Source organism: Nelumbo lutea, chromosome 1 (genome assembly GCF_056320005.1).
Source record: "Nelumbo lutea isolate HS-2025 chromosome 1, American lotus-T2T, whole genome shotgun sequence".
NCBI classification, from domain to species: Eukaryota; Viridiplantae; Streptophyta; class Magnoliopsida; order Proteales; family Nelumbonaceae; genus Nelumbo; species Nelumbo lutea.
Window position 1 is genome coordinate 75378943 of NC_142684.1, and position 144179 is coordinate 75523121.

Consider the following 144179-nt stretch of genomic DNA (forward strand, 5'->3'; position numbering starts at 1 on the left):
AAGACCTCCCTTGAGTTTTCACTTTCATAAAAACCTCCCCTATAGTTTATAAAAAAACTAGAGTTGTAAATTGGGCCATGCCAGGCCAACATAGCATTTAAAATGCCAAATCTGCTATTCTAAACTTCACTAGACTTAACATTTTTATAAAGTGAAATTACTTATTATTTTTAAATATGATATTTTTTAATTAAAAGTGAAAAATTCTTTTGAGGATATTTTAGTAACTTTTCCTATAGCTTGATAGATGTAAGGGTAAAATAGATATTTTCAAAAAACCAATGCATCAACATTTTCTATCCATGACAATGAAAAAAGGGAGGTAATTGCAAGTTTATAATTCCACTTTATTGGTCACTTGTTTTACATCTATCATATGTCTTTTAATATCATAGTCGCACCCTTTTTCAATACTATAAAGAAGGGTGATGAAGGAAGATTTGGCCTGACCTCTTGACCACTCAACACGTGGCAGAGGCAACAGCTCGGCATGGCAGTACGCTCAAGGTGCGAGCTCCGAGTGGAGGAACCAGCGGTCCGAGCTTCCTAAAAGGAGCCTGAACTCTCCCTTTGACCCCGAGCCTTACGAGGAGCACAAAGGTCAACAACCCAAACTGGCCCGCCTCAGGGCAGTTCGGGCCACACCTCTATCCGAACTCAAGACTTCAGCTCGCACACTACTCCAGCACTTCAGCTCCAGGATGCCGAATTGAACAACCGTACCTGACCTGACATCAAAGGAGTCCGTATCCTGAGGCAGTGCACCTGACTGACTTAGGATCTGACACTTACAGCCGCACTTCAACGGCCACCTACCATTGCCACCTCCAGTCACAGAGACAGCTCCGACAAAGAGAGCAGTGGCGGTTGTCTGCCCCAGCAGAGGTGGTTATAAAAGGCTATCTTCCCCTCCAAGAAGGAGGTATGTGATAACTTTGCGCCATCTGGTTTTTTATCTTGCCTTTGAGGAGTACTAGCTTGAGCTTTGGAGCACTCTCACCGTGTTCCTCCCCGGAGATTACATGCTTTCTTCTCCATTTCAGACACCTTTCGCTCTAGCCAGAGGCAAGATCATTGACAGCTAGGGCCGACTGGATTGCACTCCATCAATTGGCGCCGTCTGTGGGAAACACTTCTAAAAGCCTCCCTCTAAAACTCTCATAACCCCTTCTTTCCAAGAAACCCCAACACTCATGGCTTCTTCCAGCAATGCCGGACGTAGCACGTAGATGAATGCCACCGAGGAACAACTTCAAGTCCTCGTGGTGTGGATCAGACAGTTCACCATCCCCCTTCCACTGGATGGAATCCCCAGCCTGAATGCACCACGAACAGTGGCGCCCGTGAACCTTCCCGCCATGAACGTCCCCCTTTCTCTCCCTGTCGAGACAACCTTTACCGAACCAACTGTTGTCCCCCTTGCGACTAGTCAAAACCAGTTTGATGACTTGATGCAGTGCATGCGGACAATGCAAGCTCAAATGTAGCAGTTCCAGCAGCATCAGCTCTAGCAGTACCAAGTACTACACCACATCTCTTAGTATCACTATCAGTAGCAGTTCCCCCAACTGCCTCTGAACCAACCACAACTTCCACCTCAGCACTCCGCTCCAAAGCCGGTTAAGCCCTCCCTTCAGGGTGGACACCATCACCGAGGAGAAGCCTCCCAACTTCAGAACCCCTCAAGAGCTAGGCCTCATCCCCGGGCAGGGGGGAAAGAAAAATCACCCCCGCCTCGTAGCTCACCGGTGGGTCGGGAACCTCGCCCGCCAAGTCAGCACCTCGGCACTCCAAGTCTGAGCTCCCACCTACAGAGAACCGATTCAGCGTCCTAGCGATAGACTACCAACAGTCCAGGCCCATCGAGCTCGGAAACATAGAGGCCAGCAGCGCCAGTATCAGGCCCACTCAGCAACGAAGACGCCGGTAAAGTAGCCGAACTGCCACCCGTGTCTTGCCTGAGCTCTGAGGTAAGGAAGAGACAAGCTCGGACGAGGTAAAGGCTGCCCCTATTCTCTCAGCCCCTTCCCCCCTCTCATCATAACTCCTTGCAGTCCCCATGCCCAGAGATTTCAAACTCCTCCCTTTAGACAAGTATGACGGGTCCTTTGACCCCAACGACCACGTCGATGCCTTCCAATCCCAAATGCACCTGGCAAGGGCCAGTGAATCATGCATGTGCATGGCCTTCACTACCACCTTCAGAGGGGTGGCCTGCACCTGGTATAGGAACCTGGCCCTCGGATCAGTAAGAAGCTGGACCTAGTTCGTGCAGGTCTTCACCGCGCACTTCATTACTAGCAAGCGGTGCCCCTGAACCGAGGAGAGCATCTTCGGAGTAGTCCAATGGGAAAGAGAGTCCATCCAAGGCTACATCAAGCAGTTCAATGATGCGTGCTTGCAGATACCACGACTGGACCCCGCGGTGTAGCTCACGGCAGCCAAGAGAGGAGTGACACACAAGGAGTTCAAGTGGCACATGGTAGTTAGCCAGCCCGCGACCATAGCTGAATTCCTCAAGCTCGTAGATAAATTCATGAGAACAGAGGAGGAAATAAACCAAAGGACCGAAAGCGGGATCGAGAAAAGGAAGAGGGAAAGTGAGCCCTCCAACCCAAATGACAGAAGAAGGAAAGATCCAGCCCGGGAGACGAAGCCGAGCCAGCCGTTTCGAGCTCCCTTAGCAGCTCGGACGGACTACACACCCTTAAACGTGAAGCGGGCTGAGATCTTGATGACGATCAAGGACGCCCCGTATGTAAAATGACCACCTCGCCTAAAAGGGAACCCAAACGAGAGGAACAAAAACTTGTACTGTAGTTTCCATAGAGACCACGGTCATAGTATAGAACATTGTAATAATCTCCGGGATGAGATAGAGGGACTCATTCATCGCGGGTACTTGAGAAATTTTGTACAGCATAATAATAATAATAATAATAATAATAATAATAATAATAATAATAATAATAATAATAATAATAATAATAATAATAATAATAGTAAGACAAGTCGGTAAGGGGAGCACGGTAAGGATGCTCTCGAGTCCAGCAGCAGGCCGGCCAAACCGTCGCAAAGACAGCCTCCGGAAGAGAGGCCAGTTCGGGGAACCATCCACGTGATAGTGGGAGGTTCGGTGGTAGCGGGTTGTACTTCGGTAGCGGCCCGGGCGTCAGTTCGCAAAGCTGCCCGAGAAGAACAGAACCCTCCGAAGAGGCCAAAGGCGGAGGAACCAATTTTCTTCACGGAAGACGATGCGCGAGGGGTCCACTACCCCCACGATGATTCGCTTGTCATAAAACTAGGGATCAACAACTTCGAAGTCAGGTGCATACTTGTTGATTCAGGCAGCTCGGCGGACATTCTCTTCAAGTCGGCGTTTGACCAGCTTCAGTTGTAGAGAAGCGAGTTGAAGCCCGCAAACACTCCTCTGGTGGGCTTCAGCGGAGAGGAAGTCAGGCCCCTTGGGAAAATAACAGTACCTGTAGAAGTCGGCACATGGCCCTGTGCGGTCAGACTCAACCACGATTTCCTGGTGGTCGCGACCCCCTCCCCATACAATGCCATAATAGGGCGGCCAATCACTCTTGTCCTACGGGCAGTGGTCTCCACCTACTACTTGGCAATGAAGTTTCCTACAGACTTCGGTGTGGAGGTAGTGCGGGGCGACCAACTTGAGTCCTACAAGTGCTATGTTGCTACCTTGAAGGGAAAAACCAAGGTGGTCGACGACATCGAACTGGAGCGGCCTACGGAGCAAGGTGAAGAACGAGATTCGCCCATAGAAGAAATGGTCGCAATCCCAACTTCAGCTGCGGACCCGAATCAGACACTACAGATCGATGCTTTCGTCCAGGAACCTCTACGAACTGAACTGGTGAGTTTCTTACTTCAAAATTTAGATATTTTTGCATGGTCCGTGGCTGATATGCCCGATATTGACCCCATCCTTATAACTGACAAACTTAATACTGACCCTGTAGTCAGACCCATTAGACAGAAGAAACGCAACTTAGCCCCAGAGCGCTGGAGGGCAGTTGACGAGGAGGTCGAAAAGCTCCTCGCAGCAGACTTCATAAAGGAAGTTCATTACCCGAGCTGGGTAGCCAACCTAGTGCTGGTAAAAAAGGCAAACGACAAGTGGCGCATGTGCGTTGATTACACTAACCTGAAGCGAGCTTGCCCAAAAGATTGCTTCCCCCTCCCCAGAATTGACCGCCTAGTGGACGCGACCTCGAAACATGAGTTGCTATGCTTCTTGGACGCCTACTCGGGCTACAACCAAATCAGGATGGACCAGTCTGATGAGGAAAAAACCACCTTCATAACCGAGTTCGGCGTGTACTGTTACAAGGTCATGCCCTTTGGACTAAAGAATGCTGGGACGACCTTCCAAAGACTTGTGAATAAGCTGTTTCAGCCCTTATTTGGCACGAAGATAGAATGTTATGTAGACGACATGGTCGTCAAGACAAAGTTTTTGCATGAATTAATACAAGACTTAGATTCTGTCTTCCAAATTCTGCGTTGATTTAGCATGAAATTGAACCCAAACAAGTGTCTTCGGAGTCACCTCGGGTAAGTTCCTATGGTACATCGTCAACCGGCGCGGTATTGAGGCCAACCCGGACAAGATAAAGGCCATCCTAGATATGAGACCACCCCGAAAAGTAAAAGAGGTTCAGAGGCTAAATGGCCGCATAGCCGCTCTGAGCCGCTTCATGTCCAAGTCGACAGACCGCTGCCTGCCTTTCTTTAAGGCAATTAAAGGCAAAGGTTTCGAATGGACCCGAGACTGCCAACTCACATTCAATAAGCTAAAGAACTATCTTTCTAGTGTGTCGGTCTTAACCAAGCCCGAGGAGGGCGAGGTCTTAGAACTGTACCTCTCGGCAAGCGACGAGGTGGTCAGTTCGGTACTAATAAAAGAAGTAGATCAGGTCCAACGACCATTCTATTATGTTAGTAAAATTCTGCAGGGAGTAGAGACGAGATACCTGCAGATAGAAAAGCTAGCATACGCACTGATAATTGTAGCTCGGAAACTCTGCCCATATTTCCAGGCTCACACTGTCATCATCTTGACTGACAAACCTCTAAGGCAAGTCTTACTCAAGCCCGAGGTTTCTGGTCGGCTGACGAAGTGGACCATCGAGCTCAGTGAGTACGACCTCCAGTATAAGCCACGAACTGCTATTAAGGCCCAAGCCTTAGTAGATTTTATCGCCGGGTGCACATTCAGCTTTGAAGTCCCTAGGCCAGTTGAGCCCGAGATCCCCAGTTCGGGTGAGCCTGGAGCTCACAGGCCAATAGAGTTTGAACCCCATGAGGTAGCAGCCAGGGTGGCATCTCTCCGAGTTAGGCCAAACGCGAACTGTGATGAGGAGCCCTAGATCCTTCACGTAGATGACTCTTCGAACCAACAGGGCAGTGGGGCTGGAATAGTCCTACGTGGCCAGGGTGGCATGAAATTGGAATACGTGCTATGCTTTGAGTTCGCGACATCCAACAATGAAGCGGAGTATGAGGCATTGATAGCCGGGCTGGCCCAGGTGCAAAAGGTAAGAGCAAAACATATAGTTGTCTGTAGCGATTCTCAGCTTGTGGTCAACCTGGTAACGGGCGAATACGAAGCACGCGAGCTAACTATGATCCCCTACTTGGCAAAGGTAAAGGAGGCTTTGCTCAACTTCCAGTCACACTTCATCAAGCAAATCCCGAGGTTAGAGAACACTGAGGCCGATGCCCTATCCCGGTTAGCCAACATCAGTCACAACGCCATGAGAATCGTGTACATAGAGGACTTACCTCGACCTAGCATTCTCAGTGGGGCAAAGGAGGTTGCTCCCGTCCTTGAAGCAGAGCCGAGCTGGATCAACCCACTCGCGAGCTTCTTGCTAGATGGGACCCTCCCTGCAGACCGCAATGCAGCTAGAAGGGTGCAGCGCCAAGCAACCAAATATGTCATAATAGACGAACGGCTGTACCGACAGTCCTACATGCTCCCCTACCTACGTTGCTTGTGACCTGCCAAAGCCGATCTCGTACTCCGTGACACTCATGAAGGTCTGTGTAGTGGACACTTGGGGGGTAGGGCCCTCGCCCAAAAGGCACTTCGACAAGGGTACTACTGGCCAAGGATGAAGGCAGAGGTCGTCGAGCTCGTCAGAAAATGCGACAAGTGTTAGAAGCATGCCATTATCCACCATCAGTCTGCCGCCAACCTCAATTATCTCACCAGTCCATGGCCCTTTGCGCAATGGGGCATCGACCTCCTGGGGCCATTCCCGCCAGCAACAGGTGAGAGGAAGTTCTTAGTGGTGGCGGTAGATTACTTCAGAAAGTGGGTAGAAGCTGAACCTCTCGCAACAGTTATAGCTCGAAACGTACATAACTTCTTTTGGAAGAACATAGTATGCCGCTTCGGGTTACCTCGGGTACTGATCTCCGACAATGGCAAGCAGTTCGAGGACATCAAGTTTTAGGAATGGTGCCAAGATATGGGGATTCGGTAGAACTTCACAATGGTCACGCACCCGCAGGAAAACGGTCAAACAGAAGTGATGAACAGATCTATCCTCCACGGACTGAAAACGCGACTAGACCAAGCTAAAGGGTTGTGGGCGGATGAGCTACCAAGTGTTCTATGGGCTCACCAAACTACAGAAAAAACCGCCACGGGAGAGACCCCCTTTAACCTCACCTACGGAATTGAAGCGGTAATCCCAACGGAGATCGAAGTACCTACACTACAACTAGAAGCATATGACGATCAGACAAACGGAGATGAGCTACGTACCAACCTCGACCTATTGGACGAGGTAAGAGACCTCGCATACATCTGGACCGCAGCTTACCAGCAAAGAGTAGCTACTAAAATGCTAGAGTAAAAAAGTGGAACTTCCGCGTCGACGACCTGGTTCTCCGTAAGATCATGGCACCCGAGCCCGGTGTGGGAAAACTTGGACCGAATTGGGAAGGGCCCTACCGAGTAAAGAGAGCGTTCGGGGGAGCATACGAGCTCGAAATGTTAGAGGGAAAACAAGTACCCCGAGCGTGGAATGTCGTTAACTTAAGATGATACTACCTATAAATTACCAAGCGAAGTGGACTAGGAGTCGTTATCAGATCCTAAGGGTTAGAATGACGAGCTAACAAGGACCTCGGCACCATAAGACTTAGTCTCCCCTTCGGCATGGGCACGCAAAAGCAAAATGCTAACACCAAGCTGACAGGCAAAGTGAAAACAACAAACTGATAAGGACCTCGGCATCACATCATCAGAGGCATATGGTCGGTTCGACAACATAGTCAGTTCGGAAAAAAGAGGGTGACAACAACTTAATCAAAAGAACATTTCATTAAAAAATACTCCGTGTACATTCCAAAAAAAAAATTTCTCCAGCAGTCCGACAAATCTCAGTCCTCATCCTCGAAAGGCACGTTGACGATACCCAAGGGTCCCGCCTCATCCTCAGAATCCGGTTCACCATCAGCTGCGTTGGCCATCTCCTGAGTAATGCGTGAAGTAGTTATGGCGTTGATGTCGAGCTCGGGGTACGTATTCCTAATCATCCACCAGCTCAGTTTAAAACCCCTTCTGTACGAGCCCACCATCAGGTCGTCAAAGCGCGGCGAGGCGATATAGTCTTCAACGGCCTTCTTCTTGGCATCATCGATGCCTTGAGAAAAGATCTCTGTCCTCTCCCTAATATCCTCTTGAAGGTATTCGACCTGATGCTGCAAGTCCAGCCTCAGGTTTGCCATGCTCTTCACCACCACTCCCATGGCCTCGGTGTCTCTCTGAGACCTCGCCAGCCTGGTCTGTGCAGCGCGAGAAGCCGCTTCGGCAGCGTGGGAAGCCTCTTTGGCAGCTCGTGCCCGCCTCGAGCTCATTTCCGCTTGGGCCGCTAAGGCATGGATAGAGGAGTTCACCTACCAAAAGGAAAAATAACGAGAATATTCAAAGAGCAATAGCAAGAAAGGTAATGACAAGGAGCCCGACAAGAAGCCGCTGACTTACCAGCATGGCAAAAGAGGCAGTACACCCGGCTACATGGCTCAAAGGAAGCTCGGCTCACGCCACGACCTCCTTAGGGTAAACGCCTCCCTACTTTTTTGAAGAGTGTGGTTCGACGATAACACGCTTCTGAACTCGCCTTGGCCTCCCGAGCCTGAAGGCTCAGCTCGCGTATAAGCAGACTCAGTGTAAGGAGGAGCCCCCGTATAAGCAGCCTTGACATAAGGGGCCCCTGCCGCTTCTTGTACTGGAGGGGCCATCTCGGGCTCCCTGGGCAGATCCACTGGCAGGTAGCCCGGTATCTCGAGCTCCGCATCTCGAGGCAGTTCGACACGAGTTCGTTTGGCAACTCGCTTCCTCCTCTTCATGAAATGAAACAAGTTCCCACCGCGAGTCTTTTTTGCATCCATCACACCTACAAAAAGAGCTCGGCATCAAGAAAAAGAAAGAACGGAAAGCAAAACAAAAGGCAAGCCTCTGAGCAAGGAACCTACCCGAACTCAGGCCGGCCTCGATGAGCTTGGCCTCTGTCAGATAATGGTGGCATTTTAGCCCAAGCCGTGCCCATTCCCGGAGGCCCTTCGCCGTCTCCCTATCAAGTGTAACACCAGCATCGGGGGCAGCCATCCCCCACCCGGTTTGGAACGACCACCCCATTGCACTTTGCACCCCGAAGTAGTCCTGTTTCCATGCCGGGACCTTATTGGGAAGATCGTGTAAAAGCTTGAAACCCGGGCGAGGAGACAGGTAGTACGCCCACCTACGCCCGGAAAGGGGACCCGCTTGCTTCTTAAGCATTAGAATGGAAGAAAAGATCTCCAGGTCTAAAGGCAAAATCTATTCGCAAAAGAGGGAGATAGTCCCCACCAAATTACGAATAGAATTCGGGTGGAGCTAGCCGACGGTAATGCCAAAGTGGTTCATAACCTCGATGATGAGAGGGTGGAAAGGTAAGCGCAACCCAACGACGAGCTGCTCCCAAAATATCACGATCTCATCGGAACCGTGTTCCCCAGGGAAGTCACCTGAGGGTGTAAAGTAAGTGTACTCCCTAGGCAGGTTGAACTGGGTGATAAGGGAGTAAAGCCCCTCAGGCGTCATGGTTGAGAGACCAAACTTGTCTAACGTCCGACCTCGATGGGAGGAAGATGCCAAACTACCCGAGGTGACTCGGCCTACGAGTTTGAACTCTTCCTCGAGCTCCTCCTCGAGCTCTACCTTGGGTTCACTAAGGCTATCGGGGGATGCAGCTCGATTCGTAAAACCTGCATCTGACCCCCTCGAAGAACTGTCTAAGCTGTCCGAGCTAGACATCGGGAGGAAAAGAATACCAGGAAGAAAGTACTGACTCACCCAGAAAAAGCAAACAGACTACAGGAGGTTGATGCGAGCTAAAAACTTGGACGTGAGCTCAAGAAGCAAACGCAGGAGAATGGCATTGAAAAGCGACTGGGGTCCCCACTATTTATACCCACAGTGACCGAAAATTGACGGTTCTGATCGAGGCAAATCCAACGGCCCACGATCAAGCTGACTGCACGTTTCCTAAGACCGAGATGTGATTAGCTGCACGTCTTTTGGAACTGAAGCAGCGTCGCCGCACATCTCCCCACATTAAAGGTGACATCGACACATTTTTTCAATTTTGAAATAACGCCCGCTGTCTCGTCTCCCAACGATGCATTTTTTAAAATTTGAAATAAACGCGCGCTATCACAGATTGGCGCGTTTCCTGACTTTTTGGTGCTCGAGAAACCCAGAAATCTCCTAACGAATGCGCACTTCATGCTATCAGTCAAACCAATTCGAAGTACAGGTCAAATCCACTTGCCACCTCGCGAACTCCCCGCGCCAGGGCAAGCCCCTTAACGCGAGGAGTGGGTGGGAATTGATGAAGGAAGATTTGGCCCGACCTCTTGACCACTCAACACGTGGCAGAGGCAACAGCTCGGCACGACAGTACGCTCAAGGTGCGAGCTCCGAGAGGAGGAACCAGCGGTCCAAGCTCCCCAAAAGGAGCCCAAACTCTCCCTTTGACCCTGAGCCTTACGAGGAGCGCAAAAGGCAACAACCCAAACTGGCCCGCCTCAGGGCAGTTCGGGCCACACCTCTATCCGAATTCAAGACTTCACCTCGTACACTACTCCAGTACTTCGGCTCCAGGATGCCGAACTGAACAATCGTACCTGACCTGACACTAAAGGAGTCTGTATCCTGAGGCGGCGCACCTGACTAACTTAGGATTTGACACTTGATAGCCGCACTTCGACGGCCACCTGCCACCGCCACCTCCGACAAAGAGAGCAGTGGCGGTTGTCTACCTCAGCAGAGGTGATGACACTCGAACTGACAGAAGTGCAGAGGTAATGATACCCGACCTGACAGAAGCTTGGGAGTGAGTGCGCGAAGTGGTTATAAAAGGCTTTCTTCCCCCCAAGAAGGAGGTATGTGATAATTTTGCGCCATCTGGTTTTTTATCTTACTTTTGAGGAAATACTAACTTGAGCTTTGGAGCACTCTCACCGGGTTCCTCCCCAGAGATTACTCGCTTTCTTCTCCGTTTCAGACACCTTTTGCTCTAACCAGAGACAAAATCGTTGACAGATAGGACCGATTGGATTGTGCTCCATCAAAGAAGTGTTGTGAAAATGAAATCAGGGGAGGTTTTTATGATTGTGAAAAACGTGAGGGGATGTGGAGAAATTGGTCCATATATAGATCCGGCCCATATATCAACATTCAACGAATGCGAACAAATTGGTCCAGTTCAGATCCGACTCGTTTTATGCGCATCGACAGTCCTTACCAAATCCAGAGCTTTTCTTGAAGTTTGGGCCAAAAGCGACATTTCCCATCCCGCATGGACTAATACAGGCAGATAAGTTCGAAACATCCAATCCAGACCGTATGATTACATCGCCATTCATTCGTCAGATCGTGGGGATATATGGCCATCTACGACGTGGTTCTAACCATCCAACTCTTGTACGACCCAGATGCATAGGAATTAATACGAACTAATATGTGGTGTAGTATGTTGGAAAACGTATTATTTAGGCTTCGTTTCAAGTGTTTTTCTTTTTCTTTTTTAACTAATGGGGACCATGCGATGTTTGGGATTTGTTGAGCGGAATCTAAATAATAGAAATTATTATTTATTAAAATATCTTTATAATTTTATGGATTTATTAAAATTTATTATATATTTAGCATTTTACTAAAACATTACTTATAATTTGTAATAAATTTAATCAATCTTCTATTAGATGATAGTGTTGACCCTAATGCTCATTTAAATAAATATAATCAAAAGAAAATAAAAATCAAAATACCATTTTTGCCCTTAATAAGACATGAACAATCACTCTATTAACTATATTTGATCAATTTTGTTTTATGTACAAAAAAAGTGTTAAGGGTATAAAATCATGGGCCTAATGGCTAGGGCTATACACGGGTCGGGTTGGGTCAGTGTACTAGGGTTTTCCCAACCGAGCCGACCTGGTCGGGTTACCTAAGGTGGAAACCAAAACCGACCCACTGATAGACAAAACCGACCTGGTCGGTTTGAGTCGGGTTGGGTCGGTTTCGGTTTTGCTCCTGTAGTCAAACCTTATTTCTGAAACTTGTCTCACCTTTGGTTCAATGTCAACCTTACTAATCCCTGTTCCACAACACTTAAAAAGCTTTTGTATTTCATTGGTAAGCAAGCAACCTTAATCTGTTTAGACCTTTGTTGACCATCACCTGTCATTGAGTAGAGAATTTTTCATGTCTGGGTTCCCAACTGTCCTTTCTCAGAGCCTAGAGTAGCCATCTAGGCATAAGTTTTGAATTGAGACGTTGGATTCAGACCCAGTGATCCTGATTTGCTATTAGAGGAAGGAAGCTGTAAGACTTCCTTTTCCACACAAAGCTCCAGAGTTTCCTTATTTCTTAAACTTCTGATCATCTTTTGTGATTCATTTCTTTGGCTGAAAAAGAAGCTACTTTTGTCCATGTCATCATCTTCTTGACCATAAAAAGACTATAGAAATTAGGATAGATTTAGTTAAGTAGGAACTAGAAGATAGGGCTGTTCTAGTTCTAGTAGAAGACTAGTTAAGTAGGAAGACTAGTTCAATTCGGTTCGGTTTCGGGTTTTATACAAGGAAACCGAAACCAACCCGATATTTTGGTTTATAAATTTGTCCAACCCGGAACCGACCGGTGCTGATGAAAACCTAGCCAACTCGGGTTGGGTCGATCTGGGTTGGTCAGTTTGGTCGGGTTGGGCCTTCTTATGAACAACCCTACTAATGGCAAAACAAATACTCATTAATGAAATGTTGATTAAGCAAATAAGTTGTAAAATATATGTGACGTTTTAGTAAAATGAAAACTATAAGGTAGGTTTAAGTAAATATGTAGAACTATAAGGTGCATTCTAGTAAATGACCCTAATAGAAACACATAAGAGTAGATTTCACATATGTGCCCCACAAACGTGCCATAGTACATCTCCATCATGTATTGGGAACATATCTTGATGATAGTATCGGAACTGATGATGTCATCATTGGGAGATGTTCCCAATAAATGACGGGAATATGCTGTGGGATGTTGTGGAGTGTAGATGTGAACACATAAGAGTATACAATTGTTTTATATTTTTAACTTTTTAGATAATTAATAATTATTCATATTTTATATACTACTTTTGATAAAAATTTTTATAATACAAAAATAACAATAATTAAATTCAGTTAGGTTTATTCATCAAACTAATTAAACCGACCAACCCGATCAACTTGACCTGAGTTGGTCGGTTTTCTAGTATTTTAGGTCGGCTTTAGTTAAAAAAATTTCCCAATTTGACCAAGTTAGATCAGTTTCACTTTGGCCATTTCCAAATTGACCAAAATCGAACGACCTAACCATGGATATATATTAATATTTTATATTTTAAATATAATTTTTAATATGGAAAATAGGAAATTTTTCGTATTTCTTAGTCTAAAATGTTTTATATCATAAATCTAATTTTTAAATTTATTTTTTAATAATTGCATTGTAATTTTTAAAATTAAATTAAATTTTTAAGTTTAAATCATTTGAACCGACTGACAAAACCAAAAAATCGACCCAAACCGATACGACTTAAGTGGGTCAGTTTTCACAAAAGGTCCTAACTGACCAACTCCCCAACCTGATCAAGTCAATTTGGTTGGCCAAATAGCCTATGACCGAACCAAACCAACCCATGAACACTCATAATTTCAGTAAAAATTAGTAGTCTCATCTCTAATAAATAACAATAGTTTAATCTCCAATAATTATTAAAAATTTATAGCGAAAATACATAATTATTGAAAATATATTGATGATAAAAAAACAATAATTACAAAAATACAATAAGTACTAAAAGTATATTAGCTTAATCAGTAAATAGTATAATCTAAAATAATAGTTTAATCTCTTATAAATATTAATCAATAAGTTATAACAAAAATACAATAAGTACAATGAATTAAATTTAAAATTTTCAATAATAGTAATTTAGTCTCCAATAATTATTGAAAGTTTTCTATTAAATAACAAAATAAAATAAATTCATACATAATCATTGAAAATACATTTATCATAGAAAACAATAAATAATTACTAAAATACAATAAATATTAATTTTAATATATATAATTATATAATAAATACAGATTAAGAGTTTAAAATTATTAATAACAAATATTAAAATTTGAAAGTTATTTTCTTGAATTATTAATTGATATAAGTGAAATTAGTTATTTACAATATTATGTAAAGATATTAAATTATTATTAATTTCAATGTTATGTTATAATTATTTTTCTACTTGTTAGAATTTTTAAATTTATTACATAATTTTTTTATTTTAACTATCTAAAATCTAGTTATGTTAAATATTTTGTTATTCAAAATGTTTAGTTATTTAAATACTTAAATAATATGTAAAGTATTTAAATTTAAAAATATTAATTATTTATTGAATTTAGGTATCCACAAAACCATTATTTATACTATTATTACATAATTTCATTATTAATTTTAATAATATTATTAATTTCATTATTATGTTATAATTATTTTTTTACTTTGAAGAAATTTTTTAAATTTATTACATAATTTCGTTATTTTAACTATTTAAAATATAGTTATGATAAATATTTAGTTATTTACATATTTAAATAATTTATAAAATATTTAATTTTTTTATTATTTAAAATTTATTTATTTAAATCTATTAGATATTATTAAATATTTTAAAAATATTTAAGTTGATAATCCGAAAAAAAAAACATAAATTAAATTGTTAGTACACAACCAAAACCAGAATGGGCGGGCGGGCGCTGTTAATTTGCTGAGAGCCTTTTCAAGTACAAAACCAAAACCAGCAACTCTTCTAGAGTCAGACTGGAAATACGCGGGGCTCTCTGCCCTCCCAGCCAACACCCAAATACATGGGCGGGCGCTGTTAAGCGGATTTCCAGCCAGGCAGTCATCTTCTTTCTCAGCCCAGCTGCAAACTGGATACGCTCTCAGACTCAGAATGTGGCCGTTACCGTTGGATGGTCCTTAGGATCGCCCCGATACTAATCCGCTGCCTACTGAACTATGCGAACTTGATAAGGCGGCCCCACTGGTTGCGACAGTCTGTCCCGGTTTTACAAAACCATCGCCATTTGCGACCTCTGCAGATTTTTAGTATTATTATAAGGCTACTACACTACCACCTTGACCTACCTACTATGATCTCCAAATGTCTGTTCGTTTAATTTCATTTCAGTGCAGTGGTTTGTTTACGTAAAGGCCTTAGATTTTCTCTTTTCTCTGGGTTCATCTCATATTCTCATTCCTTCCCCTGAAACTTCAATGGCGTCCATTCCCTGTAGTATTCAACCAATATTGCCTTCAACAACTAACACTAGTTGTCTTTCTTCTTCGTCTGAGTCCAAATTTAGTTCTAAATTTCTGGGCATTCGAAAGAGGCTTGGATGGTTTAGAGCTTGCAGAATAGGGTCCAAAATCGGACCCTGCAGCGGTTCCAGAGCCAAGTGCTGGTTCAAATTCGGAACCAACGGTGTCGACGCTGAAGGTGCTGGGATATACGGTAGCCAAGGTCGAGATGATTACAATCGAGATGACGTTGGACAGGTACTTAATCCTCCTCCTCCCTCCTTCCTCCTCGATTGTTTCTTTGCTTCCTTGTTTCCTTGTTATCTCTACGACTCTACTCATCAGCTCTGAATAACGAATGGGGCATTGATTCCATGTCTATCTGCAGTATTTCGAGTACATGGGGATGCTGGCGGCAGAGGGTTCATATGATAGAATGGAGTCTCTTCTCAGCCAGAACGTACACCCTGTGGACGTCCTGTTGATGATGGCTGCTTCGGAAGGTGACAAGCCCAAGATCGAGGAGCTCTTGAGAGCTGGAGCTCTTTACACCGTCAAGGGTTCTGATGGCAAGACTGCACTCGATCAATCCACCGACGAAATCAAGGAATTCATCCTCTCTTTTTCAGCTCAGAAGGCATGAAGGATTAAAAAACAACAGCTTAGAAATTATAACTCAGAAGGCTTCCCCTTTTACATATATAGAAATTCACTACTCTGAAGTATTTTTGTACCTTCCATGTATTAAAGATTTGCTCAGAAGATGCAACGAGACTGGAGACTGCTCTGTCTATTGGCTTACTCTTGCCAGAGACAGGGACAGGGTTTTGATTTTGATTTTGATTCTGATTTCTTTCTCCTTGTTTCTCCTTGTTTGTTTGTATAGTCGGGTCGGTTCCGATCTAATCCGCAACGGCCGAAATAAACGGGGCAGTTGCACATCATTCAATTTCAATCCAAACCATCCAACTCTCCTTGCTACTTGCAAAACAGGTTGATGCTCATCGGACGAACACGGAAATCGAAATCTATGCTACTAAAATATGAGCCTCTACTAATTTGAAGAGCCTGGTTTTAGAAATGAATATACCATTTGAACGGTGAAGATTATTGGCATTATGATAGGGAGGTCTATCTTTATCCGTTGGATTCCGTTAATAGATTTCCATCTAGATAAGTGGATAAAGAAGATTGGAAGAACAGATAGAGCAGAGCTACGATTCGGATTTCGGGCTCCTCTCTCTCTCTCTCTCTCTCTCTCTCTCTCTGGAACGATCCTTGGAGTCTCATTGGTTTATGTAGAACTTAGATTGTTAAGCTGTTTGTTCTGAAACTTTTTAATGGCGTCAGTCCCCTGTTCCGTTCAACTGAACTTTCCTTCGGCAACTTGTGGGTCGTCTTCTTTAAACAAGTATAGTTCTCAATTTTTGGGTGGACGCAGAGGGCTTGGATGGTTTAGAGAGTGCAAAATTGGTTCTAAAATTGGACCCTGTAGCGGTTCTAGAGCCAAATGTTGGTTTAAATTCGGGAAAAGGGGTGTTAATGCCGAAGATGCTGGGGTCTACGGCAGCCAGACTCGTGATGATTTTGATCGAGATGATGTTGAACAGGTAATTTTTTTTCGACTGATAGTTGTTTGTTGTTATCGTTGTTCCTATTACGGATTATGAGTTGTGAAGGTTTTTCTGCTTCCCCAAACAGAGATGGGTTCTGCTTTCTGATGAATCAGAACTTTTGGAGTGGTAGTATAGGGGCTTCACTATCTTCTTACTCTTAGAAAATCCAAATTGAATTCCCTTCAACCAAGCATTTTAACTCTAGAATTTTGAGCCCACGGTTTTCTCTTTTCTTGGGTTTATTTTGTTTATGTTCTTCTGATGCTCTATCAATCTCTTTGTTTGTGAAGTTTCTCTGGTTTTCTATTAACAGCTCTTCTAGCATTTTGGTTGAATCACTCTAATGAGAAATGTTTGATGTACATAGATAAGAATGCTCTCATAAAAACCTCAATGAGTCAATGACCCCATCTGTGTTCGGAAGATAATGCACTTAAATTCGATAGGGCTTCAATAGTAATGACAGGAAACTTCTTTTGCAGTATTTCAATTACATGGGGATGCTTGCAGTAGAGGGTTCTTATGATAAGATGTATGCTCTTTTAAATCAAAGCATACATCCTGTAGACATCTTGTTGATGATGGCTGCGTCCGAAGGTGACAAGCCTAAAATTGAGGAACTGTTGAGAGCTGGAGCCAGTTACACTGTCAAAGATTCAGACGGCAGGACAGCACTTGATCGAGCAGCCAGTGATGAAATCAGGGAATTCATCCTTGATTTTTCAGCGAAGAAGGCATGATTTACAATATTTGATGCATTATTTTTTGCTTATCTCACATTTAATTTTTAGGAATACATATCTTGTACCATCTCTCGATCTTTTTCATAGATGCAATGAGATTCTTATTCGTGTTATTTGGTGGGTCTTTTTGGAGGGAAAAAGGAGACTGATCATTTTTCATCTCACATCAAATGTTTGGTGCTAAGGTATTCCTCAGCAATAAAAAATTTCCTTATTCTATAGTCCTTAATTATTCATGATCAAATATTGCCCAATAAACTACTTATAACTTAAAACAGTGTAATGATTGCTGTCACATAAAACAAATTCTCTGGTTGATCATAATTCATTTAGTACATTAGGCTGCATATATCTATTACAGGAGAATACATTTCGCAGTTTTCAGGTTTTCCCCTCTGATGTCTACCCATCTCAAAATGTAAATTCCAGTTGCTCAATCTATGGCTAGTCTGACATCCGAAGTACATCCCCATCCATGGTGTTGAGTCAAACTCTAAATTTATTTAGTTAAAAAGGAAATACATGGCAACTGAGAAATAATTGAGTTATGTACTTCCAATAGTTACCTTCCTATAAATCACTTGCAAACTTGTTTACAAGATGTGCAACCTTGGAAATATCCACATTGGTGATTTTAGGAAAGAACACACAAATCAGAATCTTGATTATCAGGCCAAAGAAAAACAAAAGAAATACAAACAAGAAACTTAAAACTTTGGATAATAAAGGATTATTTTCCCTTGCTTGATTTTTTCACCTAAGCTTTGTTACGGAGGCTATTCACCAATCAAATCAAGCACTAATAAATTAAATGCCTCTTATGTGTTGAATACTGACATTTCTTTAATCTGCCATATATTATAGCACATATAAGTCTGACCATAATCTTCAACACTATGACACACCTATTGTCTGAAATACCTACATATATGGCAGCATGTTCTAATCTATCAACCAAATTAAAAATGCTAGAAATGCTCAGCATTTAAGCAAGTTATATGATGCTTGCTAACTACAGACTGCAAATCCAAATGCCTACCAAGACAGAAGCCAGCTATTTGCTAAGGTAATTTGGTTCTCTTACATAGCTCTCTGGAGCTGTCTCACCATACTTGCATAATAATTCAAGTTAATAACAAAATATTTCGTATTAGGTTAAGAATTTCTATAAATATTGAAATGATTTGATGTAGTTTACAGCAAACCCCAAGAGGACTGGGTAATAGATACACAAATAGAAACTTGACATTGGTTAGTTCGAATGCCCTGGTGGGTATGTGTAAACCAAATTTGATTTCCTAATGGTTGTCTTTAATATGCTAGCAAGGATGCTGCTTGGTTTCCTTTCCTGTATGTATATCGGCATGTGGTAACATTCTATTAGTTTGTTTAAATGCCATTGCTGACTGTTCTTTACTCGAGGCATGTTATGGCTGTTGTACAATCACCTTGGATGCATAATCAATTCATCCAATTTTGCACCATCCATTTGATGCTGTATGAGAGAATTAAAGTCAGTCACATAGAGGAGTCCTTATTAAAGGTTCCAAGTATTGGAACACACGTTGCCAAAAGTTCGTGTATCATGTGCTTTCAAGCCTTGATACTCACCCATTTTTTATTATTTTCTTTTGACTCTTTGAAAATTAGTTTTGATGTGACTGTTACTATACAAATAATAAAATATCCATAACATTTGTATTTCGAGTATTGATGGGTTTAAAAACTGATACGTATTAGTTAATACATTGCGATATTTTGAACCTTGGCCATTAAGGGAACTTGTATTTTGGCTTTCTTTGTGAGACAAGTTTATGATTTTGTGTTCACTTTCTTGGCTCCAGACATAAAGATCTTGTTAAGGGTTCATTTGAGGTCAGAAGAGTGTTTCTCTTATAGTTGTAGGGAAAATAGTTGCTCTTTAACTTTGGTTTTTCTTCTCATTATAACTTCTTTTTGGATTTTTAGTGGATTTTTTTGTTCATCTTCACCCATGGATTCAACAAGTTGCCAAACCATTTAAATCTTGTGTTCTTGCATTTGGTTCCTTTGTTTACTTTATATTCTTCTAATCTTGATATTTCTTGTTCTCATCCTTGCAATTTGTCTTCAACTTCACTGGTTTAGATAGAAGTCTCTGTCCCGTAAGCAAATTATACAAGATTTACTTGTGGTTAGGGCCATAAACAAATTTAGTATAGAACAATCACCTACAGTCATTGGGTGGGTGAATCTCCATTGCTCGACGTGCTTGCTTGTGCCTAGACAGAAAATGGGGCCAAGCTTTTTTTTCCCATTATGTAGATCATATACCACTTCCAAAACAATGAATGAGTGCAGGTCACAAAACATGATGGACTAGATGGTTGTGCATGAAAGTCCGCTCCAAAGTAACCTAGGTAGGTGGGACAAAATGGACAGTGGAGTGGTGAGAGAAAAGCCCAGAAAGGGGTCCCTTGATAGGGGGGAACTGCCTAGAAGCTCTAAAAGTCGGCCATGGTGTCAAAACTTTGAGGGACCCCTTTGTGTTCATGCAATTTTCTCACAGAAAGATCAGCCCCTCCAACACCAAGTAAACATATTGGTGAAGATCGACTTCAGATCAGAGGGAGGTCAAGGAGGAGATACAAGAAAGATGTTCTACATACCGGTGGTGTCTCCTAGGAGGAAAAGCTCGACTTAACAGTAGCAATCATCTGGAGGTAAATATTTTTATTTGCATACTTTTAGTACTGTACTTCGGCCATGGATTCTGTGAATAGAAAGACCTGATCGATCAGGTCTGTGGCGATTAATGTTTTATTTTATTGTTGAGTTTGTTTCTCAGTAGAATACCGTGGCCGACTTTCAGTGGTATTAGAGCTGATCGTCTTGACTGTGCTCTATTGAGGTTGAACCTCTTCAGGTTTAGTGTAGTTCCATGGCTGCCATTAGGATGATGGTCAAGAGGACCAGCCCTAATACCACTGAAAGTCGGCCATGGTATTCTACCAACACCTGATCGATCAGTCTTTCTATTCACAAAATCCATTTCCGAAATACAGTATTAAAAACATGGAAATAGAAATATTTTACCTCAAAATGGCATTGCTACCGTTGAAACCTCCTCTGTTTGAGGCTTTGAGCTTTTTCTCCTAGGAAATTCCACAGTTATGTGGCATATCTATCTTGTATCTCTTCCTTCGACCTCCCACTGGTTTGAAGTGGATCTTCATCAATCTGTTTACTTGGTGATGCAGGAGTTGATATTCTCCTTCAGTCACTAGAAGTATTTTTTTTTCCTCCCAAAAGGTGTAGATAGGAACAAAATTTTCTTTGGAGCTTCAGTGGTAAAGAGAGTAAGTTCAACGACCAGGAGAAAGGGGTCCCTCAAAGTTTTGATATAGATGGTTTCCTCCTATCAAGGAAGTGAGGAACTTCCTATAATGAATTAAATTTAAACCCTAGAAATTCTCTCCTAACTATCCAACCATCTCAATCATATGGAGTTTGGATTTGAATTTAAATAGCCTATTTAAACTCTTAGAAGGGTCATTTATTAAAACACCCCATATAGTTTCATGGATTAACTAAAACCTACTTTATCGTTTGCATTTTACTAAAACACCCGTTATAGTTTGTAATGGGTTTACTTAATCAACCTTCCATTAGATGATGGTTTTGACCTAATATTCATTTGAATAAATTTAATTAAAAGAAAAATAAAAATTAAAATATCATTTTTGCCCCTAATAAGACACGAACAACTAGGGGTGAGCATTATTCGGTTAAAATCGAAATACCGAATTGAAAATTTCAGTTTCGGTTTTTTTGATTCAGTTTTTTGGTTTTTGGATAGTTTGGTTCAGTTAGTTCGGTGTTTAGGAATTTCAGTTTTCAGTTTTTGGTTTTGGTTTTCAGAGTTAGAAATTAATTCATTATATAATATGTAATATATAATATACAAGATATAACATATAATATATAATATGCTATATATTTATATTTATTATATATAATGTATTATAATGAAATTCAATTTCATAATATATATTATAATATACATAATAGGTTATAATATATAATATTTTATATATATTAATTAAATTCGGTTTTTAACCGAAATAACCAAAAACCAAACCGGAAATTTTGGTTTTGATTATTTCGGTTTTCATCTTTTTATTTTGATTTTTAAAATTTTGGTTTATTTGGTTAATATTCAGTTTGGTTTTTAACCAAATAAACTGAATGTTCACCCCTATGAGCAACCACTCTATTGGTTATATTTGATCAATTTTGTTTTCTGTATGGAAAAGTGTTAGGGGTATTTTTGGAATAAACACTCAGGCCCAATGTTAAAACAAGCACTCCTCAATGAAAAGTTGTAAACTATAAGGAATATTTTAATAAAATGAAAACTATAAGATAGCTTTAAATAAATACATGAAACTATAAAGAGTGTTCTAATAAATGACCCCTCTTAGAACTATGGAACCATTATAGGGGACAGTTCTAGTTCCAACCACCTTCAACATGAGCTCTATCTTTGGGCGTTTGAGATTAGGACCCCCAATATAGATCGTGCCATCGTGGTATTAACTATATGACTATGCTGCAGGTCAGATCATGGTTGTGAACGTAGGTAGAATAAAAAGAACTTTTGGATTGCGTAATACTTCAGGGTCTTATCAAAAGGAAATGCAACGCCTTCTTAAAGTGAATGTGAAGCTTGGGTGAACACTTTACAAAAAAAAAAAAAAATATACAAACAACATTGACTTGTTCATCTCATGGTTTTCGAACCACCTTTGACCCGGTGGTTGGACCGTTCAGCTCAGGAACTATTTAAGCAATCGGTTCCATTTTACCCCAAACCCAGTCCCTAGCCAAAAATCATTGAGTCAGTCAACAATCCATTGACTCGGGTGGTCGAACCGTCGACTTGTTGACCTGTTCAATGGTTTTTAACTTTTTAATTTTTAATTTTTTTTAATTTTTGTCAGAACGAATCATTCGTTTGAACTAGACGGTCGAACTGTCAACTCGAAAACCGGTGACCAGAACAGTTCTATTTCTGAGTCATTTTTTAAAACCATGGTTCATCTTGCCTTTGTCTAAGTCAAATTTATGGTGAATTAATGCATTTAGCAGAATATTTGCTGCTTCAAATGTGATCGTTACACTAAGAGTGCATGTGAAAGGTGTGCAGGACAAATTGCTAAAACCTCCCTTGAAGTTTCTGACCCTTGTTGAAACCTCCCCTGAATTTAATAATTGCAATCACTTCCCTTGATCTTTCTTACAAAGAAAATTTACATTCATATTGTTTCTATAGAAAGTTAGAAACCTCCCAATACAAATTTTAAGAGCATCAAAAAAAGAAAATTTAAAGTTGCAGTTTTATCTTTGTACCATAATAGAAAAATTGAAAAACAAACATTTTGGTCAAAAGTAGTTACATATTTGTGCCTCTTTGGTAGAGGATTTTAATAGGGGTCTATTGCACCTGTGCCTGGTCATAAAATTCAGGGGAGGTGATTGCAATTATCAAATTTCAGGAAAGGTTTTAGTAAAGATCAAAATCTTTAGGGAAGGTTTTAGAAATTTATAGATCGACCGATCGTAAGAGAGTCCTCCACCATGGATACAAAAGATGTTAAGTTTTCTCACCCCTTTCAATACAGGTAATAGTCTTAATGGATGACAAGAGGTGTAAATCGAGTCGTGCCGCCCCGTGGCTTGACACAAACTTGGACCAATTTGGCACAATCATGCGGGTTGTGATGGGCCTGGGGTTTTAGATCCATGGGCCAGCACGGCCCAGCCCGCAGACCGACCTAGCATGACCCATATATATTATTTATATATATATATTTATATAATATTATATAAATTATAATTATAAAATAATATATAGTATATAATATATTAATAAAATAAAAAATTTTTAAAAATTTATTATACTAATTTATTTAATTATTGTATATATAAACAATTGTATACACAAAATTCATATAAAATTAAAATTTTAAGTTTTTTGTTATTTTTTTAAATAAATAGCTTTGACCCGATACATGGCCCGACCTGGCCCAAGGCTCAACCCATAAGTCAACCCAGCCCGTGGCACGATACAGCACGGGCCCGCAGGCCAGCATGGCCCACTTTAAACCTCTATGGATGACATTGACGAAATCAATTGGCACCGAAACTTTATAAAGTTTGCAACAATATTGGATTATTGTCATACACTCATATTTGGATAGAAGGCAACATAGTTTAGGTTAATGGGTCATGGGTTTATATTTAATTGTTCAACTAGCAGGGACCCGTGCGATGCACGGGAAAATCTAAAAGATTTAACAATTTTATTTTTCATTTAATGTTGATTTATAAAAATAATTATTGTTAATTGAATATGAACATATATTTTTTTAATAAATTTAGTTTTATTAATAATTTTAATAAAATTTTTTCTTTTTATTATTTTTAAATGAAAATTTGGTTAACTTTAAATAAATAAAAATAATTATAAAAGCTAGCATTTTTATTAATTCTACCAATAATTAACAATTATATAGGAATGACAATGGGGTGGGTTCAAAGCAAGGCACCCCATCCCTTTCCCTGCCCCATAGTCAAGACACTTTACCCCATCCTCACCCCGTCTCTAGTGTCATGTGGGTTCAGGGCAAGGTAAACCACTCAATGCCGGACGAGTTCAGGGGCAAGGCACCCCACTCCTCATCAAGGATGGAGAATCATTGAATTTTCCTGCCCCGTCCCTAGTATTGGGCGGGTTCAAGTTGATGTGTAAATTGGGTTGTGTTGGGTTGGCACGACACGACTCGCATGTGGCCCGCACAAAGTGCAAATTGTGCCATGCTAGCCCACGAGGCGCCCCGGGCCATGCCTCCCTCTAAGATAATTTGGGGGGTCGGTTTGGTACAGCCAACGGCTTGAGCCTTGCCATGGGTTAGGCTGGTCCATGGGCCTTGGGCCAGGCCATGCCGCACACCAAGCCAAGCTCAAGGCAAGGCAAGGCACCCACTCCCCATCCAAGGTTTTTAAAATTGAACCGGATAGGGAACCGTTCTAGGGTTGAATGGTTCGATGTTCGGTTCGAACGAATGACCTGCTTTGACAAAAAAATAGAAAAACAAAAAAAGGACAAAAACTGCTGTAAAGGTTGATGGTTCGACCGCCCAAGTCAACAGTTCGCTAACCAAATAAACAATTTTTGGACAAAAAGCGATTTTGAGGTGAAACGGTGTTCGATTCCCAATTTTTTCAGTCTAACCATCTGGTTTGACATAGTTTTGAAAATATTGTCCTCGTCAACCCAATATTCAATTTGATGATAGAAATGATATATTGAGCACCAACCACATGGTAAATTTCTATTATTATTAATTGAAAGATTTAATAAATTTCCATTCATTCAGACCTCAATCCCCATCCCCGACCCCGATCTCGATCGGGGATTCCTATTAATCCTCGTCCCCGCCCTCGCCTCGCCATAACAATCCTCATCCCCAACCCCTTTGGGTTAGGAAGTCAAGTCCCCGTCGGGGATGGGGAAATTGTTATCCCTAAAAGTGTGTTCTAATAAATGACCCTAATAGAAACACATGAGAGTATACAATTGTTTTATAATTTTAACTTTTTAAATAATTAATAATTATTCATATTTTATATACTACTTTTAATAAACTTTTTATAATACAAAAATAACAGTAATTAATTTCAATTAGGTTTATTTATCAAACTAATGAAACCAACCAACCCAATTAACTCAACCCAAGTTGGTTAGTTTTCTAGTATTTTAGGTTGGCTTTGGTTCAAAATTTTCCAATTCGACCAAGTTGGATCAATTCCACTTTAGCCATTTGTAAGCCGATCAAAATCAAACGACCTAACCATGAATATATATTAATATTTTATACTTTAAATATAATTTTTAATATGAAAAAGTGGAAATTTTCCCATATTTCTTAGTCTAAAATGTTTTATATCATAAATTTAATTTTGAAGTTTATTATTTAATAATCACATTCTATTTTTTAAAATTAAATTAAATTTTTAAGTTTAAATCTTTTGAACAGACTGACCAAACAAAAAAATCAACCCAAACCAATACAACTTGAGTGGGTCAATTTTCACAAAAGGTTAGTCAGTTTCAGGTAACCAACTCCCTAACCTGACCAGGTCAATTTGGTTGACCAAATAGCCTATGACCGCACTGAACCAACTCATGAACACTCATAATTTCAGCTAAATTAATAGTCTTATCTCTAATAAACAACAATAGTTTAATCTCTAATAATTATTGAAAATTTATAGCAAAAATACACAATTATTGAAAATATATATAATGAAAACTACAATAATTACAAAAATATAATAAGTACTAAAAATATATTAACTTGGCCAATAAATAGTATAATCTTAAATAATAGTTTAATCTCTACTAAATATTAATCAATAACTTATAACATAAACACAATAAATACAATAAGTACAATAAATTAAATTTAAAAATTTCAACAATAGTAATTTAATCTCCAATAATTATTGAAATTTTTTTATTAAATAACTAAACAAAATAAATTTATACATACTTATAGAAAATACATTTATCACAAAAGAAAATAAATATTAATTTTAGTACATATAATTATATGATAAATATAGATTAAGAGTTTAAAATTATTATTAATAAATATTATTTTTTTGAAAGTTATTTTCTCGACTTATTACTTGATATAAGTGAAATTAATTATTTACAATATTATGTAAAAATATTAAATTATTATTAATTTCAATATTATGTTATAATTAATTTTCTACTTTTTAGAATTTTTTTAATTTATTACATAACTTATTTTAACTATTTAAAATCTAGTTATGTTAAATATTTTGTTATTTAAATACTTAAAATATTAATTGTTTATTGAATTTAATTATCCATAAAATCATAACTTATACTATGATTACATAATTTCATTATTAAATTTGTAATATATTAAATTATTATTAATTTAACTATTATGTTATAATTACTTTTCTACTTGGAAAATTTTTTTAAACTTATTACATAATTTCGTTATTTTAACTATTTAAAATTTAGTTATGATAAATATTTAGTTATTTAAATATTTAAATAATATATAGAATATTTAATTTTTTTTGTTATTTGAATTTTATTTATTTAAAGCTATTACATATTATTAAATATTTAAAAAACATTTAAATTGAAAATTTAGAAAAACATAATTTAAATTGTTATTACATAATTTCGTGATATATTTTGTAAAATATAAAATTATTTTTTGGGTTTTTAAAAAATATTTTAAAGTTATTTTATAATTTTGTTAGAATATTTAAATGATTCTTAATTTTTTTTAATCCAATCTTTCTTTAGATAGATATAGATAAAAGTAGGGGAGAGGATAAATAAGAATTAGATATAATTTAAGAGAGAAACTCTCTACTAAATTATAGATAATTTTAGAGATAAAGGAATTAGAGATAATTTAGAAGATAAATAAGAATTAGAGATAATTTTGGAGAAAGTGAGGGATAATAGAGGAGGTAGTTTAGGAGTAATTTTAGGAGAAGTGATTATTTAGGTTATTGAGAAAGTGTTTCTCATTGGTTGTTTTAAAAATGATATGAAATTAAAAAATTAAAAAATTCAAAAAAATGAGAATAGATAAATAGCTTCTCTCAAAGGAAAGACATGCTGACGTGGCAATACCAGTTATATATATATATATATTTGACCTTTTGACTATTTAAATAAAATATAATAAATAATACATAATTTCAGATAATTTTTTATAGTTATTTTACGAAAAAATAAGCTGAAAATAATGAATATCCTGGGATACAAGTATACACACAGGTCATACACCGTGTCAAAAACTGTTCTGGGCACTGTTTCCCTCTGAATGGCCCAGTCATCAAGTCCAATCTAGCTTAAAATATTAATATTAACAAGGCATTTTTAAGAACATATCACGATATGCTTCGGATGTGAGTGGATATGTTAGAGCCTAAAGGGAACTCACAAGAATCCTTCATATGCATCAATGACGTTTTAAGGCTCTTTTTTTTTGTAACTAAATACTATTATAAATAAGGTTCAAACACATATAGCAAGAAATAGTCATTTTAATGGTTAATTTAAAACCATTAAGTCAGAAGTTAATGGTAGTAATTCTGGAAAACCAAATATGCATATAAGTCAGAAGTCACAATTTAAAACCATTGTTGTTTTGATATGTTCCTGTAAATATTGTAGTGGTAGACTCTTACCTGTCAAGTAGGAACCCTGATTCAAATCCTTGCAGTTTCATATAATTTTCATTCTTTAAAACCATTGTTGTTTTGATATGTCAAGTATTCCATGGATATTTGAAACCTGAAGTTCTGGACATGAGCTAAGAGCCTGTTGCAAGGCAAACATCTAGTCATTGACCATTCTCGGAATAATCCATTGTACAATTTGCAGCAAAATGTGATAACCTCTTCATCTTACAATTTACAAGCAAACCGTGATAACTCTTCATTACCACCCACCCAACCTATTTGATATGTGCCCCACATTTCTCCGGATCATTGTCTTCCTAGTCACTCATGGACTAGCAGGCTCCATATCTTCATCTTCAACATCCTCATCTCTAATTTCATACTTTAAATTATCCAAGTCATTGAACTCACCTGAGCCATGAAATGTTTTCAACTGCATATCTGGAGGTTTGTTAGATGGGCAAACAACACCTTTAGCACACCTGTAATCATGTTCTGTCTCAAAGAGCATATAAATTGCAAGCTCAAGATCATCACAGGTTGATTTTTTCGACTTGGAGTCAGCTTAGGCAATGATCTCTCATTTTATTGCTTGACACACAACTTGAAAATGTAATGCGAATATCAAAGCAAATCAATATAGTACAATAACTACTTGAAATAGAGCTCAAGAAGCTTTTTAATAGTGTCAAATATGCTTGTAAAGGGGTTTAGTTCAATGGGGGCCTTTAACTCTAGATCAGGAAACTGGTTTGTTAGGGCCTGCTGCATTCCGGACATAGACATCATTGCAGCTAACTGGCTGTTAGACATCACTTGGCAGTCCTGTGGTGTGTCCTTGATCTTGTTTGCATCATATCCATAGTTGGCCAAGTAATCTTTGTATTTCTCTATAAATTCAGGTCCAGGGTCAGGGGTCCTTGAGTAAATCTAAAACAACAAAACCAATGATGGATGATTAGAATGTTACATTATTTCAGACGTATGAAATCAGACAACACAGCTGATTGTAACATCTGGTTAAAATACTTGATTGGACATTGGGCAAGAAAAACTATGATTATCCTTGGTTAGATGATCCTTGTCCAATGCATTTGGTTGGAATCAACAATGTTCTCCCTTGGATAAGTAGACAAATATGAGGAACGGTATGAAGTGGGTGAAAAATGCAATGTTACAAAGGTTTGGACCATCCAACCAGTGATCTACTTCATAATTTTCTGATGTGTCCATTACCTGAATGAAGCTTCTGTCTTTTGCACCAGAGACTAGAGAAAAGTTAACATAATCAGTTGCAATCACATCATAGGGCTCCTTTGGAATAAATGGCAGTGTAGGAAAGCGGAGGTAACACTTCTCTCTAATCATCTCCTGCCTTTCTAGATCAGTTTCAGCTTTCTTCATGTCTTCCTCGGAAAGGCATTGAACCTTTCCTCGTATACCAGTAATATAACCATCAGGGCCACCGTGAACACAGAAGGTATCAACCTGGATAGAGGGGGCCTGAGGATCAAATGTATATATTCCCTGCAAATATTGGAAGTCAGGAATTCACAGTATATAGCCTCTCGCGTTCTTCCAAAAGCACTGATAAACGAGAGAGAGAGAGAGAGAGAGAGAGAGAGAGAGAGAGAGAGAGAGAGAGAGAGAGAGAGAGCATTTCAGTCAGCAAAAAACAGATTCATGCTCAAATGGTTGGCCACGTACCAGCCAAGAAGAGAAAACTTGAGTTACTAGAAAGAAAAGGTTGAATCTAAAAATGGAGAAGATGATGTAGGACAGCTAGGAAACTAGGATTGTGTTCTGCACTCTAGGCAATCATGCATCCAAGTGATCCTTCTGATTCAACAACTGGGATTGATTTAAAAGATGGTTCATGTCTATGCATGTAATTCTAAGGAATTAGAACCTTTTATGTTTCCTGCACCCATGACATATTGGTATCTGAGAAAGTTACTGAAAAAGGGAAAGTTGTCCTAGGGATTTTTCTCTAACTCTAGGCAATTATGTATCTAATTGATCTTTCTAATTAAACAATTAGGACTGCTTGAAAGATGGTTCATGTCTATGTATGTAACTCTATGGAATTAGAACCTTGACATTTTCCCAGAACATGCAAACCATTAGGCTACATTTGATTCTGAGAAAATAATTGAAAATGGGAAAGTTGTGAGAAAAACTTTCCCTTTTTCAATAGCTTTATCAGAAACCAATTAGCCTTGGTGCAACAAAATAAATTTTACCTGTGTACAGTGACAGTCTTCCTGTCCTTGTCCAGCAAATCCACGTTTAAGTGATGCTACTTCAAACCATCTTCCAGAATATCTGACGGGGTCAAAATTCTTAGCTGTCATTCCCCTCATAACCATTAGTTTCTCACTTCTTTCATCAGACCCTTCATCAAGTTGCAGAGTTGGAACATTATCAGCTGCAGATGCCAGTTGGCACAGGTTAGAGTAATGAGACGGATTTGCTGCAACAACCTGACAAAGAAAAATGATATTGTTCTTAAATGGAGGTAAATTTCTTAGGCTTAGAATTCTTTGTTCTGCGCAATCTAAATTGTCAGTTTGTTCATATTTCTTGAGTCTATTTTTTGGTTTCCACAATAAGGTCAGATGGCACTTCATCTTTACTGTTGAGAGAAAAATGGGAAATAGTTCACATAAACATTGAATTGTCTAATGTTAAGATCATCTAATTGGGCTCCCCCTCCCCAAGAAGAATAAGTAAATGAAGCCCATCGAGAGACAGGTTAAGTGTGTCTCTATATCACAACGCATTGCTATATGGTCCTTTCAATTTAGTGATAGTGATCATTCCTCTTAAAACTCCATAAATTGAACATGTCTTTTCATATTAATGGGACTAAAAATCAGGCAGACATAAAAATTATCTGATATTCTACCCAAAAGCATATTAAGAAAACTAAAGTAATATTACCTGGTCTGCTCGAGAGAGAAGTATGAATGCAGCAGCAACACCAGGTAAAATATGTCTGACAACATATTTGCTGCTTAATGTAGGATGTTCTAAAGAACATTTTACCATTCTCTTTCCTGGCATCTCCCTAAGGTAGCATAGGGGCACAAAAGAAAAAAGATAAAAAAACTTGTAAGACTAAATAAAAACAGCATTTAATTCACAATCGATGTCAGAAACTTAAGCAGACAACATGAATTCCCAAGTTTGGCATTGAAGGAACTTTTTGTTCAGTTTTAGGCAATATTTCATACTAACTATTCAACATATTGATAGGTAAAAAATAGAAAAGAGAAGAAAAGAACTTAGAATATCAATGCAATTTCAAACAAACATAACATTTCAATTGAAAAGCATCACTTACTATTTCAATCTATGTACAAGGACAATCTATTCTCTAAAACTATGAACTTACAAGATTCCATCATGTTCTAGTGTCAGGCACATGCCAACAGTTTTGCCTAGACAAACGCCACATAACTCATATGCTATATATCTCTAGTTCCCAACTATTTTTTTCATATATTATACTACACACCACCAGGATGAAATAAAATCATGTCAGAAACATAAATTACATTAGTGCTGGCACCTGGTCATATGGGGAGCATTGGCTCATCCAATGGGTAGATAAACTGCTGGCATGAGTTACATTAGTGGTTTGAGCCTCATACATCAAATAAGAATAAGCTTTTTTTTTTTTTGATGAATGATAATAAATTTATTAATTCAGAAGCAGATTTAGAGTGAGTTCATACAACACCCCAGGGAGAGGCGCGAGCTGCAGCCCCTCCTTGAATCTTACAAGTAAACTAGGAAAGAAAAGCAAGAATCACAACTGAGCCCAAAATAATTCTTCCCTATTTACCCCTTGCTTAGCTAACACATCTGACAAAGTATTTGCTGATCTCCCCACGCCACATAGCCTCTTCAGGATTTTTCAACCAACCCACCACCACTTTGGAATCCCCCTCGATTGTTAGGTGTTGTACCCCCAGCTGGTTTGCAAATTGCACCCCTTGTACAACAGCTAAAAGTTCTGCCCTGATGGAGTTCCCAATTCCCAAGGGACCTGAGTAGAGCAACAAAATCTCTCCCTTCTCGTTTCTCAAAGCACCCCCATTCCGGGTAATCCTGTATTACCCATGCTACTTCCATCAAAGTCAACTTCAGTGAGCCTTTGGATGGAGGAGACCAACTTGTAATGTGTCCTTTAGACATGAACACCTCGCTACTGCTGACCAATTTCTCCAAAGGTCATTAAAGGAGAATTGATGAAAGATTTCCAAGGTCTTCAGCCAAGGTATTGCCCTATTTAACACACAGTCTTTCAATTCTTGACTGCTCCTCTCCTTCTCTTGAAAAATTCTAATATTCCTTTCTTCCCAAAGAGTCCAAATCAAGGCAACCCGAGCACATCTCCACATAATTCCCCAGTAGGCCAATAAAAGGTAGAATGGTTGAAGAGCATGTGAACTTCTACTGGTAGACTCCAACTACTCCCAAACAACAAAAGTAGCCAAGCCCAAAGGTCTGCAGAAAAGGGACAAGATATTAATAGGTGGTAACAATCCTCACCGTGAGCTCTACAGAGGATACACCAATTAGGAGAGATATAGAGGAAAGGACATAGGCTAATCTCTTCTCAACCTTTTCTATCACCGGGGTCCAAAATCTACTCTCCCTAGGATTTGCCCCTAAAGGAAGCCCTAAATATAACATAGGCCAAGCAGAGGTGGAACACTCAAGACACTCCGCAATAGCCTCGACCTCCCCTACCTCCAAATTTATACCCGCTATGCAGCTCTTTTCCAAATTTATTCTCAAATTAGAAATACTTTCAAAACCTTTGATTAGCTCCTTTAGGTTTGCTACCTTTTCGCTAAAACCTCCTTCACAAAAGATCATTAGGTCATCTGCAAATTGAAGGTGGGTGATGGGGACTTGGTGTCTCCCTATTCTCCAACCCCTAATGGCATCTTCACTGTCAACCTTAGTAATGATCCTACTAATCACATCAGCTACTAAAGTAAAAAGGAAGGGTGAGAGTGGATCCCCTTGCCTGACACCCCTGCAAGCTGGAAAAAAGTCCCTCACCATACCATTTACCAGAATAGAGTTGTGACAAATACTGATACACCCAAAAATCCTACACCACTTGTCCCCAAATCCACAGTTTCACATAACCTCTAATAGAAACTTTGTTGTGGATGCATTCGTGGGAAGAATTACCGCCGCTGGCAGCAGTAGTGAGGGGGGCCCGCATAGCAGCTTATCTTGCCACGTCAGCTCTTCTTGCCAACTCGCCAATAGTTTACTTATTCCAATTCTGTTCTTACTTATCTATTAGAGATAGGAACTAAGTTCTATTAGAAGTCTGTTAGAAGTAGGAGTTCTATTCTTACTTATCTAGTTTTGTTCTTACTTAGTTTTGTTCTTACTTATCTATTAGAGATAAGAACTGAGTTTTGTTAGAAGTCTGTTAGAAGTAGGAGTTTGGTTTAAAGTTGGATTGTCCTAACTTAGTCGAATGGAGTAAGAAGTCTCCTCTTGTAATCTCCTATTTAAGGAGCTGTGATTTGGGAATAAAGTATTCAGTTTCCAGTCAAGAGAAGAGTGAGGAGAGTTCGGGTGGTCTCTGGGACAAATCACCCATTCAGTTTTCCACAATAGGGTCTGCATGCAAGGGAAGGTGCAAGGGGAAGCAAGAGGTTCTCCCCGTGGACCGACCCGTGACGAGATCCTACGCCTGGGCCCATAACATTCTGGTATCAGAGCCCACCGTCATGGGGGAACAGGAGCCGCTGTCTTCCAGGGTCCACGAACTGGAACATAGGCTCACAGAAACTAGCATGGAGGTTCGTGAAGTCAAGGATGATGTCCGGAAACTGCGACGCCTACTGGAAGCATTCCTCTCCAACAAGGACAAAAGTTCTGAGGGAACCGCCACCACAAATAGTCGCCGTTCGGACTGGGCAGACACATCCAACGAACAGCAGATCGCTGCCCCAACAGCCGCAGTTATTCCCAAGTATAGCCGGCTGGAATTCCCATCTTACAACGGCACCGGAGACCCGTTAGGATGGCTGTATCGCTGCGAACAGTTTTTCCGTAATCAGCCACTGATGACAAAGATAAGGTCAGTCTGGCCGCCTTCCACCTATCAGAAGAGGCATAGCTCTAGTTCTACTGATTGGAGCAAGAAGAACCCAGGCTCAGTTGGGGGTAGTTTAAATCATATTTTCTCCTCAGGTTCGGACCACCGTTGACAAGCAACCCGCTGGGCGAGTTAATCAACCTCAAGCAAATTGAAACCGTGGCAAAATACCAATGCCAGTTCCAAACCCTTCTCGCCAGAGCAACTTCGGTTCGCGTAGATCAACAAGTTGATATGTTCACCGCGAGGCTAGCAGAACCCCTAAGAGTGGACGTGGAGATGCAACACCCTCCCAACCTGGTCACAGCCATGAACCTAGCACGCGCCTTCGAACGCAAACTACAACTCAGCCACGGAACCTTCAGTATGGGGTGTCCTCCATCAGCATGGGCATCCCTGGAACCACTCGGAATGGCTCCATATCCAGCAACTAGCCAAGAACGGAAGCCACAGATGAGCACCAATTCCAGATCAGCATCCAGTGTGGGGAGCAGCGTCGTTACACCCCCTATTAAGCACTCCAGGGCTGAGATGGCAGAACGTAGGGCGAGGGGGCAATGTTTTAATTGCAATGAACTCTACTCAGTAGGGCAAAAGTGCAAGAGACTTTTCTGCCTCCTGGTGAAACAAGAGGAAGATGAGGATGAACCCCCTTCATTGGAACCCGATCCAGGAGGGCAAAGTCATTCCACCTATCCGGGATTCCTTTGACGGTGTTTCCTGACACCCATCCTGAATTCAAGCTTGAGGACAGGCTCGTAGTCCAAGAGGGGAGTAATGTTGTGGATGCATTCGTAGGAAGAATTACCGCCGCCGGCAATTGTAGTGAGGGGGGCCCACACAACAGCTTATCTTGCCACATCAGCTCTTCTTGCTAGCTCGCCAATAGTTTACTTATTCCAGTTCTGTTCTTACTTATCTATTAGAGATAGGAATTGAGTTCTGTTAGAAGTCTGTTAGAAGTAGGAGTTCTGTTCTTACTTATCTATTAGAGATAAGAACTGAGTTCTGTTAGAAGTAGGAGTTTGATTTAAAGTTGGATTGTCCTAGCTTAGTCGAATGGAGTAAGGAGTCTCCTCTTGTAATCTCCTATTTAAGGAGCTGTGATTTGGGAATAAAGTATTCAGTTTCCAGTCAAGAGAAGAGTGAGGAGAGTTCGGGTGGTCTCTTGGACAAATCACCCATTCGGTTTTCCACAATAGGGTCTGCACGCAAGGGAAGGCGCAAGGGGAAGCAAGAGGTTCTCCCCGTGGACCGACCCGTGACGAGATCCTACGCCCGGGCCCATAACAAACTTCCAGTCCACCAAATCATAGGCCTTTTCAAGATCCAATTTACAAATGAAACCTCTCTTACTAGACCTTTTCATTTCCTCCATACACTCATTCGCAATTAAGATCTGATTTGTTATTTGTCGCCCTTGAATGAAAGCCCCTTGGGTTTCACTAATGATAGAAGGGAGGACTGTTTTGATCCTCAAAGAGAGCACTTTAGCCAAAATTTTATAAATGCTTGTCACCGGACTAATAGGCCTATTATCTTTTGGGTGGTTGGCATCATTCTTCTTAGGTATCAAGGCAAAAAAGGTGGCATTAATTCCAGGGCTTATAATGTGATTGTCTGCAAATTCCTTAAAGACTTCAACTAAATCCTCTTTCAACACCTCCCAACAGTCTTGATAAAAACCCATTGTAAAGCCATCTGGACCTGGACCCTTGGATCTATCCATTAGAAAGACAACTTTCTTAATTTCTTCTTCCTCGAAATCCCTTTCCAGCCACCTTGCCACTCCGTCATCAATTCTTGGCCATTCCATCCCTTCCACGACTACTCTCTCACTCAAAGGTCTTCTATAAATCGATTTGAAGTGGTCCACAAATTTTCTGGCTATGTCATCATGGTTGGTAATCACCTCCTCTTCTATCTCTAGCTTGGTCACATGATTCTTTCTTCGTCTGCCATTTGCCAAATCATGGAAAAATCTAGTGTTCCCATCACCTTCCTTAATCCACTTGTGTCTAGCGTTTTGTCTCCAACTGATTTCTTTCCTCAGTAACACCTCTTCCAAATCCTTTTTCAAATGTCTCCTTAACATTTTGTCCTCGGTCAACCCATTTTGAGATTCCTTTACATCCAAGTTTTTCTATTCGAGAGATTAGGCACAATTTTTGAACCTCAATTCTACCAAAATGATCTCTATTCCACTCTTTTATTTTGGCTCTCAACCTTTTTAATTTCTTATGAAACTTGATTCCCTTCCATCTTACCCCCCTTTCCTCCTCACCCCACCATTCCTTCACTTTTTTCACAAAATCTAGATGGGTAAGCCACATATTTTCGAGTCTAAAAGGTTTGGGTCCTATAGGAAAAAACTCAGTACCTATCTGGATAGGACAGGGATTAGAGGTGACCCTGGGTAGCACTCTAGCAACTAAGTTTTCCAAACTATTCTCCCAGGCAAGGTTAAATAAGAACCTGTCCAACTTCGAACACAAAGGGGTTTCCTGAAGGTTGGACCATGTGTAACTGGCTTGTAGCAGAGGTATTTCCTTCAGTTCACGTTCTTCAATGAAACCATTAAATTTCCTCATGCTTGTTGTAATTACCTGTTGGAGATTATTGGTTTCATTAGAGAATCTAATGACATTAAAATCCCCGCCGAGGCACCAAGGGCCATCCCATAGCCCCTTGATTGCATATAGTTCCTCCCACATCTCATTCCTCTCTCTATAGGAATTAGGGCCATAAACATTGATTAAGACCCATACACACCCATTCTCTACATTCTTACACTTAATGGAAACTGAGAATTTGCCTATCAATTCTTCCACTACTTCCACCACATCCTCCCTCCACAGTGTTACGATCCCCCCCGAGGCTCCCCAAGAAGGAGATGAGCTCCAACCTAAATCTCTAGACCTCCAAAAACTCCTCACCCATCTCCCATCTAATTCCATCATTTTGGATTCTTGTAACAACACAATATCGGGTTTTTCCCTTCGGAGTAGGTCTTTGATCACCCTTCTCTTTCTTGCACTCCCTAACCCTCTTACATTCCATCTAATAATTTTCATCGAGACAAAATAGCAAAAAAAAACCCATGAAAAGGCCATAATCTCCTCATTTTAGGCCCTTCCTCCTATCCTCTCTACCATTGAATTCTAAATCCCCTTCAATGTCTGAGATTAGCCTTTCCACTTCAAATATTTTTTTCTTCTCTGTTCGTTTTTCCCCCCCTTCCTAATACAACAATCATCCTTTTTCTTTTCTCCATCCTTTCCGGCCAATGTCTGAGGAAGAATTTTACCCTACTCACACTTATTTTGGCTACAACATCTCTCTAAGAGTCCTTCCTCTTTTTTAGTTCCTCCATCATTGTACAGATCAACTCCCAAATTCTGTCTGCCTCCCCCTTACTACTTCCTTCCATCACCCTCTCTCCTCCTTCCACTATCACCCTCTCTCTTGCATCAAAACCTCTTGGATGGGAAGCTGGAATATCTGTTACAGGCATAACAGACAAGTTAGTACCTAAAAAAGAATTGACACCCATACCTGGTAGGATGGGGGTAGGACTAGAATCACTGGAATTGAGTTGTTGATAGGCGACAAATGGTTTTAAGGCCTTTCCCCTTTTTGGACAAAGTTGTGAAGTAGACGTAGTGAAAGAATCACTTCCTGACGACCTACCCACTTGGAAAACCTTTCTCTGTGTTTCCGACATTGGAATACCCACATCCATCCTCACGGCCGATTCTTGTCCCTCTCCACCAACATCCTGTAATTCATTAGACTTAGGGTCAGCTCCCTCGATGAAGGGAATAGGAGTTTTCACAGCTTTAGGACCATTTTCTTCACCATTTCTAGTCTTCCCGCCACCTGCCTCTTCAATCTCTTCCTCTAAAAACAACAGCTCTATATGCAATCTTTCTGTTTCAAGTAAATCATTGTTGCTTTTCGGTGACAGGCTTCCTAAACTTAAAGTTCCGTCTCTATCAGAATCGTCACTGTTGTTTTGTTCACTCAACCAATCTTCAAACCCTGTTCTGTTCAAATCACTAGGCTTCGGGTATCTCGGGTTGCGCCTATCTGGTGAGAGACGGTTTGCCAGGTTGGATGGGACCCACTGTAGAGAGTCTTGAGATTTTGCGCCTGAACTGTTCGATCGAAAGGAGGGATTCAGGGTAGAAGAAGATAGACGCTTAATCTCGTCTATCAGCTCATCCCTTCTCCCAGTCACGTGCTTACTTAAAGGGTCCCTTGGTCCATCTATCTTGTAATGGGCCTTGGGCTCAAAACTTGTAATATAAGAACCCAATTTTAAGGCCTTTACTTGAGTTGCCTTCTCCGGCCCACCAAAAAAGGGATCCACTTGACTGGGCCCATTTTCTGTCTTTTCCTCCCACGTGACCTCTTAACAAATCACACCCCCCTGTTTTAATGGTCGAACCAGCAACCCTCCCTGTCTGAGGTTGCTGGTTCAGCCCTCTCCCTTTAGACATTGGTAAATTTTTGTCTATTTCCCCTGACACCACCCGTGCAAAAGATCTGCCATTTGTCATAGCCTTTTCTTTCTTTCTACAGGTTTGACCTTCCATTTGCCCCAAAGCTTTTTGGCTTCCTAGAATTTGTTAGCCCTTTTTAGTGAAACATTCCTTCCCATTTGAATTAACCAATCTCACAAGTCCACGTAATGCTTCTTCTTCCTCCTCCCCTCCTACCATACGAGCCTCCTTCCATAGCCCTGCTTCAATGGAGGATGCTAGCCACACAGAGACAAAACTCCCCTCTGTTCTTACCTCTACCTTTCGTGGAATGTCTTATGGCTTCACACCACTTAGCAGGATTGCTACTGAATAAAGATCGCCCCAGAAAGCTCCTTTCAAGATTCCTCCACACAATACTGCTATAGACTCTGCTACTTCTTGTTTCCATTGATGAAATAGCAAGCCTATTACATGCACCACCACACCATCTTCGACAAATAAATCCTTGGAGTTGGATGTTGGATTCCATTTAAAGACTGTGAATAATCCGAAATCAGCCTGAACATTGATAGCTGATATTTCCAATTCATTCTCTATTGGATCTAGGAGGGCTTAACAGTTAACGAAGGGGGTTACTATGAAGACACTCTTCAGCTTCAACCTGGTTGTCAGTAAGTCAGCTACCCTCCTCCAATCATTAACCTTTTTCCTTGGCTTGTATCACAAACTTACTATCCCACTCTTCTCTCTCTAGACCTCCCACCATTCTGCATTGGCCTTTTGTTTTTGCCATGACCACTGGCCCTTGTTCTACCCTGTTGTTGCTGAGATATGCCTTCTCCTCCCTTATGGAGGCTTTTTTATCATTTGCTACTCTTTGAGCTAAAAACTGTATTTCTCCCTTTTTGATTAATTTTATTTTATAAGAGAAAATTCTTATTAACAAAAAAGAAATAAGAAGAAAAGAATTAAGAAGAGTATGAGGTGCCTAGATAAAACCCAATGCATAAAAACATTCCTTCCAGGTTAAAGACAAGTTTTTATACATGATCACGTACAAGGTTTATAATTCCCTAAATCCCTCCAGAAACAAGGAAAAGCTCAATGATCATGTTCAATAAATTTGGGGCTTCCAAAATCATACTTATTCCATACTAATTTTTTTTTGGCAGCAATTCCACATTAATTGTATTTAGTTTATAGGGGAGCAATAACCAGCATGAGATCAATTGGAGAGGAAAGTTAAGTCTCAATAGCCCAATGACAGTGAATATTAAGGCCGCCTTCCTTTTACTTTGAGTTGGTTGTGAATGAGATAAACAACGCATACACATAAGGAGACATCTGGTGCATGTTGCTTGCAGATGATCCAGTAAGGATACTAAAGAAGGGCTAAGAACAGAGCTAGAATATGGAGGAACTTATTGTAATCTAAAGTTTTCAACATAGTCCATAGTCCAACCTAAAACAGAATATGTAGAATGTATCATAGTAAAAACATGAGTAGATACTGAGAATTAGTTAAATTTGATAACCAAGAGACAACTCAGAATCATTTTCATTACATTTGTTTGACAACCCAAAAGGAGTGTGACATATGTTCATAAAAGTAGAGGGCGGTGGATTAAGTAGGTATATGCTCCAGGAGTGCTGTACACTGGTGAATTAATAAAAATAAAAAGGGGAGAATTTTACAGGAATATTGTAAAAACAGCCATGCCCACCCAGCAGAATGAAGGATGATTAGTGCCAAGACCGAGAAACAAAATAAATATGAATTACATTACAGGGAACTTAGGGATAGACAAACTATCCTATCATCCTAACTATATTCATAACGAACTACTTAAACAAGAAGAAATCCCTATTGTAAATGCCCTTCTAGGAAAATCCAAATGCAAACACGATAAAGGGCATTCAATTTCGCTAGGTTTTCTTCATGATCTATGAGGTCTAGTTCAGAATAACAAAACAAAGAAGTAGAAGAAGATGAAGGACAGACGACAATTTCATCATTGCTTCCTCAGATATTCCAGTTTCACGAGGAAGCACAGACAAATGAACTTTCCGGAAGTATTGAAAATTAAGCTGAAGATACAGATAAAGAAAGCATTTGCATCATGTACAGAACCTAGCTCGACCGTTCCAATAGAAAGGAGGAAGAGGAAGAGAAGGTTGAAGAAGCGGGGACGTTTGGAGAAGCATTGTGTTCCAACTTCTTAAAGCCCCTAAAAGTCTCCGATTCTATACCCTCGTCGTTACTCTCAATATGATAACACCAGCTTAGCCTAGCCTCACTTCACTCCAGGTTTACTCTCTATGTGTTCGACCACCATGAAAGCCCTCCCCCCCTGTCCCTGATTTCCTTCCGACTGCCTTCTGCAGTCGAATATATTGATATCTAAGACGAGACGGGATCTGCTCCTCACAATTGGGCGCCTCACATGCACATCCACCGTGCATTGAGAACATCTTCCGTGAATAATAAGTTAAAAGTATGGAAGATGTTCGTAATGTATGAGAGACCGGATCTGCTCCTCACACCAGGCGCATCCTGCCATGCATTAGGAACATCTCCCGTACTTATTAATGAATATTCACGGGAGATATTCCAATTTGTGAGGAGCAGATCCTGTCTCAATGCATGATAGGATGTGTGTGAGGAGCAGATCCGGTCTCATCTAAGACAGTGGGGCAGCTGATCCGGCCCCGTATAGGATCAGTTCGAAAATTGGATCGGGTCTAGGAACAAGAACTAGGTAGGAACTACTGAACTAGGAATTAAAAGGGAATCCGAATGGAAATGGGATCTGCTCCTCAAAAATGGGCACCTCACATGCACATCCACCGTGCATTGAGAATATATCCCGTGAATAATAATTGATAACTACGGGAGATGTTCCCAATGCATATAGGATGTGTGAGGAGCAGATTTGGTCTTCTAATCGGATGTGCATGTGAGGAGCAGATCCGGTTTCATTTAAGACAGTGGGGCGACTGACCCGGCCCCGTATAGGATCAGTTAGAAAATTGGATCGGGTCCAGGAACAAGAACTAGGTAGGAACTACTGGGAAGTAAAAGGGTGCCAAATTGAGATGGGATCTGCTCCTCACAAATGGGCACCTTACATGCACATCCACTGTGCATTGAGAACATCTTCCGTGAATAATAATTGATAACTACGGTAGATGTTCCCAATGCATATAGAATGTGCGTGTGAGGAGAAGATCTGGTCTTCTAATAAGGGAAATCGGATGATAATGGAACAATCACGTTGTGTCACGTCATCCTAACACAAGGATCCACGGTTGAGGGAAATTAAAAACCGGATTTGCTCCTCACGGGCCCATCGCAACGAATTCAAATCAGCCTCCACCAAATTGCCCCCACAATGTCCTACAACACATCCATGCCGTGTATTGTGAATATCTCCCGATGATGACATTTTCATCTCTAGTATCATCAATGAAAAATGTTCCCAATACGGTGGGGATGTGCGGTGGGACTTTGTGGGGACTGATTTGATCTCCATTGCAATAGTGCAATAGGAATCTCTCCTTGAATGACAGTACACAAGTACAATTACTGTCGATTCATTTTTTTCATCGTTACGATTATGCCACGTGCCCTTTACAAAGTGTTGCCGTTAAAACGGGTCCCCCCAGAGGACCTCGATCTCGTTGCCATGTGGAACAGATTCTTTAACTTTCAAATTGGTAATATGGATGACGTGGATCTATTTTTCACCGTTAAAAGGAGCCTAAGCAAACTCCCGCCTAACAAGTAACAATTTACCTACGGTAGAAACCAAGACATCCAACTTCCAAGTCTGAGAAGAGACGAAACTTAAATCTCCATATCTGTGGATCAATTTTTAAAATTAGAAAAGGCCGAGAACTCGTTCTCCAGTGTCATTCACTTTAATTACAAACAAAATCTTATCCCAACTACATGGCACCAATTGAAAACGGTGAAGACCCCCATTTTGCTATACACTCTTTTCAGATAAAAAGCAGAAAAAAAAGCAAACAAATACATTTTTTTTTTGCTGAAAGCTTCATTTTTCTGTAAAAGAGCAAGACTGCCAATGCCAAGTTGATTATATGTATCCATCCTTTTGCTCACCAGAGCAGTGGTGTTGCAACCACGAGGTCATAGACACCACTAGGCTCCTAGGCTCAATAGTTCCTTGTCAAGGAGTGCAAAAATGACCAGAAGATGAAGATCAGAACAAGCTATCCTTCTTGTTATCACCAGTAAGCAGACTGAAGAATGGATCCTCATCATCATTAAATGAAGGCCAAGCAGTGGTGATTGCTTTCACAGAGGAGCCCTTTTCCTTTGTTTCTGATTGTGTGGGTTTTCTCACCGAGACAAAAGCTACTGGCTTCCTTGGTCCAGATTGGCCATCTGTTAATTTTGGATTTGGACATGGATCTGAATTTGCAGCAATGCCACCCTCCGAGCAAAAGATATTTTGAGGGGATTCTGTGTTTGTCATCTGGCCTTCATCATTACCATAACCTTCAACTTGTGCTCGGTCGTCAATCTTGATAGAGGGATCAGATGCTGCATCAATTTTACATCTTTTGCTGCTGCTGGGACCTAAGAATCCTTCAACAATGTCTTCTGTTTCCATCTTTCTGCAACCAGATCCATCACCTAGACATGGAGCACAGATTAGTAACATATTGCTGTCTGACTAAATAAATAATATTACATCAGTGGAGGCCTGGAGTGTTAAGAATATGATAATAGCTATTTTTATCAATAACAGTGAATTTTATTAATAACTGAGAAATTTAGAATTACAAGGGAAGGAGCTCAAGAATCTTAACTCCCTACTATCCAATGTACACCCAAACCACGAAACAATTACAAAACAGCCCAAAAGATGGAGTTTCTATTCACCCCCTGCCTAGCTAGACCATCTGCCAATGCATTTGCACTTCTCTTTATCCATGTACACTGAATTTCCATGTCCTTAGTGAGCCACTTGAACTTCCTCTTTTCATTGCTGTATTTTTCCAGAGCATAGAGCTGCCCTCTTTTAGCCAATTCACCACAATTTCAGAATCACCTTCTATGATCAATTTTTTAATATACATTTCCTTGACCCTTTGTATCCCTTCAAGAGCTCCTAGAATCTCAGCCCTCAGGGAATCACCCACCCCAATTGGACCAGAATACATAGCTAACAAATTCCCTTTTGTGTCTCTTATCACTCCCCCTATTCCGGACGGGCCCTGGATTTGCCCATGCTGCTGCCATCAAAGTTCAGTTTGGTAAACCCATGAGGTGAAGGTGTCCAGCAAGAACTTGAAGTCTTCTTAATTGGATAAAAATATGATAATAGTTCATCCAAAACCCCCCACAAAAACCACATCAAAGTCCAAATAATGGGAGTCGTGGTGCACTTGCATGGCTCTCCACTGTATAGATGGATACATGCTGACCACCACCCCCGATATGGATGAACCCCAACCAAAGATTTCTTGAATGACTTTAGTCATCTCAAAATTGGATTTCTTTTGAAAGATATTTGACACTAAAAGATTCCTAGCTGGAAAATTTTAGCAAAAACAAGTAGGCCTGTCAATGATACCTGAAAATCCACGGCTCGATCCGACACCCGATCCAATTATCTCAGATTTGCGTGATGTATTTATGTAAACAGATCGGATTCGGATTTGCAATCTGTACCTGATTAATACTCGGATTTGACTCCATCCAATCCTATTATATTATAATATTTATTGATTTTAATATATAAATTTTATATAATTATATTTAAAATTAAAAAAATATATATGTTATATATTATATTATATATGATTTATATATATAATAAATTCAGTATGTTATATTTACATAAATTTATTATATATAAAAGTTGAAAAGTAACTAACTTTTTAATTTTTTGTATTTTAAAAAATTAAAGTGGAGTCAGATTAAATCCAAGTCTGTTAGGATTTGAACTAGAATTGAAGGTCTTCAAATCCAATTGGATTTCGGATCAGATTCAACTGTAAGTTTTCAATAATCGAATTGAATTCGAATTTTACTGAATCCAATCCGATTACAGCCCTAAAAATAAGGCCTACGATTCTATATCCAGAACAATAAAAAATAACACGGAAATAAAAATTGTTTCACTCTATTAGAAAATCTCATATATGAAGTGCCCTCACCAGTACGGTACCACAGACGTCTTTGAAGGTAAAGCTCATAATTTAGTTCAACTACTTCCTAATACGGAAACTCTTACCTTCAAGCAAAGGTTCAATACTTTGGTAATGAACCATTGATGATTCCAGAGAAACCTCTCCTTCTCCAAGATCCCCATTCTGGTTTTTGTTCTCACTTTTGTTGGTTTTCTCAAGTAATAAAAATTTGTCTCTCTCCCAGATGCACTCCAGTTTGATAACTTCCTTATTTGAGGGATAATATTCCCTAAACACCTACTCCAGTATAAACAAATAGGAGAACCTGTCAAAAATCAAAAGGCAAACATGTCCGAACTGGTTGCAAAGTACAGGAAGTTTTGCCATAGATAAGTGAGCTCAAATATACCTCAATTCCATCTTGAGTGAGTTTTACTGAGTGTTTTTTCTGAGAGAGATCTGAGACCATGTTGAACACTGAAACAACATCAAGTAACATCTGTTGAAGAATGGAACAGAAGTTCAAAGTGATCATTATAAACAAGGGACATTGTCAATTATAACAGAACAAAAAAAGAAGTCAATGCTAGATAAGCCACAGTCAGCCCTTGTCTATTCTTTCACAGTTTTAACTAGATTAAAGTTGGTTGGTTCAAGGGAGAGGCCATTACTTGGTGTGATGGTAAAATATCAGGTTGGCATATTTGAGAATGCGGGTTTGAGTAGGAGGGTAGCTACTGTGTAAAAAAAAAATGCCAAAGGTTAGGATTGTACACAGTCTATCCCTCCCAAGACCCCAGATGGCTGGGGCCAACATTGGGTAATGGTCTTTCTTAGGTCGGTTTAAGGGGGATTCTATTTCACAGTTTAATTAGATTAAGTTGGTTAGTTCAAAGGAGTTTCTGATGATCTTAGGGTTTTAATTTAATATGATTTCTTTTTCCTTCTAAGTGGAGAAAGAGATCCAAACCTTGTTCCCTCTGTCTTTGTAGGATGGGACATGAGAACATTTACTGGTATCTAGAAATAGCCCCTATAGATGATAAAAAGAGTGAAAGTAAACTAATGGTTTTGGCATGTTAATGGAAGACCACTGGCAGCACAATTAAGGAGTGATCTAATGAAAGTTGATGGTTCTAGAATAGCCAAGGGAAGGCCAATAAAGACATGGATTGAGGTAGTAGAAATGATTTGGGAGCTCATAGTTTGATAAAATGTGACCTTTGATGGAGTGGAATTACAAAAAAGGATTTATGTAACCAACTGCCCGCACCGCCATTGGGATAAGGTTTTGTTGAGTTTGAGTTAGTTGCTTAACCAATCCCTACCTCATCCTACCAACCCAATCTGCACCCTAATATTTTAAAGACAATAAAAATACTGACATTCTGATTACTTAATGTGAATGATACATACCTGTTGAACCAAAACTCTGAGGCGTGCAAGAAGAGACAAAATTGTAAGAGAAAATCCCATGAAAAATGATCTAGCTAGCAAAGAAGATATTTCACTATAATATAGTTAAGGAAAACCTTACACATTTTCAAGAACTCATTCCCAAGTGAAGTATTTGGTATATGCATGTATTTGTAATTTTTTTTTTCATTACAATGACAATAACAAGTTCCATTACATGTAAAAGGACAGATTTGGAGCCTATGATAAATATGAATTCATGCATACATTTCAGAGAATCCAGGGATCAAGAATATATAAACCATGTACAAACTTGGAACTTTTTGGTGTTCAAGTAGGTACATTCAGAAGAAGCAACGCTATCAGCTTGAACCTCCAAATATAATTCAATATCATCTAAACAAGAAAGGTGAATAGCCACTAATAGCTGCTGCAGTAAACCATCTAATCAGCAATAAAAGGATACATTGCTGTCTTCAACATGGGTTCAACCATCTGCAATAGAGAAGCAATGTTAGAATAGAATAATTTTCTTTTCCAATAACAGCATTAAATTTTTCCACATCCAATGACATTCCACTTTATTATCAATAGGAGACCACTCAGGTTTCCAGTCATCTATTGGATGTCCATATCATTAAAATCATATCAAATAGTCTAATCATCCATGCATATATGTCTTTTTTCATTACCATAAGCTATATTTCTAGCCACACGGCCTTGTCATTAAGGCATTATATGCACACTAGACACTATAGGTGCAAGGCAACTCACATAGTAAGCAGCTAGATGGTTCTTTAGCTTTGCTTCTAGGCAGTAGGGCTATCCATGAAAAACTGAAAAACCAAACTGAACCGAGAAAACCAAACCGGAGAATGCGGTTAACCAAACCGATCGGTTCAGTTTCGGTTTGGTATTTTTGAAAAACCGAAGGACCAGTTCGGTTTTCGGTCAACCTACAAAAAAACAGCGGTTAACCAAACCGACCGGTATATATATTTATAAGTATATTTTATATATGTTTTTAATATATGTCACATATTTTCTATATATTATATATAAATATATATTCATTATTTCATTATATATATATAAATATATACATATATAATATTTATAATAATCTATTTATAAAGATATTATATAATATATGTTTTTATAATATTTATAGTATATTATACCATTTATTATTTTAATACAATATTATACATATATTTATATAATATATATTATAAATATAAAAAAACAAAAAACCAAAGAACCAAACCGGTCAAAAACCAAAACCGGTGGTGGTACCAGTTCAGTTTCGGTTTGGAGAAATGGAAAAACCGGTGGTACTGGTTCGATTTGCAAAAATTGCCCATGGTTCAGTTAACCAAACCGTGGACACCCCTACTAGGTAGGTTAACTGTCTGTTATTCTTGGCCCTCCCTAAGAATTCATCATCAAAGTCTTAGTGCATCTTTGACAGTTACAGTCCATCAGAATGAGCTTTGAGGGATGACCCATTTGACCCAACTGAGCTAACAAGTATGAGAATGTGGGTTTGAGTCTGAGAGCAACTACTTTGTGCGAAAAAATGCCAAAGGTTAGCTCTGTATCAAGTTCACCCCTCCCCAAGACCCAGATAGATGGGACCAACATTGCATAATAGCGTTCTTTTCTGGCACCTCAAGATGAGTTTCTGCATGGGCCAAGGGCCAGCTTGCAAGCCTGGTGACATGTGCTGTATTCAGTAACATGAAACTTACTAGTCCCTAATGAATCAAATCTTTTACTCATCAAATAAAAATGCCAGTCATAATTTTGACCTCAATTGTTGTTAATATCTAAGTGATTTTGATATGGATGACCATGAATTCAATCTAATGGATTGATAATATTTCCTTTGTTTGTATCATGACTGGAGAGATAAAAGGCATAGAAGGACATTGTGCATCCTGGAAGAAGCACTTCTTTTGAAACCAGAAGAACAGAAAGATGACTGAGGAGAGACTTTATGCATGCCACCATGCATAAGTTTCGCAAAGTTATGATTCGCGGGTGTTTTGCATCTCAGAAAAACTCTGGCCCAATTGCTTTAGTTCTAGATGTTGTAAAACCAAAAGAACAAGTGAGAAAATGAAGTAGATCTGATTAATAAGAATAATGCACTGAATTAACTTTAAGTCAGTAAACATTGAATACAATAATTGCAAGTTCACGGAGATCCAAATCCAATTTACAGAGAAAAAAGATTATACCTGCGATAGTAAGCGTGCAATTCCCAAAAGTCTCTCATGAAAATTATGTTTTCCGCTATTACTCCTTTGATTCTTTAGACTACAAAGCAACATATACAACTAAACACATCACGAAAAGGCATAAACTATTAACAATGACTGCAAAAACAGACAGGTTATGTTAATGTGATGAATGAACTCAATGAAGTCTTAGCCATTTACAGAGACGGGGTAATAGATGTGTTGATTGATTAGCCCAAGTTGGACTTCAGAAGCATAAACCATATGGCCAGGTACCGACCCCCAGATTTTGTACAAGAAACATTGTGAAAGGATAGGCATGGTTGTAGTTATTCTCATTCTGAAACCAATTAATAGAAATCCTTGAACTACCAAAAAGAAGGTGAATAATGATACAAAAACATGCAGGACTGACTGAAAGCTCACATCTCTAGAAGACGCGCATTCTCTGCAGGTTTATTTCCATTGGTAAGCTGAAAATGGAGATTCAGAATATCCTCCGGTGAAGCTGACAGCAAAAGCCTCACATCCCTCCTCACCTAACAGAATAAGAAATTCCTCAAAAGAAGTTAAACCCAAAACAAGAGAAAGAAAAGGAAGAGAAAATGACAGCTAAAGCCAGAGGAACAAGAAAAACGGCAACCTTCAAAAGGTATTGGAAATAGAGGCACCGTCGGTGCTGGTTCTTGTTCTTGTAGACGATTCTTTCAAGGATACCCGCTTCTGTTCGGAGATGAGCAAGCAAGGATTTCAATCTTTCTTCAATAATTTCGCTTTCCGAACCCATTACTAGCCTATCCTCTTAAACCTCAATTTTAGCTGAGATCACTAAAAATAAGTCAATATACAAAGAAATCCAATAAAGCAGCAGCAGCAACAACAATAGCAACAACAAGAAGCAGCGCTTTTACACTGTGTTTTCTTTTAAACAAACATCGTAATCCACCACTTCGTTTCAAGATTCTGAAAATAAACAAACAAATATTCATTCATGAAAAGAGTTTCTGGGGAAGAAAGCTACGAACCCCAATGAAGAATCAAGTCTCTGCTGCAAGTTTCCAGGGACGAAGACGCTTAAGAACTACTCCCTGTCCCCGCCGTAGGAAGTAGGAACTGCGTAAAGCTCACCTTCGAATTCGACCCCTTTACTTAGGGCTGCAAAGGGTACCCATTTATCCGGATTTACATCCGAACAAGTGTGATCCGAATTCGATTTGTAGCCTGTTAAAAAAAAAGAAAAGAAAAAAAAAACAATATAAGCCGATACAATCTGTGATCCGGTTCAATTTGAATATATATGATTGTATAGTAAAATTGGTTTGAATGTTTTGCCTTCGTTATATACAATATCAAATTTATTTTTTGTACATTTTATTAATAAGAAAAGTTATAATAGTTTTGTGGGTTTGAGCTTAATTTATTAATGCTATTCAATATTCAATTTAAATTCAAATGGAATTTTGATTCAAATTGAAAAATAAGTGAACTAAATTTAGATCTACCCATATCTAATGGATGTGATGTATTTTATATTAAGATTATATATTAATTTATAATAGAAAACAATATATTTATTATTTATATAAATAAAAAAATTATTACAAAATCAACTTAATTTACATTAGTAATTTTTAGGAAGTTATATAGTCATAGCTAGCATATTAAGAATTCAAGAATCAAGATTAAGCTGACTTGTTCTTTTAGTAATATCCAAAAGCAAAAAAATAATAAAATATAGAATAATTAGTTTAATAGTGGGCATGTAATAGTTGAGATCGGCTTCAGTGCTCACAAGTCACACCGTTTGTATAGCCTTAAAGCCGTGCATTGGGAATATCTTCATAATTGTATTTTTTTCATGGGGAGATATTCCCAATATAAGGTTGCAAGAGACTGTGCAAATGGTGTGAGCATGGTCTTGTAAGCACTTAAGCCGATTTCATAATAGTCGCATATGGATCTTCTACATTCTCATGGATCAAATATATTTTTAGATTAACTATATATTTTTTAATTATTAAATAACAAGAAAAAACTGTATAATTGTATCTTGGACTATTGATGAATGCATTTAAAGCCACCCAATTCATTAAGAAGAGAAATATGCTTGTTAAAAACTTAAGATTTTGGAACAAGGAAAAATTTAGTAATATTTTCCAATTAAAAGCTAAAATCATGAAACAATTAGGGGAAGTTCAGGCTAATCTTTTGAATGATAATCAAAATACTCCCCTTTTAAACTTAGAATCTGTGCTCCAAAAACACCTCAACTCTATCCTAGTTAAAGAAGAAACATATTAGGCCCAAAAAGCCAGAATTAATTGGACCAAACTTAGAGACAATAATAATAGTTTCTTCCATACTACGACCATCATAAGGAAGAACATGAATAGGATTACAAGGATCAGAAATAATGAGGGAGATTGGATTCGTGACCAAAATAACATTGCTGAATTCTTAAGCGAGAGCTTTGAAAATAGATTTAAAGCTGAAGACCCAGTCAATGCTAAAGAGTTTATTGAGGTCATTAGTCCTTCCATATCCAGAGAAAAAAATTTGTCCATTATTAGGGAAGTGATTGATGAGGAAATTAAAGACACAATTTTTCTATGAAGGACCTCAAGGCTTCGGGCCTTGATGGACTTAATGCTCTATTCTTTAAAAAATATTGGAGTATAGTTGGTAATTCGATTTGTAGTATGGTGAAAGCTTTCTTCCACTCGGGAAAGATGAATAAAATCATCAACAGAACCATTATCGCTCTTATCCCAAAAATTCTGAATCTAGAAATGGCTAATAATTATAGGCCTATTAGCTTGTGCAATGTCATTTATAAAATTGTCTAAAAAATCTTGGTCAATAGAATTAAGCCATTCCTTAATGATATTGTCTCCCCTATTCAGAGTGCTTTCGTGCCATCAAGACAAATAACGAATAATGTTCTCATTGCCCATGAAATCATGCATACCATGAGAAAGAAGAAGGGCAAGAAAGGGATTATGGCTTGTAAGATTGATATGGAGAAAGCATATGATAGACTTGATTGGGACTTCATAGAAAAGGTTCTTAGAAGATTGGGTTTTCACAATACTTGGGTTAAATAGGTCATGGAGTGTATTAGGATGGTGACCTACAAGATTTTGATAAATGGTATTCCTACTCGGGATATCATACCTTCCAGGGGGATCAGGCAAGGAGACCCTCTATCCCCATATGCTGTTGTTCTTTGTGCAGAGGCTCTCTCTCTTAACCTCTTGAGGGAAGCATCTACCCCTAGGAGTCCTATTGGCTGTCAGGTGTCTAGACAAGGGCCTTTCATTCCTATCTTGCAATTTGCATATGATTGCATTATATTTGCTAAAGCTGACATCCAAGTTTGTTGTACAATTAAAAATATTTTGATCAATTTTGCCAAAGCATCGGGCCAGGCCCCTAATTTTTCCAAGTCAACTGTTCTCTTCTCAAAGAACATCCACCCAAAACATAAGAAAATCATGGCTAGAATCCTCAAGGTTCCCTTATAGACAAAAAATGAAAAATATTTGGGTGCTCCTGCTTTTAATAACAAATTTAGTAAGGACACCTTCAAATTTCTCGGTAAGAAGAAGGAGAATAAACTGGCAGTTTGAAAGATGAATTGTCTCTCTCTTGCTGGTAGGATTACTCTCATTAAGGCCTCTAGTAACATGATTCCTCAATATATTATGAGGTCTTTTAAAGTTTCAAAAAGTGTTATCCAGGATCTCGATAAAAAGCAAAGGAATTTCTTATGGACAAATAATAAAGAGAGGAAACCCCTCCATCTCATTAATTGGAACCAGGTTTGCACTTCTAAGCATTGGAGTGGTCTTGGCCTGAAGAATCTAGGCTGGACGAATAAGGCTTGCCTTGCAAAATTAGGCTGGAAAGTGTTACATGAAAAAGATAACTTATGGGTTCAAGTTGTAAAAAACAAATACCTTCAAAGAGAAAACTTTTGGGAAACTAAACCAAAAAAGAATAATTCATGGGCTTGGAAAGGTACCCTTATCTCTCATGATTCGATTAAATGAGGTATAGGAATGATTATTGGCAAAGGCAATGACACAAAATTTTGGTTTGATAAGTGGTTAGATGAGGTTCTCCTTATCAACTTGGTTAATAAAGCAGAAATAAATAATTTAGATCTTTGTGTTAGTGATGTCATCAATCACGAACCAGAACCTGGAAGAAGGAATTGATTAAGAACATGGTTCCTATAAGTGTGTGGGAAAAAAATCAGAACTATTTTCATACCTTCTAGTGATCATGAGGATAGGCTAGTTTAGAGACTTAACTCAAAGGGAAACTTCTCAATCAAATCGGCAAACAATGAGGCCTACTAGATGCATGGTAACCCTCATAGGGTAACAAAGAAAATCAATAAGGTGTGGAGTTTGAAAATTGCCCCCAAGATTAAAGTCTTTTTATACCTTTTGCTCAACAACAAACTTCCCTCCAGGTTAGTGTTGAGAAAAAGAGGATTTGATATTAATGGCTCATGTGGGTTCTATGGGGATGAAGAAGATTCTATCCATATTTTCATTAAATGCCATTTTACTAGACAAATATGGCTCATCACAAGAGATACTATTCCAGCTCCTTCAGAAAATAGCAATTCGATGATTGATTGGTAGACTTCTTTGAATGATAATGCTGATTGTCATAAGAGTCCATTCGTAAAAGAAAAATTGTTGTTTTACTATGGCATATTTGGAAGAACAGAAATAACAAGACTTTCAATAATAAAGCAATCCCCCCTCCCATAATCATTGAGAGAGCAAAAAATTCCTTTATGGAATCAATTTCAAGTTTTGAATGGGACTCAATGACTGGACCTAGTAAACAAATCATCCCTGTCAAGTGGAGAAATCCAAAAGAGGATACTGTTGACAGTTGTTTATGTATTTAGGTTTAGTACCATAAGGGTACTATTGGAATTTCTCCTCTGTTTATATTGTTCGACTGTACTAGTATAAATAATAAAATCATTCTTTCGCCCCCCAAGTTCAAGAGGGCTTTTAGTCAGACGACTCACCTCTCTTCTCTCTTCTCCTCTCTTCACTTGCTCTTGCTCAACATGGTATCAGAGCAAGTCGTCCAGGCCTGAAGGGTGATGTCAAGCTAACTACTATTGCATCCAGTGTTGTCTCCAATCTAACTCATAATCTGGTGAAATCAGTTCGACCCAAAAGTTACAGAGTCTTTTCGTTTTCCAGCCCAGAAATTGCTCCTCTTGTCTGCTCGACTGTAGAGAGACTATTGTTTGCAGTTTGTAGAGGGTGTTCTATCTTTAGAAAGGATATCATCTGAAACTAAAAGAAGTATTGCTCATCTTCTGTTCGGCTGCCTATTGTTTGAGGATTCGCAGAAGGAGTTCTGGTTTATAGTCAAGGAGTTCTGGTTTACCATAAGGGAGACTATCATTTGAAACTAAAAGAGGTACTATCATCCTTGTCTGTTCGGCCGCCTATTGTTTGATGAACTGTTCGGCTACCCTACTATTGTCTGTTCAACTGCCTACTATTTGATGAACTGTTCGGCTGCCCTATTGTTAAGTGACTATATTCCTTAACACAGTAACTGTATTCAAACCTTTTTCTTTGTTGGTATTGTGGACTGTTGATGGTTTGTTTAGTTGATTGATTGTCTACTCAATATTAATCTTATTGATTGATTGTTCGGCTACCCTATTGATCTCCTTGATTGGTTATCTATCAGGCCTACTAATTAGGTCATTCAGACCTGTTCTTGTACTGCAACAACAGTGTGCAGACTTGTTTCAATGAAACCGTAGGTCAGAAGGACTTGTTTCAGTACTGCAACAACAGTGTCTAGTTTGTTGTTTGTTCTCAGTGAAACTGTAGGTCAAAAGGACTTGTTCTTGCACTACAACAACAATGCTCTTTTTGAAACCAGTGGTTAGAAGGACCTATCTTTGAAATAACCTTGTATGGATATACCTTTTTGGTTGTTTCATTTTTTTTATTCAGATATCATGGGCAATGAAGATTCAGCCACATCTGGAGTTTCCTTAATGTTGAATGGAATGGGTGGGGGTGACATATCCTTTCCTATGGCTATTGTCCCTCTTGATGGTTTAAATTACTTGGAGTGGTCAAGAGGGATCAAATTATACATCACTACAAGGGGGAAGATAGGCTATATTAATGGGAGGATAAAAGAACCATCCTCCGGGAGTGCTGAATATGATAGATGGAATCAGGAGAACAGTATTGTTATGTCCTGGCTCTTGATTTCCATGCAACCTCAAATCATGAAGAATTTCATGTGGGCTGAAACTGCGAATGAAATCTGAGAACAAGCAAAGTCTACATATTCAGAATTGCGATACTATGCCAAAATTTATCAACTGCAGGCAACATATTCTACTTATAGACAGGGGGAGAGGTGTTTATCAGTATATTACTCTGACTTAACATCTGTCTAGAAGGAGTTGGATCACTACCAAAGTGTGGATTGGAAGTGTGATGAGGATGCTAAGAAGTACAAACAGCTTGTCTCCCAACAAAGGGTGTTTGCATTCTTACATGGTATGAACCCTATGTATGAATCTATCAGGGTTCAGATTCTCAACTCTAAGGATCTCCCATCTGTTCAAAAAGTCTATTCTCTTGTACAGTCTGAAGAAAGCATGAGAAATTTGATGAACAGCCCTGGTGGGGATGATGTTGTGTTGGTTGCAAAAGGGGGTGTATCTACTAGTGTGGGAACTTCCCGAAAAGATCTCTAGAAAAAACAGAAGATAAGGAAAAATTGTGGTGCACTCATTGCCAAAAACCCCGACACACTAAAGATACATGTTGGGATCTTCATAGGAAACCAAAATGGGCTCAAGATCTGACTAAGAAGCAATGTTCAGAGGTGAATAAGAAGTACGGACAACAAAATACAAAGAAACATCACATGGCCAACATGGCTACTCGGGAGAATCAACCCCCCCATTTCTACTGTGACTCAGACACATCTCACTGAACCTGACCCAAGGGAGGAAATTATGAATTCCTTCCGTGACCATTTAGAGCTCTATGGTAGAGCAATTCGTCAGATGGATGCTCCTCCCTCAACCTCATTTGCATCCACGTCAGGTAACCCTGCCACTGCTTTCCATGTTGCTTCTCACACCCCTGACTCTCCATGGATCATTGACTCTGGAGCATCAAAACATATGATTGGTATGCCCTCTTACTTTCAAATCTATCGCCCTCTTTCTAGAAGAGACAATGTGAGACTAGCTGATGGATTATACTCTTCCATAACTGGTCAAGGAACTCTCTCTCTTCCTCTTGGCCTTACCCTTTCTGATGTTCTTCATGTTCCTAATTTTTCCATTAATTTGTTCTCTATTAGTAGTGTTACTAATTCCTTGAATTGCTCAGTGACTTTTTTCCCTTCTCATTGTGTGATTCAGGATCTGGCCTCGGGGAGGACGATTGGTAGGGGTCGTATGGCTGATGGACTTTACATGCTGGAGAATAAGGCTGGTCTTCATGTTACAGAGTCTATGAGTCAGTCCTGTAAGAAAAAAGTCTATTTATGGCATTATGGTCTTGGTCATTTGTCTTTTGAGTCTTTGAAAGTTGTATTCCTAGAACTGTTTAAGTCAATATCTGTTTCTGGTTTTTCTTGTCAAACGTGTCAGTTGAGTAAGCATTGTAGAACTCATTTTCTTCAAAGAAATAGTAAATCTGAATCTCCATTTCACATTGTTCATTCTGATGTGTGGGGCCCTATTACATTACCATCTGAGAGTGGCTACAAGTATTTCATTACCCTCATTGATGATTATTCTAGATATACTTGGGTATACCCGATGCGAACTAGGGAAGAAGTACCAAAAATCATTCAAGATTTCGAGTGGATGGTCTTCACTCAATTTCAAACTGAAATCCAAAATTTTCAATCAGACAATGCAAAAGAATTTTTTCATAGTGACCTCATGGAATTTTTTGCTTCGCATGGTTCCCTTCACTGCAGCTCTTGTGCCCGCACACCACAACAAAATGGTGTGGCCGAACGGAAGAACTGACATCTCCTTGAAGTGGCTCGGGGTTTACTACTTCATATGAATACTCCCAAACGATTTTGGCTTGAAGTTGTTCTTTGTTCCACTTACCTTATAAACTGTATGCCCTCTCGTCGGTTAGAGTACAAAGCCCCACATCAACTTCTCTTTCCTAAGGCTCCCCTTCTTTCTATTCTTCCTCATGTCTTTGGTTGCCGGTGTTTTGTCCAAAATTTGTCTCCCACCCGTGGGAAATTGGATTATCGTGCTATCCTTTGCATATTTCTTGGTTACTCCTTCACTCAAAAGGGATACTGTTGTTTTGATCATATTTCTCGTAAATTCTATGTCTCCATAGATGTTTCTTTCTTCGAAGATGAGCCTTTCTATCATGTTTATCCTCAGAGGGAGTGTAGGTATGAGGAAAAACTGGTTCAACTTCCCTCTCTCCCTGACCCTCCACATTTTCATGTTTTTTCTCGTCGTCACAAAGGCCAATCAACATCAAGAGCTGTAGAGAATCTAGAAGTTATACCTCCAGTGCCACCAGACTCCTCCGGGGAGGATCATACTCACTCAGGTTTTTTGGCTCCCAATGATGTTATTGAATCTATTTAAAATGATTCCTCTACTGCTAATGATCTTGACCGTCCTATTGCTCACAGGAAGGGTGTTGGATTGTGCACCACTAAACATCCCATTTCCAACTTTGTCTCCTATGAGAACATTTCACCCTCATTCCGTGCTTTCCTTACCTCTATTGATAGTGTCCCTATCCCTAAGAATGTGGCAGAAGCACTTTCAGTTTTTGAATGGACAAATGCCATGAGGGAAGAAATTAATGCCCTTCACAAAAATGGCACACGGGAACTTGTTGATCTTCTTAAGGGAAAGGTTCCAGTTGGATGTAAATGGGTGTTCACAGTCAAGCATAAGGCTGATGGAACAGTGGAAAGGTATAAAGCTCGCTTAGTGGGAAAGGGATTTACTCAAGTGTATGGAGTTGATTATGCAAAAACTTTTGCCCCCGTTGCCAAGATTAATTCCATTAGAGTCATTTTCTCTCTTGCGGCTAATCTGGATTGGGTTTTACACCAGCTGGACATCAAGAATGCATTCTTGAATGGTGACCTTGAAGAGGAAGTGTACATGATTCAACCTCCTGGTTTTCTAGCAATGAACAAAAAGTGTGTAAGTTGAAGAAGTCCTTATATGGGCTGAAACAATCACCAAGAGCTTGGTTCAGCAAAATCCGTGTGGTAGTTCAGCAGAAAGGATACAAGCAATGTCAATCAGATCACACACTGTTTGTGAAAAAAGGAGAAGGTAAAATTGTTGCTCTAATTGTATATGTGGATGACATAATTGTTACTGGTGATTGGGAGGATGAAATTCAGAAATTGAAACTTTTTCTTGCGACTCAGTTTGAAGTGAAGGATCTAAGACCTGCCAGATACTTCCTTGGAATTGAAGTGGCCCAATCAAAGAATGGTATCTTCATTTCTCAAAGGAAATATGTCCTAGATTTACTTTAGGACACTGGGAAGATGGGGGTGAAGCCAGTTGACTCTCCCATTGACCCCAACCATAAATTAGGTGACAACTATGGTGAATCTCTCAAGGATGTGAAACAGTTTCAGAGGCTTGTAGGGAGATTGTTATAAACTCCTATGACTCGCCCAGACATTGCATATGCTATTGGTGTCCTCAGTGAGTTCATGCATACTCCTAGGTCTTCTCATCTTGAAGCAGTAGAGAGAATCCTCCGATATCTAAAGAAGTATTCGGGTACTGGTTTGTTATTTCAAAAGCACGAACATTTGAAAGTTAAAGTTTATACAGATGCAGATTGGACTGGATCCCAAAGTGATAGAAAGTCTGCCAGTGGCTACTGCACATTTATAGGAGGGAATCTTGTTACATGGAGGAGTAAAAAGCAAAATGTGGTGGCTAGATCCAGTGCTGAAGCTGAATATTGTGCTATGGCCCACGGGGTCACTGAAGGCATGTGGATAAAGAATTTGTTGGGGGAGTTGGGTTTCCTAGTGCCCAAACCTATAACTCTATTTTGTGATAACAAAGCAGCTATAAGCATTGCTACCAATCTGGTGCTACATGATAGAACAAAGCACATCGAAGTTGACAAGCATTTTATCAGAGAGAAAGTTATCACAGGCGAAGTATGTACCCCCTATGTCACTTCTGAGAATCAGCTTGTTGACATCTTTACAAAGGGTTTAAACCTTTCCAGACATCATGATCTTTGTGACAAGTTGGGCATGATTGATATCTATGCTCCAATTTGAGGGAGAGTGTTGACAATTGTTTATGTATTCAGGTTTAGTACCATAAGTGTATTGTTGGAATTTCTCCTATGTTTATATTGTTCGACTGTACTAGTATAAATAATAAAATCAATCTTTCGCGTCCCAAGTTCAAGAGGGCTTTTAGTCACACGACTCACCTCTCTTCTCTCTTCTCCTCTCCTCTCTTCACTTGCTCTTGCTTAACAAATACTATCAAAATAAACTTTGAAGCTCGTGCCTTAACAATTGATGCACCATTGCTTGCATGGCCAGAAACCACTTTTGCCAGATTCTGGATTTCAACGGAAAATCCATCATCATGGAGGGTGCTTCCAAGTTAATTATTAACAGTTTGAAGAACCAAGTGGACCCTCCATGGAGACTGAGAAGGATCATTGAAGATTGTAGGACTTTGACCGAGAGGATGGATGGCGTTATTGAATACAAGCACACTTATCAGGAAGGGAATTGGGTTGCTGATTGTCTTGCAAATTGTGCTCATTCCAACATTTCTTCTCTTGCTTCTTTTCCTCTCTTTAAAATGTATTTCTTGTGCTAACATTTGGGGATGTGCTACCCCTCGCTGTGTGTAGCCTCTTCTTCTTTCTATTATTGATTTCTTGCTTCTTATCAAAAAAAAAAAAAAAAGGTCACTGCCTGATATTTCATCTAGGGCTGCCAATGGACCGGATAATAGTCCAACCTAACCCGACCAATATGAGTCCATTAAAAATGGGCTAGGTCCATTCCAATCTGATGAATACTTTGGACAATTCTGCATTGGTCCAATTCAATGTCTGGACTGTCCTATTTGTTCAAATTGGTTTTAATTTACATGGGTCCAACCCAAACTTGGTCCATTGACACCCATACTCTTATCTTTGTTAATGGACCAGATATTTGTCAATCCGACCCAATCCAATATAAATCCATTACAGTTGGATCAGGTCCAATCTAATAAATATTTTGAACCATTAAATCTAGACTGATCCAATTCAATGTCTTACTGGTCCATCCAACCTATTCAAATTGATTTTGATTTGAATGGGGTCCAACCCAAACCCGGTCCATTGACAATCCTACTTATATAGTTATATGCCCCAATTTCTTAGACATAATTATTCATAAAAAGAAACCTTTGATTTAATATTATTGATGTATTTAAAGGATTGGTGAGAGCCAACTAATTCAAGATGGGAAAAAGAAGAAACGAACAAATGGTCAAAAACATCCACAATTACAAACAACTTTCATAAAATTGGGTAGATGGTAATTCTGGTGCAAAGATCAAAGAACAAGAATTGTTGTTCTTTACAACATGGTTATAAAAACCGACCTGAAAATGGAACCGTTCTAGCTACCGATTTCCAAGTCGAACAGTTCAGACTGTTTGCATATTAGGGCAACTATTTTATATGAGTTATAAGATTTGAGAAAGGAGAGGAGATGTTGTCGACTGAGAAAGAAAAAAAGAAAAAAGAAAGAAAGAAAAGAGAAATGAAAAAAGAAAAGAAGAGAAAGGAAAGGAAGGAAGGGAGGAGGGAAGGAGGGAAGAAGAAGGAAGAGGAGGGTGGTTCGATGCTCACTGGCGACGATAATGGTGACGGCGAGGCAGCGGCAACATACACAGATCTGAGATCTGAGTTCTCAGATCTTCTTCTTTCGGATCTGAGACAACTGAGACACGAACTCAGATCTGAGTTCGTATGTTTTCTGACAAAGAAGAGAGTTCTTGGGTCAGAACCGCTGTCTGAGTCAAACAAATCGACAGTTTGATTGTCCAGGTAACGGTTTTTTACCCAGGAACGGGTTAGGGGTGAAACAGAACCGGTTGCTTGAAGGGTTTCTGAGCCAAATGGTCCGACGGTCCGGTTCAAAAACATTGATTTACAATCTGAGTCGTAAAATGGTGGGCCCGCTATAAGGCTCCTTTCAGAGCATTTGAGTTATTTCTATCTTCTTTTACATCTATCTATAAAAGCTGTCTGTTTTCCTCTTCTTGGGCATGAAATGCCAATTGGAAAACAACTCTTGATATAGCATATAGGGACATAAGGTTAATTTAGTGAATCAATCTAAATAAGATTTGTAGTTTGTCTAAAAAAATACAACCAACCAACCAAGAACACCACTTTTTTTTTTACTGATGAGTAGTTTTCAAAAACCAGAGAAACAAAAACGCTTGTATTTGTGAAGATTCCATCATCATTCAAGATGAGTACATCTCACTAACAACGACAAACCGAAATGAGCTGATTCCAGAAGCCAAAGCTGCGCCAACTGGGATACGATGTCCTTCGTTGCTTGGTCGAAAGTATATCTGGCTAAAATCAGATTGCGAAAATTCCGTTGCATCCAGCCTGTTTTAGTGCTTTGATTGAATTCGTTGCATGGAATAGCAGGTAATCTCATAATCTTACCCTATCCTGATCTTTAGGTCCATATAATAAATCCCCATTACAATTTATCCTTGGACTAAATATTAACAACAAAAAAATAAGAATATCTGGTGCAGAATGAAGGTTCATTTCACCCAGAAGATTTTTCACTTGTTAAAAGTAATACAAGGCGCTTCAAACAACAGAAAGTAATACATGGGAGAATGGCAAACGTTTTCACTTGCTATTGGACAATACCTTTTCCCCTTCAATAAATAAATTATATACATCTAATGCTAAAATATTAAAGTTTTACCTCCCTTTCCGTAGTCTACTTCTGAGATGATATGTTATTGGGTCCTGCACAGGATTGTGCTCCATTGCTTACAGTGGCATCTTCAGTTTTCACCCTTCTATAGAAAAGTACATACGCTGCAGCTGACTTAACATCCTCCTCACTTATGGGCGAAATATGGCTGTCGTCGAAGTTATACCATCTATTCTCATCTAGAAGCTGCACATTGTTGACAAAATCACAATGTTAGGAACAAATGTTAAAACAAGAAAACTTCCCATATAATTACTATAATAAGATGTTCACTCTCCACCTCTACTTAGAAGTTAGAACTCACACTTGGACCACCTTTTAACATAATGAAACTATGAAGGACTAAAACTGACTATGCATTCAATGACTCATTTCTTGATAAGCTACAAACCAAAACTGCAGCAGTGCAGATTTCTAGGTTAGCGTTTCAATCAGCTCCGTGGATGGGTTATGACCCAAGAGTTGCATATATGTGCAAATTACACATGCTGCCCTGCTTGAAATGATTGATCAATTATGAGCCTCAAAAGCATCCATCCTTTAGAAGGCCAATACTATTCCAGCCTCCCATGTGTGCACAATCAATAGAATGATCCAGATCAATAGGGATACATTACAGCTATACATCTAAATATCTTTTTTCTCCTGCAGAAAGAGAAAAGAGAGAGAGAGAGAGAGAGAGAGAGAGAGAGAGAATCTGAAACATAAGTTTGACCCTTGAAAAAAGTATAAGCATATTTAGATTTTCCACTCACCTTGATATGTGCTGTGTAGTGCCCGCTTCCCATGCCACCATAGTGGTTACTCAAAGCATAGAGCTCATAAAGTTGGCGCTTCGAGCTGTTCTTGTTGGCTACATAATTTGTCAAGTCTAGGTCATGAATGGGGAAGTTTACAAAGGTCTCCAGCTTATGCTTCATTGACCTACTGTAGGAGAATCGCTTTAAATGGATGACTAACACTTCAGGAAGTCTCCATAGATCCAACTTCTTGCTTGCTTGGCGCCGCTCTTTGCATTGTGGACAGTACCTTTAGAACAATAACAGATGTATTTAATTGCTTTCAATGATTGAAGATGAAGTGCATAAAATCTCATTAGAGGAGTTAGATCTTTGACATCCAGAGTGAACATCTTATTCAGATAGGTTACAAGATCAGCAGCCAATTCTCTGGCCAATAATCAAGCCTAGGGAGTAGGCTATAATGACAGGATTCAGCTATAATGTAATTCAGCTCCTTCACATACAGACTCATTATAGACGAATCCTGCCATCATAACTTCTCTAGTCAATGCTCAAGAAGCTCATTCTCGTGCCATACAGACTACATAACCATAAAGAAACCATTACATAAGAATGGCACAGCAGAAAATATTTGTGTACATGGAAAGAGCGAGAGGGACTAACCACATATCTTCAGGCACCAAAGGTTCTTCACGCAAAAAAGCTTCCAAGCAGGTGTACAAAGAAAGAGGTTCAGTACGGGCTTTCTTAGTTGCTGGCCCATACTTAAAAATTTCTGGTAAATTCTCCAAATAATGGGTATCATACTTCTCCAAATGCTTCTGTGACCAATCAATAAAAATCAAAATTGATGTTGAAGATGAGGAAAGTCTGATTGTTTTTTCTTCTCCTGTTGACAGATCAATACATGCATTATTTTCATCAACCAGCTGCAGTGGAAGTTTTGATGTCACAACAATTTTAGAACTACTCTCATCCTTGTCTATGGAGTCTGATACAGTGGAATCTGTGCATGCTTCACCAGAACTAACTTCACGAGATGCATGTGATGCTGCTGCTGAGATACTTGTATCAGGATGATCTGAAGACTGTAGACTCTCAATTCTTAGCATGGGAGAGAGCATGGTGTGAACTATTGTTTGTATATCACCTTTTGTGATAACATCATCACGTGAGATAGGTGCAACAAGAGGGGTACCATAAGGCTTCCAGCCTGTGTGGGTACTATTACCATCCCTGCTTAAAGGTTAGAGAAGAAAAGAAAGAATCAGTATTAAAACTGAATACACAATAACTATATGGCTATACCTACTCCAACAAGAGGAACTACATTTTGTTTTCAAGAAAATACATCATGAACTGGTTCCCACATGGTGATTTGTGCCTCTTTAACATAACAATTGGTATGCATGCTGAGCCATCACTCATCAGAACAGACCCTCCAATTGAGCCAAAGAGTGCTTGGGCTACCAAAAAATAATGGAGCAACAAAGTAATATTGGAAATTTTGAAATTTCTCGTCTCTTTTTCTATTTTCTGATAGAATTATTTTGGTCATTTCACATGTTGTCTATGAGGTCCAGCCTAAGAGTATGATTTATCAAATCATAGTTCAGTCATTTTTAAAGTTTCATAATCATTAGATACAGATGGGAAGGCTGGTGGAGATTTGATGTCTACTAAGGGGCCATTTGATAGCAGTTGAAGACAGGTGATTGACCAATGCTTTTTTTTTTATCAGCAAAGAAATTCATTTATTTAACTTTGAAATTAAGTTACAACAATGCCCAAAATAAGGATGGCCTATCAGCTCCCTGTTTGGCCAACACATTCGCTAACCCATTAGCTTCCTTTTTAACCCATTTGAAAGTAGAGTTAAATTTCTTTGCAAGTTGGTCAATCTGTCTAAAAGTGAATCTGAGTTTCCAAAGTGCTGATTCAATTTGCTTTGCCCATGTTATGATCAGAAGGGAGTCTCCTTCAATTTCCAACTCCCTTGCCCCTAATTTTTCAGCAAGCTTGCAATAGTGCTTTTGATTCAGCTTGAATCGAGTCACCAAATCCAATTGGTCCTGAAAACAAGGCCATCACTACTCCTTGATGGTTTCGAAAAACTCCCCCTACTGATGCTTAAAATATTTCATTATCCACATGCTTTTCTTCTCCTGCTAAAACATGAAAAACACACTGGAAAGGTCCATAAGCATCAAGGGGCCATTAGAGTTCTCATTTTGCCTCTTGGTTGAGAAAGGAGGGCAGAAATGCTAATATGTTTGAAGTTGTCACGAAGCACAATAAAACCAAAGTTAATCTGTCTGTGTTCATTTCGTGTTGGATCATCTCAATATCATTTCTTTATCTCTATTTAATAATAGAAGTTTCTTTGTTATAGTTAACTTGAGTTAACAAAACTCTTTGTGTTGTTTAGGATTCATTTTTCAGGTATTGTCTTTGAAAAAGAAAAAAAAAATCAAGCATTAGGAGCAGAACTAGCAGTTGGATCTTTCATTGTCAAGATATAAGGATTTGTGAATGATTACATATTCCTGCAGGGTATTATGATTCAAGTTCAGCTCTATAGTCTTTTATGATCATAGTTTTCAAGGTGATGGGGGCACCTTATCACCTACTTGCCTAGGCAGGCACTTAGACATCACCTAGGTGATGGGACGTTTTTGAATAAAAACCATTAATCACAGGGTAATTTCCTAGGTTCCATCGCAAGCAGCAGCTATTTCTCATTATTATTGTATATAATCTTCATAAAAAAATGTATATATTTTATTTAAAACATAGAAAACCAATATTCATAAAGAAAATGGAAGAAAGAAAAGAAATTTCAGAAAATACAGGGGCTGAGCATCTATTTTTGTCTTAGGAAAAGAAGAAAAGAAAATAAAGGATGAAAGAAGAAGAAGAATAAAGGACTATGTCACTGACTTTTGCCTGTTTTATTATTATAATCTCAGAAAATTAAGAATATAAAACTATCCAAGAGCACCATATAAAAATATTGGCAATTAAGCAACACGACCCTCCATGAGCACCTTATCACCTATGTGTCACTCTATATGTTAAGGTATGGTATTACTTAGTTGTCAACTTTAGGTAGTATGGTAGTCTCTATTATCATATGATAGTGGATCGTTCTTGTATCATTTGGTGTAGCAATGGCAGTCATGCCTTCATTGGGTTATTCGGTTTTTCATTTGATTGATGGCAGCAGGTTTGTGTTTTGTTGGATGGTCACAAGATATTGTTGTGACTATGTGAACTCATGAAAACCAGATCACCCAGGCATGCATTCATAGCTGTCAAGGCAACGCCTAGGTGATAAGGTGTTCTTGGAGGAGGGTCGCCTCACCCAAACACCCACATATTTATATGTAAAACACCACACAATATTTTTATTTTTATTTTATGTTATTAATAGTAGTACAATAGATATTATTAGACTAAATTATTCATATTGTGGGTTTATAGTATTAATATTTTTATTCTTATACTAGTTTCTTTTTGTCATTTTCTTATTTGATTGGATTCAATCGAGACAAAAGTCAGTGACATAGTCTTGAACCCTTTGGGACTTTAAAACCTGAATTGATAAGTAAAAAATAACTTGAAGATTTTATCCAATTGACACACAAGAACAATCAATAGGATTTCTTCTTCTTCTTCCTAGACAAGGGCTCAACCCTCATGTTTTGTATGTTTCTTTCTTTTCTTATTTTCTACTCGTAAATATGTTCACTTTTTATCTATTGATATGAGGTTTATACTTATTTCATGAGAATTATGATGATTATTAGTTAAAGATCACTACTTATTACTATGAAACCAAGGCATCTACCCTAGGATTTATATTTTTTTTATTTCAAAAACATGTCGGCTAGGCGACTAGGTGACAAGGCGCTCTCCTATCGCCTAGCTTTGCCTTGGTGCCTTGAAAACTATGCATGCACTCACTGGGTGAAGGGTGATTTGATTTACCATTTGACTTACAGAATGTCTAGGTTTTTTTAGAGGCTACAAGAAAGTTTTATGATTATGTGAACTCATTGGTCCATATGTTAGGCTACCTTTGTATTTTGATATTCCTAGTAAGGTAGCGGATCCTAGAAGCAGTCTGCTTTTTTATCATATGATAGCAGGTAGTTCATGTATCATTTGGGGTAGCAACAACAAGCATGCACTCATTGGGTAATTTTGTCCTTCAATTGATTGATAGAAGTCTACGTTTTATTGGAGGTTTGCAAAAAACGTTTGCAGTCTCCATTTTTATCATGTGATAGCAGGCAGTTCATGTATCGTTTGGGGTAGCAACAACAAGCATGCACTCATTTGGGGTAGGAAAGAAGCATGCATTCATTGGTAATTTGATTTTTCGATTGATTGCTATCATGTTTATGTTTTATTGTAGGGTTGCAAGAAAGTATTTTGACCAATGTGAACTCATCAAGACCATATCACCTAGGCATGCATTCATTCTTTTTTTTTGATGAGTAATGAAGAATTTTATTAAGATAAAGTTTAAAGTATAAAGCACACTGACAATTAGTTACAAAAAACAGAGTTCTCCCAGAAGGCGCAAGCTTCTGCCTTACATACAAAGTAAAATTACAATTGAGCCCAGAATAAGTGATCCCTGTTCACCCCTTGCTTAGCTAGTAGGTCAGCCAGCCCAGTTGCCGACCACCTCTCCCACTGAACTCTCACAGTGAGATTAGAAGTAAGCCACCTGAATTTCCTCATCTCTCCCCTAAAAGACCAAGCTACTGTCTCCAGTTCTTTCAGCTACCCAGTTACCACTTTAGAGTCCCTAGGCATGCACTCATTCAGTGACTTGGTTTTTCATTTGATTGACAGTAAGGCATGCTTCATTGGAGGGTAGCATGAAAGTGTTGTGGTTGTGTGAATTCATTGTTTAACATGTTAGGTCACCCTAGTACTTCTAAATTGTCATAGTAAGGTAAAAGACCCTAGTGGCAATCTCTAATTTTTTCATATGTTAGCAGGTTTTTAGTATGTCACTTGGGTAGCAATAGAAAGATGCACTCACTAGATAATTAGGTCTTTCGTTTGATTAATAACATTCGTGTGTTTCACTAGAGGGTTGCAAGTAAATATTGTGACCATATGAACACATCAAAACCAAATCACCCACGCAAGCACTCACTAGGTGATTTGGTTTTTCATTTGGTTGATAACATGTGTTTATCAGACGGTCAGAAGAAAGTGTTGTAACCATGTGAACTAATCGCTCCACAAGTTAAACTATCTTTGTATTTCTTAATTGTCAAAAAAAGATAGTGGACCCTTGGAGAATAATTTTCAAGGCATCGAGGCGAGTCTAGGTGATGGCTTTTCTAATAAAATTCATCTTTCACTATTAATTTTTGCCTAGTCACCTAGGAGATGGGTTTTCTTGAATAAAAACCAATGTTTTAAAATGCGGAGGCGTGACGCGAGGCATTCCACTACCTAGAAGCGTGAGGGGTACTTCAGAACGTAAAAGGCATAAACCTCCCGAACACAAGGACGCATAAGCCTCCTTAAGAGGAGGGGGGTCAGGAGGAAGGAGGAAGGCAGAGGAAGGAGGAAGAAGAGGAAAAGGATGATAAATCAAACGAAGCCCCTCAGACGAAGGGGCTTTGTTTTATATGAGGTGTGCATGAGGCATACACCTCTAGCACGCCTGACGAAAAAAGTGCATAAGGCGTACACCTCAGAGGTGTCAGTGCCTCTGGCATACGCCTCAGGGCGTTTTGGGAGTAACTCCAGGCATACGCCTCCTATGCCTTTTAAAGCATTGATAAAAACCATGAATCCTAGAGCAATTCCTAGGTCAACCATCTTTCACTATTAATTTTCTATAATCTCCAAAAAAAAAATGTATAAGCTTCATCGAAACATAGAAAATCAACATATTCAGGCAAGTTTTTTCAGCAGTTATCAAATGGCCCCTAAAGCTCCTAAGTGCTGAATTCATAAGCTGCCAAGGTGGTGGAGATGTTACCAAGAATAATTTTGAGGAAAGAAAGCATATTTCTGATGATGATCTCATTGCACAAAAGGAAGGAACTCCTCAAGCAAAGAGTGAGGTGGAGTTATGAAGGGTGATTGAGAAGGAAGTTCAAGTCAGTAAGAGCTTGGAACTTTTCCTTGTGGGTGGAAAGGAATTTGCTAGAAGAGCATTTGTCAAATTATAATCAAGAAATCACATTGATAATTCTGCTTCTTCAGGTGTAGATGTAAAATGTTATCCTGAAGATAATCTCTGTGAGGATTTAGATGAATAAAGAGGCTGGATTTTGGTTTTCTCAGGCTTTTTGTCTATTGCAGTAGGTCAGGTATGGGTGAAGTGCTTTAGTTAGGATGGGTCAGTCAGTTTGTTGGTGGATAGAATCTGTAACTAGATAAATCTCTTGGAATGATGGGCCTCTTACTCTGTTTTTGATATCAAGATTAGTGTAGGTCCTGGTTTGTGTACAGTTGTCTTTTGGGTGCTTATGAGCTGAAGATCTTTTGGGAGATGAGATGTATCTGGCTCATGTAGATAGTGTAGTATTTTTTTTTTCGATAAATGAGAGTAGTTTTATTAATTCAAATAACAAAAATACAATCAGCCTAGAAGGATGCACGAGATGTTACCCCCCTCCCCCCCCGGACTGAACCATATACACCAAAACTGCCCAAGCCTGAGACACAATTACAAAGTAGCCCATAACAGATCTCCCCTTGACACCCCTTGCTTGGCCAGAGAATCAGCCATTGCATTTGCTGATCTTATGACCCTCTGAAACCTGACAGTCATATTCCTTGTCATCCACTTAACTTTCTTTAACAGATCCCTGTAGCCCCAACAAGCTGTTTCTGGACTAATCAGCCAGCCTACTACTACCTTGGAATCCCCTTCTACTAACAGATTGTTCACTCCAATTTGACTAGCCATCTGTATACCTTGTACCGCGGCTAGTAGCTCTGCCCTTACTGAATCACCTTCACCCACTGGTCCTGAAAATAGAGACAACATATTACTGTCTTTGTCTCTCAGAATCCCACCGGTTCTGGATGACCTTGGGTTACCTTGGCAGCTTCCATCAAAATTCAATTTTACCACACCATCCGGTGGGGGATTCCATTCAACTTGTGATTTGATCTTGGTGGAGACTGTAGCAGCCACTGCAGCCCAATTTCTCCCCAAGTCGTCAAAGGAGTAATCTGCCAACAAGTGTGAAGATTTTAACCATGAGATAGTCCTTGTCAATAGGCATTCCTTGATTTCACCAAGACTTCTTTCCTATTCTTGAAATATTCTAGCATTTCTCTCCTCCCATACAGTCCACAACGTAGCAGCTCTAATACATTTCCACATTAACTTCCCTCTTTTTGTCAATCTCCCAAGAGCAGCCGGAGTGAACAACAACTTTACTTTAGAGGGCAAATTCCACCTACACCCAAATAATGAAACAACGCAGTTCCAAATATTGGCAGCAAAGGAGCATGATATCAGCAAATGGTTACAGTCCTCACCCTTCACTTTACACAGAAAGCACCAATTAGGGGACAAACACATAAAAGATTTCTTCTTTTGCAAGTTTTCCACAGTATTGATCTTACCATAATAGGCTCCCAATAGAACACAGCTATTTTGGGGGGGGGGGGGGGAATTGGTCTTGACAAAACCTCTTTAATGGGGTAGACCTGAGAGGAGGGGTTGGAGCAAAGGACTTTAAAGAAAGAAGCACAAGTGAATGAGCCAATAGGGGTTAGGGACTAGACTTTTTTTTATCCGGGTTAGGGGGTCCAAACACACCGAATTTAGAAGCAACAACAGCTCTGAAACACAAAGAAATTCTCCATCCCTTAACCCTCTTCGAAACCCAAAATCCCAATTTAAAGCCAAAGGGAAAACCGGGGGGGGGGGGGGGGGGAAGGAACCGAGAAATTGGTTTCTTTTTAAAGAGGAAGATGGAATAGAGAGAAGGGAAATGGTCTTTTAGGGGTTGAGTGCTCACCCAAGTATCTTCCCAAAAAAGAATGGAGTTTCCAAAGCAAGCATCGTACCTTACGGAACTGAGAAATTTAGGGAGAATGCTAGAGATAGCCTTCCAAGGTGTTGTGAGCAAAGCCCTTTGGGATACCCCCACATCCCAACCCGAATCAAAACAGCCATGGATACTTTTCACTACTTCGTGCCACAACCTCTCCCTCTCCAGGGGCCACCTCCAAAGCCACTTACCTAAAAGAGCCTCATTCTGACTCACCACATTCCCTAATCCTATGCCTCCTTCTTCCTTGCTCCGACACACCACCTCCCACCTAATCAAGTGATATTTTTTCTCTTCCCCAGGTTCCCATAAGAAATCCCTCATCAGTTTTTCCAACCTCTTTGCCTCCCTTTTAGGAATTCTAAAGACTGACAGGAAGTATAAAGGCAAGTTGGCTAAAGTTGCTTTAATCAAAGTAACCCTACAACCCTTTGAAATATAGTTTCTCTTCCAAGCTGCCAATCTTTTTTTGAATTTTTCCACCACCGGGTTCTAGAACCTACTTTCCTTTGGATTTGCACCTAATGGAAGTCCTAGGTAGGATAGAGGCCACTGAGAGCAGGTGCATTCTAGCAAGGCTGCTATAGACTCCATCTCCTCTCTATTCAAATGAACTCCCACAACACAACTCTTCTCAAAATTTACTTTTAAATTTGAGGCCCTCTCAAAGTGAATTATTAAATCCTTCAGATTCCTTATCTCCATCAAATTACAACCTTCACAAAAGATTATTATGTCATCTGCAAATTGGATATGGGTTACTAAAACTCTATCTCTACTTTTCTCCACCCTCTTAGAGATCCGGCTCTATCTGCTTCTGAGAGGAGTCTACTAAAAGTATCGGCGACTATAATCCTCATAGACTTCTGAGAGGAGTTTACTAGATAGTATGGTAATTGTTTTTCAATGTTGTGTTTTTTGGAGTTGTCTTCTACGTGGTGCTTGGGCCACAATGCCTCTATAATCCTCATATACTTTTCCCTCCTTGTTCTTTTAATGAATTTCCTTTGACTAATAAAAAAATAAGATTCAAATCAACTACTCGAAAGGGAAAAAAGAAACAAAAAAGATATGGAACAAACTATACTCACTGTTCTCGGCGGTGTATCAACTGGAGAAATACCGTGTTCTTAACAAATTTCGGCATCTTATATGCAGCAAGATGGTCATCATCTTTTATGGTGGACAATGACATTAAAGGATCCTCCAAGAACCGATTGACTAAGTGGCCACGTACCTGTAAGGACATAACATTCAAACAAACTGCCCAAGTAAGATATACATATCATCTCTTCCACAAAAGAACAAGAATGTTTAACTGCTACAAACCTCTGCAAGCAATAGCTTCTCTCCATTTTTCAAGGAACAGGCACTGCTAACTGCTTGAATTAGATCCCTACAACGGCCCTGCTTTGGAACTGTCACAGTACATGGTATTGGAAGTGCACTTCCATCACTAGTAAAAACTGTGACAGTCATGGTCCGAGTAGTGGTGGACTGGAGTGGCAACGAAAGGTACATGAAGGGATCAAAAGTCACGGAAACTTTGCCACATACTGGGCAAACCAGAGTCGATTTGTACTGACCCTGCCAAATTTTGGACCACTCAGATACATAAATTCACGGACGAGTTCGAAGTTCTGTCATCACGAATTGGCATGATGGTATCCAATATCTAGTAGCCAAAAAAGGAAAACAGAAAAAATAAAAGAGCTAAATAATAAAGATCAATAGTTTCAACATTCACCAGCACTGCAAGATTCCAAAAACACATTGCAGAAGAAAAAGAGCCTCGTAGTAAGAGGACAATACATGGAAACCACACTCCTAGTTCATCTTTCACTTGTCTGTGTGTGTGCTTGCTGTCTCATTTGGGATGGGTGTGTTGATGTCCAGCACAGTTGCGTCTATGGGCCCCAAGCGTTTCAGCTCAAATTGAGCTTTCTGGCTTGTACGCTCTCTTTATTGTTTTTTTTTTCTTTCTTAATGCATACTTTGCATATTCTCAAGAAAAGAAACGAAAAGAAAAGCAACAAACCATCCATGTAGTCATGAGGGCAGTACAAACAGCAAAATTTTTCTTTGATTGGCAACTGAGAATTTTGTTAATTATGTTAAAGGAATGAGTATATACAGAATGACGAGCTTCACCCAAGAAGTAAGTGTCAATCACCCTATTGAGGCATTTTCCTTCCTCAACCTAGACTTCGTTTCTTGCATCAAATGGCCCCAGAACATCTCTGCCATGTTCACCTCTTGCCTAGACATTGCATCAGCTAGCACATTTGTTGATCTATGCCAAGTAAAGCTTGTCTTCACTTCAACAACCAAGGTTCTCAGCTCCTTCAAGTAATACCAATATTGCCAAGGGCCTTTGCACCAGAATCACCTTTGATTCCTCCTTTACCACAATTTCCTCAAGCTTAAGGTCCTTGCCATTCTTAGGCCATGCAATACTGCTAATAGCTCAGTGCTGATTGAATTTCCTACCCCTATGGGCCCAGAAAACAATGCTATAATTCTCCCATTGTGATCTCTAGAGGCACCTCCTATTCTGGATTCTCCTGGGCTACCTATACTACATCCATCAAAGTTTTTTTTTTTTTAATTAGAAAAATGAGAATTTTATTCAATTAAGAGAATTAGATACAAAATTACAGCAAATAGAAACAGACATTGCACGAGAAATTGTTACAATAAATCCCAGAAAAGCTGTTGGCTTTGAACTCCCTGTTTGGCTAGAGAATCAGCCATCCCATTTGCAGTTCTCCTGATCCATGTGAACAAGGCATTGAGTTCCCTTGCTAGGCCATCAAAGTGTAAATTTGACTCCACTTTCTGATAGAGAAGCCCAATGCAATGATGTGAGATGGGAGGACTGCTATCATAATCCAGCTTCTTAGCAAAAATCTTCTACTGTAATTTTTTCTAAAAGCTTCATTCTGATCTAATGAACAGCAATGATTGGTACGCTTTCCTTGCCATTCTTAGGCCATACAGTACAAACAACAGCCATTTTGATCCAGTCAATTTTTGTTTACCCAATAAATTATGTTAATGATGTGATGTGGATACTACCCATTTCTATTTTACTTGATCCCACTAATGTATCATGAGAAAGGGTACATCCAATAGGGTGCCAAAATCATGGTTATTTAGGCTTTCTTTACTTTGCCAATTCTTTAAGTAATCTAATCATGTCATGGTTTCAATAGTTTGACATATAGATACTTAGCAATTGCAACGTAATAATAATCTAAACTAATATAGTTATTTCTTTTTACTCAATTCTGCATTAACACTTGAGGTGTTTGGTTATATTATTTGAACTGGCCTACTTTCACTTTGATGCAACAAAATTAATCTGGATGTCAGTGGCTCAGTGCATCGTATCTTCCCATCAGCAGGTAGTTTCCCCCTACACTTGTCATTGTTATCATATTATAGCACTTAGCTTTCTAAATTATTTTTAACGTTTCCTTAAGTTTCATAAAAAAAATCCCATCTTTCCAGTTCTCCCCGTGTTCTCTAATAAGGAAGATCTTCCTTATGGAAAATATCTCACCAAGGAGGGCAAAGCTTCAAATGCTAAAATTTTTCAACCTTGCGATAGAGGAGTCACAACCTAGGAAATGGTCCATTCTTAATTTGGAACTAAATATCAAATATATGAGATTTCAGTAGATATCTCCAGAGTTATTTCTCCAAAATGGTTCTCTTCACCAAGATGTTACCAAAACTCAATTGCCCTCTACTTTCACCCCTCAGTTCATTGACCAGTTCCTACTCCCAATATTGATCCTTTCTCCCCTCACCACTTTCCGAGAGGAGTCTCTTTATCAGTTGTCAAGAATTCTTCGTTGAGGTCACTTCCATGCAGGAATTTGTACCTATATCTGCAATAGTTGAGTATATGGGGCTTCTCTATTTAAACTTCAGGCTATGCATCCTTGGTATCCTTTAATGGTCCACGAGGTAATGCTAGCTTGGCCACAACTTCATTTGATAAGAAATGACACATTTTTCCAGAGGATAATTAACTTTGTAGTTATTGTGGGGGCTTGGGAAAAGGATCTCTTAAAGGATACCCCATCCAACGATTAGCAGTGACACATTTGGTCATTAATTTTGGATTGAAATATAGTCATATAAGAATTCAAGGATATAGGAGTAATCTTTTAAAGAGAGACTGGGAAGAAATCGGGGGAATCTAAAACCTGCATTTCTTCTCTTACTGTCTTATGCACCTCTCAAACACTATGTAAAATTCAAAATTCAGAATTCAATAATTCTTGACAGGTTAAATTTGATTTGGAATCCCCCTCCTGAAGGTTACTTGAAGCTGAACTTTGATAGGAGAAGTCAAGGAAATCCAGGCACCTCTGGAACTGGAGGGGTCCTTAGAGATAATGATGGTATTGTTATGGCATTATTCTAGGGTCTTGTGGGAGTAGGAAATTCAATAAGGGCTGAATTACTCGCTGCAGTAAAAGGAACCCAGCTTGCAAATGAGCTAAGAGTGGAGAACTTGGTGCTACAGAATGAAATCAAGAAGTTCAAGTTGTTAACAAGAAACATGAATGTGAGATTACAAAGGATGGGGAGATCAGCTAATACTATGTCTAATTACTTAGCCAAACAAGGGGCAGATAGGGATCAGTTGTACTGGGCTGAATTGTGATTTGTTTTCTTCATTTGTGGTTTATTTTTCTGTCTGTTTATTTTCCTATTAAGGAGAGGTCGTAGCTCGCACATCTCCAAGGGCTGTTTGTAATGCATCTATTGATATTAATAAATTCCTACCTTATCTATCCAAAAAAAAATCTTGACTGAAGGCCTGCAGCATCCAAATTATGTGGTAATGCAGCTACCATGTAACTACTAAAAGAATTACAATTTTAGGACGGAGATCATCCATGTATAAGCACAATATGCTCGCTTCCATGGTTCCATTAAGACTACATTTTAATCCAAAGGCATGGATTTCAAAAGGAATATGTACTTAAATCATTTGATATGGTAGATCAAAATGTGCATTATACTCACTTGGCACACATCAACAATTATAGAATCATTTCGAGCAATGTGGTTTGCCCAGTACTCATCAGCAACTTCTTCATCAGGACGGCCATCTGCATCTCTTGATTTAATGTAAGGTTTGTGCTTAACACGATTCAGATCTTCATGAAGTCCATCAAGAAGAAAGGCCAACAGCTCCTAAGGAATATAACTAAAAATATTATATTCATAATTTATAAAGTAACTTAACAATCAAGAAAATGTACAAAGGAAAGTGCATTTAACATTCTTTTTTTTTTTTGATAGTTATAAACTGCATTGCATGTAATATATTCTTAAGAAGCTGAATTTAACAAGATGAGAAGCATTCACCTGGGAATCATGTTGATTATATCCACTGAATTGGGGTGCAAACCGAGCCAGCTTCGCTTTAAATGGACGAGGAGCAATTGGAGTGCGCCCAGGAGCCCATAGTTTTCTAAGTAACTCACCAAATGCTAAAGCTAGCTCACCCTACAAAATTACAAGTTCAACTTAGTAGAATGATAAATATAGAGGTGGAATATTTAGCACATAAACTACTGACTGCATCACATTGCAATAGACCTTTAGTTGACGATGTCTTCTTCTCTTACCCCATATTGAATGATAAGAAATAATCAACTTTAAGAAAACAAGACTAAGGCCCCATTTGGGTCGCAGGAATGGGGATCTGGAATCGGAACCGGAATGGGCTATTCTGATTCCAACTGTTTGGTTGAGCAGAATCAGAACCCCATTCCCATTCCTGCTGGAATGGCAATCCACCATTTGAGAGAATGGCCATTCCCTGCTCCTCCCTTGGGAATGAAATCCCATTCTTGCTGATTTCCATTTCCATTCCCATTCCTGTCTGAACCAAACAGACTATGGGAATAGACCATTCCGATTCCGACAGCAAACCACACAGACCCTAAGAGCTAGTCTGTCGACTTGAAATAGTCAGCACAGCATTACTAGTTCTTTTTTTTCTTAATAGTCACTGTATTAATGTTCTGTTCATTATTCACATGGTTTCTGGACTCTGGTTATGCCGTAGTCAACCTTATCAGTTCCTAAAACATCACCATTTGGTTAACTGTTTTTCTTTTTTTTTTTAATGGTGTGTGGATGGATAACAAAAAGAAAGATGTATTATCATAGAAGGTGATTTAAAGTCATAATGTCTTGGAGATGAGGTGGCTGGACCATGGAGGCTCAGACATCAAATAAGGGAAGCAAGATAAACAATAACAACTCTGGATGAAGGCCTCGGCTCCATTCCTCATCTGTTAAATACTCACTAATTTCCTAGTCCATGAAGGTATTAGAGATAGGCTTTAGTGTGGAGTGATTGATTATCCATTGCACTAAATCAGAAACAGTATATGGGGCTCTATTAGGGGCAGAGGGGGAGCAGCACAACTAGCTCCATTGTATATTTATATATCTTTGTGTTTTATGTTGCAATATACTGTATTACTGATACGATTAATAAAATTTTTCAGTTACTGATTAAAAAAAGAGAAAAGGATGTATTAAGAAAAATATTAAGTACAAGAAAAGGATCACATCCAATGAGGAAAAGACACTCAAAGTGATTAAAAAAAGAAATAAGGAGGAAATGTTAGAGATGACCAGCCAATCATACGAATGCCCCTTGTATCCCCCAACCACTTTTTTCTGACTTCAACCAATGGATCAACTGTTGAAGTTGCAGGCCTTGACATCCAAGATAAGAAAATTTTCAGCCTGAGAAAGAAGACCATGACCCCCTGGTAATGGGCTATTAACGAATGTTGTTTGATAGTAAGAATTAAATTAGAAAGGAAGAAAAGGGACAAAATACAATTTCAGGTGATCAGATATCACTAAGGCAATGAGATCCAGAAGAGCACCCAACTTAAACACCCCTGAGCAATCACTCCTCTCCCCACCAAATAGACAAAGATATGAAAGTACAGCTGTCGCCCCAATAAAACCCCCTCCCCTACCCAAGTGACATCAAGAAATCTACCATTGATCATTAATCATCAGCAGCATTAATTGCAAAAAAACATATGTATCCCTATATTCAATTATCACCATCCTTGCACATTCAAATGCTTCTCAACACCATCGACCAACCCAATAAAACTTTATGACCCTCCAACTATGAAATCTCATTTAAAATCTCTCCAACCTCCTCATTGGACTCAGAATCTGTAGGCTTGCAAAAATATTCCTCCCAAAGAAACAAAACAAATCCCCTTGTTACCTCTACATCTTTCTCAATCACCTTATTGAGATCCACTTTTTTATGAATACCCTATTGAGTCCTGAACATCTTATCAATAATGATGGAATCATCTCCATATGAAGCAATGTTGGTCCTGGCTATCTGGGGGTTGGGGGGGGATATGGACCTAACTTCAGTATTTTGTAGCATGAAGTGGCTGCTCTCAGGCTCAAACCTGCATTCTCACACTTCTTTTATAGGAAACGGTAACTTTCATTAGATTAAAAACAGAAATACTACTGCCACCTACAGAAATACAAGGTGACCCCTAATTAAAAACAAACTACAACACAGACCAAAACAAAGGCACCCGATTCACTCCATGCTTTACTAGGATGTCAGCTAAAGCATTTGCTGACCTCTTAGTCCAAATAACATGTGCACCCAGCTCCCTTGTGAGGCTCAGTAATTCGCTTATAGGTTGTTTGAGGGACCACATTCCGAAACTATTTGTTTGCAATCATACTACCACTAACTTTGAGTCTCCCTCCACTTCTAGCTGTTGAATGCCCAATTGCTTAGCCAATCTGAGCCCTTGGATGAGGGCCATTACTTCTGCTCTAAGCGAGTCTCCCAATCCTATTGGACCAGAATACATAGCCAGGATTCTGCCTCCCACATCTCTAAACACACCCCCAATTCCAGATGGTCCAGGGTTTCCAACAGAGATGCCATCAAAGTTTAGTTTCACAATACACTGTAAGAGGAGGGGACCAAACTGCTTGTACGGTAGAGGATGAAGCAGAAGACCCTGCTATTATACTCCAACCTCTAGTCAGGTCATCTACAGAGACATCCTTGAACAAGTCTAGAGTTTTCAGCCAATTTATGGCATTGATGGTGATCCCTTCTATAAGTTCAAGAGCTGATTTTTCTTTCCCTCGGAAAATCCTGTTGTTTCTCTCTTCCCAAACTGCCCACAGAACAGCTGCCCTCATTACTCTCCGCATCACCCTTCCCTTTTTCTTTGGTTGTCAGAGGAAGCTAGGATCAAAGAGATCAATTACACATTTATCAAAAAAACAAAAAAGAGATCCATTACACTTGAGGGAGGATTCCGCCTGCAATCATAGGGAGAAGAGAACCAATCCCATATAAGAGCAACAAAAGGACAAGATATTAATAGGTGATTCACCATCTCACTGTTCCACAAACAAAGGCTACAGACCTATGGAGACAAGCACCAATTTGGTATTTTTCTTTGAAGCACTTCAAGGTATTAATTTTTTGGAGAACCACTTCCCAACAAAAAGCCCTTACTTTTGGGGGTACCGGAGCACTCCAGACTTATTTAACAGGAAAGGAGGTGCCTAGGTTAGTAGAGAGCACCAGAGCATTGAAAAAGAAAGAACAAGAGAAATAACCTAAAGAGGTTTCAGTCCAAATTCTACTATTAGGACAAGATTGGTCCAAAAAAAACTAAGCTGAGAAGAGAAAAAAGTTCATTTGCCAATCCCACTTTTGGTTCCCTCAAACCTCTCTGTTGGAAAACGTGGGATTACTGGTGTAGATGTATATTTGGTAGTTAGCATTTATATTTGGTAATTGTGTAAAAATAGAATTATGTGAATATGTATTCCTAGGATTGTGGAAAAATATAATCCCTTAAATATGGGGATTAAAAAGGTTAGTCCCTTAATTATAGGGATTGACTTAGAAAGTTTTTTTCTATTTATTGCAGCAGCTTACTGTATAAATATGTCGATTGGCAATGGAATGAAGTAGATCAGTTTTCTACCATTTCAAACATGGTATCAAAGCTCTAGGTTTGCCAACCTTGAGAATTTTTTTTCGGCCTTCATTGCCAGTTTTTTCTCTTCGTGTTTTTCTGGTCTTCAGTGTTGATCTGTAACCAGAAGTATTTCTTTATTCTCCTTTATTCTGGCCAGTTCTTCCCTTCTTTATTCTCCTTTCCTGATGGCCTTATTCTTCCTCCATTAACAATGTCCGACATGACTGTAACAAGTGCTCCCGTCCAAACCGATGAAGTCATAGCCTTTGTCAGAGCTGAGGAAAGTCGTTGTGGAATCATGCTTGAGCCTAAAGATCCCGAAGGCTCAGCCATGGTGGCAAGGGGAGGAAATTACAGTGGTTCAAAGGGAGAGAACAATCACAACTTGGCTCGTGACAACCACCCGTGACTCAACGCTAACCTCTGGTGCACCTATTGCAAGAAGCCCAAACACACAAAAGATCGCTGCTAGAAACTTCATGGGAAACCTCCCACATCCAGCAAGGAATGGGGAAATCGAGGAGTTTCGAAAGCAGTTCAACAGGCCCATAATGTCTCCACAATCCCACAGCAAGAACACTCAAGTCAGGGGCCATTTAATGATGAAGAAATTGAAAGGCTAAGGAGTTTCCTGAAATCCTTGAAACCAGGAAGTGGTTCTACCTCTCTTGCTCTCTCAAGTGAGTCTTTATCTCTAGGATTGCATGTCTCGGCTAGTGTTTTTCCATGGATTCTTGATTCTGGAGCTACTGACCACATGACACCCTCTTCACTACATTCTCTCACCTATACACCCTATCCTAGTAATAGAAAAATTCCTATTGCTGATGGTTCTTTCACCACAGTGGCAAGGATTGGGAATATTCAAATTACTCCATCCCTATTACTTTAAAATGTGCTTCATGTTCCTAAGTTATCCACTAGCCTTATCTCTATACATAAACTCACCCAAGATATGAACTGCAATGTTGTGTTCTTTCCTTCTTACTGTGTATTTCAGGACCAGGTTTCGGGGAAGAAGATTGGACTTGCTAAGGAAAGGGATGGACTTTACTACCTTGAAAAAACCAGCAAACCATCTCACACTGTTATGCATGTCACACACGAGTCATCCTTATCTACCTCCAATAAAGATTTATTTTGGCGTCATCACTTTCGGTTCAGTCATCCTTCGTTTCCTGTTTTAAAAACAATGCCTCCTTGTTTAAAGGGATTGATGTTGAAAACTTTCATTGTGATGTTTGTGAACTTGCTAAGCACAAAAGGGTTTCTTTCCCAATCAGCAATAAAAGATCTTCAACTCCTTTTTATTTGATTCATTCGGATATATGGGGCCCTTCTCAAATTCCCAACATTACTGGTTCTAGATGGTTTGTCACCTTTATTGACAATTGCACTAGGATCACATGGATCTTTCTTCTTAATTCTAAATCTGATGTGGGTACCATTCTTCCCAACTTTCATAACATGGTCCAAACTCAGTTTGGTGTGAGAATTAAAATGTTTCGATCTGATAATGCTACAGATTATTTTAATCAGAATTTGTCCCCATTTTTTCAGAAAGAAGGCATTGTGCATGAATCCTCCTGTGTTAACACTTCCCAACAAAATGGGATAGCTGAGAGGAAAAATGGACATCTTTTGCAAACCACCCGAGCCTTTCTCTTTCAAAACCGGGTGCCAAAACAATATTGGGGGGAAGCTGTCCTTATTGCTGCATACACCATAAATAGACTACCATCTAAAGTTCTTGACAATCGAAGCCCAATACAAGTCCTTTCTCAATTCTACCTTGATATTCGAACCTCAAATAATCTCACAACAAGAATTTTTGGCTGCATTGCCTTTGTTCATGTCCATAATAAGGGAAAATGGGATCCACGAGCAATCAGGTGTGTCTTCTTGGGATATTCCCCAACTCAGAAAGGTTATAAATGTTATCATCCAGCCACCAGAAAATTCTACACCTCCATCGATGTCACATTTGAGGAGGGACAATCCTTTTTCACTCAACCTCATCTTCAGGGGGAGCCCTCATTAATGGAAGACAAGGCCTCGGATCTACTCTCCTTAGATGTATTACCCTCCTCACAGTCATCCAACCGTCAAGAATCACATCCCTCTGAGTCACAATCCTCTGAGCCCCACATTCCCGAGTCTCCACAAGAGTCAAACAACCCGACCATTGAACCAAATTCAGACACTGTTAACCCCACCAATGATGTGCATGATGATGTGAGATATATGCAGGTTTACTCTAGGAGAAGAAATCCAGATCCTCGACTTGTGCAAGTCCAAGATTCAACTCCTAATCCTGGAACTGAGGGATATGCAGAACCTGAACCTACACCTTCACAGTCTGAGTATGACCTACCTATTGCACTGAGAAAAGGAACCAGAGAATGTACCAAACGCCCATTGTACCCTTTAGCCAAATCTGTGTCGTTCCAAAGATTCTCTAAATCCCATAAAAGTTTTCTAGCCAACCTTAACACCATTCCAATTCCTAATACTCTAGCCGAGGCACTTTCTAATAAGGAGTGGAGAAAAGCCATGAGAGTGGAAATGGAGGCACTAGAAAAGAACAACACATGGGAAGTTGTGGATCTACCAAGAAACAAGAAGACTGTAGGTTGTAAATGGTGTTCACAATTAAGTACAAATCTGATGGGTCGTTAGAAAGGTACAAAGCACGACTGGTAGCCAAGGGATATACACAGACTTATGGGGTAGATTATCAAGAAACTTTTGCCCCAGTAGCTAAAATGAATACAGTAAGGGTGTTGTTGTCTTTGGCTACTAACTATAATTGGGATTTGCAACAATTTGATGTAAAGAATGCATTTCTCCATGGTGATCTAGAAGAGGAGATATACATGGACATTCTACCGGGTTTTGGAGAAGGCATTAAGGGGAACAAAGTTTGTAGGTTGAAGAAAGCACTATACGGCCTCAAACAATCTCCGAGAGCATGGTTTGGAAGGTTTACAAAGGTGATACTTAGTACAAGTTACAAGCAAAGTCAAGGTGACCACACACTGTTTATCAAACACACAACCTCAGGGGGAGTTACTGCACTATCAGTCTATGTGGACAATATAATTGTTACTAGAAATGATAAAAAGAAAAAGGAAGCATTGAAAAACTGCCTTTCCAGAGAATTTGAGATAAAAGACTTGGGGAGACTAAAGTATTTTCTCAGAATTGAAGTTACACACTCTAAACAAGGCATCTTTATCTCTCGACAAAAGTATGTTGCTGATCTTTTGAGAGAAACAGGAAATATGGCATGTAAACCAACTTCCACGCCTATAGATCCCAATCATAAACTTGGAGAAGCCAGTGATGATGCAAGTGTAGACAAGGAGATGTTCCAAGGACTGGTTGGAAAACTCATTTATCTTGCACATACACGGCCAGATATTGCATACGCTATAAGTGTAATAAGTCAGTTTATGCATAATCCTAAAAAAGATCATCTGCAGGCTGCTCATCGAATTCTGCACTATTTGAAAGCCAATCTAGGGAAAGGAATTTTATTCAGAAGAAATGGGGGATTGGCTCTTGAAGCATATACAAATGCCGATTATGCAGGATCTCCAGTAGATAGACATTCCACTTCTGGTTACTGTACCTTCTTGGGAGGAAACTTAGTAACTTGGAGGAGTAAGAAGCAAAATGTAGTGGATCGGTCAAGTGCAGAGGCAGAATTCAGGGCCATGGCACAAGGAGTGTGTGAATTACTCTGGTTGAAGATAATTTTAGAAGACCTGAAGATTCCACGAGAAGAGCCTATGAAACTAGATTGTGACAACAAGTCAGCCATCAATATTGCTCACAATCCTGTTCAACATGACAGGACGAAGCACATCGAAATTGACCGACACTTTATAAAAGAGAAATTGGACAGCAAGTTGATTTGCACTCCCTATGTATCTACAAAAGGACAACTGACCGATGTACTTACTAAAGGGCTCAATAGTACAAACTTTAGAAGAATTATAGCCAAGCTGGGAATGGAGGATCTCTATTCACCAGCTTGAGGGGGAGTGTTGGAAAATGTGGGATTACTGGTGTAGATGTATATTTGGTAGTTAGCATTTATATTTGGTAATTGTATAAAAATAGAATTATGTGAATATGTATTCCTAGGATTGTGGAAAAATATAATCCCTTAAATATGGGGATTAAAAAGGTTAGTCTCTTAATTATAGGGATTGACTTAGAAAGTTTTTTCTATTTATTGCAGCAGCTTACTGTATAAATATGCCGATTGGCAATGGAATGAAGTAGATCAGTTTTCTACCATTTCAAACACTCTCCTTAGTCATAGATCCCAAGAATCCCCAGAGACACGAAAAGAATAAATAACTTGAAATTTTTTCAAAGTAAGGGAATAGATGATCGGGAATCTCTCCTTAAGGGGAGAGTCCCCAATCCAATTGTCCTCCCAAAAAAGGACCTTGTTACCCAAGCAAGTATCATACCTAATGAAAGGTGAGAAAACGGGTAAAACACCAACAATGTCTTTCCATAGGGAAGAGTAGAGGCCCTAGGGTCAAAACCTACATCCCATCCATTTGCTACCAATCCATGAATACTTCTTATCACCTTATTCCATAAACTTTCTTGCTCCTTAGGAAATCTCCACAACCATTTACCTAACAATGTTGTGTTTCCTATTTGATATTTCCAATCCCTAAGCCCCCTTTGTCTTTCTTTCTAGACACCACTTCCTATTTTACCCAATGGTCCTTTTTAGAATCACTAGGTTCCCAAAGTAAACCTCTCATTATTTTTTCAATCCGCTACACATCTTTACAAGCAATTTGAAGGTAGACAAGAAATATACGGGTAAGTTTGCTAGTGTTAACTTAATTAAAGTGATTCTACCTCCTAAAGAGATTTCGTTTTCCATCCTGCTAATATCTTAGAGAATCTCTCCAACACCAGGTACCAAAAGCTTTCTGACCTCAGGTTTCCTTCCAACGGTAAGCCTAGATACTTTAGAGGTCAATCACTAACCTCACAACCTAGAGGTCTAGCCAAAGAAGCCACTTCTGATTCTTGCCTATTGACTCCAGCTACACAACCTTTATTCCAATTTATTCTCAAGTTGGAGACCTTTTCATCCACACAATTTATTCTCAACATCGGGTACCAAAACCTGAATTCTCACACTTGGCAGCCCAAGATTTTTAGATTTTACCATTGCACCAAGCAATAGCCCCTGGTTAAACTAATTTTCATTGTTAATAGTTTCTTTCACCCACCCAATGACCTGAAAATCCCCCTTGTCAGCACCCAATTTTTGCTCAGTCCCTTCACCCTACCCTCTTTGTATCCTCCTCTTAGACCCCAAAAATTTGGAAACACAACCAAATCAACTTGAAACTTTCCAAAACCCAAAATACCCTCCTTTGACACAATCCACAGGACAAATAAGAACCTTGAAATCAATATCAACGTCCGATCAAACATCATCCCCGAACATGGAAAACTATAACTTACTTACACATTAGTTTTCATGACTAAACTGCAAAGATCCACCGCTCATCACACAAACTTCCTTTCTAACGGCCTCGATCTATGCGATATTCAAATTCCAACTCCTCCAAAATCAAATCCAATAAGATCCATCACCTTAAGATCACTAGGAAACAATCAACTAGAGAATGCCAACACGAATCTACGACAACTAACCACAAAAATATCAAGATCCCATTCTGATGGCCCTGAACAATTACCAAGATCGACAATATCTTTCTCAAATCAGAACCATCCACTTGACTCCTCACCCTAATCCATCCCTACCTACCTACCAAATTGTAGCTTAAAATTCCCCCATTTGACCCCCCATCAAGCCTAGATCCTATTTCAGCAAATCTCGTTAATTAGAGCTTACCATCTATCATCCCAACTTCATGACCAATCAGACCTTACCATTGTATTCGGAGACCCAATAAACCCTAGCACGTCAAATTTCACAACCAAACACCTCCATTCGACCATTGAAAAAGTAAGATCCCATTTCGGGCCCTCTCATTGATTAGAATACCATAAGCTAAGACCATGATCTAAACTAAATCAGTCAATCTACACCTCTGATCAAAGATCCATCACTTCCATTAAATTCAGGACGTTCAAAAGTGCCAACCCACCAAATGTTATCCCAAAATTCCCCCATTTGACCCTTCATCAAATAAAGATTCTATTTTGGCAAATCTCGTTGGTCCAAACTTGTCATCCATATATCTCAATCATCTCGACCCTATTTGACCAATCAAACATCACCACGATGTTCAGAGACCCAAGAAACCTTAGCACGTCAAATTTCACATCCTAATTCATCTGTTTAACTAACTAGAAAAATACCATTCCAACGTGTCAGATTGAATCACCACATCAACAATCCCAACCTAGGACCTCAAGAAGGTAGGTACTAATGCCAACCCCTTATCTGATCCACTAGAACACCTAGACCAATGAAATTGAGCCTAATAGACCCAAAAACCCAAAAGTACCCCCACTTAAAGCTAACAAAAGACAAAACCACATTTAAAAGTTCATCAATTTTACATTTTCTACCACTGACAGCCCCAAATACGAGACTACCATGACAGGCACGCCCCAATCTCCCATTGGACACAAAACCCATGAAAATCACTCCAAAATCGAAGACAATCTTTCACCAAAGAGGAAAAGTTGATTGATCACCATTTTCTTTGAAAAATCCTCCCCCATTCTCTTGTAAAAATTTTTCTTGAAGCCCAAGCCTTGTGATTAGATGAATTTCAGACCTCTTCCTCTCCCTTCCTCTATAAATATAGACCCAACTCAAGCTTTGAAATGGGGAGGAAACTTGAGGGAGGCCCCTAGAGAGAGAGACAAGGTGAGAGAGAGCCAGAAAGGAGGACGGGGAACAAAGAAGAAAGCTTTCTCCCAGCCCATATACCACCTTCAATTCACCCGAAATTCGAAAGTACTCTAAACCTCAAATTCCAAACTTGCCTCCTCTATGTTCAAGCGGAAGTTGTTGCAACCAGAAGCACTTCCTAGCTCAAGAACCCATTTAAACTTCATTCTATCTCATCCCTAGCTGCTGGAAAACTTTTGACAAGGTACATACAAAAGGTAAGTCTTTCATTTTAACTTTTAAACCTAATTTCGTAATCTTTGTTTTTTTTTTTCGTTTTTCTAGGTTGCTTGAAGTTCTAAGACCTTGGAGAAGCATTGCTCTCAACTTCTTCTAGACTGACTATAGAGATAGAGAGGCGAGGGTCTTAGGAAAACTAGTACCTAAGACCTGATAACATCACCTCAAAATTGGTCTCAAGAGAAGCTGAGAGCACGTTTCTCTATATTTCATAAATTCTAGTAGTTGTGTTTATTGGTTTTCCAAAAGTAATTGAGCCTGAATAACTCCCGTACTGGGCTACTACAACAGCTTGGAGAGGGGTGCCTAATACCTTCCCTCTCCCAATCCTTGGGACCCAAAGTCTCTCGATTATGTGCCTTTTTCCATGGAAAACGGAGTCACTATCAAAGACTTAAATCGAATTATTCAAATCTGAAAATGAAGGCCCATTTCCTCTAAAAAATGGGTGGCAACTCCATTTTTTGAGCCAACCATGAGCTTCCCGGAGCTCACACTCCTTAATCTCCACTCTATCATAGGCAAGAAAATTCATCAGTCCATGCGTAGAGAAAATTGCTCTACTCAAATGGAAGGTTTACATTTAAGTAAAGAGCAATGATGGTGTCACAAAAATGGACGGTCATAGAACTTAGAATAAAAAAAGGACAAAACATAAATAGAAAATTTGTGTAATCAGGTGTAATGGGGTATTCAATTTTGTCCTTTTGTGATTTAAGGGATCCTTCACATGCACAACCTGTGAAGCTAATACTATCATTAAGGTAAAAGATTTAAATACATTCATACAAAGGGAAATCAGAAATGTAAGTATGAAAGATGTACAAGACTTGCACTACAAGTAAACTGAGAATATGGTTGGTGACCTCCATCCAACTAGTTTAGAACATATATGAGATACTAACAACCAAGGTTCAAAGTATCAATACACCCTGATATGGCACAAGGATGCATCAGTACTTTGAACCTTGTGCCCATCTTTTTTTTAGTTTTTTTCTTAAATAGGTCAGGGAGTAGGTCTTAGGCTTGTCTACCCCCTGAAATAGGCCAAACCCCCAAAGCTTTCTGATTTTTTTTCTTAAGAGAAAGATAACTTATATTCAGAAAAGGGGAGAGGGATGTATATAAGAGATGTACAAACAGGTCAAAAAAGCACAAAAAGAAGAGCCTGTAACAAACTAAGACAGCAAAGAGTTACCACTATACAAAAAATCCCTTCCCAATCCTTGCTTTGCTAAAACATCTGCAGTTCTATTGATTTCCCAGGGAATCCATCTAAAGGTGCAGTTCATCAGAGAAAACAGTTCATGAATTTCTGCAAGGAGGTGAGCTAGCCTCCATGGACCATCATCACTGATGGTAACTCTAGAGTCTCCTTCTACTACTAACAGATTGAAAATGGAGCCTCTTAGCAACTCTTAATCCTTCTAGAAGGGAGCAGACTTCTGCTTCTGAGGCATCTGCAGCTTGAACTGGGCCACTAAAGGCCCACAAAATGTCTCCAGTAGAGTTTCTTACAGTACCCCCTATTCCAGCTGCTGATGGAGGAAGCGGCGACCTTCTAAAACTGCCAACAAACTGCAACAGGTACTCATAGTCCCTACTTGCGGGGAAGAGTTGATATAGTTGGAGAGAAAGGGGAAGTAAACAGGATTTGCAGCCAGTTTCTTTTTAACTCCCCTCTGCTCACCCCAAAGCTTTCTGATTTAGTGTATCAGTGACCCACCAATATGATACGTATCGGCGATACATGACAAAAGTTTGAACCTTGCTAACAACAACAATTTTCCAGCCAATTTCTATCAATGTTTTTTTTAAGAGTAAATAACAATAAAAATTTTATTAAAATAAAAAACGAGTACAAACTGTTCAGGTGTCAAGATAACACCACGTAAATCAAAGCAAACAAAATCAAATTTCAGTTCAGACTAAACTGATTCATATTACAAGTTTGAATCTTTAATATGTTCCAGAATTTCTCGGCAACAAAGTCTCAGGTGATTTGCTCAAATTCTTGAAGAGAAATGACCCAGCTTGTGATGAGTTTGCCAACCGATGCCACCAACTTTTCAATGCTCCTCTCCTTTCCATCAAAGAGCCTCCTGTCCTTTTCCCCCACAAAGACCAGCAGACCGCAAAGGGAATGCAGCACCAGGAAATTTTAGCTTTCAAACTTTGACCATGTAGAGAAGAACTCTGCTGATGTTGATGGTTGGAAGAGGGGCATCCCAAAGAGGAAAGAATAGAATCTCCACATGAAATTTGCTAAGTGACAGGAGAAGAACAAATGGAGTACAGTTTCCTCATCTGATTTGCACAAATAGCAGTAGCTAGCCAAACAGAACCCTCTACTTTTTAGATGACCTATTGTAAGAACACTATCCAATGCAGCCATCCAAGCAAAAGCTTCAATTCTTGGGGGCACTGGATTTCCCCATATTCCCCTCATTTGCCCATTGCTTACACTATCCTTGATGAGAGCTAAGTAAAATGACTTCACAGTGAATTTTCTATTTCTGCATTCCTTCCACAACAGGCCATCTTCACTGGTGGTAGACATTCTGGTTTGCTCCAATCTGTCCAGCAAGACAAAACATTCCTCCAACTTTTGGTCCCGCAGAGGTCTTCTAAACTTAGGGGTCCAAAAACCACCTTATCACCACTGACTTCATAACATTGGGCCACGGAGTCCTGATGCTCAGTCAGCCTATACAATCTTGGGCACAGATCACATAGTTTCCCAACCCCACTCCAATCATCCTCCCAGAACCTCACTCGGGATCCAGTTCCTACACTAAAACAAACCCAGCCTCTGGAATCCTGGTTGAAACTCATTATGCTCTTCCACACACTCACTCAATAGGAATTGGATACCTCCCTTGGTTCCCATCCAAATCTTTTTTTTTTTAAACAAAAAAGGTAAAGTATGCTTTTATTAATATAAGGTCCTGTGTACAATGAGAATCTGTACAAAATAAAGGACCTCAAAAAAAGGCCATCCTCAAAAAAGTACAATCAAATCTCACCACCCCATACTTCCCTACCACCACTGTTCTCCATGATGACTCCTTTTCCTTTTCTAACCCAAACCTCCATAGCCATTTTCCCATAAGAGCTTTGTTGAGAACTTTTATTCTTCTGAAACCCAACCACCCTAAAGCTTTCGGCCTCCAGATTTTCTCCCACTTTACCAAATGAAACTTCCTTGGACCTTTGTCCCCTCCCAAAGGAAAACCCTCTGAATTTTTTCTATTTTATTGGCTACATAAGTTGGTATTTTCAGCAGTGAGAGGTAATAAGTAGGTAAGCTTTGAAGCACACTCCTTATGAGGGTAATTCTTCCCCCTAGAGAGAGATATCTTGCCTTCCAGCTTTCCAACCTCACCTCCACTCTCTCTAAGAGGGGTTTCCGTGTGCTAGATGAGCCAAGTTTAGCCCCAACAGGTAGGCCTAAGTAAGAAAAAGGGAGCTCCCTGTTCTACAATCTAAAGCTGCTGCAAATATTGACATCTCTTCTAGGCTTATCTCTCGATTCTCTCCAACTGCAATCAGGACACTCTTCTCCAGATTCACCTTCCTGTTAGCAGCTCAAAGTTTGCTAGAACTGCCCTTAGGTCCACCACTGCATCTAGAAATGAGGGTATCATCTGCAAATTGCAGATGAGAAATGCATGGTCCCTCTGCCCTACATTGAAACCCCCTAGACACCCTTGCTGGACTTCCTTCTTTAATAACAGATTTAGTGCTTCCATCACTAAAACAAATAGCAGAGGGGACAAAGAATCCCCTTGCCTCAACCCCCTGGAAATTTGAAAGAATTCCAAAGAGATCCCATTTAGGATCACTAAGAATGAGATGGAAGAGATACAACCATACATCCAGCCCCTCCATTTTTCTCCAAACCCCATCAGCCTTTGGATCTCTTCCAAGAATCCCCACTCCACATGATCATATGCTTTCTCTATGTCTAATTTGCACACCAAACCAGGTCTTCCACTCCCCAACCCTGAATCTATACATTTACTTTCCACCATCACCCTGTCCAGAATTTGTTTGCCCTCCATAAAAGGAGTTCACATCCGTCCCCCACAGAACGAGCCCCAAAAACGCCCCACATGCACATCTCAGTGTGCATTGAGAACACCTCCCGTATTTGTCATTGAGAGATGTTCCCAATACACGGTTGGGATGTGCAGTGGGATGTTTTCGGGGTGCACTCTGTGGGGGGCAGACGTGAACTACCATAAAAGCCATTTGTGTCTCCCCCACTACTTCATGAAGTACTTTCCTTAGCCTCATTGATAGGACTTTGGCTAGTAGCTTATAAGGGCTACATATTAAACTGATTGGCCTGAAATCCTATATGTTTATAGCCCCCATCTTCTTTGGTATTAGTGAAATAAAGGTTGCCTTGGCTCTATTATCCACTGTTTTCTTTTCACAGAATTCCTTGATCATCTCCAAAAAATCATTTCTCTGGGAGGTGCCAGCACTTTCTTATGAAGTTAAAGTTGAATCCGCCAGGCGCCGGAGCTTTGTCTCCATTTATCCTCTTTTAGAGCCTCCCTGACTTTTCCTACTTCAATCTCCCTCCCAGCCACCCAGCTGCCCTTTCACTCAATTTTTTTGTGTCTACTTCCTCCAAGGATATCCAACACCACTGCCTCCCTGAGTAAAGCTTCCTACAGAATTCCACCACTAGATTTTGACTACTTGCCCAGCTCTCAACCATTTCCTCCCCTACCTGTACTCTTCAAATCAGATTTCTCCTTTTTCTCCCACTTGCAAATGCATGAAAGAAAGCTGTGTTTTTGTACCCCTCTTTTAACCACAGTGCCCTTGATTTCTGCCTCCACCTCACCTCTTCTCTCAGGAGCAGCCTCTCTAACCCCTTTCCAACCCTCTATCAATGTCAACCCCATTCATATCTTTACTCTTTCGGCACCAATGCCTAATCCATAATGAACAAATTGGTACCTTATAAATTGCATGAACCTCAAAAATCCAATTTATATACATAAAATTGTAAAACATAACATAGGATTAGGAATGTGACAGAAATGTGAAGGCTAAGATGGATGAGTGAAAAAGCTAGAAAGGATAGGATTAGGAATGAAGTTATCCGTAGGAACCTAGGAGTAGCTCCAATAGGTGATTAAATAAGAGAGTAGACTAAGATGGTTTGGGTGTGTGCATAGAAGACCACCCACTGCGTGCCAGTTAGAAGTGATTTGTTACACATTGAAGGGGCTAGAAGAGCATGGGGTAGACCAAAAAGGACATGGGTAGTAAGAAATGATTTAAGCACTAATAATTTAACAGTGGATATGGCTTTAAATAGAATGGATTGGTGAAACAGGATTCATGTAGCCAGCCCCATATAGTTGAGATAAAGCATGGATGATGATGATGAGAGCGAATGTATCTATAATGATTAACAGGTCTTAAAGATGGCATCATGATTGACAGATGGTGATCCTACCCATGGTGAACCTAACTGTGTCTAGTAGTGATGATAGTCAACCACAATACCATATCGGCTGCAGTGATATATCTAAGAATGATCAATATAAGTCTGATGTATATTTCTGAAGTACAAGGTTGACATAATTATGATCCAATCTCATCTAAAGAAAACCAACAACCGCCAAACCTTGACATTGGGGTGGTGAAATATTACCAGTGAAGGATACTCAGCAAGTCTATCAAGGATGACACAATCAATGTCTCCATAGAAGCAGGACAAATAACACTAAGAGGCCATAAATAGATGATTATAAGATCCCTCATAATGATGCAAATGTAGAAAATGTACCCTTAAGAAAGTCCCAATGAATGGTCTTAAGTATGCTTAACCAAGCCAACATACTTGATTAAGAGAAAGACAACTTAGGATCCATGTTCACAAGGGCTTGGCAAAAATATTAATGCTGGATACCAACCTGACACCACACTCCTTTATCCAGGCTTGGGACCAGCAGTGTAAGACAAGCTCAACAGAGGTGGAATTGATGAAGAGATAGATGCAAAAATGAAGCACCATAACCAAAGGATGCATAACGGCCCTTGATTATAATACTTTTCCAAAAAAAAACGCTAAAGGATGCATAATGGCCCTTGACAGAGTGGGAGGGCAGAGTAGAATTCATGTAGTGTGAGCAATATTTGGAATAAGATTTAATTGAGTTGTCAAAGGATGCAAAAATAGAAATAACAGATAACATAAAGGATGCATAAAATATATTAATATAACAAAAAATATGGAATTTTAACAACCTTTAATATATAATGCCAAATTAAATCCATATGATGCACAACCAGTGATGGCACCTCGATGGCAAAATGATCAGCTTGTACACAGTTTGAACTTTGAATTGTGTTGGGGCAATTGGACAAAAGAATTAATCTTCATCTTCACAAAGCTTGCTAAATTAATAATTAATAATTAACAAAAAAAGAAAAACACTATCATTTTTACATAAAGTTTGCTAAATTAGTAACTTACCACCATACCCAGAGGGTTCTGCCAGTTTATCTCTTGATGATAATCTTCCCGAAAATATCGAGCAAACTCAGGTGTATGCACAAGACACTGTATTGCACTATTCATGAAACAAGTGTTTCCAAGGTTCAGCAACCCAGTGAGGCCTCCAGAAGCACCCCTTGTACTGACACTACTGGTTCCATAGGAATTATCCACTTCTCTAATGGGGGAGGCCAGCTGCTGGCTCTGTGACAACTCTGAGCTGCAGCTCCTAGAAACACCTCTGCTTGCAGATAGACCCCCTGCAATAGATAAGTTTGATTTGCAAGGTTCCATGAGAACAGAAGTTGCCTCTTTATCTGCAGACCCATTGCCCTGTACAGAACTCATCGAACCAACAATAGCAGGACCATTACTCTCACCAACAACCTCCACAAGAATCTGTTTGGAGTGAAAATTCTATAGATGTTAAAATTTGGCAGGACATCTGGTAAAAGGTTAAAACAATAATGCATGATAACAAAGACATTAACTCTGTTATCTGAAGCATCAAAACTCAGCAATAAAGAGAAACAAAGAATGATACAAGTTACATGAAACACAAGAAGTTGACTCTAAGAATAACAAAAGACTACCATGGTTGCAATAGGTCCTAATTCCCAAAGCAAGAATACTATCATCAAAGCTCCTGTAGCAATGGTATAGATTCTGTGCTAATGTGAAAGAATAAGTCTTAGTCATGGCAACAACTCTTTCGGTACAGAATTTACTGCCCTACAAACAAATCAGGAGCAATACGCTCAAACTAAAATAAAATAAAAACATTGAAAGTTTTCTTCTTGCCCAATCTCAAGAGAGCATGGTAGAGTTTCTTTGGAGGAACAGTTGAGACTGTCATGAGGTTAAAACTATTGGATTGGAACTTATTGATTTGTCAGTTCATGTTTTCTATTGGAATTCACAACTATATTTTTGGCCCATGTGATTAAAACTTTACATTGAAATCTTCTATCTTGGTTCACAAAACTGTATTCCTAGGAAAATTTGCAGACTAGGTTTTGACCTAACTTGGAGCAGGAAATTTAGTGAAAGTTTTGGCAAAACATCACATTGCACTGGAATCCCAGAAACTTTTTGAGTACAAAAATAAAATAAAGAAGGAACAAATTTTAATATCAGTGCTACCCTTTCCTTTTTTTATCCTTGCTCATATTTCTTCTCTGTTCCATTCCATACACAGTAATATTTTAATTCTCATTTTTCTTTGTATCTCAGTGACCTCCTAGTTCTGCCTCTAGTTTGAGTTAAAAACTAGGACCTTTTTATTCTCTAGACTAAACAACTACACACAAGAACTCTAGCTCCTCTAATAGGATGCCACATATTCCAAAGTCCTTCCTTCTAACCATTCATCCAACTGATTATAACCTGTGAATCTCCTTCAACTTACATACTTTTGAAGCCCAATAAGTGTGTATATCTCAAACTCTCCACTCTAGCTCCTCACTAATCCCTGAATTCCTTTCCCAACATGAAGCCAATGTGGGGACCAATCTTAAACTTGAATATGTCTTCTACGGATGATCTAGATATAATACACCATGCTCTCATAACTTAAATCAATTGAAAAATTAGAAAACTTGTCTATTCATCAAAAAAAAGAGAGCCAACTCTTCTCTCAGAAGAATCATGCCACCCTTGTATGTATAATGCACATCAATGTTCCCAGCTGATTCTCCTAACCATGAAAAACTCTAGCATTCCTCTCTTGTCAAACACACCAAAAAACTCTAGCATGCCAACCTTGTATGTATAATGCATATCAATGTTCCCAGCTGATTCTCCTAACCATGAAAAACTCTAGCATTCCTCTCAATACATCCTATCAATCCCCAAAAATACAACTCCCCATCCAATGGTTTTAGCCACAAGGACTACAGTTTCTTTGGCCCTATCAAAGATGCATAACCACACATCTAAAAAATTCGTTAATATTAAAAAAATTATTAAATCATATACATGGAAAGATAAGTTTCTCTCAATAATGATAATTTTTCTTTTGGAAAAAAAGGTAAAGTAAGATTATCAAAGCAAGTAAATCATCACTGCAACTCGTCAAAAAATACTAGAAATAGAAAGCCCATCATCTCTCTGTCTCTCTGGGGGGGATAAAAGACTAAAGAGAATATAAAAAAGAGACCCCACATCTTGGTCCATCTGTATATTGGCATCATCAAGTGTTTTGTCCATGTCATTCATCAAAGCATGTTTCCGATGACCATAATAGTCCCAAATGGATGCCTGCAAGAAATAAAAGAAGAGATTTTAGATTATTGAAATCATTAGGAGGAACCTAGGAGTAACTCCAATAGGTGATAAAATGAGAGAAAGTAGAATAAAATGGTTTGGTCATGTGCAGAGGAATCTATCTACAGCACCCATAAGTAGTTATTTGTAACTTTTTTTTGAGGGACAATAAAGTATAACTGTATTATGATGTGAAAAAGGGAGAAACTTCCATTACAGTGAATTGTTCAATGTTTTGTGTGTTCAAAAGGAATAAAGTATACTAATTACAAAAATATTTGTTCTTCTGCAGTGTTAGTAGAGCCTGTCAGAGAGAATCTTTGTTGCCGCATTGCAGGATATTTTGTCCTGCTGGGAAATTTTGTTTTCAAAAGTTCTGTTGAAGAGGCTAGAAGAGCTAGTAGACCAAAAAGGACATCAGCTAAAGTAGTAAGAAATTATTTAAGCACTCATATTTAACAATTAATAGGGCACTGAACAGAACAGAATGGCAAAACATGCTGATGATGATGATTTGAGATGATTGAAATCACACAAAAATGACTAGCTAAATGAAACCTTACTTGTTCCAAACTAAGGTCAAATATTTCGCAAGCTCTTCTGTGGAGTTCACCAATTGTTTCCTGCCAAAAATGGTTTGATGTTTATACATTCTTTACAAATAAAATAGCCTTAACTTGTGAAGACAACATAGATCAACGCACAACAGTCTAAAACCATACCTTCTTGCTTATTCTTACAGAAGCGCGTTCTCCTTTTGGCATTGCTAGCAGTTGAAGGTGTAAAGGATAGACTTCTACAGCTAATTCCGTCTGAGACAAACCTGAACTGATCAATTTCCGTGCCAATGTCGGACCACCCCCGTACCTGAGGCCAAATGGTTATTCAGATTGAGCACTCAAATATTCAGGCTGTGGTTGGATCAGAGCAGACCCTGGGGGTGGTGGAAGTAAAATTTCTTCTGCCCCAGATGCCCCAAATACACAGATTCCGAATGAGTGACCCGTACTTGCTTCTCATAGTATTTGACATATGGTGCAATAAATTCTTGGTAAAAGTTGCTGATATAAAGACAGGAATCATTCTAGATGCTAACATGTTTAGGATAAGGTCACCTGAGGATTCCCTAGAAAATAACTCATTTCTATTCTTTTCTAAAGGGTAGTCCAAGCAAGGGGCCATTTGATAATGGCTGAAGTGGCAGAACTGAATGACTTATTGCTTTACTTTTTTAGTGGAAAAAATAATTAAATATCCAAAGATAAAATAATAAATCCACCTTCAGTTTCAGTCTTTAAGGAGTTTAGAATCTCCTTAGTAATGTAATCACAAAATAACAAAGCAATAAGTGATTCAGTTCAGCCACTTCAGATGTTATCCTATCCCTAAGCCTTTCCAATTTTAGAGAAGATGGGTCGAATGGCCCATAGGCTGTTTATCCTTTTTTATCTTTTATGTTCTTTGCTGTAATGGGCCTTAATCTGGGCCTATTCTTTCTTATGTTATGTCTTTTTAATTTTCTGCCCAACTAAGGGCTTCTCTGTAAATTACCAAAGTTTAACTTAATAAAATAGAATTAAGGGTGTAAGAGAATAGATTATGTTCAAAAATCTCTCTCTCTGAACCCAAGTTGCCGCCACCTTCTTCTTCATCTTCTCCCCTCTTGAACTCTGATTTCTGCTACTTTCTTTTGATTTTTTGCATCTTTCTAAACAGTCCTTTCTTCTCAAAAGGCTATTTTTCTTCTTGGTATCAGAGCACGCTCATTTTTCCCCTTTGTTTCATTTTTTTCCCATACACAGTGTGTATGGGGAACTGAATCGTATGAATAGTTGAAGACACCTTTTTCAACCCAGTTGTTGGTGGTTTCTAGAGAGAAGAGGACTGAATATGTCGCCCCCTTGGCAGATTCAAATGTGTTGCCCAAAACCCTAATTTTTTGGATAAATCTGATTGCGGGCCCCACAGAGAGTTTGACCTAGTGCTCAGTGACTGAAGGCTTTCCTATTCAACTTCTTGAAGATCGAATCAAGTGGATTGGTGTTCTGTGAAGTCTACAAGGAGCGACTGAATTTTCTCTATTTCTCCCAACTTCCGAGTGTGACGCAGATTACTGGTACAGCTGCATAGAGGTTGGCTCACAACACAATTTTGTTCTGTCTTCATTTGGTGTTTTTCGAAGTTGTTTAAAATCATTTTTGAGGTATTTAAGAAGATTAACTCCTCAGACATTGAAAACAAGCATGTTGCTGAATCCGGATAGGTTCTGGGAGCCTCTGTAAACTCTCTACTGGCTATGACCACAGTCAAGCTGGATGGAACTAATTATCTGGCTTGGTCACAATCAGTAAAAATTCATATTTGTAGTAGAGGCAAGTGGGGTTTTATCTCTAGAAGCAAAAAGGCTCCTTCAGAAAATGATCCATCGTATGAAAAGTGGATGCAAGAAAATTATACTGTTATTGGGTGGCTTGTGAACTCAATGCAACCACAGATTAGTTAGCACTATTTGTGGATGAATTCAACAAAGGAAATTTGGGATAGTGTGGTTGAAACCTATTCCCAAAAATTAAATGTGGCTAGATCTTACAAGTTGAGAAGTGATGTGAAGAATTTAAGACAGGGGGAGAAACCATTATCTGTATACTTCTCAATGCTGAAGTCTTTATGGCAATAAACAGATTTGATAGAAGTTGTAACCTGGGACACCACTAATGATGCTGAGACCTACAGAAAACTGGTTGAGAGAAACAGGGTGTTTGAGTTCTTGACAGGACTAAATCCAGAGTATGACATTACAAAACAAAATATTTTATCCAGGGATAGTGTCTCACTGTCTCAGGCATATGCCTTGGTAAATAGTGAAGAAAGCAGGAGACATGTCCAGGTTCAAGGGGCTGGTCTAAATGATCGCTTTGCTAATATGGGAGTGAAACCCAAAGGGGTTGCAAGGACTCCAAGAAGCTCAGGGAAGAAAGAGATTGTCTGTGAGTACTATAAAAAGCCAAAACACACTAAAGACAAGTGCTGGAAATTGCATCCTGAGCTCCTACCACTTCGGTTTCAGAAGAAACCTGATAATAAAAGGGTAGGGAGTGCTAATGTTGCTGCTGGTCCAGATAGTGACGGATACCAAACTGAAGAGATGACGGCTAGTGTGCAGTTAGCAGCTATGAAGGAAGAATACGAAAAGTTTGGGAGGATGATCAGTCACCTAGAGGGTGTGACCTCTTCTTCCAACCCTTCAGAAAATTCAACCTCTTCTGCATTTGCTCATTCAGGTATACGGGCTTCTACCAATCATGCAACCATTTCATGTAATCGTAGGATCCCTTGGATTATTAATTTTGGTGCTTCTGATCATATGACCAGCCTTTCTACTTTGTTTGTTTCATATGATTTACTTCCTGAACGTGACAAAATCACCCTAGCCGACGGTTCTCTTGCCCCTATCTCCGACAAGGGAACCATCAAAGCTACAGACTCCTTGGTTCTTCCTTCTACTCTTCATGTACCTAGACTAAATACAAACTTGTTATCTGTAAGTAACCTAACTAAGTCATTAAACTATTGCGTAACGTTCTTCCCTTCCTACTGTGTTTTTTAGGATCTGGAGTCTTAGAAGGTGATTGGGAGTGGTCGTGAGGCGAATGGAATATACCTGTTAGATACTCCTGGACAGTGCCATGAACAACCTGGAAAAGTTGCTTTTGGGTCTACATCTACAGAGGCCATCAGTCAAGTCATGTTATGTCATTTTCGTTTGGGTCATCTTTCTTTTTCTGCATTAAGTCATTTATTCCCAAAACTGTTTAAGGGAATTAGTTTGTCCAGTCTTCATTGTGAGTCTTGTGAACTATCAAAACATTGTAGAAACAGTTATCCTTCGAGTAATAAAAGATCTTCTTCTCCTTTTAATATTGTGCACTCTGATGTGTGGGGGCCTTACCATTTACCCTCTATGGATGGCTACAAATATTTTATCTTGTTCATTGATGACTTTTTTCAGTTCACTTTGATATTTTTTATGAAGTCCCGTGATGAAGTTCCCAGACTTGTGAGGCAATTCCATGAATTTGTCCTAACCCAGTTTGATACCAGGATTAAAATTTTCAGATCTAACAATGCAAAAGAATATTTTGAGAAAAACTTGACATGCTATCTCACTGGTTTAGGGGTTATTCATCAAAGCTCTTGTGTTAGAACCCCAGAACATAATGGAGTTGCTGAAAGAAAAAATAGACATATTGTTGAAGTTGCAAGAAGTATTCTATTTGCCTCACATGTCCCTACAAAGTTTTGGGGTGATGTTGTTCTCACTGCTACCTACCTTATAAATCGTATGCCATCTAGGGTTTTAGGGTTTAAGTCTCCCTTCAGTCTCCTTCATCCAGACAATGATCTTTTTCCTATTCATCTTTGTGTCTTTGGCTGCACCTCTTATGTACATACCCCAAGTGTCCAAAGACATAAATTTGAACCAAAAGCCCACAAGTGTATCTTCCTTGGTTATTCCCCCACACAAAAGGGTTACTGTTGTTTTGATCCGAAGACTAGAACTCGATATGTCTCAATGGATGTCACCTTTGATGAGCTTTCTTCCTTTTATGGTTTCTCTCTAGAGAGACATAGTCCAAAGGGGGGGGGGGGATTTGTCGCAGGTGTTTGCTCTTCCTCTTCCTGTCCCAATTGAGTCTTTTGCTGAGTCTCTTCCTCCTTCAAATGAATCAAGGGAGGATCAGTCACTTCACCCTCATTCCAGTGTTCCTATTCCTCCCCCTTTACCTCCTCGCCCTCTTTTTAATCCCAGGATGTATCAAAGGCAAAGAACCAGAAATGAGCAGGTTTTTTCCCCTACAACACATGAGCCTCATGCACTTCCAGTTACAGATGAGACAACAGGTACTGTTACAGCCCCTTTGGAGCCATCCTTCCCAGACCTTGATATCCCTATTGCTATTAGGAAAGGAAAAAGGAAGTGTACTGCACATTGCATTTCCAAACACCTTTCTTATAGTTTGCTCTCTCCTTCATATTTTGCCTACCTTTCTTCTGTTGCCTCTAACCCAATTCCCAGGTCTGTGTCCAAAGTTCTTAATATTCCAGAATGGAGGGATGCTATGAGAAGGGAATGATCCAGTAGGCTGTAAGCGGGTCTTTACTATCAAATATCATGTTGATGGCACCATTGAAAGGTACAAGGCTAGGCTGGTTGCAAAAGGCTATACACAGACATATGGGATTGATTATCTGGAGACCTTTGCCCTTGCTGCCAAGATGACTTCTATGAGAGTTCTTCTATCTTTGGTTGCACACTCAGACTAGCCACTTTATCAACTGGATGTAAAGATTGCATTTCTAAATGGAGAATTACATGAGGAGGTTTATATGTCTCTTCTTCCAGGGATGTATGAAACATATATGAAAGGAAAGGTCTGCAGGCTGAAGAGATCTCTTTATGGACTCAAACAGTCCCCTAGAGCATGGTTTGAAAGGTTTAGGGCTGCCCTTGTCAGCTTTGGCTATGTACAAACACAGTCTAATCATACACTCTTTGTTAAGAGGAGAGGATTCTTGGTTGTTTACCTGATTGTGTATGTTGATGATATTGTTGTGACTGGTAATGATGTCTTGGGAATTAATGATCTCAAATCTTTCCTTCATACAGAGTTTGAAATCAAAGATCTAGGAGAATTGAGATACTTTCTTGGCATAGAAGTTGCTAGATCCAAGGATGAGATTCTTATTTCTCAGAGGAAGTATGTTCTCGATTTGCTCTCTAAAACAGGAAAGATGGGTGCTAGACCAATTGCTACTCCTATTGATATGAGCCATAAACTCTCTGCTTCAGATGGAATATTGTTAGAAGACAAGGGAGTCTTCCAGAGACTACTTGGAAAACTTCTTTATCTATGCATCACTCGGCCAGACATTGCATACGCTGTCAGTTGCATCAATCAGTTCATGCATGCTCCCAAGGATACTCATATGGCAGCAGCAAAGCGAATTCTGTGTTATTTGAAGGGCTCCCCTGGAAAGAGAATTCTATTTTCCAAGCATGGCCATATGAAACTTGAAGCCTATGCAGATGCTGACTGGGCAGGAAACATTGATGACAGAAGATCTATCTCTGGGTACTGTAGCTTGGTGGTAGGTAACATTGTCTCTTGGAGAAGCAAGAAACAATCAGTTGTTGCTTGATCTTCAATCGAAGCAGAATACAGAGCCATGGCACATGGAGTTTCTGAACTATTGTGGCTTAAATCATTGATGGAGGAACTGGGTGTTGAGCATGATAAGCCAATGATGTTATACTGTGATAATCAGGCCGCCATCAACATTGCTCACAACCCAGTGCAATATGACAGAACTAAGCATATTGAAGTTGACAGACACTTCATTCGAGAAAGAGTGGCTTCTGGTGAAGTGTGTCTACCTTTCATCACTTCTGAAGGACAGTTAGCAGATTTCCTCACCAAGGGCATTCCCAAGGCTAAACTTCAGCATGATACTAGCAAGCTTGGCATAATTAACATCTATGCTCAACTTGAGGGGGAGTGTAGAGAAGATGGGCCGAATGGCCGATAGGCTGTTTATCATTTTTTATCTTTTATGTTCTTTGTTGTAATGGGCCTTAATCTGGGCTTATTCTTTCTTATGTTATGTCGTTTTAATTTTCTGCCCAACAAAGGGCTTCTCTGTAAATTACCAAAGTTTAACTTAATAAAATAGAATTAAGGGTGTAAGAGAAGAGATTATGTTCGAAAATCTCTCTCTGAACCCAAGTTGCCACCACCTTCTTCTTCATCTTCTCCCCTCTTGAACTCTGATTTCTGCTACTTTCTTTTGATTTTTTGCATCTTTCTAAACAGTCATTTCTTCTCAAAAGGTTGTTTTTCTTCTCCAATGACTAGGTGAGCTATAAACATACAACAGAAGAGAAAGAAAATAGAGGGAAAACACTATCAATAGGTTAGGAACGACTGAGGGTGGTCCTTGGAGGTTGGCTCACTACTTGGATGAGGCAAGAGATATTTTGGCCACAATAAATGAAAAGCCCATTTGGGTTCCAAGGGAACTAAACTCTCTAGGCTTTAGCAGACAAGTTAGCTAAGGCTGGGGTTCATAGGGAGTCATTGTATAGTGCCAGATTCTTTGCCTATGTAATGATGGTGTGCTCTTTTTGTCTGCTTTTCTGTTGTATATCTCATGTACTTGTTTTTCTATCAATGAAATTCTCTTACCTTCTTTCAAAACAAAGAAAATAAAAGAAAAGAGAAAACAATGCCCAGGGATTGCTGCTTTTGGATACAACTCTTGTCTCCATATTCCTTTCACTATGCTATCGGCCAAGTCTAAAGAATTTTCCAACCACATTATCCATCTAGATAAGGTGTTCATTCTAGAAGCCAGAACTCTCACCTATCTCATACAATGCCTTAAGTCCAAGACCCCACCCCCCAAAACCATCTCTGAAGGTCATTACCCAATGCTGTCCCAGCCATCCAGAGAATTTGGAGGGTGAGACTAGATAGGGACCTAACCTCCAGAACTCTCACTTGTTAGTTCAAGATTTTATCATCATACCATAAAATGGCCACCCACCTGTAACCTGTTGAGGACCTAAGGATTCCAACAGTCTGAAGTTTCGAAGAAGTACCATTGTCTCCAGCCAAAAGGAATCTCCTCATCCAACAGGGTCCAAGTGAAATAGTAGGATTTCCCTTTCTGAATCCTACCCCTGAAGAACCTTGGTTGTCCAAAGAGCAGTGATCACTACTCCACCTCCCGTTAATGGGGAAGCTAATGTGCTCAACATCCTGTCTGTAAGTAGAAGAGCAAGCAATGTAAGACCAATATTATTATTATTATTATTATTATTTTTTTGATGAATGAATGTAAGACCAATATTCTGTAACCACATCATCTATGGTCCTAACACTTCTCTTACATCCAGTGAACTACTCTAATGGCAATAAGATCAATCAGAATACCTACCACTTAGTTCCTCATTAGAGAATATCCCAGAATTTCTTTCCTCCTAACATAGACTATAGGATAACTACTCTAGAATTTCTTTTCTACCCCTGGTTTTCCCTGTCTTAGAGAAGAAAAAAAGTTTACTAGAAAAAGAGTAGGAAAGTTTTCTGGCGGCTGCCACTGAGTTTAACAATTCTATTTCAGATTGGCCTTTTCTTTAACCCAATCACCCCACATATAAATTATATGTATGTACAATCTATTTTAGTACCTTACCAAAAAAAATACTTTAGTATAGTAGATCAATTAGAAGTTTTCTATTATATATTCTTTCTAAAAATAAAATATAAATTTCTATCGAAGAGGATATATAGAACCTTGTGTACCATAGGAATTTAATCCTAAAAGTAACTCTAGTTGATAACAATACAGAATTATAAGATTTAACAATAAATGTAATATTTTAGGGATGCTTAATAGCAAGAGGTCTTTAGATGTTGAAAAAGGAGACAAAATCACACACTTGAGATATAACGTAATGATATATTGGCAACTGGCCCAGTGATTTAAAAGGCGCACCTAAGGCACATTTTAGGGTAGGTGCCTCACCCAGGTCCTAGGTGCACGCCTGGTGCGCCTAGGCATGCGCCTTGCGCCTCAGCCCAGGCGTGCGCCTTTTGAAAATTTGCCGCTTTTTTGCTTTTTTTTTTAACCTAGCAGCTGGGCCGGGGGCGGCCCGGAACCCTCTATTTGGTAATGTTGTTCATTCATTCATTATAATAAAATATCTTCTTAAAAAGCAATTAAATTTATAAAATCGTTATTTTTTGTGTGAGAACTAAGAATTTAAAACCCTAACATGGACTTGTTTGGGCTTGCCTCGAGGGGCATGGCACAAAGGCAGCTCATAAAATCAGGAATGTAATATTTTTCACATCACATTAGCTACTTGAAGTAATGCAATTGAGGAAAAAAAGGGATTGTGGGTTTTATATGTTTGATTTTATTTTTAAATTCTCATTTGAATATGCTTTACATGTTATGTTTATGTATTTTAATTTTAGATAATAGGTTTTCTAAAACATTTATTTTAAATTTTAAGTTTATATTTTTTATTATTATTGTTGTTTAATATTTTTATTTTTTTGAATTTTTTGGCATTTTTTATTTTTGTACCTTGCTTCAAAAAGGCACGTCCCTCACCTTGTGCCTTTTATGTGCCTTGCGCTTTTAAAACACTGAGATGGCCGCATGTTCTTCATCCAGGAATATCCATCTATACCATGGTCCCCAGTATGGCAAATACTATCAAACTAAATGCTAATGGGTACACCATACATAATTTGAGAAACTCAGGAATTGATGAAGTTTTTAGGAATGGTCAAGATGATATTCTTGCCTTATTTTCCAGATCTATTGGTTTTAGTGACTGAACACGAGCAGATTATTGGGGTGTACTATACAATAAATCCCTAATATAGAGATATAGTGTGGAAGGGGGTTAGGGTGGTATTGCGATAGTTCCAACATAATAGCATGGGCCCTTGGACATACAGTCACATCTTAAGGGAGGTGATATATTTGGCCACAAAATTGAGGACAGTTTTCGAGTGGACAAAAACAATCAGCAAGCAGCATGGAAGATGCCCTAATGAGGCAAGGAGTACACAAGAATCATTTAAATTGGGGATCATCTCCAAGGATGGGAGATTGTAGTTCGTAAACAAAAAAAAAAAAAAGGAATATTGGAATTAGCAGGCTTGGTAGCAGGGACTAACCCAAAGAAAGAGGTGCTTCTAGCACACTTATGATTGTATCTATCAATTGTTTAAAGATGCAAATCAATAAAACCTAAATTGTTACTGATCCAAAAAAAATGTGAAGGCCCATTCAAGACCTAGGCTGTTACTCCTCCATTTTGTTTCTTTTCCTCCTTTTTTTCTCTTCTACTTTGTCTCTATAATACAACTTGCTTTCTGCAGTTCTCAACTTCCTTACATGGAGACCTTTATTTGTTGACACCTACATGGACAAGGGAAAAAACTTGAAGATTGAAATGGATGCAACTTGTAACATTTGCATTACATACACATCCAAGCCTGTAAAGAGACTGGGCCGAATGGGCCCTAACAGCCTTTCGTGTGATATCCTTTGTTATATCTTTTATTTTATGCTGATAAGCCTCACTTAATGGGCCTGTTATTTGTTCTTATTTTACTTTCTTTATGTAACTGCCAAGCTGGCCGCCCACTTAAGGGTATACTTGTCATTATCAATTTTTTAGAGATTAATAAAATAGGGTTAGAGGAGAAGGGTGATTGATTTCGACTTCTTCTTCTCTTACCTCTTCTCTTCACCATCTTCCTCTCTTATACAGTTATTCAGATCTGTTCTATTCTGCTAATCACTAAGTTTAATCTTGATATTAGAGGACTGATTTACATCTTGGTATCAGAGCAGGTTCAGTTCCTCTTCCTTCTTTTTCTTTGTTCTTGTACACTCTAAAATCAAGAGATTTTATGGAGAGATAGGTTCTCTATAGTATAGAGAATCACTTGCCTAGTTGGTAAAAGGGTTTGGAGAGTTTAGTTCTGGCCAGATTTTGCCAAGAAGTGATGTTGTTTTTCTGCTGTCCAAAACCCTAGCCGACTAGAGATTTTCGAGGTTACCAGGAAAGGTGAAGCTTGGGTGTGGCGCTCTGTGCTTGGAAGGTGTCTTGTGACTGCTAAAGAAGGGCGGTTCAGGTTTGGAAGAGTTTGGGTTAGTCTGGTAGGTGCGGCAGTGTCTTCTCTCTTCCTTCCATCTGCTGGACAGAGCAAAACCCTAGTTTTTCAAGCACCCAAGTTCTGGTTTGACTTCAAGTAAGTTTACATAGTCAAAAAATTATGTTCTTTGATTTCCGTTTAATTAATGGAGGCATACGGAAGTGAGTTCAAGCAGGTGCCAGTTTCTGGACCTGCTTCAGTAGATTCCATTTTGACTGGTGTTACCACAATTAAGCTAATGCTGCAAGAAACCACGGCATACAAAGGACACCTACTGGAAGCTTCATCCTGAACTTCTTCCTGATAGGTTTAAGAACAATAATAACCCTAAGAAGGGCAGTCAGGTGGGAAATCCAAGACTACTAATGCTGCTACAGTGCCTGAAAGGGGGAAGCAAGGAAAGCGAAGAAAAATCAAGTATTGAACAGTTGGTTGTAATGAAGTTGGATTTTGAGAAGTATGGGAGGCACCTAAATCACCTGGAAGCTACGGTTTCTTCAACTCACCCTTCCAACAGTACATCATCTTCATTGGCTTTTGCTCACTTAGGTACTCATGCTTCTACAAATCATGCTTCAGCTTCAGGTAATCATAAAATCCCTTGGATTATTGATTCCGGTGCATCAGACCATATGACCAGCCTATCTAACCTGTTTTGCTCATATCACCTCCTCTCTGGGAAAGAGAAAATATCCCTTGCCGATGGGTCCCTTGCCCCCATCTCTGGTAAAGGTGATATAAAGACCTCTGACACCCTGTTCTTATTTTTTGTTCTTCATGTCCCTAAGCTTAACACAAACCTCTTATCTATTAGTAACTTAACAAAGTCAATGAATTGCAACATAACTTTCTTTCCCACTCATTGTGTTTTTCAGGACCTGCAGTCTCAGAGGATGATTGGGAGTGGCCATGAGGCGAACAAAATATACTTGCTGGACACACCAGATAAGCTTTGGGACCACCTCATGGAGTTGCCTTAGAATCATTCGTGTCAGAGTCTGTTAACAAAATTTTATTATGTCATTTCCGCTTTGGTCACTTGTCCTTTTCTGCTTTGAGTCATCTGTTCCCAGATAGGTTTAAAGGAGTGTCTTTATCGAGTCTTCATTGTGAATCATGTGAGCTGGCAAAGCATTGTAGACATTCCTATTCAATTAGCAATAAAAGATCACTTTCTCATTTCCATATTGTTCACTCTAATGTGTGGGGGCCATATCATATGCCAACCATGGGGAGCTACAGGTACTTTATCCTTTTTATTGATGATTATTCAGGTTACACTTGGATTTATCTCATGAAATCCAGGGATGAAGTACCAGCTATTGTGAAAAATTTTCATGAACTCATCATCACCCAGTTTAATACTCGTATCAAAATATTCCGCTCTGACAATGCTAAGGAGTATTTTGAGAGAACCCTCTTCACCTATCTTGAAACTTTTGGGGTTATTCATCAAAGTTCTTGTTCCTACACTCCACAACAAAATGGGGTGGCGGAAAGAAGAACAGGCATGTGGTTGAGGTTGCCAGATCCCTCTTATTTGCATCCCATGTTCCTATAAAGTTTTGGGGAGATGCTGTTCTTACTGCTACCTTTCTGATCAACCGTATGCCCTCCCGAGTCCTTGGCTTTAAAACCCCTTTTACTCTTCTCTTCCCGAATGAGGATCTCTTTTCTCTTCGTCTCCGTGTGTTTGGGTGTACTTGCTATGTGCATATTCATAGTCACCAAAGGCACAAGTTTGAACCTAAGGCTCATAAGTGTGTGTTTCTGGGATATGCTTCCACACAGAAGGGTTAGTGTTGTTTTGATCCAGTTCATGGCACCCGCTTTGTATCTCGGGATGTCACCTTTGCAGAGTTGACTCCCTTCTTTAATATTCCTCCTGAGGGGGAGAAATCTTATGAGTATTTTGCTATGTCTCCAGTTGTTCCTCTTCCCATCCCTTGTGAATCCAATCATGGGGTGTCCACCTCTTCCACTGGACCTACCCCTGATGTCCCTGCTCCCCCTCCTACTTCTGCTCCTGCTCTCCAAAGGTGATACCAAAGGCAGAGATTTAGACATGTGCAGATTGTTTCCACTCCTTCAGAAGAGCATCTTGCCACTTCCATCATTCCTGAGGAAACAGGTCAGCCCTCTACTGACCCATCTCAGACTGTTCCAGACCTTGACCTTCCTATTGCTCTTCGCAAGGGCAAGCGGAAGTGTACAGCCCATTGTATCTCCAAACACTTATCTTACAGCCTTCTCTCCCCTTCCTACTACTCTTTTCTTGCCTCTGTTTCTTCCCATGTGATACCCAGGTCTGTACCGGAAGCTTTATCTCACACTAAATGGAGGGAAGCTATGATGACTGAACTTGATGCATTGCATAAGAATCATACATGGGATATTGTGGACTTGCCGGAAGGGAAGGAACTAGTGGGTTGTAAATGGGTGTTTACTATTAAATATCACTCTGATGGTTCTGTTGAGAGGTTTAAGGCTCAGTTGGTTGCTAAGGGTTACACCCAAATGTATGGCATTGACTATCTTGAGACATTTGCTCCTGTAGCTAAGATGACTTCAGTCAGGGTTTTACTTTCTCTAGCAGCTAATTTTGACTGACCCCTACACCAGTTTGATGTTAAAAATACCTTATAGAATGGAGAACTGCATGAAGAGGTCTATATGTCTGTACCTCCAAGAGTGTATGGAAAAGAAATGAAAGGCAAGGTGTGTAAACTACACAAATCTATTTATGGTCTCAAACAATCTCCTCGAGCTTGGTTTGAGAGATTTCGGGTTGCTCGTCTCTTTTGGCTACATTCAAACACAATCTGATCATACACTATTCTTGAAGAGAAATGACTCTCTGGTGATCTTCTTGATTGTTTATGTTGATGATATTGTGGTCACGGGTAATGACATTGAAGAGGCCAGTAAACTAAAAGCATTTCTCAACTCTGAATTTGAACTCAAAGATTTGGGAGATCTTCGGTATTTCCTGGGAATTGAAGTTGCTCGATCTAAGGATGGTATATTCATATCTCAGCGCAAATATGTCCTTGATTTTCTTGCTGAAACTAGTAAACTTGTAGCTAAACCCATCTCCACTCCCATTGATCCTAATCATAAGCTTTCTGCCACAAATTGTGAACTTTTGTCTGATAAGGGAGTGTTTCAGAGACTGCTTGGGAAGCTATTATATCTTTGCATGACTCAGCCAGATATTTGCTGTTATATCTTTGCATGACTCAGCCAGATATTTCCTATGCAGTCAGTGTTATCAGTCAGTTTATGCATTCTCCCAGAGATACTAGCTGTTGCAGAAAGGGTTCTGTGCTACTTGAAAGGTACTCCAGGGAAAGGTATTCTATTTGCTAAGCATGGTCACATGAAGCTGGAAGCCTTTACTGATGCAGATTGGGCAGGGGATGTATTGATGACAAAAGGTCCACCTCTGGTTATTGTGCTCTGGTTGCTGGGAATATTGTGTCTTAGAGGAGTAAGAAACAATCAGTAGTTGCTAGATCCTCAGCTGAAGCAGAATACAGAGCAATGGCTCATGGTGTGTCAGAATTACTATGGCTACGATCCCTTCTAGAGGAATTGGGGGTGGACTACGAGAAACCAATGATGCTCTATTGTGACAACCAAGCTGCTATCAACATTGCACATAATCCTGTTCAACATGACAGAACTAAGCACATTGATGTTGATAGGCATTTCATAAGGGAAAGAGTCTCTTCAGGAGAAGTTTGTTTACCATTTATCACATCAGAAAAGCAACTATCTGATATCTTGACCAAGGGAGTTCCCAGGGGAAAATTGACACACTATATAAGCAAGCTGGGCATGATTGACATCTATGCTCAGCTTGAGGGGGAGTGTAAAGAGACTGGGCCGAATGGGCCCTAACAGCCTTTCGTGTGATATCCTTTATTTTATCTTTTATTTTATGTTGATAAGCCTCACTTAATGGGCCTGTTATTTGTTCTTATTTTACTTTCTTTATGTAACTGCCAAGTTGGCCGCCCGCTTAAGGGTATATGTGTCATCATCAATTTTTTAGAGATTAATAAAATAGGGTTAGAGGAGAAGGGTGATTGATTTCAACTTCTTCTTCTCTTACCTCTTCCCTTCGCCATCTTCCTCTCTTATACAGTTATTCAGATCTGTTCTATTCTACTAATCGCTAAGTTTAATCTTGATATTAGAGGACTAATTTACATCTAAGCCCAAGCCCCACATTCTACTAAAAAAAGGTTGTGTATGTATGCATGCTTGTGCATGTGTAAATGTAATTATGTATACATGAGATGAAAATTTCCTATCCAATATACAATGCAATCAGAATTTCTAGCAACCTTGTTAAAGGTTTTTTTTTTTATGAATGATAATAAATTTATTAATTCAGAAGCAGATTTATAGTGAGTTCATACAACATCCCAGGGAGAGGCGCGAGCTGCAGCCCCTCATTGAATCTTACAAATAAACTAGGAAAGAAAAGCAAGAATCACAACTGAGCCCAAAACAATTCTTCCCTATTTACCCCTCGCATAGCTAACACATCTAACAAAGTATTTGCTGATCTCCCCACCCACTGTATAGTGACCAACATATTCCTTGCCAACCAACTAAATTTCTTCATTTCATTCTTGTAACGCCACATAGCCTCTTCAGGATTTTTCAACCAACCCACCACCACTTTGGAATCCCCCTCGATCGTTAGGTGTTGTACCCCCAGCTGATTTGCAAATTGCACCCCTTGAACAGTAGCTAAAAGTTCTGCCCTGATGGAGTCCCCAATTCCCAAGGAACCTGAGTAGAGCAACAAAATCTCTGCCTTCTCGTTTCTCAAAGCACCCCCCCATTCCGGATAATCCTGGATTACCCATGCTACTTCCATCAAAGTCAACTTCAGTGAGCCTTCGGATGGAGGAGACCAACTTGTAATTGATTTGTCTTTTAGAGATGAACACCTCGCTACTGCTGATCAATTTCTCCAAAGGTCATTAAAGGAGAATTGATGAAAGATTTCCAAGGTCTTCAGCCAAGGTATTGCCCTATTTAACACACAGACTTTCAATTCCTGACTGCTCCTTTCCTTCTCTTGAAAAATTCTAATATTCCTTTCTTCCCAAAGAGTCCAAATCAAGGCAACACGAGCACATCTCCACATAATTCTCCCTATTGTTGTAGGCCAATAAAAGGTAGAATGGTTGAAGAGCATGTGAACTTCTGTTGGTAGACTCCAACTACTCCCAAACAACGAAAGTAGCCAAGCCCAAAGGTCTGCAGAAAAAGGGACAAGATATTAATAGGTGGTAACAATCCTCACCGTGAGCTCTACAGAGGATACACCATTTAGGAGAGATACAGAGGAAAGGACTTCTCTTTTGTAGGTTATCTAGAGTGTTTACTTTCCCATGGAATACTTCCCAACAAAACGCCATAATTTTTTGGGGAACTGGCCTGCACCAAATTTCTTTTGACGGAAAGGGTTCGTGAGTAGAAAGTTGAGAGATGGACTTGAAGAAAGAAGCATAAGTGAAGGTTCCATTGGGTTTAGGAGTCCATACCCACTTTTCTAGCTTGGAGGGATCCAAACAAACCTAATTAAGACAACCAAGCAAAACAGAAAGAGATTCAATTTCATCAACCCTAAGTCCTCTACGAAACCCAAAATCCCAAGTAGGATCTAAGGGTGTTCCCAAAGGTGAGACAAATTTTGAGACCACCTCTTTTTTGTACAAAGAAATAGAAAATAGCAAAGGGAACAGATCCTTTAAAGGTGTATCTCCTACCCAAATGTCCTCCCAAAAGTGAACATTGTTGCTAGAACAAACTTCATACCTGATAAAATTGAGGAATTGAGGAAGGGTGTTGTGAATGGCCTTCCAAGGTGCTGCTAGGTTAGCTTGCCTTGATACACCAGCATCCCACCCATTCTCTAACCTCTAATGAATACTTCCCACCACCTCATGCCACAATCTCTCTCTTTCCAATGGCCATCACCACAACCATTTCCCTAACAGAGCTTGATTTTTTCTAGTTACCCTCCCAAGTCCCAAACCCCCCTCTTCTTTACTTCTGCACACAATTTCCCAATTAACCAAGTGATCCTTTTTTCTTGTCCCGGCTCCCATAAGAAATCTCTCATCAACTTCTCCAGTTTCCTAGCTTCCCTAACTGGTATCCTAAAAATAGACAAAAAATAGGTAGGTAAGTTAGCCAAGGTAGCTCTTATTTGGGTAATTCTCCCTCCTAAAGATACACAATTCCTCCTCCATGAGGCTAATCTCTTCTCAAACTTTTCTATCACCGGGGTCCAAAATCTACTCTCCCTAGGATTTGCCCCTAAAGGAAGGCCTAAATATGACATAGGCCAAGCAGAGGTGGAACACTCAAGACACTCTGCAATAGCCTCGACCTCCCCTACCACCAAATTTATACCCGCTATGCAGCTCTTTTCCAAATTTATTCTCAAATTAGAAATAATTTCAAAACCTTTGATTAGCTCCTTTAGGTTTGCTACCTTTTCGCTAAAACCTCCTTCACAAAAGATCATTAGGCCATCTGCAAACTGAAGGTGGGTGACAGGGACTTGGTGTCTCCCTATTCTCCAACCCCTAATAGCATCTTCACTGTCAGCCTTAGTAATGATCCTACTAATCACATCAACTACTAAAGTAAAAAGGAAGGGTGAGGGTGGATCCCCTTGCCTGACACCCCTGCAAGCTGGAAAAACGTCCCTCACCATACCATTTACCAGAATAGAGTAGTGACAAGTACCGATACACCCAAAAATCCAACTACACTACTTGTCCCCAAATCCACAGTTTCACATAAGCTCTAATAGAAACTTCTAGTCCACCAAATCATAGGCCTTTTCAAGATCCAATTTACAAATGAAACCTCTCTTACTAAACCTTTTCATTTCCTCCACACACTCATTCGCAATTAAGATCTGATCTGTTATTTGTCGCCCTTGAATGAAAGCCCCCTGGGTTTCACTAATGATAGAAGGGAGGATTGTTTTGATCCTCAACGAGGGCACTTTAGCCAGAATTTTATAAATGCTTGTCACTAGACTAATAAACCTAGAATCTTTTGGGTGGTTGGCATCATTCTTCTTAGGTATCAAGGCCAAAAAGGTGGCATTAATTCCAGGGCTTATAATGTGATTATCTGCAAATTCCTTAAAGACTTCAACTAAATCCTCTTTCAACACCTCCCAACAGTCTTGATAAAAACCCATTGTAAAGCCATCTGGACCTGGAGCCTTGGATCTATCCATTAGAAAGATAGCTTTCTTAATCTCTTCTTCCTCGAAATCCCTTTTCAGCCACCTTGCCACTCCGTCATCAGTTCTTGGCCATTCCACCCCTTCCACGACCACTCTCTCACTCAAAGGTCTTCTATAAATCGATTTGAAGTGGTCCACAAATTTTCTGGCTATGTCATCCTAGTTGGTAATCCCCTCCTCTCCTATCTCTAGCTTGGTCACAAGATTCTTTCTTCGTCTCCCATTTGCCAAATCATGGAAAAATCTAGTGTTCCCATCACCTTCCTTAATCCACTTGTGTCTAGCGTTTTGTCTCCAACTGATTTCTTCCCTCAGTAGCACCTTTTCCAAATCCTTTTTCAATTGTCTCCTTAACACTCTGTCCTCCTCGGTCAACCCATTTTGAGATTCCTTTACATCCAAGTTTTCTATTCGAGAGATTAGGCACAATTTTTGCTCCCCAATTCTACCAAAATGATCTCTATTCCACTCCTTTATTTTGGCTCTCAACCTTTTTAATTTCTTATGAAACTTGATTCCCTTCCATCTTACTCCCTCTCCTCCTCACCCCACCATTCCTTCACTTTTTTCACAAAATCTAGATGGGTAAGCCACATATTTTCGAATCTAAAAGGTTTGGGTCCTATAGGAAAAAACTCAGTACCTATCTAGATAAGACAGTGATCAGAGGTGACCCTGGGTAAATAAGAACCTGTCCAACTTCGAACACAAAGGGGTTTCTTGAAGGTTGGACCATGTGTAACTGGCTTGCAGCAGAGGTATTTCCTTCAGTTCACATTCTTCAATAAAACCATTAAATTTCCTCATGTTTGTTGTAATTACCTATTGGGGATTACTGGTTTCATCAGAGAATCTAATGACATTAAAATCCCCGCCAAGGCACCAAGGGCCATCCCATAGCCCCTTGATTGCATATAGTTCCTCCCACATCTCATTCCTCTCTCTATAGAAATTAGGGCCATAAACATTGGTTAAGACCCATACACACCCATTCTCTACATTCTTACACTTAATGGAAACTGAGAAGTTGCCTATCAATTCTTCCACTACTTCCACCACATCCTCCCTCCACAGTGTTACGATCCCCCCCGAGGCTCCCCAAGAAGGAGACGAGCTCCAACCTAAACCTCTAGACCTCCAAAAACTCCTCACCCATCTCCCATCTATTTCCATCATTTTGGATTCTTGTAACAACACAATATCAGGTTTTTCCCTTCGGAGTAGGTCTTTGATCACCCTTCTCTTTCTTGCACTCCCTAACCCTCTTACATTCCAGCTAATAATTTTCATCGAGACAAAATAGCAAAAAAAAAACCCATGAAAAGGCCATAATCTCCTCATTTTAGGCCCTTTCTCCTATCCCCTCTACCACTAAATTCTAATCCCCCTCAATGTCTGAGATTAGCCTTTCCACTTCAAATATTTTTTTCTTTTTTATTCCTTCCCCCCCCCCCTTCTTAATACAACAATCATCCTTTTTCTTTTCTCCATCCTTTCCAGCCAATGTCTAAGGAAGAATTTTACCCTGCTCACACTTATTTTGGCTACAACATCTCTCTAAGAATCCTTCCTTTTTTTTAGTTCCTCCATCATTATACAGATCAACTCCCAAATTCTGTCTGCCTCCCCCTTACTACTTCCTTCAATCACCCTCTCTCCTCCTTCCACTATCACCCTCTCTCTTGCATCAGAACCGCTTGGATGGGAAGCTGAAATATTTGTTACAGGCATAGCAGACAAGTCAGTACCTAAAAAAGAATTGACACCCATACCTGGTAGGATGGGGGTAGGACTAGAATCACTAGAATTGAGTTGTTGATAGGCGACAAATGGTTTTAAGGCCTTTCCCCTTTTTGGACAAAGTTGTGAAGTAGACATAGTGAAAGAATCACTTCCTGACGACCTACCCACTTGGAAAACCTTTCTCTGTGTTTCCGACACTGGAATACCCACATCCATCCTCACGGTCGATTCTTGTCCCTCTCCATCAACATCCTGTAATTCATTAGACTCAGGGTCAGCTCCCTCGACAAAGGGAAGAGAAGTTTTCACAGCTTTAGGACCATTTTCTTCACGATTTCTAGTCTTCCCGCCACCTGCCTCTTCAATCTCTTCCTCTAAAAACAACAGCTTCATATGCAAACTTTCTGTTTCAAGTAAATCATTGTTGCTGTTCGGAGACAGACTTCCCAAACTTAAAGTTTCGTCTCTATCAGAATCGTCACTGCTGTTTTGTTTACTCAACCAATCTTCAAGCCCTATTCTGTTCAAATCACTAGGCTTCAGGTATCTCGGGTTGCGCCTATCCGGTGAGAGACGGTTTGCCAAGTTGGATGGGACCCACTATAGAGAGCCTCGAGACTGAGAGTCTTGAGATTTTGTGCCTGAACTGTTCGATCAAAAGGAGGGATTCGAGGTAGAAGAAGATAGACACTTAATCTCGTCTATCAGCTCATCCCTCCTCCCAGTCACGTGCTTACTTAAAGGGTCCCTTGGCCCATCTGTCTTGTAATGGGCCTTGGGCTCAAAACTTGTAATATAAGAACCCAGCTTTAAAGCCTTTACTTGAGTTGCCTTCTCCGGCCCACCAAAAAAGGGATCCACTCGACTGGGCCCATTTTCTAAGTCTTTTCCTCCCACGTGACCTCTTAACAAATCACACCCCCCTGTTTTAATGGTCGAACCAGCAACCCTCCCTGTCTGAGGTTGCTGGTTCAGCCCTCTCCCTTTAGACATTGGTAAATTTTTGTCCATTTCCCCTTACACCACCTGTGCAAAAGATCTGCCATTTGTCATAGCCTTTTCTTGCTTTCTACAGGTTTGACCTTCCATCTGCCCCAAAGCTTTTTGGCTTCCCAGAATTTGTTGGCCCTTTTTAGTGAAACATCCCTTCCCATTTGAATTAACCAATCTCACAAGTCCATGCAATGCTTCTTCTTCCTCCTTCTCCCCTCCTACCATACGAGCCTCCTTCCACAGCCCTGCTTCAGTGGAGGATGCTAGCCACACAGAGACAAAACTCCCCTCTGTTCTTACCTCTACCTTTCGTGGAATGTCTTCTGGCTTCACACCACTTAGCAGGATTGCTACTGAATAAAGATCGCCCCAAAAAGCTCCTTTCAAGATTCCTCCACACAATACTGCTATAGACTCTGCTACTTCTTGTTTCCATAGATGAAATGGCAAGCCTATTACACGCACCACCACACCGTCTTCAACAAATAAATCCTTGGAGTTGGATGTTGGATTCCATTTAAAGACTGTGAATGATCCGAAATCAGCCTGAACATTAATAGCTAATATTTCCAAATCATTCTCTATTGGATCTAGGAGGGCTTTACAGTTCTCGAAGGGGGTTACTATGAAGACACTCTTTAGCTTCAACCTGGTTGCTAGTAAGTCAGCTACCCTCCTCCAATCATTAACCTTTTCCTTGGCTTGTATCACAAACTTACTATCCCACTCTTCTCTCTCTAGACCTCCCACCATTCTGCATTGGCCTTTTGTTTTTGCTATGACCACTGGCCCTTGTTCTACCCTGTTGTTGCTGAGATATGCCTTCTCCTCCCTTATGGAGGCTTTTTTATCATTTGCTACTCTTTGAACAACCAGTCAACTTCCCCCATCCTTGGTTCTGTTTTCCTGCTGGTAGACACACTAGTTGCCTTCATCCCTTACCAAAAAATTCAGCCAAAGCTATGAAGAAGCCTTTTCTATTCCTCTTACATTCAACAACATATCTTCTCCCTTCTAATGTATTAAAATCCTGCCAGTTTATCTGCTTACCTTTTGAACAGGCTCCAGCTATGAACTCTCTTAGCCACTCAATCACTTCTAATCCTTCCAGCAATATTGTACCTTTTTTCGCTTCCCTTACCTTCAAGCTTACCTTCCCCTTGATTCGCATCTCTTCGAACAGGAAATTTTTTGCTTCTATCTTCAAGGATCTCCTCCACTGACCTGCCTGCACGAACTCCATTTCTCTAACTTGATCAACAGCTTTCTTCACCCACTATGTTAAACACTATGCACATGTTGATCTTATAGCATAACTAAGTGTTGCACATGATGTTGGAGTTTAACTGACACACTTGGATGGTCGGTCTGTAGTTGTCAAGAACATGTGGTGAAGAACATATATGTATTGTTACTCAGAGGATGGTGTAGTCAGTTGTGGGTCTATTCTTCTAATCTCAGACTGGAGAAGACAGCAAGATGAAGGAGAAAGAAAACTTGTTTGATCTGTACTCAAGCCCAGTAGAACTGCTCCGATACCATATTAACAGGATAAGTAGAAGAAATATGGAAGAAGAAGAAGAAGAAGAAGAAGAAGAAAAGAGAGAGAGAAGGGAGAAGGGAAGAGAAAAAAATTGAGAGAATCCTTGAAGATATTTCAAACATAGCATTCTCCTTGTTAAAGATGTTTACAAGTAAAATACTGAAATGTGAGAACTAATGGCAAGTTTTTTGTAGAGTTTACTGCATTTTTCCAATGGTGAAGCACATAGCCATACATTTGAAGATATTACAAGTTACAACTCTTTGGTAGTAGAGATGGATCTGCATTGAACATAGAAAAATAACTTTTTAAGGGCCATTGCCCAATCATGGCCCCAGTCATCTAGGGTCTTGGGAAGGTCTACTAAGAGCTCCTTTTTTGATAAATAAAACAAAGTTAACTTGGATTAAGGAGTAGTACCAACTACTAAGAGCCTTATTTTCAAGTGTGTTTTAAACAGTTCATTGAAAAATGGCTAGATATATTTTCACTGTCATCTCTATATCCTATATGCAGTGTTTTTACCCATTATTAAATGTATACACTTACCATTGTGTGTTAATGAAGGAAACACACATTGCATTTCAAGAATGTGTTTGTGTGTGTGTGTGTGTGTGTGTGTGAGAGAGAGAGAGAGAGAGAGAGAGACGCATCAAATCTTAGCATACAGATGTAAGAAGCACTTGGAAATTGCAATCATCGACTTATATTCTGAAATATCTACTTACCATACATATAATTGTTTCCAAACATCTTGTGGAAGCAGTATGTAGTCACGCCCCTCTACAAGAGCATCATGAAGCTCCGATCCCAGGTTGGATTCCTCTGAGACTGCATCATACATTAAATCAGAATTATCAATGGCAGGAGGTCTCTTCAAATTACTTGAACCAGCTGATTCGCAATACTCAGGAGTATACAATGAGGATCCATCATTTGTGGTATTTGTTTGGTCTTGGTTCACATAATCAAGCCAGTTTTGCCACCATCTGATTGCAACCAAATGGAAGTCAGAGACCTTCTAGTAGTTAAATTTGCCCTTTCAAAGGAAAAAAAAAGGCATAAAAAATCACAGATATCAAACACATCTGTGCATACATACAAGCACACTTTTTAATATGTTTTGAGGGCTTCCCACTATCGAGGACATGCATAAGAGCTTAGTACAAGTAGTAGAACTGTATTACCTTCAAAAAAAAGGGTAGTAGAAGTGTAGAACTGTATTTATTCATTGTTTTGAAAAGTTAGTGCATCCATAGTCCATAGATAAAAGAAAACCAAACAATGGAAACACTCCCATATTTATGTGCATGAGCACACAAAAACTTCACTGCACAAGAAGCTTGTAGAAACCATGCAAGTATGAGAAAGGTTCATCACATAGGGTGATTTTTTAAGTTTGAGGATTAATTCTTACAGGTCCAATCAAATCCTGTGCTCATTACCAATTCTACCATGCAGTTACAGACCTAGATCTATATAAACACAGGACATTTGAAAGAAAAATGTGAGACACACAAACATAGATCTTATGCTCTTATATTATTGCAATATTGCCTCAAGCATGAATAGTCCAACAGAGCTGCATGCTGCCCCTTTTATAAACTAGCAATGTCTGAGAATTCAAATAATTTGCAGCATTGCAATTAAGACACACTGTTATAGAGAGGCCTCTAAAGCAACTTGCTCTTGAAACATCTAAGTCATGTCTAAAGCACAGGAATAGGAACATTTCTCAATTAAGTAAGCACTTAATGTTTATGGTTACTCGTGAGCGTTTCAATTCAATAGATAATGCAGGTTGACTTATGTACATACCTTAACAAGGTGAGAAATAAATAAATAAATAAATAAATCTGTCTATTGCTTCTAAATACAGTTATTACTAATTATATGCACGCCTAGTCAAAGAAAAAATGCTCCATTTGACTATTTGACACTACATTTGGTTTATTAAGTCTACTTACCTACCTGTTTCATTTTTCAATAATTGGCATTGTATCTTGAGGATAAGTCAAGCAATTTTGACCTGATGATCACTATATGAATTCCATTGATTAAAAAAAACTATCGAAATCCCATTCCACTATTCTGCTCCATGTAAAATTCTCTCATTTCTTTCAGACCATATACACTAGAAAAATCACTAACAGTGTAATTCCCAAACCACTTTGCCCTTCTCACTGAGTTAAAAGCACCCTCTCCAGTTAAAAGCACCCCATATAAGGGCGCATACTTCTCTAGTAAAACTATGGTGCAGGAAAAAAATGGCATGTAGTCCCTTCCCCAAGTCAAAAAGGAACCCAATCAGTATTGTCTAGTTCCATTCTGCTCCATATGTGTCACTGACAGGATCTTTATCCCTACACTTTAGCTTCATCATCCTGTTCCACCATCCTCCTCTATATACGCCACTGATTGGATAAATACCTAAATTGCTGGGAATCAGCTCGTTTCAGCTTCAAACTCCATGCAAGATGAGATCGCATTCTAGTTTTCACGATTCAAGAAAATGTGCATAAGTTCATTTGACAAGAACTGATCTTTTCTCTTTATCGTGAGTGGCTATTGAACAGTCTAACTCTAAGATCTTCGGTTTTGAAGTTCATGTTTTCAAGGAAAAATGTGTAACTCACTAGTAAAAAAAGAACTTACTCTCCACAGCTTAGACGCTGAGAAGGTGAAAACAATAAACGCTGAGCCAAAAAAAAAAAAACGGTATTAAAAACAAGAGACCTCCACCCTCCACCTTCATATGCAAGTGCTGGTCGACTTCTTCACTTATCAATTAAATGCATACAACAATAAAAAGGAGAAAAACAATCTTGTCACTTAATAGTGTCAAAGCAAGCATCGGAACCCTAGGTCTGTCCGTTCCGTTCGAATACTTATTTCCAATATTTCAATTCCACAAGTCCCATTATTGCGACTATCAAAATGAAGGGTTTCTAAGGTCCATTAAGATCTCCAATCCATAAAGCTACAAAAATTAGATGATTGACACATGAGAGGATTTTCCAGAATTTCTAGACCAGCTGTCCATAAAAACGGTTTAAATCGAACAAAAACAGCACAAAAAAATTATAATTTTCCAAATTATCTATGATGAAAAGGCGATCAAGATAAGAAGACGATGGGCTTAACCTTTGAGTGATGAGATAAAAGGTGTCTCCTTCCTTGACCTGAGCTTCAGCAGCCATGATAATGTCTCTGATCATGAGCCTCTCTGCTTCTTGTGTGAGCTCTGAGCTGCATATTGAGCCCTCCATCGTCCAGAGAGCTGTTACAGATCCAAAATTCCAAATCTTCGTCCTTACTTCGGCGCTTTTCCGTTTTCCAGTTAACTGCAATAGCGAAACAATGAACCCGGCCGGTGTCTACACCATATGATCTGTCTGTAAGCCTATTGTTAAAAAATTAAAAATAAATGAAAATATACGAAAAAACTTAGGTCAGATCATCCACCAAGTTTTGTTCAAATGAATGGGTTTTTTGTTCAAATACTTATACCATTTCCCAAGTTTTGCAATCAAAAAACTAGTTAGAGCAACAATGGAATTGTTTTACCAAAATGTCCTTAATGGCATAAATATAAATTTTGCCTCAAAAAATATTAAATAGGGAAAATTAGGATGAAACTGGGGCAGGCCCAACTTGAGCTCTGACCTACTAGGGCACAATTTTATATGATTGGACTTGGATTTTCGGTCCTCAAGTTAGATACTTCAGACCTTTTTTTTGTAAGAAAAAAGAGTACACAAGGCAGGGGTAGTTCGGAGGATCCATAGATGGAATCTAAGGAAAACAAAAGAATAGAAGATCCATAGAAACAAGAGCTTGATTTGCTAACCAATTTGTCGCTTGATTCGCTTTTCTAAAGGATGGGAATACAAAGCTCCATGATCCAGCTTGTCTGCTAATCTCCCGCACTCTCTGATGATGTTCTTTAGGCTTCATTAGGACGCATCGGTTCTTCAACCATGAGATAACTAAAAAGGAGTCTCCTTCAAAGTTGATAGGAAAAAGACATGAAGTTTTGGGCCATATTGTGGGCTTCCCATGCAGCCCAAGCTTCAGCCACGTTAATTGTAGTACAGCCCACCGAGTACGCTTTGTAATCCAAAACTTCCTCGTGAAAATTTCTCACAATACAAGCAATAGCGGAAGAACCATCATTCTTTCTTGAGGCGTCCAAATTTATCTTAATCATACCCTCCTTTGGCCCTTTCCACATGATTGCTTTCCAGATTCTTGGATTATCTAATTTAACATCAAAAGAATAACCCGAGTGAAATTCCTTGAAAGCTTAATGAGCTTTTTCGATAATAACTGAGGATGAGGACCTATTATTGAACATTCTTTCATTTCTATTCTTCCATAAAAACCACAAAATAAAACAAATTTTCTCAAGCACACAGCCCCCAATATTTGGATTATTACTTAAGTTGCACCACTAGTCCATCATTGAAGCTCCACTGATAGATTGCCCTACCACAAAGGGGTTGAACATTTGCCACACTTGTAGATAAAAGGTACACTTAAAGAATATATGCTCAGAATTCTCGATCTCACCACAAAAACAATGAGAATCATTAGTGGGTAGGCCCTTAGATATGAGCATAGCCTTTGTCGAAAGGCTTCAGTTTTGGGGGAATCCTAAGGCCTCAAACCTTATTGAGAACCTGATTTACACCCCCACTACCTCTTGCCATGCGACGGGCCTCCTTATAAGATGACTTAATGGTGAAATTTCCTTTGGGATCACCTCGCCAAATAATGTTATTGTCCTTTAACTACGAAGGAATCAAAATAGGCCTAATAATGTTCCAAACATGATTTGGAACAATACTATTGATCCAATCTTCCTTCTACACTTTTCTCTTGTGATCTATAAATTCTTCAACTTTGATATCATTACTAAAATTAGGAGAATCACTACTCACTATCTCCTCAATAAAGCTATGATCGGTCCATTTATCTTTCCATAAAAGCACTTTATGCCCATTACCAATGACCCAATCAATACCCTCTTAAGTAGGTTTCTAGCATTAAGAATCCCTCTCCAGGCCCAAGAAATGCCATTTTTAATAGGGGTATTCTAGAGGTCTCCATTTCTCAAATATTTATGGGTAACCACTTTTACCCATAAATTAGTTTGATCTTCCAAGATTTTCCCTCCGAGCTTAGCAAGACAAGATTCATTCACCCACTATAAATTTTTTATGCCAAGCCCACCCCAACTGGTAGCATTTCTTCTCCCATTTCATTAAACGGAATGGCTTTTTGCCATTATTCTTTGATCGCAAAAAAATCCCTTTGAACAAAATCTTTGTTCAAAACATTTAACAAAATAGTCAGCTATTTCCACCTTATTAGTAATCCAAACACCATCATCTTTCCAGATTCTGAAAATTTTATTCTTATTCCTCCTAATGGAGACCATAGTTTGAAAAAAAATGTTATTTTTATCCCCCAAATTCAGCTAATCAATTCTGGAATTTTGGGCTCAAAGGATCTCTTTCCTACTTAGAAATTTATCCAACTGGATTTGGAGGGCTTTCTCTAAATTTAATTGAGCTCTATCACTTGGATTGTCTAAAATTCTCTTTTGGGTTTCAACCGGTTTGCCCATTAAATATGTTTTCTTTTTAATGATATGCCCAAAATGCTCTCTATTCCATCTCTTAATATTTTGGATCAATACCTTAAAAAAAAAAAAACGGATTGCTCTAGATCCATAAACATTATTATTCCAAGAACTGGCGACAACTTCTGAAAACTTTGGATCTTCACACAACATAGCTTCGAACCTAAAAGGTCTATGCCCTTTAGGAACCTTATAGTCAGTGTTAAGTAGGGGTGTCAATGGACTCGTTTTGGGTTGGATTCCGTCCAAATCAAAATCCATTTGGATGGATTGGACGGACCAATAAGACATATTGAATTAGGACGAACTAAACAAACCAATATAACATATTGGATTGGACCTGGTTCGTCCATAACAAATTTATGTTGGATTGAGCCAATATCTGGTCCACTGATAATAGATAAGAACATAGGTGTCAATGAACCACGTTTGAGTTGAAACCAATCTAAATTAACAAGAATTTGAATAGATTGAACAATCTTTGGACATGTCCAAAATATTCATTGGATTGGATTGGACTAGGTCCATTTGTAATGGACTCACATTGGATTGGACCGGATTGGACCAAATCCAATCCAATTGACACCCCTAGTGTTAAGGAGGATAGAGGAGTGGTCTAAAAAGAGAAAGGGGATATTTTCAAGAATTGCATCACAGAACTCCAAACCCCAAGCATCATTATAAAAAGCCCAATCCAACCTTTCCCACGTATATTTGTTCCTTAAATTATATTGGATACCTAACAATTTCATTTCAATAAGACTGTAGTCATTAATCATGTTATTAAAGTTTCTCATATGGCTAGGGAGAACTACTCTCCCACCAAATTTATTTGAATTGGAAGAGAGGGCATTGAAATCTCCAATTAGACACCTAATCCAATCCCATGCCCGAATTTGCTCATTATCGAAACCCTGTTTTTGCTGGGTTCTTTGTCTAGACCCCTAATTCACCCACAAACATCGATCAAACCATTCCGACCCTACCAAAACCCAAAGAATCCAAGAACCCAAATTTCAACCCCCAAATGCCTAAAATCCATCGTTGAACCCACCTAATACCCTTAACTAGATTACCAAAATTACCCTTGACCAATTACCAAAATACCCTTGGACTAATTACCAAAACACCCTTGACCTAATTCCTAAATTACCCCTTCTTCCATATTTCCAAAATGCCCCTAACCTAATTCCCAAATTACCCATTTTTCAAATCTCCCAAAATTACCCCTTGACCAAATTACTAAAATACCCCTTTGACCAATTACCAAAATACCCCTGACCTAATTCCCAAATTACCCCTTCTTCCAAATTCCCAAAATACCCCTGACCTAACTCCCAAATTACCCATTTTTCTAAATCTCCCAAAATACCCCTAACCAAATTTCCAAAATACCCTCCATCCCAAATTCATGAATTGCCCTTTCAACCAAATTTACCAAAATGCCCTTATTCAACAAAATTATCTAATCTACATACCCCAAATCATCAAATTGCCTCAAAATTACCCGATTACCCTTTCATCCCAAATTACCAATTTATCCCCCAAGCTAAAACACCTTCACTCACCAAATTACCTGAGTACCCCTCTAAATCTACCCCCAAAACCCCTAAATTACCAAATTTTCCTTCTTACCAAACTACCCCAAGGTAAAATTACAAAATTACCTTTCGGGCCCAAGTTATGAAACCTTCCTATTCCTCTAAATCCCAACCTTTCAAAACCCCCAATTGTTTTAAGATTTGGCTAGAATCACCCTTCCTCTCTCCTTATAAATAGAGGGCACCCACCCCAAGGAGAGGGAGGTCAGATGAGAAAGAGGGGGATCGAGAATTAGAGAAAATGAGGGGGGCATGAGGAGGCTCTGGTCGCTTTAGGCTTTTGAAGGAAGAGAGAGAGTTTGGTTAGGCTAGAGCAAGGCGTTTGATAGAGAAAACGAGAGAGAGCTCGCGCGAGAGGGTTTGTGGAAGAGAAGATGGAGACTTCGATTGAGTGAAGAAGGAGATTAGAGAGAAGAGTGAAATACGAGAGAGGGATTTGAGAGAAAAGGTTGTGAGGGAAGCGAGAGAGGGTCTAAGAGAGAAAACCTTCTTCAAAGAGAAAGCTAGAGTTGAAGTTGTTCATACCAAGCGAAGGCATTGTTGAATAATTCGTTTCCTCAATCCTTCTGTCAAACCCAAGGAAGTGTTTGGGTGTTTGAATTTCTTAATAGGAGGAGCTCACATTGTCTTGCATTCTACAGGAGTAGCTCGTGTCACTGGCACATCAGCTTCTACCAGGTCCATATTCAAAGATTAAGCCAAAGTGTTTCTGGCTGAAAATCGCTTCTTGAAAAGTTCAGCCCCTGGGATATCTTGCAGCATTGTCAATTCTTACAGAGGTAAAAATCAATTACCTCATAGCCCTAAGTTCATCTCCAAATCCAATCTTATATTTAGAAATTAATCTTGGTTTTGTTTTAGTTAGCTATCTATTTGTTTCATTGTTTTTCTTTCTTTTTTTCTTTGTCTCTATAATTTTCCTTTGCTAGTTTAGTCTAGTTTTAGCTTTGCATTCAAGTTTGAATAAGAGAGCCTATGCATTCTCTAGCATCCGAGAGGTTCGTGCTTCTTCTTCCTTTTTGACCAGCTGGCCGATCCTGCCTCCAAAAGGGGGTTGGTTCGGAAGTGAAGGAAGAGGCATTCTTCTCCTTTCTAATGGTTGGAGGATTTAGGTTTTTTTATTTGAATCTAAAATAAAAAGGGAATTTCGGTATTCACACAGACCAGAGAGGGGTGCCTAACCCCTTCCCTCTCTCTTTCTCAACTTACCCATATCGACTTTTTCCTGTTGATTGGTGTGGAGTCACTGGAGTCATTGTTTACTCTAAATGTTTTACAAAATCTAATCTCGGGATACCCATCACTCCTGTTAGACAGTGTATGCCCTTAGCTCCAATCAGATTGATGTACTTATGACATTTATTGTAAATGAATAAAGTACATATTTGATTCATGTCATGGTGGTGTGTTTCTGTGTAATACCCTTAAACTGGACACTTATGAGACTTGTGTTAGTTTAGAATGTTCACAGCCGTTGGATAAGTCTAGGAAGATTTATCCTGCCAAGACTGACACTGATGTGCCGCCAAGTGTTGGGGTGGCTTGTCTCAACTGCCAAGGTGAGACCCGAGGTACATGCAGTGTAAATTTACTTGAAACCCTGAACCAAACCAGATTTCCAGTATTGCCCTGGACCTTGGTGATTAGTGGGCAAAACTGGAAAGTTACACATGACCCCTAGACTCGATTATGATACTGCACTAGGTGTCGGATTGGATTATCTTTGATATGCCAATTAGTGAGATCCTTAGAGGGGGTCAAAACCTGGGTATGTTGGGACAATCCGAGAATGATTCATGTCATGGTGGTGTGTTTCTATGTAATACCCTTAAACTGGACAGTTATGAGACTTGTGTTAGTTTAGAATGTTCACAGCCGTTGGATAAGTCTAGGAAGATTTATCCTGCCAAGACTGACACTGATGTGCCGCCAAGTGTTGGGGTGGCTTGTCTCAACTGCCAAGGTGAGACCCGAGGTACATGCAGTGTAGATTTACTTGAAACCCTGAACCAGACCAGATTTCCAGTATTGCCCTGGACCTTGGTGATTAGTGGGCAAAACTGGAAAGTTACACATGACCCCTAGACTCGATTATGATACTGCACTAGGTGTCGGATTGGATTATCTTTGATATGCCAATTAGTGAGATCCTTAGAGGGGGTCAAAACCTGGGTATATTGGGACAATCCGAGAATTCATCTGAGTGGGTGATCATAGTGACAGGATTAGTCCCTTTATCAGACAAAGGTAATGATCGGGCATGCACTCTCTCTAATGGAAACCAAGACTACCGACAACTGATTTCAATCATTGAAATTTATTTCGCAAAATATATTTTATATACGAATATAAATATATATATATATTATGGTTTCAAAATGTTTGAAAAATGTTTTAATTTCCGGGATCCATGTGAGCGGAGAGTGCAGCACTGTTCCTTGCAACCGAGGGAGAGGTTCTCTTTTGTCGGGCAGTGCATGATCATTATGGGCTGAGAGGTTAAGTGTAAGATCATTGAGGGTAATACCTGATGGGCTAATCTTGCATCTGTCTACAGTCCCTAGGTTTTTATAAGGTGGTTTGGCCCAATGACCACTTGGTGTAAGCATTGGGCCAATTAGGAGTCCATGTGATGGGATTTAGGGGGTTCATTGTCTTTTCAGTGAATTTGGCCAGGCCTTGTAACAAAGGCTGGGCCGAACCCATGTAGTTGATGTGTAGATCAATGTTTGGGTCCAACACCATACAAAGAAGCCCAACTGGGCAACAGTTTGGAAGCAGTTTGCGCACTTAGACTTATTGGGCTTAAAGCCCATTTCGAACTGACCTAATTTGATTAGTTAAATAAGGGGGCGAATCTACACTGTATCATCTTCAGTGGGAGCAGTTTTTGGAGATTTTCTTTGGGCGTGAATACCTTCGTTGGGAGATATTGCATCTTCGTATTAGGTATATCCATCTTTTACTGTTTTGGTTTAGATCTTGTTCGGTTCTTGGTTCAAGATTGATCATTGAAAAATGCAATTTTTCTAAAACAGGGAATGCGATTCTCACATGGAAGAAAAAAAATTTTGAAATTTCACCCTACCTTCCTATAGGATTCGGCTATCCATATGATAGACCTCTTATCCCTTCAACTCCCAGTTACGTATTTTGATGGGTGGCAACTCCATTTATTCGGCCATAAAGTTAATTAACAGGGCATTTTCCCAATGAGCACACTCATTTTTGTTGGGAGGGGCATACACAAAGGTACAAAACCGTGTTTTCCCTTTGCTGAATCATTTACAAGCGTATGAACTAAACAATCATTTGAAAAGATTATATCAATGTTGCATCCCACCAGAGCTACCAAGAGAATCAACAATAAAATGCTCATTATAATATAAAAAATGATTCACAATGCTTTTTCATCTTTTAGGATTAATTATAGTTTCAATAAAATAACATATTTCAAACACATGGGATCTAATCAACTCTTTTGCTTGACGATAGAAATTGGGCATTCCAGCCCCTCGGACATTCCAACTAATAACCCCCATGGTTAACTTTTGTAAGATCTGGACCTGTGTTGTCCTCTTCCCATTGTAAATTGTTTTCATCGAGTTCCATATTCAGATCACTGTTGCCTTCAAAGTTATCATTCTCACAATCCTGGATACCTTCTTGCCCGTCCCATTCATCCTCCATGTCATCCTCGCCATTCCTACTCATCATGTTGTTATCTGCATCACCTCCTTCCGGAGTTTCATCCAACAAATCATTATTGTCAGGAAACGTGGGACTCAAACTAGAGGTTAGAGCCATCCCACTCACCAAAGCCTTGAGATCCTGGCCTAATTTTTTGACCAATTTCTGGGTAGGTTGCAGCTTTTTAGTTGACATGATAGTCACATGATTTGCATTGAGTCGAGTTCTGGTGGAGCCCTTGGCACGTTCAAACCTCTGAGCCTTATATTCATTCCAGTTATACCTCTTGTTCGTCCAAGCTCTTTCCTTGCTTACCTTGGCAGTTTTAAAGTTTGTATTGCCTAGCTTTGTATTGTTGCTTCTTTTTCTAGCAACTTTCTCTCCTTCTCCCTCCTTAGACAGTTGAGAGCTTCATGACCTCTCCACCCGCATGCCATACAGAGGTCATAAAAAACACGAATCCTCTACTCCTCACCACCCACTGTGAGAGGGATAGAGAGAACAAGAGGTCAATAGAGTTCTACTCAAACACTGATTCTTGGATAGCTGAATCGGCGAAGATTTTTCGTATCATCATCAAGCTTAAGAACCATGCCCACATCTCTCAAAATGTACTCTAGATCATCTTGAACCAACACTCCAGGGGGAGTCCTGGCAATCTGATCCATATATCTACAAATTCGAGCTTTGATTTAATTGGGTTAAAGCCAATCCTCCAAGGAAACACAACAAAATACTTACCACTAACTATCCAAGGACCATTTTCAAGGACATTATCATAATCGGACTTGGCTGTGAAAGTGATGAGGTAGTACCCATTACTGATTGTTTGTATGTCCACCTTGTGTTTGATTTTCCATTTGCCAACCTTGTTTGCAATGGTTTTTACTAGTTCAGGCTCTTCCAAGAACTTAGTCAGCAAACACAGAGCCCATATGTCCACAGACTTTGTGATCTTCCTTCTCTCGTCCATGTTAACAGGGCAAGCCACAGTAGAGACTAACTTCCTTCCATCTGTAGGGGACACAGCCTTGCTTGACTCACCTTGGGTGGTGATGGAATTCTTGAAAACTTTATCCATGGGTAGCAAAGGGAAGTTTTGATTATCGGAAATGCAGTCATTATAATGATTGTTCTCAGCTTCAATGCATCTCCCTAAATAGTGCTCCTAATATCTACCACAATGGTCATTCATGCATGCCTTGCAGATGTATACACAATGCAGGCTTTTTTTTTTGTTGGATTCAAGTCTAGCTCTTAGGTAGTGCAAACCCGACTGAATTATACACAATGTGTACATAATTACATACATTGACATGTGTATGTCAAATTTTAGAGTGGGTTCATTGACCAACCTAAGCCCAATCAAGTGCATCAAATTTGTGTGCATGTTGGCTTGGGTTTGGAATATCATTATTAACCCCAAGCTCGACTAGGTTGGGGCCTTGGGCCTAAATCTTAGGGTTGAACATAAACTTGGCCCAACCCATCTAACTTGCACCCTCATAGAAAATTAAAGTTAAGTACCTTATATTTTAGGGGTAGTGAGTAGTGACACTTAGGCTATGTTTGGTTTGAAGGAAAAAGTAGGAAAAGGAAGGGAAAGATAGGGAAACCAATACAAGGGTTGTCAAGGTTTCCTTACCTTTCCCTACATTTTCCTTCAAACCAAACATAGCTATAAGGGCCTCAATTTTCAAGCGTGACAACCAAATACCCTAAACTTTCAAATGCCAATACTCAATCCAACTATTAGCATTCCGTTATTTATTTGCAATACATGGTGTTACTTGAAACATTTTAAAAATCCCAAAACTATCCACCACACATTTTTATGGATTTAACAATCATTCAACATTGCCAAAAAAAAAAAACAATTTAGACCCTATAAAATTTAAAGAGTCATTTTTTGCTCTTAAATTGTGATGAAAAATCCATTTTAAGCCTAAAACAAACAAAGGGATGTTGTATCTATTAGACAATGAATAAAATAATAAATCGTGCTTATGTGGCATTACTCAAGTTTGAAAAGGCCACTTTAAACCCTAAAGTTTGAAAATGCCATGTTAATAAAAATAATTAAATAAATTACTTTAAGGCATATGATGGTATAGAATTAATTAGGTAAATTAAATAAATTATAATAATCAAGATAATTAGGTCAAATAAGCCACCTATGTAAATTAAGCAACTGAATAAATAAATTAAATTAATTAAGAAAAACTAAGTTGGCTAAGTAAATTAAATAAAGAAAGCTAGTGGATATTAATAAGTAGATTAAATCAGTTAAGCAAGGTTTTAAAATCAGGTTGAAAATAGAACCACTTTCGCCACCAATTTTTTGGGGTTGTTGGTTTGATTGTTCGGGCCGAACAAATCAGCCGTGGTGATTTGAAAAAAAAATAAAATAAGAATAACTCGAGAACCATTCACCAAGTCGAACAATTTAGCAATTCAACCATTTGATTCAACAATTTGCTAACGATTTTTTTTTGTCAAGTATAAAGTGGATTTGCACAGCTGAGTAGTTTATTTGGTCAAACGGTTCAACTACCTGGGTCAACAACAATTTTAAATCCATGTGATTATGTGAATTAACCATTTGATGATTTGATTAAGTAAATTAAGTAAACTAACTAAGCAAATAGAGTACAATTAAAATAAATAAGTAAATTAAGTAAACTAAGTGAATTAACTATTTGATCAAGTCAGTTTTAATAAATTAAGCTATGTAACCAGAGTAATTAAATTAAATAAATTAAACTAATTAAGATAATTAAGTAAATTATGGCAACTATGTAAATTGAGCATTTTTTAAGACAATTAAGCAAATTAAGCTAAGTAAATAGTGCAATTAAATAGTCAATGCTAATTAAGGAAAACAAGAAAGTTAAGTAAATAAAGGAATTAAAGGGATTAACTAAATTAATGCAATTAGGCAAATTGACTTACTAAGTAAATTAAATTAATTAAGTGAATGCTAAGTTACTATTAGTTATGATAATTAAGTTAGTGTTTACTTAATTATTTATTTTGCTCTTAAATTAACTATTGTTAATTTAATGACTCTAATTAGATAAAATCCTTAAAATAATTTACTTCAAGGTAAAATAAAATTTATTTTTAACTAATAAATTTTTTAACATCTAGGGGATGTTTGGAACCATGGTCGTTTTTCAAAAAAACTGTGCCACATCGGATCCACATAGGTGTTTCAACAAATGCCCATGTATCTCATTGTTTGGTTCAGCCGATTATTAAAAAATTGGGCATGCCTCGAAAATCGAGACCCCATTGACACATGAAACGCCAAATTTGGTGTTTCATGCATCGGTGAACCGTTTCCCCAACGATTGACTGATGTGTATCCTATGTGGTGCTTACCTATCAGCACATACATGAAAAATGGTGATGAAAATCACCTTACCAAACAACATAGTGTTGCTCAATGCCTATGTGGCAGAAGCGTTTTTTTGTGAAAAATGGGTCTTGGAAGCAAGGGCATTTTTTCTTGAAAACCGGTCCCTTAAAGTGCCCACTCTTCCAAAAACCATGCTAAAGTGACATTTTTAAACTTTTGGGTATAAAGTAGCTTGTAATTTCCCTTCTTTCTTTTTTACTAGAAGTAGTGCCACACAATGTTTTAAAAACTGACCTGGAGGCCAAATCGTTTTTGCCTCTAGGTCGTGGGTTACCTGTGTGTATAAATATGTTTTAGATATTATATATGTATTATTTTATATTTAATTTACGTTTTTAACTTTTATTTATAAAAATATTAAACATTGCAATTTGAGGCTAAAAAAGGTTTTTTTTTCACAAAAATAGTGGGGCAAGATACCTATAGTTCCTTGGGGCGCATAGATCTCAAAAAGTTACCCAAAATAAAAAAAAAATCACCCTAATCTGACATCAGAGTGCTAGGTTATGGCCTCCGAAATGCATTGAGTGTGCAACCTGTGACCTGGTCACCGAGTCGAACGGTCAATGGTTGAATCGGTCGGGTCGAATGGTTCATGACCAAGCCAATGGTTTTTGACCATATGATAGGTCTTGACGAATTCGGACTCAGAATCATGATCTAATGATGGTTCAAACGATTCGATCTACTGAGTCAACAGCGGGTTGAAAACATTGGTGCCACATAAGCATGTTTTATTATTTTATTCATTGTCTAATGAATCCATAAACAACGTCTTTAACGTCATATATTTTTTCCTTAAAATGGCATTTCTATCATAATTTAAGGGAAAAAATGGTATTCTTTTAGGGTTTGATCTTTTTGGACAAAGCTTAAGGGTTGTCAAGGCCAACAATCCCAGGTTTTTATGGTATAGTTTTCAAAAGGGGCTTTTTCAAGTTGCATATAAATAATTTAAAATGGGCAGTTTGGTAATTTTAACGTAATTTAAAAATGTTGATTTTTAAAAATTCAAGATGGTTGTTGCACTTTAAGGTTGGGGCCATTAAGTTTCACTATAGCATAGGTTACCCAAATGTAATTTTCTCTATTAGACATTAAATCTTTCAAAATTTTATTTTTAATTTTTCTTAAACCCATTTTTAACCTTTCATTACCACCTTGATTCCATGATGGAAAAAAAATGTTCTCCTTTAGGCCTTGCTTGGTTTGAAGGAAAAGGTAGGGAAAGGAAGGAAAAGGCAAGAAAACCAATACAAAGTTTGTAAAGCTTTCCCTACCTTTCCCTTCCTTTTCCTACATTTTCCTTTAAACTAAACATAACATTAAAGAAATAGAAATAAGGGTATGTATATGGAAAAAAAGGTGCCACTGAATAAAATAAAATTTTAAAAAAGTATCAAATGTGGTATAGGCACTTGTCATGACATGTTAGTGAAAGGTGGAATAAGAAACTTAACCCCAAACTATAAGTGGCAAGAAGACTAATTGGTAAAGTCAAAAGAAAGTCTTACTATTTGGTTAAGAAAAGGGAGGTATTTTACTTGACAGGTCAAAAAATACAATGAGCTTAGTAGTCCAACTTAAAAATACAATGGATTGAAACTATGCATAAATTCCATTGAAAATGCATATAAAATATGTCTTTTTCTGTGCATGTGTGTGTATGGGTGTGAATTCGGGTTGGGTTAAGTCGGGTTTAGACCACTCCAAGCCCAACTTGAGTTTGGATCAGGTCTGCCTAGGCTGGATTGAGTAGGGTTCATCTCAGGTTGGACCTGCCCAAGTTTCAGCCCTAATTGTAATGTGGCTTTAAAGCCAAGGGTTGCGGAGGAGGGCCATGGCCCCCCTATGCCTTGAAAATCCTTGCAACATCCATTTAGATTTTACCTGTATTTTGGTACCCTACTTGTGTTTACTAGCTTTTGACCCCCTATCCATGTTGGGATGTAAATGGATCGGATCGGATATGAATCAAGGTATATCGGGATTCGATCCAAAGATTCGATTGGATTTGATAGACCTTTATTTGAATTTGAATCTTATTGGTAAGTCGGATTTTCGGATATGATCTTATCCACTTGTTTTATTTAAAATTAATAAATTATTAAAAGAAAAATAAAATATATCAATTTAAATAAAGAAAAAACAAAAAATACAAATATTTTTAATTAATTTCATCATATATATACATGGTTTTTATAAATAAATAAATAATATAACAAATTTATAAAAATATAATATAAATAATATATTTATAAATAAATAACATATATATGTATTATATATTTATATAAATAAATATATAACATATATCGGATCGGAGCTTTTCGAATCGGATGGGGGTGATACAAATCCGATCTTGAAGATCTGATAAGAAGCAATCCAAATTCGACTAAATAGAATCAAATCTCATATCGCATGACCCGATCCATTTGCACCCCTATATCCATATTTACTACCTTTTTAGCCCTCAAGAAAAAATCCTAGTTCCGCCCATTTAGCCCAATTCTCTCTCTCTTTCTCTCTCTCTCTCTCTCTCTCTCTCTCTCTATATATATATATATATATATATATATATATAAGATAACAATAATTAGTGATTATAATTAGTGATTATATATATATATATATATATATATATATATAAGATAACAATAATTAGTGATTATAATTAATAATTACTGTTATTATAAATATTGTTAATAACTAGATATTTACTTTAATTTTACTTTAAATTAAAATTATAAATATTGTTATTAAAAAATACTGTTAATAAATTTAGTAACCCAGTTTTAATAATTACTATTTATTACAATAATTTAATAAATATATAATTAGTGATTATTATTAATAATTACTGTTACTATAAATATTGCTAATAAATAGATATTTACTTTAACTTTACTTTAAATTAAAATTACAAATACTATTAATAAGTTTAGTAATTATTGTTATATTAAAAATAATTAAAAATGTTATTAAAAGTATTGTTATTGAGTATTTAAATTAAAATTATAAATATTGTTAATAAATAGTAATTATATTAAAAATAATTACTATTTATTACAATAATTTACTAAATATATAATTAGTGATTATTATTAATAATTACTATTACTATAAATATTGTTAATAAATAGATATTTACTTTAACTTTACTTTAAATTAAAATTACAAATACTATTAATAAGTTTAGTAATTATTGTTATATTAAAAATAATTCAAAATGTTATTAAAAGTATTGTTATTGATTATTTAATAAAATATTATAATTACTGACTATTGTTAATTTAATATTTTGGTAATTATTAATTTAATGAATATTGTTAATAAATCCTATTCATAAATTTAATAATTATTGTTGTATTAAAAATAACTAAATAATATTATTAAAACTATCATTAATGATTATTTAATTAAATAGTATAATTACTTACTATTATTGATAAATGTTGTTAATAATGTTATGACAACCGACGGTTCGACCGTTCGGTTTGAACTGATGGCCTGTTCTGACAACAAAAATTACAAGCAAAAAATTATAGAACCATTATGGCCACCGGTTTTCGAGTCAACGGTTTGATCATCCGATTCAAACGGACAATCCATTTTGACAATAAAAATTACAGGCAAAAAATTGAGTTTGTGGGGTTCATTAAGTAGTATCATAAGTGTTATGTCATTTAAGGGTGTGACTTATACAACCCCAAAACGGAACTGTTCTGGCCACCGGTTTTTGGATCGATGATTCGACCATTTAGTTCGAACGGACGACCTGTTCTAACAACAAAAAATTACAAGCAAAAAATTATGAAACCGTTTTGACCACTAGATTTTAGGTCGACGACTCAATCATCCGGTTCAAATGGATGATCCATTCTAACGACAAAATTTATAAGAAAAAAATTGAGTGTGTGAAGTCCATTGAGTAGTATCATACATGTTGTGTCATTCGAGCATGTGACTCATACGACCCAAAAATGGAACCGTTTTGGCCACTGGTTTTTGGGTCGATGATTCGACCATCCGATTCAAACAGACGACCAGTTCTAACAACAAAAATTAAAAAAATAAAAAAATAGCCAAAAACCATTGAACGGGTCAACAGGTTGATGGTTTGACCACTCAGGTCAATGGGTTGTTGACCGATTCAATGGTTTTTGGCCAGGGACTGGGATTGGGGTAAAACGGAACTGGTTGCCTGGACGATTCCCAATAAAAAAATAAAAAATGGATGGCCCATTCTAACAACAAAAATTATAGGCAAAAATTGAATGTGCGAGGTCCATTAAGTAGTACTATACGTGTTATGTCATTCGAGCGTGTGACTCATACGACCTGAAAACAGAACCGTTCTGGCCACTGATTTTCGGGTCAATCGTTCGACTGTTCAGTTCGAACGGATGGCCCGTTCTGACAATAAAAATTAAAAAAATAAAAAAAAAGACTAAAAAACCATTGAATTGGTCAATGGTCAATGGATCGTTGACCGATTCAATGATTTTTGGCTAAGAACCAAGATTAGGATAAAATGGAACTGATTGTCTGTATGATTCCTGATTAAAAGAAAGATAAAAAATCATTGAACAAATCAGCTAGTTGATGATTCGATTGCTCAGATCAATGGGTCAACGGTTCCATTCCAGCTCCATTAATTCTATATGATTAGAATTGTAATTCGCATGTTAGTGGTGTGGGGGTGGGGGTAACCAGGATGCAAACAGACCTACTAGTTTACACTATAAATCAAACTGATCCTTAGGTGAGGGTAACCACTTAGACTCTATGGTCCTTGGCAGAATAGGTAGTTCTAGGGCAGTAAAAACTTGTCATATGTGATCTATCATTGTATTGGTTCCACCCCAGAAGGTTAATTTGATACAAAGCAGCTCAGATTCTAACTAAACCAAGTTTTCACTGATGTCAGGAAATAAAAGAAAAAGGAAAACTTAGGAAGTCATTTATCATGCTCTATTTCCTTTTTTATAGGGTTTTTACTGTTAAATCCACCCTCAGAAATGTTAGTTCCATCATACAGATGGATAATGCCAGCTCGGAATTGATGCCGTGCAGTCTAATTATCCCTTTTTTTATACCGTGCAGATGGCAGACCATCTAGTGACCATGTCTGTTGGTGAGTCAAGGTTTTTAGATAATGAACACTTTCTCTCCTCGCTGAAACTCTAGATATTGAACATTTTTTTTTTTTCAATTCTTTTTTTATTTCCATTAGTCATTTGTTTGGATAATAGTTGATCTTCTTATTCACATTGCATGATAGCCATCTATTTCTCATCAATTTGCTTTATTTACTACAGTTATTTTTTGAGAAAAATACTAAAATTGGAAAGGTGGTGGAACAATCTTCGAGGGATTTCAATAAATGTCTTCAGGACTCTCACAACTTTCTCCAATTAAATAATTTTACTAGAAACCAATCACAACTTGCGCCATGCCGTTTTCATGAAAAACTGTACCACATCAATGAAATCCATTTTTCAGGCCATGTCTGCTGTTTGGTTATATATATATTTTTTGAAAGGTGTGGTATGGGTGTTTTATTGTTTTTTTTACTATACTGATGTGGCATTGAAAAAACGTCTATGCGGCAGCAACCAGCGACAGCCCTAAACCCAAAAAAGAAAAGAAAAGAAAAAGAAAAGAAAAAATGTTTTTTAAGAAAATGGCATACCAATGCAGCACCTTTTCTCCAAAAAACACTTTTCAGGAAATGGCAATGGTTCCAAACATGGCCTTAGGCAAAAATACTAAAAAGCCAATGAAAATTATTTGGCTCCATTTGGATGAGCTTTTGATTTTGAGCTTTGTGCTGTAGAAAACAAAACTAAACCATATAGTGCTTTGAGCTTTTTCCAGGTTTTTTCACAAGACGTTGATTATGGGCTGTCCACGCCTGAAAGCCTTCCCAAATCCCAAACTGACACTAAAATTGGAGTTTTATGCTTTTGGGTTTTAAAAGCACAAACCTTGAAACTTATCGTTTAAAAAAAAACCTTAGTTTGTATATTGTTAAAATATTAAAATACTAGATATTAAAAGCATGCAATTTAAAATAAGTTGATATTTTTTTTTTTTGAAAATTTGAGAAAGTTAGTGTACAATAATCTCAATTAAGAATGGGCACTCTATTATTATGAAATGCACTGTGATTCACAATGAATGGGAAATTGCACCACCAAAGTTGCACAGACATGAGCAATCAAACAAGCTTTCCAATCAGGACAGTATCATTTCAGTCCTTAAAACCTCTTCTTTTACTGAGAGTCTGAGACCATGGCTACCCAAATAGTTAGAAAGAGAAGTACATTGAAGACCAAATACCAACACAAGTCTAGTCTACAATATATGGAATTGATTTCATCAGAAAATTATAGTTTCCATCCAGTACAAGTGTGCTAGCATTCTATCAATAACAAGAATGATATCTGCCATATTTATAAGAAAATCAAACTGTTCAGGTCCTTCATGGCATCTAAATTCTAAATTTCCAAGTGCCAATTGTTATCCCACTTATTGCTTTTGCATGCATATAAACTCATATCCGAAGCTTCCTCTCAGCTGAATCAAATATTTCTCTCAGATCCTTCTTCACAGTATCATCTGCAAACACAAACTCTATAGCATCCCTTGCCAGCTGAAACATTTCCCACTTGCCAATACCTTGTTATTAACAGAGAAATAAGTAATAAGTAATGGGAGATCAGTGCATGTAGGTTCCATTTATAGGCATTTGGATGATAACACTAACCAAATGAAGATGCTGCAATACTATATTCCTGGGAAAGACTGGTGGAAAACACCCCTGCATCGTCAGTGCACAAGACTAATGGATGCTTCATGTTGTAGAGATCAACTGTGCTGACAATAGCCCATTTTAGAGTAGAAATCATACATGGTTCTAGATGAGTAAAACAAGAATATGCAGAAACCATTGAGGATTTTATTTTACTAATTTGGGAAGAGCAAATGGCAAAATGATTTTCTTTTATTTTATTTTCCAATTTCTGGCATTTAATATTGAAATTTCCAGAATTTAGATAAAGTTGAAAAGCTAACCAAAATGATGATCATCAAGGGAAGCAATGGTCTGAGTCATGATGTTGGATGTCAAACAAATTTCGACCTGCATGATTTTGAAAATGATATAAACATGAAGATGGAGAAATAGTATCATGTCAGAACAGGAGAACAGAGAGGGGCTATCCTTGGGTTATCTCTATGCTTGGAAGCTCTGTCCTGGACAAAAATCTTCTTGGTCACTCAGAAGATAATAAGATATTTCGGACCTGGGTTAATCATTCAAGACACAACAAACAAACCCCCAGCCCCATTTCCCCAACACACACACACACACACGCAAATGCAGGCGAGCATGCATAAGAGGTAGACAGGAATAATAGTTTATCCTGTCCTCCAGCCCTAAAAAGTAACACTGTAATAGAAAGAAATGAATGAAAAAAAAAAAAGAATGAGGCATAAAAACAAACTGGAATCTTAGATGACTTCAACTTTTCCCAGTCTTCTTCTTCAAGGAAACAGGCGTGGCCAATCCTCTGGGGAACAAAATCCAGCATTGCTTGGATTTCCTTCCTATTGCGGACCTATATGTGCTAAGATATAACAATAAAATAGTTAGTGTAATTCTGATCATACAGAAGATTATACTTTTAAGGTAGTAGACGCTCAGAAGCCTGCCACACCTCTCCACAATGAAGAGTAACAAGGAGACCTTGTTCCTTGGCAAATTTTAGTGCTGGCAAGAATGTCTCCCTGCCACAGAATACCCAAAACATGGGAAGTATAATTGTGAAATATATATAGCCAATTACAATAGGTGTAAGTGTATAACTAATCTTCTCTACAATCTTCGTGGCTGAAAGGAAGTACCATTTACCCACAATGGGATTTCCAGAAAGATCAATACCGACTACCCCCAAATCCCTCATTTCTAGTGCCAGTTGAACCTGCAAGCATAAAGCAAAGGACAATATGTTGTTAACTCAGCTTCAGCCACCATATGCAATTTCCCTGAAACATGGCAATCTTTTCACCAAATTTCACCTAGGCTGTGTTTGGCTTGAAAGAAAAAGTAGGGAAAGGTAGGAAACCTATACACTAAAGGAACTTTTCCAGTTACATAATGTTGTTTGACGGTAGCAAACTAACAAATTCTTATAATTACAATTACATTAGGAACTTAATTAAGCGTTAATCATGCCTATTTTTAACAGCTTTTTTAATATATATACCTTCCCTAATACAGCACTCGAATAGGAAAATTAACACCATTCAAAATTTCATGCAAAACTTTTCCAGGAAATCTCCCATTTTTGAAAGGTCAGAAATTTTGTTCTTGATATGGTAAAAACTTTATTTTAATATATATACCTTCCCTAATACAGCACTCGAATAGGAAAATTAACACCATTCAAAATTTCATGCAAAACTTTTCCAGGAAATCTCCCATTTTTGAAAGGTCAGAAATTTTGTTCTTGATATGGTAAAAACTTGATTTTAGCCTTACAAGAAAGAAGATTCCACATTACTTACAGTCTCCAATGCAGCTGCAGTCGTTTCACGACGATCAATGCTGAGAAGAAGACGAATGTATATCTTTTTCCTTGTTGTTTCACATGCACCGGTGACAGGTGTTATCGAATTCTCGGAGCTTGTTTGAGAAGGGATGAAAGCAACATCAACTGAATCGACAGTCCTTAAACCCCTTATCACCGCATCCATGTAAGAGCGTTTGCTCATCCCTATAGATTCGTTCTTCTGTGTAAATCAAAACCAAAATGTTATATATAGCGACTCCATTGTCAACAAATGCTTGTTATCCCCAAAGAAACTAAGCGGGTGCAGAAAAAAAAAAACAGGCTGAATCACTTCGAAGTACCTTTGGTGTTGTTCTTAGCTCTAAATACACAATGTTCTCAGCAGCGAAGTCTTCAACAACCTGCTCAGAGAACAGATTCCTAACGAAATTGTGTAGGACTTGCATGGTAAAAAGAAGATAGGAGAATCGAAAAGGGAGATTACTTCTTTAGTTATCCTGGTTACAGTTGCATGGTCGGTAGTGAGTACATGGATCAGATCAAACAACTTGAAACACTCTGGAAGAGAACGACAATCTGCATATAGATATCAATTAAGGAGAATGCATACACAGCTTCAGCAAGAAGAGGATTCTCCAGAGGAGAACTAATTATTCCGCCTCTTCATTTTATGAAGAAAAGGAACACATACTTTTCTTGATGACATGCTCCAACCCAGCGATGTCTAGGACGCCTTTTTCACCCAGAACTCTAGCAAGTTCACTGTGCAACATTTGAAGCTCAAACACATCATGACCCACCATTACAGGGCACCCAATATGACAAATTGAAGCTTTTTAAGGTCTAATTCTAGTATAAAAAAGCTCAAATCTTGTAATAAACAAGGAATCAAAATCCATTTCTCAAGACCCGTCCGGAAGAGTTTAGTCCGGGAGCAAAGGCAGCACCCCTCAAATCCAAAAACCGAGTAACAGTGATTTCCATTATAGCTTGGCAAGTAGAGATAATCAGATAACAGAGTCATAGAGAGATGATGGTGGCATATAAATAGTTTTCGATACAACATAACAAGAAAGAAGAACGAGAGCAGATAGACGCTTACAGCAATGTAGAATCTCTAATTGATCCGTTTAGGTGAGCGTGTAGTTCGATCTTCGGCTGTGACACCCACCACTCCATATCCATCTCTGTCTCTCTCTCTCTCTCTCTCTCGACACAGAATACAGAACGAAGACGACAGCCTCTGGTCGTTCTTCTTCTACTTCTTCTTCAGGGCCTCTCTCTTTCCCACTCTTCAAAATCTAAAGAAGCGCTCGCCGGCTTGCGCAATGAATAGCTCTGTATGGTATTATTGGTGAGAAGAGAAGATAAAAAAGAGACAATGATACAGTGCAACTGCATCAGAATTGAACCATACGAGGTGTCAATGATTTACGCTGGAAATTATTTTCAGTGGAGCCAGCCTAATGAGACCCATCTCGATCAGATCAAACGGTTGGTACTTCTTGCGCAGATGATCCGGTTTGCGCAAGTGCTCCTGGCAGAATGAGTATGACGGCCTGCCGAGACTGGAAAATCGTGCTTATATCAAAAAGTTCACACTGCTTTTATTAGATAATTGTTTTTTTGTTTTCACCCGCTGCACCCTAGAAAAGAGAGAGAGAGAGAGAGAGAGCGCCGTGATGAGTGATGACGTTCACTAATGTTACAGAGGACATGATAATGTACAGTAGGCCCCATCACAGGAACGTAGCCCCTGTTTGTCCCGTCTTTACAAAACGATGTTCCTCTACCTCGGGTGGATGATTGAAGACAAAACGGTGGGCCACACCCTCATACTAGTGTGGTGTAACGAGATACCCCCGATTGATGGGGCCCACATCAGTTGCTGGTGCTCAATCCGTGGTGGTTGGTTGAAAATGGCCGACCGTGATTTGCGTTTTAACGCCGATGTCTGCCAAATAGGTTTTTGGTAATTTGGTTACGGTCGGAGGCTCAGAAATGTTATGTGTCTTTGTGACAGTCCGTTACTTTGTCAGGTATGGATTCAGTACTGACATAACCGTCCTCACACCCTGCTCACAAACTTTTGGAGTCGTTCTATTCCTAATACATAGCAGCAAGTGGCAGTGAGCACGGTGTGAAGACGATTCTGTGAGTACTAAATCCGAATTCTACTTTGTCAGCCCGAGGGCCCGCCACGATGGATTCCAAATCCGCTACGGAACCGGAGAACACTGGGCCAACCATGATAGGCCACGTCATCATGACAACATGAGTCTGTTGACTGTCGCGATTGATCAAAATCCAGGCATGTGGGTCCCCGGTCCCATATGTCAGGTTGGCTCAGCATATTCTTATAGGCCAAGTGCCGTCTGGTTCAACCGTTGAAGTAGAAGTCATGGAACATTGACTCCCCGAATGCTCTATGAATATCTTCTGTGGAGGATAATGGCCCAACAACGATATGCCACACCAGCCTAGAATTTGGGCTTTCCAGCTGATAGGAAACCACATTTGCTACGATACTGAGATTGGTTCCGTTTATATTTATTGAAGAAACGTTGCCACATAAGTGTTTCAGTAAAGATTTTATTATGTACATCTGTATGTATTAAAGTTTACATTAATTTTTAGCATAATTTCATTTGGAGCTTTCTGAAATTGGATAGGTTTTTAATGACATTTTATTGATGTAATGCCTAATGGTGCTTATGTGTCATAAGCACCCATATGCTATTTTCGGTTTTGCAATACAATATGTTTACTTAACTCTACATTTTTTTTTGTCAAAGTTCTAAAGTTGAAACACAGTTAGGTCACGTGACTCTTTTGATAAAGCAAGTGGAAATGGGTAGAATCGATATATGACTTGTATATCTGCCACGTACGTACCCGGTACCCTAGGTTAAGCTGGTTTTTGTAATCAATGCTGTTTTCTTGAAAAATGGTGCTACATCACTACATCATTGCCATGTTTGAAATCGGTTTTTCAGATAATTGATGTTTGGTTATACTTTTTTTTTTTTCATACCATGCTTTGCAAATTAGAAATCGGAAAAGGTATATATGAGAAAATGTCTTTTTTTATGTTTTCTTGTTATTTTTACTGTTGATAGCAATAGTATGATGATGCGATATTAAAAAACAATGTTTTTTTCCTTTTCTGTTTTTTGATAGATTAAAGGTAAATTATATTAAGCAACATCAGAAGAGAGGTTCAGTTGGCTATGAATGCTTTCACAGTAACAAAAGAATTCAGCGTATTTTTCCTTATGAGCCACTAGATGAGCAGCAAGGGTTTTTTCTCTAGGTCTAAATAAAATATTTACAGTATTCCTAGATTCCAGTCAAAAGAACTCCATATTTCCTCATAGCACATCCACCAACCCTTTGCAATATGTGTAGACTGTGATACTAGTCCATTCATTTTTCATCTCAAACAAAAGGCTTTGAAGAAATGCTTCACATTTCGTATCTTATTCGTGAATTTGGCATTTGGGCAAGATTCAGTCCATAGAAATCTTAGCTCCATTCTAGAGATGGATTGAACTATAAAAACCCCTTAATTTTATTACTAATAGCATATAAAAATTCAAAGTTTGCATCCAAAACTACTATTTCAGATGAGGCTTGGTTATTTTTCCACCGTCACAGATTATTGGATAACATTGTACCAGAATTGAGGGATTATTTTTTGGAGTCTGGATATCTTGCCTACAAGAACTCTGCCCATAACTACCCACATAACATTACAACAATACAAGGGGAACATCTCATCCTCTTACATAGAATTATGTATGAGAGATGTTTTCAATTCACGGGAGTAGTGTGTTGTGGATAGATATAGGCAGAGTTCTTATGTGCAGGAGGTCCAATACCAGGTTAGAGATCAAATTAATCCCCCACAACGTTCCGCACATCTCCGCTGTATATTAAAAACATCTCCCAATAATAATATCAAAAATGATAATATCATCATGAGAAATGTTCCCAATATATGACAGGAATGTAATTGAGACGTTTCAATACATTACTCCGTGGAAAT

The 144179-nt window shown here is 38.9% G+C and overlaps 6 protein-coding genes across 12 annotated transcripts; 2 read left to right on the plus strand and 4 right to left on the minus strand.

Annotated features, from left to right (window-relative positions):
- The first annotated feature begins 14446 nt into the window (after positions 1–14446).
- LOC148875425 (protein LHCP TRANSLOCATION DEFECT-like) lies at positions 14447–15790 on the plus strand. The gene is made up of 2 exons (XM_088964685.1): positions 14447–15190; positions 15321–15790. The coding sequence occupies exons 1-2, from the start codon at positions 14909–14911 to the stop codon at positions 15573–15575; spliced, it is 537 nt and encodes a 178-aa protein (XP_088820811.1). The 5' UTR covers positions 14447–14908; the 3' UTR covers positions 15576–15790.
- Positions 15791–15818: 28 nt separating this feature from the next.
- LOC148875426 (protein LHCP TRANSLOCATION DEFECT-like) lies at positions 15819–17404 on the plus strand. Its single transcript, XM_088964686.1, has 2 exons — positions 15819–16542; positions 17031–17404. Exons 1-2 carry the CDS (start codon positions 16273–16275, stop codon positions 17286–17288), a joined length of 528 nt encoding a protein of 175 aa, XP_088820812.1. The 5' UTR covers positions 15819–16272; the 3' UTR covers positions 17289–17404.
- A 10742-nt stretch (positions 17405–28146) lies between these two features.
- CHL (chloroplastic lipocalin) lies at positions 28147–40610 on the minus strand. Its single transcript, XM_088964687.1, has 5 exons — positions 40339–40610; positions 30525–30651; positions 29825–30064; positions 28818–29108; positions 28147–28511 (listed from the first exon to the last, which is right to left on the minus strand). Exons 1-5 carry the CDS (start codon positions 40410–40412, stop codon positions 28233–28235), a joined length of 1011 nt encoding a protein of 336 aa, XP_088820813.1. The 5' UTR covers positions 40413–40610; the 3' UTR covers positions 28147–28232.
- Positions 40611–42050: 1440 nt separating this feature from the next.
- Positions 42051–49193, minus strand: LOC148875428 (uncharacterized). Of its 2 annotated transcripts, none has more exons than XM_088966786.1 (9): positions 49057–49193; positions 48675–48850; positions 48458–48570; positions 48032–48110; positions 46255–46283; positions 45789–45882; positions 44782–44871; positions 44477–44669; positions 42051–42870 (listed from the first exon to the last, which is right to left on the minus strand). In XM_088966786.1, exons 2-9 carry the CDS (start codon positions 48816–48818, stop codon positions 42434–42436), a joined length of 1179 nt encoding a protein of 392 aa, XP_088822912.1. In that variant the 5' UTR covers positions 48819–48850; positions 49057–49193; the 3' UTR covers positions 42051–42433. The 2 variants fall into 2 exon arrangements, with proteins under 2 accessions (XP_088822912.1, XP_088822913.1); XM_088966787.1 differs by having other exon boundaries at positions 48675–48859; positions 48943–49080.
- An 11695-nt stretch (positions 49194–60888) lies between these two features.
- UBP5 (ubiquitin-specific protease 5) lies at positions 60889–121362 on the minus strand. 5 transcript variants are annotated; one of them, XM_088964691.1, is made up of 14 exons: positions 121044–121362; positions 120338–120537; positions 117922–118182; positions 95598–95742; positions 95439–95498; positions 94774–94869; positions 92590–93009; positions 75273–75413; positions 74928–75098; positions 71211–71468; positions 70973–71118; positions 62494–63066; positions 61843–62116; positions 60889–61273 (listed from the first exon to the last, which is right to left on the minus strand). In XM_088964691.1, exons 2-14 carry the CDS (start codon positions 120460–120462, stop codon positions 61091–61093), a joined length of 2853 nt encoding a protein of 950 aa, XP_088820817.1. In that variant the 5' UTR covers positions 120463–120537; positions 121044–121362; the 3' UTR covers positions 60889–61090. The 5 variants fall into 5 exon arrangements, with proteins under 5 accessions (XP_088820817.1, XP_088820815.1, XP_088820814.1 ...); XM_088964689.1 differs by having other exon boundaries at positions 120338–120570; positions 121044–121277; XM_088964688.1 differs by having other exon boundaries at positions 120338–120596; positions 121044–121201.
- A 16546-nt stretch (positions 121363–137908) lies between these two features.
- Positions 137909–141708, minus strand: LOC148875430 (N6-mAMP deaminase-like). Of its 2 annotated transcripts, none has more exons than XR_016105025.1 (11): positions 141234–141691; positions 140823–140893; positions 140616–140707; positions 140473–140532; positions 140127–140351; positions 139464–139540; positions 139277–139346; positions 139064–139177; positions 138633–138699; positions 138325–138434; positions 137909–138236 (listed from the first exon to the last, which is right to left on the minus strand). XR_016105025.1 is itself a non-coding variant. In XM_088964695.1 (11 exons), the coding sequence occupies exons 1-11, from the start codon at positions 141314–141316 to the stop codon at positions 138112–138114; spliced, it is 1089 nt and encodes a 362-aa protein (XP_088820821.1). In that variant the 5' UTR covers positions 141317–141708; the 3' UTR covers positions 137909–138111. The 2 variants fall into 2 exon arrangements, 1 of the variants encoding a protein (XP_088820821.1); XM_088964695.1 differs by having other exon boundaries at positions 138325–138429; positions 141234–141708.
- Positions 141709–144179: the final 2471 nt, after the last annotated feature.

Bases quoted from the DNA above. Each gene is read 5' to 3' on its own strand.
- CHL (XM_088964687.1), bottom strand. From the start codon at position 40,412: ATGCTTCTCCAAACGTCCCCGCTTCTTCAACCTTCTCTTCCTCTTCCT. The intron at 30,652-40,338 runs GTTCTGTACATG...ATGCTACCTTAG, and splicing joins TATTGGAACGGTCGAGCTAG to GGAGATGCCAGGAAAGAGAA. The intron at 29,109-29,824 runs GTAAAATTTATT...CAATATTTGCAG, and splicing joins AAGACTGTCACTGTACACAG to GGAATATATACATTTGATCC.
- LOC148875428 (XM_088966786.1), bottom strand. From the start codon at position 48,818: ATGGGTTCGGAAAGCGAAATTATTGAAGAAAGATTGAAATCCTTGCTT. The intron at 45,883-46,254 runs GTATCCTTTTAT...ACTATATTATAG, and splicing joins CCCATGTTGAAGACAGCAAT to TGAAATATCTTCTTTGCTAG. The intron at 44,872-45,788 runs GTATGTATCATT...ATTCTTCAACAG, and splicing joins TCAGAGTTTTGGTTCAACAG to ATGTTACTTGATGTTGTTTC.
- LOC148875426 (XM_088964686.1), top strand. From the start codon at position 16,273: ATGGCGTCAGTCCCCTGTTCCGTTCAACTGAACTTTCCTTCGGCAACT. The intron at 16,543-17,030 runs GTAATTTTTTTT...CTTCTTTTGCAG, and splicing joins ATCGAGATGATGTTGAACAG to TATTTCAATTACATGGGGAT.
- LOC148875425 (XM_088964685.1), top strand. From the start codon at position 14,909: ATGGCGTCCATTCCCTGTAGTATTCAACCAATATTGCCTTCAACAACT. The intron at 15,191-15,320 runs GTACTTAATCCT...GTCTATCTGCAG, and splicing joins ATCGAGATGACGTTGGACAG to TATTTCGAGTACATGGGGAT.
- UBP5 (XM_088964691.1), bottom strand. From the start codon at position 120,462: ATGGAGGGCTCAATATGCAGCTCAGAGCTCACACAAGAAGCAGAGAGG. The intron at 94,870-95,438 runs GTAAGGTTTCAT...TATTTCTTGCAG, and splicing joins TTGACCTTAGTTTGGAACAA to GCATCCATTTGGGACTATTA. The intron at 62,117-62,493 runs GTTAGTCCCTCT...ATTGTTCTAAAG, and splicing joins TTGGTGCCTGAAGATATGTG to GTACTGTCCACAATGCAAAG.
- LOC148875430 (XM_088964695.1), bottom strand. From the start codon at position 141,316: ATGGATATGGAGTGGTGGGTGTCACAGCCGAAGATCGAACTACACGCT. The intron at 140,894-141,233 runs GTAAGCGTCTAT...AATGTTGCACAG, and splicing joins ATTAGAGATTCTACATTGCT to TGAACTTGCTAGAGTTCTGG. The intron at 139,347-139,463 runs GTACTTCCTTTC...ATTCTGTGGCAG, and splicing joins AATCCCATTGTGGGTAAATG to GGAGACATTCTTGCCAGCAC.